Genomic DNA, 121,896 nt, shown 5'->3' with positions numbered 1-121,896 from the left:
ACAGTGAGCCACATTTCTAGGAAGCAAGCCCGTGTCAGACTAGAATATGGAATCAAAGCTCACCCAGCAGGATTTCAGGGCATGTGGCTGAATTGCACATGACCATCTACTCTCCCACCATCATTTCTTGGTAACACTTCTGAATGTGTACATCACCCAGATTTTGGCCCCAGAAATGCATATGGCAGGACAACAGTCAATCATGATCAGAAGAGAGTCAGTAGTGCTAAGAAATCTGGTAGTGTGGTTAAGAGCATTGGCTCTGGAGTCTGACATACTTGGGCCTGAATCTCAGTTCTGTTACTCACTTGCTCTTTGACCTTGGGCAAATCACTCAACATCCCTGAGCCACCGCTAGGGATTCAGGGAGCTTGTCTGTCCTGGGGAAGATTCTAGTCCTAAGATCAGCCTCCTTGAGCACCACTCCACCATCTGCCCCTCCCCACCCCTGCCCACCCACGAGGCCTCTAAATTTCCCTCCTGGGGTTTCTGTAGGAAGAAGAACCTGAGTCTCCCCTCTGGTGGAGACATGGGGCTCTGTGTCCTTTCTTTCCTCACTCACTGCCCTTAGAAGCATTTATCTTTGTACCGCCCTACGCCCAGCCAAGCATAAAACCCTCCAATCGCTAAAAGGAAAAAAAAAACTACAGCAGAAACAAAACACATTCTAATAGCTCAATAAATTATCTAGTCAGAGTGAAATAGTACTAACTAATTTTAAGGGTATTGATGAGAATTCAATGTGATAATATATGATAAAGTATATAAAGCACTTAATGTGGATATATAATAACATCTCAATAAATATTATTACTATTGTCTACCTCACAGGAGCAACATTTCATAAACCAGAGGGTCAACGCTTGATATTGAACTTCTTGGGCATTTCGCCTTGAAGACAGACAGGTCTAAATTCAAATTCTGGCTCCCCCTTTTTAAGGACATGCAATATTTTTCAGGCTTTGGTAACCTCTTCTATCTTCCAAAAGCTTCCAAATTTGAGGTTGTCTGCTCTTACTTCCCAAATGTCTACTTTATATGAGTAGCATTATGCTAATTAAGATATGCAACAGGGGCCTGAATTCCCCGATAGCAACAACACAGGGTGTGTGGCCTCTGTTTCTAGAGCTCTGTCTCTCCCTGTTTTCTTTACTTCCTCTCTTCCCTTTTTAAGTTTCCTGTCTGGCCTCTGGGGGCACTTGACATTTTAACATGGGCACAAGGCATAAAGGCACCAGAAGGAAGCAAAAGGAAGGAGAAAAAACCCAGCAGACCCTCTTCCTTTTGTAACACCTTATCATTACCATTTTTCCTATTAAAAGATAATAATAGTTAACATTTATTGAGCAGTTGCTCTGTGACACCCCTGTTCTAAGCAATTTGTATGTATTATTTCTTTTAACCCTGACAACTCTGAGAGCTGGGGATTGTTACTGTCCTTATTTTCTAGACAAGCGAATGATGCAAACAAACTGAACAACGAGACAGAGGCCACACAACTAATTATTGTGTGTCAAACCCAGGCAGAGAGCCCAAGATCTTAACCACTACATTCTTTTTCCCCTTAGTTTTCCTCTGTTTTAAAAACATATTTTCTTTTCCTTCAGGATTCTTACAAGTTGTGATTTGCTTTCAGTTTGTTACCTATACAATTGCAATTCTTATTAAACCTTTTAAAAAGTCAAACAATACAGATGTCTATACAGTAAAAGGGAAAGTCCCCTTCCCCGTACCCCACTAGGAAAGCACCATTAATTGTTCAGTGTAGACCTTTCTTATGAATCTCAATAGCATTCTCTACTGACATCACAATGGCCATAGTAGGAGAAAACCAGTACCATGGCGTTTCTAATAGCATGACGATAATATGCAGGAACTATGTCCAGAACTGCTTTCTGAGTTCTAATCATTTCTGTTCAACTTTCTTCACTTTACCTCAACCTTTAAGGAGAATTTAGAAGTAGAAAAGTGACTCCAGAGGCAGCTCCTAGGAGATAAAATGGCCCATGAGCCCTCCTTCAGACCAAACTCTGTGGGAAGCTGAACACTCCAGTGACCAATCACCATATACATGATGAAAATCATTATCCAAGCCACCAGGAGTTCCATCATTCATAAAGTGGCATCCTAAAACGGCCATTCCCAAACCACCAGAACAATCTCTTTTGCAGCTAAAGGTAAATTCTTAGAATGCAATTCATTCATTCATTCATTCTACACATATATATTCAGCACCTACCACGTGCTACACACTCCTAGGTACTTAGGATTAAGAAATAGACAAATCAGAAAAAAACTCCCTGTCTTCATGGAGCATACATTCCAGAGGAGGGTAAGAGAAAAAGACAACAGAGCAAAGTCATTTAATAAAATACATAATGTGTCAGAAGGTGGTAAGTATTATGGAGGAAAAATATCAGAGTAAAGAGTGTTGGATAGGCCTGAGATTTTACTCATGTTGCTTATTTCTCATTTAAGATATTTTCTTCTATGGTCTCAGCTGTTTTAAATATTTTGTGAGATGGAATTTACATAAAGAAAAGTACATAAGATGTAAATATGCAATTAAATAAATGATGTATTGTTATAAGGTGAACACCCATGTACCCACCACTCCACTCATGAGCTACAATGGCTGTCATCCTACATGCTTCCCACATGTTACTGTCTGCTATACACTGAAGGTTGTGTCCCCCCCAAATTCATATTGTTGAAGCCTAATCCCCAAGGTGATGGTGTTTGGAGTTGAGTCTTTGGAGATGATTAGGTCATGAGGGTGAAGCCCTCATGAATGCCATTACTGGCCTTATAAGAGAGACCCCAAAGAGCTCCCTTGTCCCTTCTACTTTGTGAGGACGGAGTGAGAAGATGGTTGTCTATATGTACCAGGAAGCAGGCCCTCTCCTGACACTGAATCTGCTGGTGCCTTGCTCTTGGACTTCCCAGTCTCCAGAACTGTGAAAAATAAATATTTGTTGTTTAAGCCACTAGTCGATGGTATTTTTGTTATCGCAACCTGAATGGACTAAGACATGGCCCAACCCCAATACCCTCCACAGACTTCCAGAGGTAACCACGATTCTGACTTGCACATTAATCACTCCCTTGCACTTTAAATAGTTTTACTACCTACATATGCCTCCCTAAAAAAGATAGTATAGCCTTTGGGATTTCCTCTTTGGTGAGGTGCTTGCTCCATTCCTCTAGCCATTTTTCTAAATTGGGCTGTCTCCCATTTTCTTATTGATTTAGAGAAGTTCTTTTCGATTCTGGATACAAGTTCTTGGTCATATATGATGCAAATATTTGTCCCCTGACTAGCGTTTTCACTTCTTACGATATCTGTGACAGGCATGGAAGGGGCTCTGCTCACCTGCGAGGAGTGCGGTTAGCAGCTGTTGGCTCTTTTGGGTTCCTTCTCAGTTTCTGAACTGGGCTCATGCTTTTTGGGGTGGCTGCTGGCCAACGACTGAGCAGGTGGTGGTACTCAGGTCTGGCCATTTGTGCCCAATGCGGGGCTCCTTTAACAGTCAATCTTCCCTCCAGAACTCCCTGTTGGGCTGGCAGAGGTTTTCCACTTTTTCTTTCTGTGCTCGTTGCTGGATACTTTGTCCTGAACTATCTTCCAGTTTACTCATTCTCTCTTCCGAGGTGTCCAATCCTCAATACATTCATGGCATTCTTAATTTTGGTTATTGAATTTTTCTTTCCTAGCACTTCAGACGGATTCTTTTTCAAACCTGCTTTGCGGATGTTTTCGAGTTTGTCATTGATTTCTTTAAACCTGTTTGATAATATCTGAAATTATAAAAATCTCTTTCTGCTGTTATTTCAGCAGGTTCTTTTTCACGATGTCTTCTAGTGGCACCGTGGACTCCATGCTGCTTGATGCCTTAGGAAAATTATTTCTGGTGGCCTCCAAAGGCCTAGGATGGAGAGGCTTTGTGGTTCGATTAGGTCAGACACCTTGCAGCACTTCCTGTTCAGATTGCGTCAACTAAGTTCAGGGCTTGAGGGACCCAGCTCATTGAAGCTATGAGTTCTGTGGGTACAAATCTGCATGAGACAGGCATGTGCCGACTTCTCAGTTATATATATATATATATATATATATATATATATATATATATATATATATATATATATATATATATAACTGAATCACTTTGCTGTACAGCAGAAATTAACACATTGTAAATCAACTATACTTCAATAAAATAAAATAAAGTAAAATAAAATAAAATAAAGAAACAAAACTCATTCTTTAACCTAGAAACCTGAGTGTAGAGAAGGGAATAATATAACTCTAAGGCCATTCACTTTGTTTCAAGTTAACATCCTACTCACGTGTTTTGGATAAAAGCCTTTTTAATGTCTTTCTACAGCAAAGCTCCGAAAAGAATTTTCGGAGCAAAAGAATCTTTCACTACATCTTCCTGCTTATGTATTTTTAGCATCTATACATCTACAACTAAATTTCTTACTCATAGTACAATGCAAAGCAGAATAGCATTACCTCTCTTAGATAAAAATTAATTTGGATTACTCAGTTCCAAAGTTGTTTATGATTCTTTTCAGAGTGGTGTATTCAACAAAATTTCTTTGAAAAAATGTTTTATTTTATAGAAAAAGAATTCCATTTAAAATACAGTTTACCCAAAAGATACCTAAGGAATAAATTGTTCAAATTGTTGGTTCAACAACTGTTTTATGATGAAAGGAACTTAATCCTATTTGTAGCTTACTAACATTGATGTGAGTGATCGTTTTTTTCAAAGTATACCTTTTATCTCATACAATTGTATGTGGAAAATGTTTACAAATTATTATGTAAATTAGATTATTCACCATTTTCCAGATTAGTTGCGTTTTGTTATATATATATATATTTTTTTAAATTAGTTAATTTTTGTCTGCGTTGGGTCTGTTGCTGCACGTGAGCTTTCTCTAGGTGCGGTGAGCCGGGGTTACTCTTCATTGCGGTGCGCGGGCTTCTCATTGCAGTGGCTTCTCTTGTTGCGGAGCACGGGCTCTAGAGCGCAGGCTCAGTAGTTGTGGCACACGGGCTTAGTTGCTCTGCGGCATGTGGGATCTTCCCGGACCAGGGCTCGAACCCATGTCTCCTGCATTGGCAGGCGGCTTCTTACCCACTGGGCCACCAGGGAAGTCCCGTGTTTTGTTATATTTGGATGCTAAAGTGCTTACAGTGGATATATGATCAACATGCTGAAGGACTGTAGCAATAAAGAATATTTTCTTAATAACTGTAAAACTCAATATGTAAGAAGCTAATGACAATGATAATAGAGTTTTAAGAAACTTGCTTGGTATTGAGACAATAATGATGGTATCAACATAAGGTACAATTAACACGATTTTGCCTTGATTTGGTCATATTTGTGGATTGTTATAAAGAGATTATTTCTTTATAATTTTCTAGAACTGCATAGGTGAAGCAGAAACAATAAAATAAGGAAGAACGAAAAATAATTTGGTTGGTATCAGGGAAAATAATGGATGCACAATATTGCCTTGGAATTGGTTGATTCTACTATGTCATCCCAAGAGTCAACTATGAAGAGAGGTATTTTAAAAAGGCTTTTTTAAGAAAATAGGCTAACTATGAAGATCTTTATGACTGAATAAATTTAGGAGAGTCTATAATGTGTAATTAGCAGAGATATTTCAGTTTTTAAATTGGTAAATGTTAAATTATAGATGATGAAAAAAATTATCTATAAATCTGAGTTTTTTCATGAGCTGAAAAGTCTAAGAAAAATCAGAGCTGCAGGAAAGTGTAAATGGATTGATGGCTTCACTTAAGCCTTTGGTTTTTATGATCCTAGCATGAAGGCATCCTGGACATCTCCTATTATCACTACGATGCTTTCATGTAATTATGATTACCCAAAACAAGTACCCCAGCCACCTCTGCAGTACACGCTGATGGAAAGGAAGGCTACTTGAGAAGACAGAAAAGCCTGAGTTTTGAAAACAGCACCACCTAGGAGGTGAATTTGTTTATAACAAGCCAGCTTTTCAAAAGGTAATCAGTCCCTAGATTCTATTCCACATGACCTCTAGGAAGCCGATAAAAGATTTTAGACTACAAGTGATGGACTTTGGAAACATAGGGGAATCTTGTATGGTACGCATTGTGATTGGATATCTGAGACTTTTCAGCAGAAACGGCTCAGCATCCATCCATGTTATAATCACTTAATATTGGCATTACAGTGTCCAAAGTATAACTCAATGAAAAAAAAAACCATTACATTTGAAATCCTGTCTACTATGACCAGATTAAAGAAACCCACGTTAACACTTGTAACCTTCACCAGTTCTTCTACCAGTTGTGGGACACAAATCCTTGGCTTGAACTACACAGTTGTTTGGCGCAAGCCAAGAACCTGGGAATGGGGATTTTCTTGCCTTAGTCTTGAAAGGCAACCTTCTTTCTGGGAGGCCCATGCAATTACCAGTGAGTGCAGTTCAATTAGCCAAACACAGTGATCAAAGTTAATTAGGAAACAGTAATAAGCAGCAACAGGCTTCAGAGCATACTAAGCCCTGTGTGTTAGAGGCATGGTCCCAGGCAGGCCTGGCATACATGGGTGCCTCTTTCTGAGAAGGAGGGAAGGGGCACCTGGTGGCTCTCGTGAACACATATACACACTAGAGACATGGCAAAAATTCCCCTCCAATAATTCTTATTATCTATAACCCATAGAAGTCTATAACCCATAGGATGGCTCTGGTTTTGTGAATTATACCTACTTAACAGAAAATCTTAAGAAATTCTCTTATATTCACATGTGATGATGATACTGAAAATATGTACTCTGTGCGTGTGTGTGTGTGTGTGTGTGTGTGTGTGTGTGTGTTTGTGTTGGGAGAGATGAATGTGTATCCCTGCAGGATACACATATACACACATATTTAACAAAGAGAATGAGAGAATTACCCCAACCTGCAGGATGGATATGTAAACATAACACTGAAAAGTCAAGGAAAAATCTAAACAATTTAGTTTTATTCATTAGTCATGGCTCTTCCTTTACAAGTCTATTAGACAAAGCAACTAACTAGCAGTCACATCTCCCCGACTGTGAGTAAAGAGAAGTGAAATATCCAGCCATAATGGGGAAAAAGAAATGCAGCACAGGTGAACAGCTCCCACCAACCCACCCTCTCTGCTTTTCTGGGCACCCCGTCCCTCAGTGTGCCACCTCCCTGGTTCCTACTGTGTATGGTTTACTTCTCCAGACAGACACCAGGGTCCTTGAAGGCAGGTTAAGCCCTCTTCTCTTGGGTGCCCTTGAGCTGCTGGCATAGGGCTGGGCACCTGGTAGTAGCTTATCGGTTGACTGATGTCATGGGGCAGGAGGGATGGGCCTGAAGGGAGGGCGACTGATTCCAGCTGAGGAACGAGGGAGGCAGGCGCAGGCCGAGGGCAATGAATGCCAGGAGGGTGGGGGCAGGAGGGTCAGTAGCTCCAAAGGAGTCTGCCCCCCGCCCCACCCTAGTGGCTCTGACCTAGGAGCTTGGGCTAAAAAGAATAGTTTACAGAAGTAATCCCTTAGAGGGATAAACTCTTAGAGGAAAACACAGGAAGAACACTCTTTGACATAAATCACAGCAAGATCTTTTTTGGCCCACCTCCTAGAGAAATGGAAATAAAAACAAAAATAAACAAATGGGACCTAATGAAACTTAAAAGCTTTTGCACAGCAAAGGAAACCATAAACAAGACCAAAAGACAACCCTCAGAATGGGAGAAAATATTTGCAAATGAAGCAACTGACAAAGGATTAATCTCCAAAATATATAAACAGCTCATTCAGCTCAATATTAAAGAAACAAACAACCCAATCCAAAAATGGGCAGAAGACCTAAATAGACATTTCTCCAAAGAAGATATACAGATTGCCAACAAACACATGAAAGGATGCTCAACATCCCTAATCATTAGACAAATGCAAATGAAAACTACAATGAGGTATCACCTCACACCGGTCAGAATGGGCATCATCAGAAAATCTACAAACAACATATGCTGGAGAGGGTGTGGAGAAAAGGGAACCCTCTTGCACTGTTGGTGGGAACGTAAATTGATACAGCCACTATGGAGAACAGTATGGAGGTTCCGTAAAAAACGAAATATATAACTACCATATGACCCAGCGATCCCACTACTGGGCATATACCCAGAGAAAACTATGATTCAAAAAGACACATGCACCCCAATGTTCAATGCAGCACTATTTACAATAGCCGGGTCACGGAAGCAACCTAAATGCCCATCGACAGAAAAATGGATAAAGACGATGTGGTACATATATACAATGGAATATTACTCAGCCATAAAAAGGAATGAAATTGGGTCATTTGTTGAGACGTGGATGGATCTAGAGACTGTCATACAGAGTGAAGTACGTCAGAATGAGAAAAACAAATACCGTATATTAACCCATATATGTGGAACCTAGAAAAATGGTACAGATGAACCGGTTTGCAGGGCAGAGATAGAGACACAGATGTAGAGAACAAACGTATGGACACCAAGGGGGGAAAGTGGCGGGGGGGGTGGTGGTGGTGGTGTGATGAATTGGGCGATTGGGATTGACATGTATACACTGATGTGTATAAAATGGATGACTAATAAGAACCTGCTGTATAAAAAAATAAATAAAATTAAATTAAAAAATTAAAAAAAAAGTTTACGGAAGTAATCCCTCTGAGAGTGATTAAATAAATTACCATAACTCCTGAGATGAAATATGACAGCCATTAAGAGTTCTTTGAAAATTATGGAGAAAATTGTTCAGTTTCAGAGCCCAATTTTCCCTTCCACAGAAGGTGCTAATCATTTTGATTGCCACCCTACCATTTTATTTTACCCATGTCTTTGTGGTCTTTTAAACACGTTTGGAAGGAAACAAATTTCATCCAATTTTATTATTTAGTGCTTTCTTTCAACCGTAATGAACTAGAACCTGGAATAGAATAAAACAGGTCTTGTGCCTGATTTGAAATCCAATATAATGGCAATGATCTTTCCCCTTGATATTAAACTTAAATCTAGAATTGAGACTTTTCGGCCCAGAAATTTTCTAGCCTTAATATGTAATTATAAATGCGGTGGGCTGTCAGCAGTGCAATTATCTGTTAAAATTTGTGGAAGGTTCTATATTGGAAATAAGACAAGTATTGAGTCATGGAATTCATAACAGATGTATGGCTAAACAAGGATATAATTTCTAATACACCTTATTTATTCTGAATATTGATGCTTTATATGAGGTGCTTGAAATAATTGTGCCAGAAGATCAATAAGATTTCAGCCCTTTTAATTGGGAAGGGTGTCAGGATAAACAAAATTACAATAATGGACAGTGAGTGGTGGACTTAGATACATACAATTAGGAGGATGATACACCTTATATTTTTACTATGAAATATTTCAAGCATACAGAAAAGTAGAGAATATAGTAAATACATCCGTACCCCACTGCTCATTCAAATCTTAAGATTTTGCTATATTTGCTTTAGCTTTTAATTTTTTAAGAAATACAACTTTTCAGGTTCCAGTGAAGTCTCTTGCCCTGATTCCATGCTCTGCCTTCCAGAAGTAACCACCATCCTAAACTTGGTATCTATCATCCCTATGCAAGTTTCATACTTCTAGTTCAACTGTATGTGTCCATACACATGATACGTTGTATTGTTGTGCAGGTTAAAATTTTTATATAAAGTTTATGAACATTCAAGATCTATGAAAATACCACCTTAAAGTTTGGGGAAAAAATAAATGATTTTCTACTCTTCTTTGTAACCTCTTATCTTCTAATTTTTCTAAGAGCAGTATTACTCTGATTTCCAAACAAACAATTTGATCAAAAGAATTAAATGGACAGGAATGCTCATTTTACAAAGCGCTCCCTCAGCTGTTGAGAAACCAGTGATGTAGAGTGTGAACTTGCAAACATTCACTGCCATTTGAAGTAGATTTACAATTATTTGAAGAGGTAGATGACAAACAGACCTATTGTTTCCTCCTATAAACAGTAGTAAAGAAAAGGAGGTGGTGGTAAATTAATGAAATGTTAAAGGTTTAAAATGAGTTTGAGGAGAAAGAAGATGATAAACAGATGAGGCTAAACCTTCAAGAAAATTAGGAAACAGCATAGTTTCGTAACTAGAAGTCAAGTTACTGGTAATTATAGTGATATGACTTGCTTAATACGTTCAGAAGACTGCCTCCTCATTTATCAAGTCTTTGGGGAAAACGAGTTAGCTGCATCCTTTTTATCACTATATTCTCTTGGACGGACCATGAAAACGCCTGGGAAACTGAATGGGAGCCCAGATCTTCTACTTCATCATAATCTTTTATGTATCAGTGACTAAAGCATTTTTCTTATTTCCAGTATTAGATACTTAAAAAATAGTTAATGAAAGTGAAATAAAAAGGAGATAAATTTATTAACCTCCATTTTTCAAGGAGCAAATAAAATTTATTTCCTTCAGAGGGCTCATTTCAGGGACTACAAGTTCACATGCCATCAGGGACTGGTCATGTATATTTATTTTACATAAATGCAAATTAAAGTTACATTTTTATTGAAATATAATTCATATACCATAAACGCACTCCTTTAAAGTGTATAATTCAGTTTTTAGTATAGTCACAAAGTTGTGCAATCATCACCCCAAAAGAAACCCTGTCCATTAGCAGTCATGTCCCCTTTCCCCTCCTCCCAGACTCTGGCAGCCACTAATCCACTTTCTGTCTCTATGGATTTGTCTATTTTGGACATTTCATACAACTGGAATCATACAATATGTGGCTTTTTGTATATGACTTCTTTCACTTTGTGCAGTTTTCAAGGTTCATTTATGTTGTAGCATGTATCCGGTACTTTATTCATTTTTATACCTGAATAATATTCCATTGTATGGATATACCAACTTCCACTTATCCATTCATCAGCTGATAGACATGTGGGTTATTTCCTTTTTGGTTGTTATGGATAATGATGTCATGAACATTCATGTACAATGGCCTCTGAATTTAAGTTCAAAAATTTAAAATTAGTTTTGCAAATAGTTAATATATTAACATGGTTCAATATTACACATACTAGCAATTAACACGGTTCAAATATATAACTTTTATATGTTTTTCCCTATTCCTGTCTCCCACATGCCTGATCACTGCGTTCTGTTCCAGTACTATTTAACAGCTTCTTTTTTTTTCCCCCCCACATCTTTAATGGAGTATAACTGCTTTACAATGGTGTGTTGGTTTCTGCTGCATAGCAAAGTGAATCTGCTATACGTATACATATATCCCGATATCCCCTTCCTCTTGCGTCTCCCTCCCACCCTCCCTATCCCACCCCTCTAGGTGGGCACAAAGCACCGAGCTGATCTCCCTGTGCTATGCAGCAGCTTCCCAGTTTCTTTATGTGTCTGTCCGGCATAGGCAAACATCCTAGTTTTTTCTTTCTTTTTTTTTTTTTTTTTTAAATGGAAAGGTAGCACACTTATGCACTCCTCTGCACCTTGCTTTTTCACTTATCTTGGATGTTTCCATGTTTCTAGACAGCGTCCCCATGCTTTTCTAAAGCTACATGTTCTATATTGTGTGGCTGTAGCACAGTTAATTTAACCAGCCTCCTTTTGATGAATGTTTTGGAGATGATTTAAATGATCTGATATTTATGAAATCCACTTGTAAACTAGTCATATCATAATAAGCAACCAATGACATAAATAATATCAGGTTTAATAATGGGGAATAAAAGAAGCTACTTAATTTTAATACTACACAGGAAAACTGAAAAAGGCCTGAGGCTGCTTTTTAAAATAAAATATTGTTATCCTCAACTATTATGCTGTCAGGTAGAACTAGTTACCTGAAATAGGATGAAAACTGGTAAATAGAGATATTGGTCTAGTTGAGCAACTTGTTTTTAAACTATCTTGTGCTTCTCAGAATATTTATCTTTATAGTCCCCAAATTTAATTTAATAGGTCATTTTCACTAAATCTGATGACAGGGAAACCTTTGGAAACACTTGCGAGAGTTTTCTGTCTATGATACTTAACACAATTTATACTTTATCATAAGACCAGAACTAAGATATGTACCTATAAAGTATAGACCAAGTAGCAACCAAGTTGGTTTTAAAAAAGCCACTCAGTTTTCCACTAATTGCCTGTTATGTGACCTTACAAATTGTTAGGTTGCTAGAACGGATCAAGTAAACTTCATTATTTAAATATTATTAGTTAAAACAAGTTATTACAAAGTTCTAGTTAAAAAATAATTTTTGGAACACTTGTAACATTGTTGGTGGGAATGTAAAATGGTGCAGCCACTGTGGAAAACAGTATGAGGACTCCTCAAAAAAATTAAAAATAGAACTACCATATGATCCAGCAGTCCCACTTTTGAGTATATATCCAAAAGCATTGGAATCAGGATCTTGAAGAGATATCTACACTCCCATGTTCATTGCAGCATTATTCACAATAGCCAAGATATAGAAATGACCCAAATGTCCATTGACAGATGAATGGTTAAAGAAAATGTGGTATATGCATGCAGTGGAATCTTGATCAGCCTTAAAAAAAGAAGGAAACTCTACTATTGTTAACAACATCGATGGACCTGGAAGATATTATGCTAAGTGAAATAAATCAGACACAGAAAGAAATACTGCATGATCTTACTTCATGTGTGGAATCTTAAAAAGTCAAACTCATAGAAACAGAAAAGAGATTGGTGCCTAGCAGGGGCTGGGGTGAGGGGGAAATGGGGAGTTGTTCAATGGATATGAAGTTAATTACACAAGATGAATAAGTTCTAGAGATCTGTTGTACAACATAGTGCCTAGAGTTAACAATACGGTATTGTGCACTAAAAATTTAAGAGGGTAGGGCTTCCCTGGTGGCACAGTGGTTAAGAATCCACCTGCCAATGCAGGAGACACAGGTTCGAGCCCTGGTCCAGGAAGATCCCACATGCTGTGGAGCAACTAAGCCCGTGCGCCACAACTACTGAGTCTGCGCTCTAGAGCCCGAGAGACACAACTACTGAGCCTGTGCGCCACAAGTACTGAAGCCTGCGTGCCTAGAGCCCATGCTCCACAACAAGATAAGCCACCGCAATGAGAGGCCCGCGCACCGCAATGAAGAGTAGCCCCCGCTCACCACAACTAGAGAAAGCTCGCACGCAGCAACAAAGACCCAATGCAGCCAAAAATAAATAAATAAATATTAAAAAAAATTTAAGAGGGTAGATCTCATGTTAAGCATTCTTAACACACAAACACAACAAGCAAAGGGACATAAGAAAAATTTTGGAGGTGATGGATATGTTTATAACCTTGATTGTGGTAATGGGATAATGGGTGTATGCATATGTCTGAACTCATCAAAGTATATACATTAAATATGTACAGTTTTCTGTATATCAATTATACCTCATTAAAGCTATAAAAATAGTAATTTTTGAACTTCTATTTACGATTAGGTAGACACTGTGAGGTAAACACTACCTACTAGACTTGCCAATACTGTTACAGTTTCTGTGCTATGACATATTTTGATTGGTGGTTCCTCCTAAATAGCTATCATTCTTCATTCCCACATGATACAAAATACCCATAAGCCAAAGAACTGACCTTTAGGCATTTCAAAAGAAACACACTAAAAAATTCTAAGGTATTATTACAGAAGCAAAAATGCATTACTTATATTACTGATTACCTGGAGAACAAAAGGTTGAGGTGTTGGCTATTGAGTTCAGAGAACAATGGTGTACTTCACTCCACCAAATCACCCAGGTAGAGAGAAACTGAAGCAGAGAGTGGAACCAGTAGGTCATGGTTAGGCATGACCACAAGACCCTATTGATAATGGCTGCTGACCTCAGCAGGGTATTTTCTGGATGCTGAGATGGGACACTGTAGTCTTTTCTAACAGAACGAGTAAGGTGCTCATCATTCCAGAAACTACTTCTTCGGCTGTAGGTTAATTCTTCGGAGTGTGCCTGATCAAGTGCTAACAGCTGAGCTTCACGTTTCCTGCAATTTCTTTCTCAATTTAACTTTGATCTAAGTTCTAGTCTGTAAATGAGAAATGCAAGTAAGAATGAGGGTTGATTTATTTTAAGTAAATTTATCATTAAATATCAACGTATATAATTTCAAACATTTATAAATATTGCAATTTATAGAAAATTAATGTAATCTTAAAATTATTTGAACAATGATTTTCACAACTATTTACATTAACTCAACCTACCTTTGTAGAAACATAATTATGTTTAAAAGTATCCTTGCTACAAAGTAATAATTTCATAGTACCTTTCTATAATATTTATGTCACTAAAGTGGCAGCTGTATCAATAAAACCCAGCAGATTCAATAATTTAGAAACAGCATAATCAGAACTGCAAATGAAAGCTACCATTAATTCCAAACAAAACAAAACCTTTTATATTAATATATAAATACTTTCCCATTTTCATCGCTGATGGAAGAAAATAATTAGAAGGCAGTATCTTCTTGTTTGTAGTAAACAGAAATTAATTTTAAGATATTTTAAAATTGACATTAAGAAGCTAGATTAGGTAAGTTTTTACAACACATAACATTAAATTTTTTGAGAAATTCTTGGTTTTGGGTGGGGGGAGAAAGAAATTCTTGGTTTTACTGGAAGCCATTTCTATCAATAAAACCTTTTTCTTTTTTCAGTTGTAATATGACAATAAGCAGAGATAACTATCTGTCATCTCAAATAGAAATTTTAATTGCTTATCAGCAATTGATAACATACTTGGGTGGAAAAAGATTCTTGGCTTTTTTTTCCCACTTAAGTATTTTAACCTTTTTTGACATCCCCTCAAAAGGATCCTAAATATGTCTAAAATTACGTCAAAGGAAAAATAACTTTATATGAACTAGTGCTTGTATTTGAAAACAATATTTGCTGTAGTATTCCAGTTTTTTCTTTCTTTTTTAGCATATAAAAGTATGGTATAAGAAATTATAGTCACAATAAAGTATATTTTCTTTTATTGACATAGAACATATACTTAAATTTTAAATGTTGGCTCTTTAAGAAAAAGTTTCTCCTGGTAAATAATATGCATAACCATTGCCCAAAAATGTATACAGCTGTTTTCTCCAAAATATTTATACACATAGAGGTCCACTTAAGACCAGCCCCATTATAACCTACCGAATACAATGTGCTCTTAATTTATAAATGGGCTACCCTCAGTATATAAAATATAAAGGTATGTATGTTACACATACAAAGTAAGAAATATACAAAGGAGAGACAAAAAGAAAAAAAAGAAAGTGTTCTTCCCTATAAGATTCAGACAGAAATTCAGTGTAATTAGTGAGAACACGTACTCTTTTTATAAATGGGCTACCCTCGGTATATAAAATATATAGGCATGTATGTTAGACATACAAAGTAAAAAAATATATAAAAAGGAGAGATGAAAGAAAGAAAAAGGAAAGTGTCCTTCCCTATAAGATCCAGATAGCAATTCAGTGTAATTAGTGAGACCACGTTAAATACAATATATGAAGAATTTTCAGTTTTGGCAAATACTTTTCAGAGAAATACCTAAGCAATGAGGGTACTAAATTTCCATTTTAAGAATTTAGTAGAGGCTTCCATTTAAACATTCAGTGAAGATGTTGTGGTCTCCCTAATACGCAGAAAAGAGGACTTTGGGTAGGGGGGTCTGTTAAAAAGAAGCAAACAAAAGGTCACAAATTTTTAGCCCGTTAGTAACAGCCCCTTAATCAAGCATGTGTAGTGCAGGAATCAAATCCTGGCCCATCAGAGTTTGAATATATGTGATAAAGATTCCAATGGACAGGATCTGAATTCTTCCTAGATCTTAGAGGGAATGAGGCAGGAAATGATGGCAAAGGAGTGGGTCAGCCCCAAAGGTGGCTGGTCCAATCTTAACTACCGATGTTAAAAAACACACCATATGTTTCTATAGCATTCTTTCTGCTGCATTTTCTTTATTTCAAGCCACAGGTCTACTTGGAGGGTCATGCAGCTAGTGGCTTATAAATAAAATCAGAGTCTATGAATAGTGTCATCACATTAAGAGACAGAATCACTGGATTCTCTCGATAGTTAAAGAGCTCGCATCTTTGGAATCCATGAGTCGGTAGTATTTATGGCATACCTAAAATGGGGGACAAAAATCATATATGTCAATAATAATATACATGCAATTCAGGAGTTAAAACAATGAAGACAATTAAATAATTTATTGAGCTAGAAATTCCATATGATTCCTAAATATTGCTTCACAGGTAAAAGTGCAACAAATATAACTGAGTCAATTCCAAAATTAGCAAATAAACACTATTGCTAACTGTTTACCAAGGCAAGCCATCCCCATTCTTCTCAAATCTCAGCATATGTTACCAAGAGAGATCCTAAAGATGGCAATCATATCTATTTTGGAAGCCTAGGAATTTGGACACTTACTGTATCCTTTAGCTTAGAGATATGCTACATATCCTAATTTTCATAGACCAAGCCTTTTCATTCTGTACTGGTATCAAAGGAGAAACAGAAGGGGAAAAAAAAATCAATGAAAACATTCAGCTGCAATGTTATTTTCTTTCCTTTTCCAGACCATCATTATGCAGCCAAAAAAACTCATGGTAAAGAAAAAAAATAGAACTTTTCCTCAAACAGCATTTAAAAAAAAATAAATTTAAACTACAGTTCTTCTGGGGAATATTTGGACTGTTCCACCAAACATTCCCAAGAAGCAGAAAGAAAATAAGCATCTGCTAGTTCTGTATAGATTTATGTATACAGAAGCCCTTTGTAAGGTGTAAAGCACTAATACCAACATAAGGTATGATTATTATGGAAGCAGAAGATTTGAACAAATTTATCGTGAACATGAAGAATATAGAAAAAGGCAATCTAATTTTAAATTCTCATGCAAGTAACCCAAATTTTATCATTAATTAAAAGATAATTTAATGTTCTGCTAATGTAAATAATTTTCATCCCATTTCTGCTGATGTAAATAACTTTTCATTCCATATTTGTATATAGCACTTTGGTGATGATGTCAAGCTGATTAATGCTTGTCAGATTTCTATAAACAGATATTCTCCCATATTAATAAAAAATTTTATATTTTACACCCAGGTCATCTTCTAATTAATTAAGAAAAATAATTTAACTCTTTCCTTAATTAGGAAGATTGTTAAAACGTTTCACTTTCTTGGCAACATATGAAATACGTCATTTCCATTTAGGCCATTAATTTGAAGAAAAACTGAGAGCTATCATCAGCAACATCTTCCAAAAATGATTATTATATTTAAATTAATACAGGTTATGCAATGTGTTTTATAAAATACTGAGCAATTTTACTCTTATAAGAATATTCAGAAGTTAATATGCAAAATAATAATTCAGTTTGAATTTCGACCCCAATTTATTTCAATAATAATTTTTTAAAAAGCTTCATTTCACCAAATGTATTCTCTTAACTAAAGTAAAAGTGATGGTAAATTTTCCCTAGCTGTAGAGTTTTACAGAAACTCTGCTAACATACTCTGGCTGAAATTCTTACCAGAATTGAAATATTAAGACTTGTGTAGCAGATTTTCATTAAGTATGAAAAACAACTTATGTACATTTGCAAGCCAATTTAATTGATTTCAAATACTATAAATTTCATCTATCACTCTGAACGTCCTTTCATTTAAGCATTGACAGTAGTACTTTCACTTGTGCTTATTGTTGCAGCTGACAGCAGAATGTAGCCCCTCAAAGAAAATCATCATCTACTAAAAAGAGAATAAAAGCAGAGTCACTGCCCCCAAAGATCAATTGGTCTAACTAATTAGACCTTTAATAGATTTTCCAGGTTCCTAAGAATAGGAAGAAGGAAAAACACCGAAAACTTTCTGCTGAGTCATACACAAATACATTAATGCTAACTAATACAATTGTCTAATGTAAAGAGGAACTGACCTGAGCGGTACCTTGCTCCGATTAACATTACCATGCTACTCACTATAAAAAAGCCCAAGGGTAGACTACAGAAGATACTAGGGTCACCTGTGGTCATCCAAGTAGGAGGGAATTCCAGTCAAGCAAACCAAAAGAGAGACACATAATTACAATATTTGTGTTAAGAATCACATGATAGCAAAAAAAAGTTATAAAAATAGTATATTCATAAAAGCTAGCAAAGAGTTATTACTTCAAATCAAAAACAGAATCAATATTGGAGGCTTATGACAGTCAACAAACAATACAGATAGCATGCCACAAGTAGCCAAGAACATAGAACATACAGACCAACATAAACCTTCCACTGGCAAAGCCAAAGCTGATGGAGAACTTTTTGGGAGGCTGTTGATTTTAGCTTTCTTGATTCTTCCCCAAAAGATACTAAATGAGCAATCCAATTCCCCTCAAATTCAAATTATAGATCCTTTGGCTATCAGAGAAGAGTTATATTCGTCTACTGAAAATGAATTTCAAACCCTACTGGTTTCATTTTCTTTTTTAAATAGACTTGGTGTATAAGGAAATGCACCTGAATATTAATGTTAGTATAATTAAAAAACCAAACTGTATTAATCTACATTTTAAAATATTGCCTGAGAATACGATTGTTTTGATATTTTCCAACCTGAATTCTCTTGGAAGCCCTTCCAAGAATAGATAGATAGATGCTTTTCTTGAATATAAAAATTATATATCTAGAATATTTAACACTCTTTGAAAAAATATTTTGGTGGGTTTGGAGTACAAAGCCAAGAAGTCATCATTTATGATAAGCTCTCTCCAAAAAATATCAAACCCCCAATCACTTCTACAACATTTTAAACATATTGAATGTATGTTAAAAATTCTTTACAATCCATTCAAATATAGTTATAAACAAGAAAATAAATATGAATGCTTCAAAACTGGCAAAATGCTTTGGAAATTAAGCTAACATAATATTCTTCCCATAAATTAAACCTATTTAAAGAGGATAAGAGACCAGGTAGCAATTCCAATATCCTTTCAAGATCATCAAAATAGGATTCTGTCTGTACTGCTATTATCAGATAGCTTATTGATAAATCATACAGTTATATAGCTTATATTGTTTAAGGAATACAATCAGCATTTCACTAATTGAATATTATTAGCCTGTTTATTATACAGTTTAGAGACTCTCAAAATATTATACATGAGTGCTTTTCATAAATCTACTCAAAAGTTTTTTCAAACTTTGCCTTAAATCCACTACAGCCTAACTGAAACAAAAACAAAGTTTGAAAAATCGAAAGCTCTCAAAAAATCAAATTACTTTATCATCAATGCTGATGGCAGAAACAATAGAATCATGTTATTTTCTTTTATCAACTTTTTCTTGGCATTTTAAATTCACTGACAGGTAAGGTAAGCAAACAGAGAGAAAACGATCAATTGGTTTTGTGGGAACTTTGCAATTAAAATTATATCTTCAACTGCAAGGAAGGAGAAGGATGTGTGGCACTGACGTGGAGGCAGCTGGGGCAGTGGAGTGAGGGAACAGGTAGGATTGTGCCATCTTATTTTATTTGGCCATGCCACGTGGCATATGGGATCTTAGCTCCCTGACCAGGAATCGAACCCCAGGCCCCTTGCATTGGAAGTACGTAGTCTTAACCACTGGACCATCAGGGAAGTCCCTGTGCCGTTTAAAAAAAATCTAACTTGTCAAAGAAATCATATAACTCATTTTCATTAGCCATTAATTAAGGGCAACCAGAAAATAAATCGAGTGCATGTCTATCTTTCAAAGCAACTAGCACTGTGCTACAAAAATACCTATGATTGAGAAGTTTAGCTATAAAGGGTCTCAAAACTGCAAACAGTCTTAGCAAGAAAGGCTTTGCCACTATCTTAGACAGAAAGGTGAGTCTCAGGACAAAAGATTTAGAGAAAATGGATATTAAGCTTAAAGCTTATTTAGGAGAATAAACAAAAGCTTCAAGTAGGAACATCCAGGACTGAAAATACAGATCACAGTGATCTGTGGTACTAGATGATCCCAGAAGCTTCTCCTAAAAGCCAGATACATTACAAGTGGTTCTATACTCGCTTTGGGGTTGGAAGGCAGGCTATATTTCATTTATATTCTCTTCTCCATTAAACTATACGCTTCAATATATTATTGACCATTGTTTCATTCATTACGTTCGAAATCTTGCATTTAGCAAAGAATTAAAATATTATGCCATATTAAAGGCATGTTTAAGGCTGTTTCTATATTAAATGCAGCTCAGGGCTGTTTACAATTAAATGGTTTACTTAAGGCAAATACTTTCCCACCTAAGAGACTGAAAAAAAAACAGTCCTCTATGTTCTGCCAAGAGCATTTGCCAATTATGACATTTCTAATTTACTATGTTTGGTACTTTTCTTCCTCTGATTCCAATGAGTTCTCATAACATACACTCACTAAGGGCTTGGAAGCAGTCTAGGAAGTAGTGAAATATATTCTGAAATTAATACAGCTTTCGGTTGGTTCAGGTCATGAAGACAGCCCCCCAGAAAGGCAAAGTCAGACACTAAGAAGAAGAAGAAGAAAAAAAAAGTCTAGTTGATTTTTTTTCATTAAGAAGAGACTAGAAATAATTTTACTTTTAGAAAACTAAGTTATCAATTGAAGTACCAGGAATAAACTAATAAGGAAAGATATGGCAGGACAGAGTTAAGTATGTATATCAACATGATAATTTACATTTTATGTTTAGAACTTTAAAGTGTTTTCAAAACATTAGAAACTATAAGCTTATAATGATGCTTTTCTTCAGAGCAGCCTTGCTAAGTATAAATGGCCAGATACTTAAAGAAGCGATTTAACATACTAGGGCAAAGTGGCAATAATAATAAAAACATTTTTACCACTTTCTGAAGACTGAGTTGTAACCCAACCCATTGACTTCATCACAGCTTTCTTCCACGTAGAATAACGAATTTCACTTTCTAGACATAGAAGGTAGGAAAACCACACATAAGAAAGGCAGTTTACTGAGATGTTCTAAGTACCACACTTATGTTCACTCAGCGTTCTTTTTTTTTTTTTTTGCTGCACCGTTCAGCATGTGGGATCCGACCAGGGATCGAACCTGCGCCCCCTGCATTGGAAGCATGGAGTCTTAACCACTGGACTGCCAGGGAAGTCCCTCACTCAGCATTCTTGACAAATTGTTACACATATTAAACTGATGTTTGTTACATTGTATTAAGCTGACATGGAGTTTTACCAGGACTCAGATTCCGGAGACTATGGTTGCTAGTGACTACCAGTGACTGGGAGAGAAGCTTGCTTGGAAGTTGAAGGGAAATTCAGCCTGGTCTGCACGATGAAGGGAGATGGCGAAACAGGCTACCTGCTAACACCAGGCCATTCACAAGCAAGTGGTAATGAATCAGAAAGGGGAATCCTACTTGACCTATTTTCTCTTTTTTGGGAGGGTGGAGGAGCTTGGGATATCATACAAAATCCACGTTGACGTTATTTTATACGTAGGTTTTTAAAAAGGTTTAAAACCAAATTCAATATATAAAACCTTATTTTCATACACAAATTTAATACAGGTATTGGTCAGAGCTTGTGGCTTAGCTTTGTTTATTACGACAGTAAGACAAATATTTAATGCTCATTTATTTAAATTGTTGCTGCTTTTGTCAGGCTAGCCCTGCTGTGTTTAAAAGTTATCAGAATATCCCTTACCCCACATAATCCTGTCCTAAAACTGGCCACTGGCACCAAAGATGATCCGATGCAGACACGAGGGGTCGGTGGCCGATATATCTCCCCTGTCACTGTCAGGAAAGGCTACACTAACAAGCTAGAACTGATAGTGTGGCAGTGTTATCCCCCTACATGAAAGGACTGTAAACGCTAGAAGTGAATGGTAGAAAGGTGATTATAGAAGTTTTTTTTTTAAATAGGGAACTATTCCTCTCATTCACATTCATTCAGTGTATCCAAATATGCTTAGTAGCCAAACCTGAAACAGTAGCATTTGCTATCTTATTTACTTTCTCAACTTATGAATAAACAGAAAAGCAAACTCTCTCTCACTTTCCACAGTATACCAATCTTCAATCTTTACAAGTACCCTCACCAAAAGGGAACTACTGTATAGCACAGGGAACTATGCTCAATATTTTATAATAACCTGTAAGGGAAAAGAATCTGAAAAAAATATATATATATGTATGTATAACTGAATCACTTTGCTGAACATCTGAAACTAACACAACATTGTAAATCAACTATACTTCAATTAAAAAAAATGTAAAAAAACAAGTACCCTCAGCGTTGATCTGAGGTTCAAACCGCTCCATTGTGACAGCTGACAAGTCCTCAGGTTCCAGACTCCAAACGCCAACCCCTTCTGCAGCCCCTGCTGCCATGGCAGCTCCCAGGGCAGTTGTTTCGGGCATCGAGGGCTTCACTGAGGGGAGAGAGCTACATCAGTATCTTTGCAGTTACATATGCCTAAAAAAACCAGTTCTTCCAAAGAAACATTAGTCTTGGAGTTTAAAGGAATGAAGGCTTACTAACCTACTGGGATATACAGAATGTCTGCTTGTAGCTGCATCAGAATTTTGTTGTTGGTCATTCCTCCGTCTACCTGCAAATGGCTGAGCGGAATTCCACAGTCGCGGTTCATGGCGTCCAAAATCTTAAATAAACCAATGCAATGAACATAACTAAAGTACTCCATAGTAACATCTCTGAAAATAGTCATCTTCTACTCAAAAACACTCAAAAGCTCCCCAAAGCCTGCAGAATAAAAATTTAGATTTCTTAGGCTGGTCTTCTAGGCCCGCCTTGATCTGGTTACAACCAACCTTTTCTCTCACCACACCTCTGCACTCACCCCTATATCCAGTCAAGCCAAACAGTTCTATTTTGCACCCTGATTTCCTGCCATGGTGCCTATGTTTGTGCTACTATCCCCTTTGCCTAATATGCACCACTCAGCATCCCCTCAACTGTAAAATGCCCAGCGCCTGGCAGCTAACAGGAACTTAGAAAGTAATGACAGCTGGGAAAAGAACAAAAACTTGCAGTTATTACATTAATGTTTAGGCAGGCTTAATTTTTGATTAAATATTTAGTAAGCTTATAAATTTTAATAAATTTCTGGCATTAATATATAATTTGTTTAGGAATAATAAAGGTGGATTAAGTACAAGAAAAGGGCCCATATTTATTACCTCTCGAGTTTGGAAACAAACAGCTTCTAATGCAGCAAAAGCAATATGGCATTTATTGGTGAACTGAGTGAGCCCACAGATGATCCTAAAAATACAAAGATTTTTAAGATTAGAGTGGAATAAATGAGTCATCAACTGGAAATGTCCTAAATATGGAAAGACTGAATTTGGTAGGTAGAAATGTACAGGGGGGGGGGGAAATAGGACATTAGAAAAAACAAAACTGGACATAAACATTAAGTAGCTTGGAAAGTCCTTATAGTCTACAATGCTGCATCCACATGCGAAAAAGTTCAAGATCTATCCGAATAGATGACAGTAATATAAAACCAAATCAATATTCATCTAGATGATGTCCCTTTGAGACATAACTTGCAGGTGCCTTGAAGATAAAAGATAATAACACTAACATGAATATGGATATGGTGGGGGCTTATTTGTCAGGTGATTTATAACTTCTTGGAGGTTTTTTTTTTTTTTTTTGGCCATGCCGCATGGCATGCAGGATCTTAGTTCCACAACCAGGGATCGAACCCGTGCTCCCTGCAGTGGAAGCTCGGAGTCATAACCACCAGACCACCAGGGAATTCCCAACTTCTTGGAGTTTAAAGGTTCTGAAATTATACTTGCCAAGTGTAAAAGGTTTCCTCAATACTTTAAAATCGTTTGAAAATAGAAAACTATTAACTAATAAGTTATTAGCTAATATAGTAAATAAATCAAGACTGACAAAAGCATACCTTATTTTCAATTCTTACCCTCTTGCACTGGGCTCCCAATAAGGTGCATATAGCCCTGAAAATGCTGGGACGAAATAGCAGCCATAAGAAGTACCTACTTCTTTAGCAAGTTTTTCTAACGTTAAAAACAAACAAACAAACAAACAAAAATCACTCTACTATATGCTACTTATTTTCGTCAATAAACACACGTGTTTAAAAAATTAGGACAGAGCTTTTGGTTTCCTGTTATTTAGTACAGCAAAATGTTCCTAATTACAGCAGAATGTGAGGAACAACAAAAGCAAATTTCTCCACACTGAATACCCCCCAGTAAAATGTAACCCAGCCCAAGAAATAAAGGAACTGGATTAGCTTCGTTAAGGTATTTTAGCTTATTTCCACTATTTTTAAGGTTGCTGACTAGCAGACGAAGAAGTGGCCTTCAGTGTGTCCCTAATCAGAAATGTGTTCCTGATTGTCTCACCTTCAGGCAAAATTAAACAAGTAGATGGAGAGTGGGTGGGGGGTTCAAAATAATTATCCATTGTCTGAAAATAGCCATATTAATATGTAAATTACAGGTACTGGAGAGTTTTAGTTCTCATTCTAATAAGACTTAAAGCTTTTTCTCATCAGATAAATTTAACTGCAGATTCTGGCAATCTTTGGTGTTCAGTTTTACACTTGGGTGATTTTTATGCCCTACCGTGCCAGTTTATTAATAGCCACCACTAAGGATGTCAATTTGTTTTCTAAATCTTCCCAAAATAGTCTTTTATGTGTAAATCAAACTCATAATAGGGGTTCATATAATTTAATGTCACATACGGGGCAAAGCACATGTATTAACAGATTGCAAGGGGAAAATATTGAAAATTCTTATTATTTAGATTCTAGCCCTTCGTTAGAGCATACTCACCAATTTCCTCAGAGGTCTTTATAATTCCAAGATTGTCCCTGAGCCAGCGAATAACAGCACCGGCTATAGCTACGGAACCCTACGGGTAAAAAGGAATCCGACACAGAATATACGTTATCACAATAAAAAGTTTTGATTGAGCATATTCTCTGTGTATGACACTACCAGATGGATAAAATTCAAAAATTTCAACATTGGGACTTCTACAAATATCATAAACTAGGTCTTTTACTACACACATTGTTTATCTAGGGCATTACAGAAGTTTTTCACAGGACAGAGAAGAGAGCCCTCCAGTACACCCTTGCGCCTGTGCCCGTAGGTGGACACCAGTGTGTTGAGCAGTTTGCTTCTTGTACAGTTGTTCTATCTGTTGCTAAACTACTGAGGTATATTATCACCCAGGGTACATTCCCATCTTATCCACAAAGTTATTGGGAAAGGCCACCCTGAGAGTTTTTTCAAGCCCATTTCCCATAGCTAACATTATATTAAATCTAGCAACCACAATAAAAAAGTTAGCAAAGAAGCTAACTACAAAGTAATTGTTCTTTCCAACAAAATCACCAAGGGATGGGGTGGAGGAGGTTGTATGGCTACGACAATAAGGAAGAAAACACACAGTTTGGAGTCAGATGAACTAGTTTGAGTCCGAGTTCTAGTTCTTAACTGCTATGTGATCTTAGGCAAATTAGTTAGGCTTTCTGAGACTCCATTTATTCACCTATATAATGGTGGTGACTATAACAACAGTTACCTAAAGAAATTACGACGAGGCTCAATACAGGAAGTATACAGGAGTACACAGGAAGGTTCTTACTGAATGTAAATATTAGCTTCTTTAATTCTTTAAGTGTTAAAAAAGTATCAGCCAAATTCCATTGACTGATGTATGGGTAAATAAAATGTAGTATATCCATACAATGGAAAATTATTTGGCCATGAAAAGACATGAAATTCTGCTACAACATGGATGAATCTTGAAAACATTATGCTAACTGAAAGACCATATATTGTATGACTCCATTTATATGAAATGTCCAGAATAAGCAAATCCAGAGAGACAAAGAGTTGGTTAGTGCTTGCCTAGGGTTGAGGTGATGGAGTTATTCTTTGGGGTGATAAAAATGTTCTAAAGTTAGACTGTGGTGATGGCTGCACAACTTCGTGAATATACTAAAGAACGCTGAATTACACACCTTAAAAGAGTGAATCATGTGATATGGGAATTACATCTCAATAAAGATGTGTATAAAAAGATTCTGGGGGCAAAAGAAGTATCAGCACAAACCATTAGGAATTCCAAACAAAAAGTTTTTTGGTTCTGATGCTTCATTCATATAGATTATCTTTTTCCTTCTGTTTTTCTTCATATAGATTATTAATGTAAATTACTTCCACAGAGTCACCCCAAACCAAAACATCAGGTAATATTAAGTGTAGGAAGCAGAATGTTTTTGATATGTCACCTGCCTCCCTGTCCCCAATTAAATTAATTGAATTACAAATGGTTACCCTTTCTTGCCATCAGTTTTCAGGATGTAAACAAACTAGATGCTGAACATGTTGATGCATCCTATCATTCATAGCTGCTGTGAGAACAGGTCACTATATGCTACTGCAAAGCTGGCAAAACATCACAGCTGCTCTTTTTATACAGTGAATTTTCAGCTATAAAAAATTATTTGAGGAATAGATTTGACATCCCTGTGCAAATATAACCAGACTTTAAAAATAGGACAAAGACAATTCAGCAAACACCTGACAAGGGACTCTAACCCAATGTCTCTCCCGCCCCAAAAAAGAAAGTTCTTAATACACTTCCTAATTTTGATATATTATATATTTAGGTACAGAGTGGGACCATCAAGGAGAACTAAGTAAATTGTTTGCTTTTGGAGACAATAGTTCAACTCTCACACATCCTCTGGAAGCAAACAATTCAGAGATAGTAGCTGCCAAAGGCTAGAAAATATGTTAAGATTTTCTAGAACAATGCTGTTTAATAGAAATATAATGTGAGCCACGCATGTAATTTAAATTTTCTAGTTACCATATTTAAAAAGGTTAGATTAATTGTAATATATTTTGCTTAACCCAATATATTAAAAATATTATCATTGTAACATGTAATCAATATAAAACTTGAGATCTTTTATTTGTATATATTTCACTAAGTCTTTGATATCAGGTATATCGTTTATGCTTACGGCACATCTCAATTTGGACTAGCCACATTTCAAGTGCTCAGTAGTCAGGTGTGGCTAGTGGCTACCATATTGGACAGCACAGTTCTAGATCTAAATGGAAACACAGATGTTCTATACTCTCAAAAAGACACTGGTCCTACATGGCATCTAACCACGAAATGTGTATATTTCCAATAGTTTTAGGTGAGTAAGCAACGAATTTTAAAAAGCCACTGAGCTAGAAGTCTAGTGGAGTGGTCTTGCAGCTACCAGCTAGTGGAACTTTATATTTTGGGAAATCAAATGCCGATGTACCTCACTTCCACTGAAAAGGGCAGGATGTTACATGCTCAATTTTTTTTGAGAGGAAGCAATGTGGTTGCAGTAAAAGGAAAATCAAGGTTTTCATTAAAGGTAACTGGTTGAGGACCAGAGGGCATTATTTTAGATTAAAACAATAGAAAAAAAAATATAAAGCCACTGTCAAGGCTCCAAAAGAAAATTATTCTAAATTTGGTCATCAGGAGTACACAGGAGTGTTTTGTTACTGAACGAAGAAGTAGGTTCAATATAAAAAACACTTATCTGAAAGAAGTATATAATTTTGGTATCAGGATATAATACTTGGTATAGCTTTTTTAAAAATTAATAAAAATAAGAGAAATCTCCAAATTCACAAAAGATGTAGTCTTCTGAATCCAGAGGCAGGAGATAAAGTGGAAGATGGTATAATGCTTTGAAGATGGGCAGAAAAAAGAGTACAGGAATGGAAACCTAAAACGATAGATAGAAGGTGACTGTCTACTTGCTATCAAATAAGTTACTGTCAATTATATCATAAATATAAACATTCAATACTTCAGCTCATCAACTATAAATATGAATCAACCCTTATTCTAAGTCACGATCCACTGGGAAAGCTGCACACAAACCTAATAGTGGCTCTCTAAGAAAAACATAATAGAAATGAGAGGGTAAAAAGAAGAAGTTCTATGATAACCGGACAAGAGAAATAAATTACTCAAAAACTAGACACATAGCCTGGAAAGTGAAAGGCTAAGGAACAGGCTATGCGAAGATTAGATTAAAAATAATCAAGTAGATCTGATATAATGTCATAGTAGGAAAACATACTTTCCCTCAAAAGCTCCTTGACATGAATGCCACTGCCATGAACAGTATCTGTATAAAGTAGATATTTCAGGATGCAGGATGTATATTATAATGCAGTTATGGTTAAAATCAGTAAGTGTGGAGAAAAATTATGTAAAATTAAGATTATCCGTAAATTGCTTAAAATCAACCATTAGGCACAGTAAACATAGTTTTGTGTATGCTACAGTCATATGTAACACTACATATATAACTTATATTGTACTTAACTTCTGTATGATTACAAATGCAAAATCTAACTCTATAGCATTTTTAATTGCAAAGAAAAGAGAACAGGAGCACAGAGTTGAATTGGGGAAGCATTTAGGAAATGTAATCTGTATCATTAATACTTCGATAACCAGTTAGGGAATTACACTTATTGCTCAGAAAGTACACTTTCCAAGAAAGTATCTTAGAAAAGTCCATAAACAATGTTTATAGGCCCCCATGATCCTCGCCTCCTGCTGTTCATGGCCTTCCATGATCCTTTCCCTTTGAGTGAGGTGGGACTATGACTTGCTTCTAACCAACAGGACATGTCAAAGGTGATGGGACGTATGTGATGATATGCATGTGATTACGTTGCATAAGATTATCACACCTGTTTTCTGGACTCTCTCCCTCCCTTGCTGGCGTTAAGTCCTCACATGGGAAGGAACTTCAGGCGGCCTCTAGGAGCTGAGGGCAGCCTCTGGCTGACTGCTAGCAAGAAACTGAAACCCCCAGTCCTACAACCACAAGGAACTGAATCTGGCCAATGATCTGCATGAACCTAGAAGCAGATGGAGCCTCAGATGAGACTGGAGCCTCAGCCTACACCTTGACTGCAGCCTGGTGAGACCCTGAGCAGAGGATCCAGCTAAGCTTTGCCTGGACTCCTGACCCATGGAAACTATAAGATAATAAATGGGTATGGTTTTAAGCCGCTTACATCAGTGGTAATATTGTTATGCAGCAACAGTTAACTAATATATGAGACTTATACCTGAAATGGAATACCTGGCTGAAGAGGGATGAAAAACTCCAAAAACAAAAACTTAACAATATAATCACAAATCATACCAAAGAGAGGAGAAAAAGGACATTCAAAGAAAACAATGGGGGGATATAAGGAATCCTCTTTGAAGCTCATGTTTAAATAGACAAAAATGGCATAACATAGGATTTGGTATATAAACAATATTTATTAAGTGTCTGCTATATGCCAGCCTCTGGGATAGAGTGGTGAACAAGACAGATAAATATTCTGACCTCAGGGAACTTATATCCTAGTGACAGAATACAGAACGTGGAAGTCTCAAATCCAAAGTAAGCTCAAGTTCATAATCAGATTAAAGGCCCCCAAAAGAATTTTGTTTTGTGAAATAACATTAAGAAAAAGAAGATGAACAAGGAAGGGAAAAGCACAGCTTAGGGAAGATAGTGCACAGATGGCAGAGGGAAGGCAGAACTACTCGTTCTATTTTGGTAATTCTTGCTCTATTTTGCTTCAGTATCTTCCACCACTAAGAAAATTTTCCAACTATTAAGAGTGGGACAAATTTTAGCAGTTTAATACGAGTTTAAAGTCTCAAAACAACTGAAGCATCATGTGTCCCAATTCCTTTTTACTAATAATGAAATAAGGACCCAGAGATGTTAATATTCTTGGTGATAAAAAAGAGGTAAACATCCCTATCAACAGAGATGGATGAGTTTGCACTTTAAAAATCACCTGTCCTGGGTTTCCCTGGTGGCGCAGTGGTTAAGAATCCGCCTGCCAATGCAGGGGACACGGGTTCGAACCCTGGTCCGGGAAGATCCCACATGCCTGCCGTGGAGCAACTAAGCCCGTGAGCCACAACTACTGAGCCTGCACTCTAGAGCCCGCGAGCCACAACTACTGAAGCCTGCGCGACTAGAGCCCGTGCTCCGCAACAAGAGAAGCCACTGTAGTGAGAAGCCCGCGCACCGCAATGAAGAGTAGCCCCCGCTTGCGGCAACTAGAGAAAGCCCGTGCGCAGCAACAAAGACCCAATGCAGCCATAAATATAAACAAACAAACAAACTACATTGTTAAAAAAAAAAATCACCTCTGTCCCTAACAGAGGATAACAGGCAAAATGTAAAAAGAAAAAACCAAAACAACACGTGCTAACTCAAATAGAGACTAGCATCGATGTGGACAGAAACAGAAATGCATGGCTAAGCAGGATTTGAGGCCACAGGCATGATGGATTCCAATTCATTTTTCTGTATGTGTCAGGGAGCAGGAGTGGTGGCCAGAGCTGACTCCTGCAGAGGAAAGGGATTCGAAGTGCTTTGTGTAAGATCAGGAATAGTGTCAGTGCTTGAAGCCAGGGGCTAGGTAGTGCTTTCCTGCTTGTGTAGCGGTACTGGAAAACAAGCAATTGTCTACGTGCTGACTAAGGCTATTGGCTTAATGGAAAATGAGGCTGGAAGGGAAAATTTCAAAATACATGAAGAAATCTATTATTAAAACATCAGCCATGGTGTTGGGAAAATAGAACAGCTACATGCAAGAGAATCAAACTGGACTACTTTCTCACACCATATATAAAAATAAACTCCAAATAGATTAAAAACTTAAACGCAAGACCTGGAACCATAAAACTCGTAGAAGAAAACACAGACAGTATGCTCTCTGACCTCGGGTCTTAGCAATATTTTTTTGGATCTGTCTCCTCAGGCAAGGGAAACAAAAGTGAAAATAAACTAAAAAGCTTTTGCACAGTGAAGGAAGGTATCGACAAAACGAAAAGGCAGCCCACTGAATGGGAGAAGATATTTGCAAATGATATATCTCATAAGGGGTTAATATACAAAATATACAAAGAACTCAACATCAAAAACAAACAAACAATTTGATTAAAAAATTGACAGAGGACCTGAGTAGATATTTTTCCAAAGAAGACATATAGATAGTCAATTAACACATGAAAAGGTGCTCAACATCATTAATCAACAGGGAAATGCAAATCAAAACCACAATGAGATCTCTTCATACCTGTCATAATGGCTATTATCAAAAATACTACAAACAACAAGTTTTGGCGAGGATGTGGAGAAAAGGGAACTCTTGGACGCTGTTGGTGGGAATGTAAGTTGGTGCAGCCACTGTGGAGAACAGTGTGGAGGTTCCTCAAAAAATCAAAAACAGAGCTACCATACGATACAGCAAATCCACTTCTGGGTATTTTTCCAAAGAAAACAAAAACACTAGTTAGAAAAGATATATGCACCCCTATGTTCACTGCAGCACTATTTACAATAGCCAAGATATGAAAGCAACCTAAGCATCTATTAATAGATGGATAAAATGGATAGCTTTATAATATATATAAAATGGAATATTATGACATCTTGCCATTTGTGAAAATATGGATGGATTTGGAGGGTATTGTGCTAAGTGAAATAAATCAGAGAAAGAAAATATAGCACGCGTTCACTTACATGTGGAATCTAAAAAATAAAACAAACGAATAAACATAATAAAACAGAAATAGACTCATAGAAACAGAGAACAAAATGCTGGTTGCCAGGGGGTAAGGGGGTAGCAGAATGAGTGAAATAGATGAGGGAGATTAAGAGGTACAAACTTCCAGTTATAAAATAAACAAGGCATGGGGATGTAATATACAGCATTGGGAACAGAGTCAATAATATTGTAATAACTTTGTATGGTGACAGGTGCTAACTAGACTTACTGTGGTGATCATTTTGTAATGGACAAAAATACTGAATCACTATGTTACACACCTAAAACTAATGTAATATTGTAAGTCAATTATACTTCTATTAAAAATTGATTAAATTAAAAAAAATATATACTTTGTATATATACTACATAAATTAGACATTACAGCATATCATATGCTAGCTTGCAAGCATCACTTCTAATGAAAATGTATGGAAGGGGAAAAAATGACATCAGTCAACAAAACGTAACATCTGGAATAGAATTCATTCCAATCCAGTGGTTAGGACTCTGCGCTTGTACCGCAGGGGGCACAGGTTCAATCCCTGGTCGGGGAACTAAGACACTGCGTGTCCGCAGCACCGCCAAAAAGAGAAAAAAACAACAACAATACAAAACAGTAACAACAAAAAAACACAAAGAGGTAGATTAAGGTATGATTTCCATGGAAAAAAACCCCATGAATTACAAATCAAAAGAAAAGAGAAATAAAACAAAATCAGGTGGACATGAAAAATAACCAGTTAAAGATTCTAGAAATGAAATTACTGAGTGAGATTAAAAAATGTAATAGATGAGATAAACTGTAGAATAGACAGAGAAAATAGGCAAAGTCGTGTTCCCATATACTGCTGGTGGTATTTACACATGGTAATGAAAAAGAATGAAACAATAGCTATATCTAACAACACAGATGAATCTCCCAAATAAAATGTTGAGTGAAAGAGGCCAGATCAAAGACTGCATACTGTATTACTCAGTCTCTCTCTTATATTTTTAATATATAAAGTATTAAAAACACGCAAAACTAACTTCCGTGTTTAGGGTTGCACATTTAAGAGTTAGAATTGTAAAGAAAAGTAAGAAAGGGATCATAATAAAAGTCAGGGCAGGGTTAACTTAGGGGAAAGGGAAGAGGATGTGATTGGGAGGGGCACATAGAAGGTTCCTGGTAGTTTTCTGTTTCCTGACCTGGGTGAGGTTACATGGGTCTTCTTCTTATAATAATTTGTTAAGCTGTACATTGATGTTTTATGCATTTTTTTCTATACATGTGTTACATTTCACAATTAAAACATTTTTGTTTTGTTTGTTTTAAAGAGAGAATTTGGAAATGTAAGGTAGATACTGAGAAACTCACCAGGGATGCAGCACAGAGAAACAAAGAGATTAAAAATATATAAAAGGGCAGTTAAGAGACATGGAGGGTGGGTTGGAAGGTTCCAATATCCGTATAATAGCAATTCCAGAAGAGGATGGAGGTAATGGTAGAGAAGCAATATTTGAAGAGATAATTGCTGAGAATGTTCCAGAACTGAAGACAGACTTGTATCCAAGTACCTAACAGAATAAGTAAAAATAAATCCAAACTCAGGCACATCATAGTAAAACTATGGAACATCAATGATAAGGATATAACATTTAAAACTTCCAGATTATCTATCTACAAAGGAACCACTTTTAAATCAGAGCAGCGAAGGTCTCATCAGCATCAAAAAATGGCCAGAAGGGATTCAGATAAAACAACTGAGTTTTATATCCACCCCAGAGAGAGAGCAAAATAAAGACAAACCTAAAAAAGAATAGGCTCACCGCCCCAGACTCTATGAACTATGAAAGGCTATCCCTCAGCAAGAAAAAACTGGGGGTGGGGGGGACGATATAAAAGGTCTGGGACCAAAGAAACGATACTGGACACAGAAATTGACAAAATATGTCAATTGATATGATTTATGATTGACTGAAAAGAAAACAGTATGAATTATTGAATATTTAAGAAAAAGGGGAAATGAAAATTTTAAACTCAATAACATGATTACGGATGGAGGTTGCAGGGGTAAAGCATTCAAGGTCGTCATCATGGTTGGGTGGTTATTAAAAATACTAAACAATTATAAGCACTCTTAGAAAAACATATAGTTATTATTTTGAAGGTACTACCAAAAAACCCCAAAACAACAACAAAAAATGAGAAATGCGTTATATTGCTTCCAAATCAGCAGAGGGAGAATGAAAGAAGACTAAAAACTAAGAGGGGTAGTTATAGTTTCAGTTTTCAAAAAGGGTAGAAAGTTACTTTTTGAACACCTCAGATTGCCAAGCCTAACAACAATCTGTCAAATGAAAGAAATGGGTATTAAATATCCGCTCTGTAAGCACTTTGCCCAAAAAGGAAGCAGTGTGACCAGGTGGAGTTTGCATGAATTCACTGAGAATAAGTTTTTCCCACCTAGCTTTATTCTCTGCACTCTTTTTTGATTTTCTTAATTTTACAAAATGTTTGTTAACTGAAAAGAATTCGGAAAAGAAAAAAGATTCTATCTATTGTTGTTAACATACTAGTGTGTGTGTGTTGTGGCCAAGTTGCTAGGTTAGTAGAAGGGTGTGACATATGGGAGATGCAGTGAAAAGAACACTGGACTTGGTAGACTGGAGCCCTGAATACTCAGATTTACAAGGAAGGAGATGGCACAGTGGAGCGGCCTAGGCATCTAGACTTTGATGCCCAATAACCGGGATTTGCGTCGAGGATTGGCTACTTACTAGCTGTCGAGCTACCTTGGCCAAATGACTCCAATTTCACTTGTCTTCTTCATGTATAAAACAAGGGGACAGCAGGGTGCAGCAAAGCCTGTTGTCATCTAATCTACTGCCCCTCTCTGCTTTAAAATTCTATGAAACTAAAAAAAAAAATTACATGAATCAAAACGAAATCATAAAGCTTATGTGTTAAGTCTCCAGATGAGACAAAACTGGAAGAGGAACAGTGTGAAGAGTGAAAAAGCATTCAGACTGTGTCAGAACAGGCTGAAATTACTATCCTGAAATTTAACAGGAAGAAACAAAGACCTCAATTTAGATTAACAAAAGATCATCTGTGCAAATACAAAATGGCATCGACTTGACTTGATAATAATTCATTTGAAAAAGAGCTAGATATTTTAATATATGCTCCTGGAGCCAGTGATATGATGGGGTTATTAGACTAAATTAATGAACACTCAGGCTAGAGTAGCAGAAACAGTGTTTATGGTCACGGAGGCACAAATCCCACAGTGGGGAATACCTCATTTTATTGTGCTTCACAGGTACTGTGTTTTTTACAAATTGAAGGTTTGTGGTAACCCTGCACAGAGCAAGTCTATTGGTGCCGTTTTTCTAACAGCAACTGGTCACTTTGTGTTTCTGTGGCACATTTTGGTAATTCTCACATTTTTTCAAACTTTTATTATTACAGTTGTTTAAGGTGATCTGTGATCAGTGATTTTTGGTGTTGCTATTGTAATTGTTTTGGGGTGCCATAAACTGTGCCTATATAAGACAGCGAACTTAATGATAAATGTGTATGTTCTGACTGCTCCACCAAGTGGCCGTTCCCCATCTCTCTCCCTCTCCTCAGGCCTCCCTATTCCCTGAGACAGAACAATAATGAAATTAGGCCAGGCTTCCCTGGTGGTGCAGTGGTTGAGAGTCCGCCTGCCAATGCAGGGGACGCGGGTTCGAGCCCTGGCCTGGGAGGATCCCACATGCCGCAGAGCAACTGGGCCCGTGAGCCACAACTACTGAGCCTGTGCGTCTGGAGCCTGTGCTCCGCAGCAAGAGAGGCCGCGATAGTTAGAGGCCCGCGCACCGCGATGAAGAGTGGCCCCCGCTCGCCGCAACTAGAGAAAGCCCTGGCACAGAAGCGAAGACCCAACACAGCCAAAAATAAATAAATTAATTAATTAATAAAAAAAAATTAGGCCAATTAATAACCCTGCACTGGCCTCTAAGTGTTCAAGTGAAAGGAAGAATCACATGTCTCTCACTTTAAATCAAAAGCTAGATAGAAATAATTAAACTTAGTGAGGAAGGAATGTCTAAAGCTGAGATAGGCTGAAAGCTAGGCCTCTTGCCCCAAATGGTTAGCCAAGTTGTGAATGCAAAGGAAAAGCTCCTGAAGTAAATTAAAAGTGCTACTCCAGTGAACACACAAATGATAAAGAAGTGAAATAGCCTTGTTGCTGATATGGAGGAAGTTTGAGTGGTCTGGATAGAAGATCAAACCAGCTACAACATTCCCTTAAGCCAAAGCCTAATCCAGAGCAAGGCCCTAACTCTCTTTAATTCTATGAAGGCTGAGAGACATTAGGAAGCTTCAGAAAAAATGTTTGGAACTAGCAGAGGTTGGGTCATGAAGTTTAAGGAAAGAAACTGTCTCTGTAACATAAAAGTACAAGGTAAAGCAGCAAGTGCTGATGTAGAGGCCACAGGAAGTAATTCAGAAGATCTAGCTAAGACCATTAATGAAGGTGGCCACACTAAACAACAGATTTTCAATGTAGATGAAACAGCCTTATACTGGAAGAAGATATATCTGAAACTTTCATAGCTAGAGAAGGTAAGTCAATGCCTGGCTTCAAAGCTTCAGAGGACAGGCTGACTCTCTTGTTAGGGGTTAACGCAACTGGTGACTTTAAGTTGAAGCCAATGCTCATTTACCATTCTGAAAATCCTAGGGTCCTTAAGAATTATGCTAAATCTACTCTGCCTGTGCTCTATAAATGGAACAACAAAGCCTGGATGACAGCACATCTGTTCACAACATGATTTGTTGAATATTTAAAACTCCCTGTCGAGACCTAATGCTCAGAAGAGGATTCCCTCATTGACAATGCACCTGGTCACACAAGAGCTCTGATGGAGACATACAATGAGACTCGTGTTGTTTTCCTGCCTGCTAATGCAACATACATTCTGTAGCCCATAGATCAAGAAGTAATTTTGAATTTCAAGTCTTATTGTTCAAGAAATACATCTTGTATGGCTAGAGGTGCCATAGACAGTGATTCCTTTGATGGATCTATTCTGGGCAAAGTATACTGAAAACCTACTAGAAAGGATTCACCATTCTAGATGCCATTAAGAACATTTGTGATTCATGGGAAGAGGTCAAAATTACAACATTAACAGGAGTTTAGAAGAAGTTCATTCCAACCCTCATGGATGACTTTGAGAGGTTCAACACTATTTCTAGGAAGTAACTAGAAATAGCAAGAGAACTAGAATTGGAAGTGGAGCCTAAAGATGTGACTGGGGACTCCCCTGGTGGCGCAGTGGTTGAGAATTCACCTGCCAGTGCAGGGGACACGGGTTTGATCCCTGGTCCGGGAAGATCCCACATGCCAGGGAGCAACTAAGCCCGTGCGCCACAACTACTGAGCCCATGTGCCACAACTACTGAGCCCGTGCGCCACAACTACTGAAGCCCGCGCGCCTAGAGCCCATGCTCCGCAACAAGAGAAGCTACTGCAATGAGAAGCCCGCACACCACAACAAAGAGTAGCCCCCGCTCACTGCAACCAGAGAAAGCCTGCGTGCAGCAAAGAAGACCTGATGCAGCCAAAAATAAATAAATAAATAATAAAAATAAAGATGTGGCTGAATTGTTGCAATGTCATTATAAAATTGTAACAGATGAGTTGCTTCTCATTCTTACAGACAACACTGTGGTTTTCATTAGCTTTGAATGTTTGTCACATTATCTATACTGAATGAAATGTACTTACTTCTAACGCATAATACACTGGTTTGTCTCTGCCGAGTTTGTAAGCCACTGTGGTCAGAAGGCCATGTTCAGAAAATACACACTATAGGAAAGAGAAAAAGATTTCATTAGTCAGGAAAACAAAAAGATAGCATTAGAATATTTTTAAAGCAAAAATGATCTAGTTACAACATAATTCAATAAATATAACAATTTAGAAAATAGATCTTAAAAGTCAAAATTACCAGTACTAAGAACAGTACACTTAAACAGTACAAAAGTTTATCCCTCGTTCCAAATTAGATTTGCATTAAGAATCTGACAAGGTCCTAGTGTAGACATCCCACTAACACAATTAAAAACACACATATAAAATTCAAAGAACCTAAAATGGTTCTTACAAGAACCATTCAAATGTAGTGATTTTCATCATTTTTTACTGAGCTCTAAATTAAACCCTGATAAAAATTAAATAAAAGCTCCTGACTCAAAAGTAACTTAATAGCAAATTATGCTCAAGTATTATTTATATGAAGTTAAAGAAGACTTTCACTAATCTTTTAATTTGAAAAAAACCAACCTTACGGCCTGTATTACATAGTAAGAAACAGCCTGTTCCATACCTATAGTTGGGGGAAGAATGAACAGTAGGACAATTTTATTAAAAGTAAATGATGAAACATTAATAATACAAAACTAACATTTAACTTAGAACAATAAAAGTAATTTATATTAAAGTTTTAGAAAAGTTCTAAAAGCTAACAAACATCACAGACTCTTTGGAATAATGTTTTAAAGAACAGTCTAGAAGAAAATGTACTTAGTGCAATCCTAATGGAAAAATGCAAGTATAGTATTTGGCACTTAGTCATAGCCCAGGGCTGTGTTTATAAAATAGCACTGAGTTACAATAAATCCTAAATTCTGTCACACTTACATTGCTACTAATCCCCATGGAGTGAAGCATCATGACTAACAGGCATTCAGAAATGGGGCGGGCCAGCCTAGCTCCATCATTAGCACAATCATAAACTTCTGGCATGGAGAGGGGGTAGGTCCAGGGTATAGGAAAGTGTAGGTGGACTTCGGGAAAAGGAGGGGCCCAGAGGGAAAAGCTATTGCTGGTCTACTTTCCCCATTCTCTGTGCAGGACAGGGCGTTCTACCAACACTGGTGGGAGAGTCATAGCCAGCACGTAACACAGCTGCCGTGGAAGAACTGAATTTATTTTGTGACAGCTTTATCAGCAAAAGCTTCAGACTCTGCAACAAATCTGGCGCTTGGACATGAGTGAGTGATTTTGACTTGTGCCAGGCAGATAAGCAGCCCAAACTGATATCAGTAAGGGTCACATGGCAACGGTTTTCAAATGAGTTGGCTGTGACTATCATCCTTGGCTCTCCACAGCTATCCTGCCCTGTTTGGGATTCCCTCCCCACGGGCCTTGCTGCTGTGCTCTGCCACATTCATTAGGGTAGGTGGGAGGAGGGGGAGCGCTCAGCCTAGGGGTGGGCAGCGGGATCTCAGCAGATGCTGCTACCGGTCAGTGCTAAGCCAACAGACCCCCTCAGCTGTGTTTGTCCTGTGGAGCAAACAGAAAGCCAGGGCAATTTTTTCTGATAAACATTTTTCCAGGCACCACTGTTGTGAATAAGAATTAGCCCAAGATCGTCTATCTCTTCTGCTTGATTGTCGGCCTGCATGGGATTCATGAATATCTAAGTTTTCAAAGACACCAGTCAAATAACACTAGGTATGGGTAATAATATATTTACGAATTCAAACACATAAATCGCTACGCCTTTTTACTTCTGTGACGCTGAAAAAGCTATATATTTTAAGTCAATCTCCTTTAATAAATATTCGTAAAAATGGAAGTTAATTTTCTGTTCCACACTATTTAAAGGAGAAATCTGTACTGATTTAGTCCCCATATAAACACTCTGTATACTGAATGGTAGTGTACAAGTCTTAAAGTATGAAATTGATGCAGAGGCTCAAGGTACTTAATAAAAGTGAATTCTTAAGTTTGTATATACTTGATAAGTAATTAATGAGCATTATCAACATATGAAGAGACCTCCTTGCTACATTTAGGCCACAGCTTTCAAAACAGTGTACAGGCAATTATTTTCCTCTTAAATTTTATTATTTTTTTCTTCCCAGTCATCAAACATATATGGGGTTTTCAGCATTTACATGGTCTACCAATCCTTCCTCAAACATCCCAGAAAGACGTCTGACTTTTCTAAGCTCTGGAAAGGTAAAGGTTGTTTGCTATTCTCCACGGAGAAGCGGGCCAAACAAAGATGGCACACAGGGGGAGCGTGAGTGGCCCTGGCCGAAGCTGTGAAAGAGGCAGAAGGACTCCTCTATGACACTTAGGGCCTCTGGGGGGAGGAGGCACTTAAAACACAAACTTAACTTAAAAACACAAACAAAATTCCCCAAACTTGGCATGATCCTGTTAACCTCACAAACTACGTACTTCACTTCCCGTTCCTGAATAGTTGCCTTTTTGCAAAGCACATTCTGTCTTGCTGTCTCTATTCTCTACCTACCCGCATCTCTTTTGGCCACTTGCAACCTGGCTTCCATCTTGAGCATTCTACTAAAACTTCATTCTTGGAGGTCACCACTGAAGACCTGATTTCTATGTACAATGGCCTGTTCTCATTCTCAACCTCCATGACTTATTTGTACTATTTTGCACTGCTGACCAAGCCCCTCTCTTAAACAGCTCTACACTGGATCTCCACTTTAATGACTGACTACATTCTATTTGTCTGAATTCTACATCCCTTCATCTCTTCCTTCTTCTAAATATCTCTTCTACCTATATACTTTTTCTTGGTAATTTTATCTATTCTTATTGCTTCAAAAATCACCTCTAAATATGGGCAATTCAAAATCCCTTACTTTTATGCTGAATTCATTCCCCATTACCATATGTGTGTAATGTACAGTCTACCAGTACTGCCAACGTGTCCCAAACAGAAATTCTTCTACTTGGACCCATTCCCTACTTTGGCTGAATCTAACCACTGGGCCCAGGGGACTAGACTCCATACCCGCTTCCTGTCTCTTGTCCCTCTGTAGCGCCATGGACATCCACCCACGCCTCCCTCAGCCCTCATCCTTCTTAGTCCTTGTCCTTGTTACTGAGATGCCACGGTGGCCTCCTCCGTGTCCTCTTTGCCTCTAGTCTCTCCCCACTTTAACCCAGGACTGCCATATCATTAATGAACAGCTCCAGTCATCTCTGAACACCAGCCCACAAACCTTCAGAAGTGTCCCACTGCCTTCAAGAAAAAAATCCTCTGTCTCAAGTTTAGGGTTTCACACCGCCACCCTAGCCTTATTTTCCCACAACCACTTCCCTACCCAAATGTTCTCCACATTCTCTAAATAAAGTCTTCCATTTCCCTGTTTGCATCTTGGTTCAGTGTTCCATGCATTCACCAATATTGCTCAGTCTTCAAAACAGCTCATTACTAACAATCTTTTGTGATTTTTCTCCCCTCCCTTTGAAACCCAACAGCAGTACTTCCAAGTTTTTTACTTTCCAAGTTTTTTACTTCCAAGTTCTGATTTATAATATGATGAACTGTATATTTGTGTCCTTTCCCCTCAGGGAGAGAAACATGAGCCCAAAGATCTTACAATTTGCTATTATTCCCCTCTGCCAACCTGCAATGGCTGCAGAGGTACTCAGCAAGCCCCCCCTAACTTAAATTCATCACTTCGGGACTTGGCTGATAATGCTTAAGGGGGAGGGGAGTATAAACAGAGGGAAAATCTGGCAACTTTATTGGGTGCCTCCCATGTGCTCTGTAGTGTTAGGTACTTGACAAAGAGAGATAGCATCTGATTTACTAGCATTAGGGTGTCTGGCAGAGGACGAAAGAAGGGGGCGGAGGGGACAGCTTACTTTTCTATCATTTCTATCGTTTCTCTGACCCCTGACTCAGCTACCTGGGACCCAGAATTCAAAGAATATGTTTCCAGATGCACGCTGACTCAAACACTCCTTGATGGTAACCTCAGGATACCGTGACCTGCAAAGAATTTTCCCATCTTCCCTCCCAAAAAAACTCTCACACAAATAATGTCACACTTTTGCATGAGGACTTCTGACCCTACCAGAGTACAAGAACACTGAATCTAAAGCGTAAAGACATTCTATTATTGACAAAAGAAGAACGTAACCACTGAAGTTAACATTAATGAGAGAATTAGAAAATCCTCAAGAGAAAAACACTTAAACGTAGACAGTCTCCTGCCAGGTCTATGGAACGCTTCCACATGGAGGACAGTACAGTACAGAGGTAAAGCACCCCGGCTAAACTGAATCAGCTGGATCTGGGTGCAAAGACTGCTGCGCTCACTTACTAGCTTGACCTCTCTGAGAATCTTTCTCATCTTAAAGTGGGAGTAATCTTATCATTCTTAAATATGGGGCTTGTCACGGACTGCATGTATGAGTAGTAAGAAGATGAGATTAGGAGAAAAATGCACCAAATCTCTGCTTCCGTCATTCCTTCTGCTTCTTGTCGAAGGAGAAACTCCAGATGACGGGGAGAAAGCACAGTGCCAGGGAAATAACATCGAAAATCCCACAAAAATATGACTTTATAATTAGTGAGAAAGTCTAGGGCAGGAACACCATGTTGAAAATTGGAAGTGGAAGCTAGGAGTCTTAACCGCTGGACCGCCAGGGAAGTCCTGAGGCAAGAATACTTTAAACCAACATTTAGTTTCTGGATGGAAAAGGTACTGAATTTTATAAATTAAGGTGTTCACAAGCCTCATCAGTTTGTTTACATATGGCATAGTGAATTCTATGCGAAGGAGATGAAGAAAAACAAATGGCGAAAAGTATATATATCTGTACTGGAACTCTTAAGCTATTAATTTTCAGCCTGGATGAACTTCTAAAGCATTTCCTCATTCAAAACACCAAAGGGAAAAACAAACAAAACACCACTGGTTTTCAGGTCTGTTTCTTAAAACTCACGTGTTTTTGGCTTGTCCATCCTGGAAGCACATTTGTCCCACCAGTGCGGCAGATTGGTCCCCCAAACACTGAAAGTATACGTGACAATAAAGAACACTGACTAAGACGATATTGTTCATTTACTTTCTAGGAGAGCCATAAGATTTATTTTCCCCTCTTTATTTATGAAGGAATGAATTGTCTTATGTTCTTTGCATTGCCTCCATTTGGCCATTTTCCCATGTGTTAACACTCCAAACAGGTACAGGAAAGGAGAGTTAGAATTAATTTATTCAAAAAAATATCTCAATAGCCTACACTGTGTCACAGTGAAACAAGAATTAGCCAATTCTGCTGCTCTTACTCATTTTCCATAGTTAAGGAAGGAGGAAGACTGATTAAGGAAAGCCATAACATGGGAGGGGGCGGGCAGCAGGGAGATGTTTGGTGATGAAACTTACCCCAGATATTGGTACACCTTCCAAGGCCCCAGCTTTCTAATAAAATTTTAAAAAAGGATTATGAATAATCACAAATTTGGCTCTACTAACATAACTGCAACAGGAATGAACACGAATAGCAACATGCCAGAGCATGTGGGCAGACAAGACAAAGCAAGTGTTTCAACTACATGAGTGGTTCAGAGAGAGAGATACTAGAAATATTCCTAGAATGACAAGAAGAGACATGGACGTGAAACACTGGACTGAGAGTCAGGAGACGCGGGTTCTACTCCTGGTTAGTTAGTTAGTCACTCAGCAGGCTGCTGAAACTTCTCTATGCCTCAATTTATTTATCTACAAAATGGGCCTGGGCTTATACGCATGCCAAAGGCCATTAGCTCTTTGCTATTATTGTTGTTACTAAGAAAAGACTAACACATCCTTTAAAATGAACATATAAATAGCTATTAAACCAGCATGGAACATGTTTGCTTTGGAAGGCTGTATTTTACCAACTGTTCTTCCTACCCAAACTGCTCTGAAGATAAGTAAGAAACAAGAGAGGGTTCAGGTACTGGGTATTATTTGTTCATAGCCAACATCGTTCTTCAAGTTTTGATAAGCAAGAGTTAATTTATGCCATGAATAGTGGTTTTGACTTTGATCAAGTATGGCCAGCATTCTAGGGAAAAAAATGAGATTTAAGTGACTGTCTGTGGACTTTACCAAACTTAATTGTGAAAAAAAAACCACAAACAACTTACACTAATACAAAGCAATTTGTACTGATATTAAGGAATTAGGGGAAAGGAATATGATCCCTGAAGTACCTGTGATGTACTAGGAAGAGCACCAAACTAAAGCTTTTGCCCTACCCCTCAGTCTGCCATTTGTAAGCCCATCTCCTGGCCTCTGGGAGCTCCTGGTTCCCTATCTGTGACAGTGAGGGTAAGAACAGAAGCCACCTCACATGGCTATGATAAGGAAATAATAGCATGTGTGTGGAAACCCTTTACAAAATAAAAAATCCCCTCTAGCTAGTGGATAACATTTTATTTCTTTCATGCTTCTGGGTTAATCCAAGACCTGTCTTTTATTTACTGTATATATTCTTAGAAAATCTGAACCTGGATAATAAGTGAAGGGCTGAAAGTGAATCAGGAAACCTATAGACTAGATATCTTAATGTATTTAAATACTAAAAAAGTCTTTGCTTATACTATTGAAGTTATTATCAAACTACCAGCAGAATCTACTATGTGCAGTCAGGCACAGAAAGCGCTCTTTTTTCTTCACAGGGAGGGGGGTCTCTGGAGGATTCCTGGGAATATCCTCTGGTGAAGCATGCAGAAAAAGTGACAGTGCATTTCCAACTAACTGGTCTGAAAGGTTGGGCAAGATATCATTTAAGATAGATGTTTAGGACATCTAAAAACTACACCTAATTTCCCTATTGTGCTAAAGCCCAAAGCACATCACAACTGTACTTTGTAATAGGGACCATCAGAATTTCTCATTCCAGAAAACTACCTTAGTCTTCCTCAGCCTTATGGAAGACTTAAAAATAAATAAGATTACATTTTAAAAATACCTAAAGCTTGACTAGAGCTTATAATAATTTGGAGGGTCATGGAAGGTTCTAGATTAATCTGCTTAGTAAATGGACTTCTGCTTATCTAAAACTAAATGGAAATGCACTGTATCTTTTCCAAATGAATGGGTAGCATAATTGGTGGGCAACCTACTCACCAGACTATGAGAGATTTTCTATAGTCAGCAAGGGGAGAGAGGGGGACAGAAGCATAATATTTTAAATGCAAGAGAAAACTAGGCCAGTTAAATGTTTTTTTAACCATCCTCTGAAACTGTTTCTCAAGAATAGTTTTTTTTTTCCTCTGACCCAAGTCAATTTATAGGTAGCTATGAAATTATCAAAGCACTTTTAAATTGTAGATAAGCAATGACTATGCTTCCCTTAAAAAATTCCATTTTGCCTTAAAGGGCTTTATTATAAATGAAACATTTAAGAATTCTTGCTTAAGGTTTATCCAGAACACTTAGTGTTCTACTCTATTATTATTATTATTAAGTCTATAAGTAGAGTTTCTAATGTTTTTCATGAAATGTCAAAACATTATTTTTTGGCAATTAATCTAAGACTTTTCTTAATCTTTACCATAAATTCTAGTTTTTTGAGCTTAAACACCAGTTCAAATGCTCCTAGAGGTTTTCATCCCTGATGTGCAATCAGAGATACTCAGTGATGCTAAGTGTACTTTTTGCTTAGACTACTTTTTCTGTGGGTTTCAATGAAAGCAATAGTAAAAATGTCCATGATGAAAACCAGTTTAATCAGCAATCACAAATCAGAACAGACTCTTTGCTTTCAGTTTCTTTGCTAAAGTTTTGCTCAGGCTGACAAAGAATCTAATATGCGACATGGTTTGGCCACTAAAGGAGATTCAACAGGAAAAAGAACACCACTAAAATGTGAAGAGACCTTCCCATAAATTAAAAGCAGGCATCACAACTACTAAACAGTTATTTGGATTAAAAGAATAAACTGGCTCAAACATTCCCTTACCACCCTCTGTAGTTAGATTATCTCATTAATACTTTAAAATACTCAAAGAAAAGCCAATAAAGTTTATAATAGATAAAGTTTTTATATACAGTTTTATATAAAGTTTATATAAAATATAAACTGGTAAGAAGGACTCAAGAATTTTAAGTTATAAAACTATTTAAACAATACTAAATTCTTATTTTACATACTGCCAACATTCACAAAATGTACAGGTCTCAAAATATAAAACGTAACACAATTGACTTTTGAATTCTGAATACTAAAGCCTTTTTTAAGATAAAAATTATTATTATTATCATTATTATTATTTTTTACCATTAGGCCGTAGATCTCAGAAGAACTCCGGACATTTGGAAGAATTTTCATTGGAATTTCAAAAAATCTAAAAAACAATAAGATTGGATATATAAAACTATTTTAAATAAACATCTAGAAACATTTATATGAATTTAAAGGCATGTAAACAACAATTAAAAATGAATGTATTTGAGTGTACAATTAAATAGTAACAAATAAATAAGCCAGCAGTATGCTTGGGTATTTAACACTCTAACTTTATACAAACAAATCAATACAAAATAAAAAGCACACAAAAACCAAAGTACTTTTATAGAGGAACCTAATTTTCCTTGAAAAATAATCAAGACAATTACTTAATTTGGCCTATTTATTATATATGCAATAATAGTCTGTTTTAAAAGGATATACAACATGCACTTGTATATTGTAGTTGAAATATCAACAGTTAAAGTTTGGTGCTCCACTGACATCTGAAAATAGTAAGATTTAGGTTATAAATAGGCAACACACTTGGAAAACTATTCTTAGGGCAAAACACAACTCACTCGCAGAGCTCTTTATCCCATTCCAAAGAATGGATGTTGAAAAGCATCGTCCTGCTTGCATTTGTTACATCTGTACAATGGACACCTCCACTGGCTCCTCCTGTCAAGCTCTGGAAAGAATGAAAAGGACATGTTAAATCTGTACTTATTTGCAATTTAATTTACACTTTGTCAAGAGCCATAATCAGTTGCAGAGCACATAAGGCAGGAGAATGGAACACTTCAATTACTTAATTTTTTAGTTTTCAGTAGTGTCCAATAGAAATATAATGTAATTGAACCACACTGAGCCACATATGTACTTGAATATTTTCTAGTACCTACATTTAAAAAATATAAAGAAGCAGGTGAAATTAATAATATTATATATTTTATTTAATCTAATATATCCAAAATATCCTTTCAATATAAAAAATTATTACTGAGACATTTTACCTTCTACGTTTTGTACTAACTCTTTGAAATACAGTGCATATTTTACACTCATGCACATCTCAATTCAGACCCGCCACATTTCAAGTGCTCAATAGCCATATGTGGCGAAGTGGTTACCATACTGGACAGCAGTTCTAGCTAACTGATGGTTAAAGAAAAAATTCAGTTTTTGTTTTCATCCTCTTTTATCTTTGGAAGATGCAGAGTCTTATTAAATTTGGCAAAGTAAAATACATTGAAATGCCTGCCTCTTAGGATCTTACTGAACCCTGTGCTGCTGTTGCTGTTCTTGTTGCGTGCGTGTGTGTGTGTGTGTGCACGCGTCCATGTTTTGGAATAACAATTCTCACTGGGCTGTGCCTGCAGTGACCCAAGCACATATCCTGAAAGCAGAGTTTTAAACTCTCTAATGTTAATACCCTTGTACCTGAACTGCAAGGACTGCTGCTTCCTTTTATGTAGAAGCAATGAGAAGTAAGAAAGGAACAAAAGTGGAGAAACGGCATCATGCAGGGGCTGCAGCCAAATGTGCTCCCTCAAGTCTCCTGCAGCTCACAGTTCCACATCTTGTCCTAGTCTGGCTCCAGGCAATTGTGAGAATTATTGTCAGAATTATTTCGACTGTGACCGACACGTACGAAAACTGCTGGCCATGAGCACAACGCACAGCATGCCCTGGCCAAGCACAGGGAGGGCTGGAGAAGGCGCCACTTCCTGATAGGGGGTTTGAAAGATCTGCTCTGTGGATCTGGCAAGTGAGAATAGGGGCAGTGTTCCCTTGAAGCTCCCCTGAATGTTGGAAAAGATAATCACATACTCAGAGAAGTGTTTACAAATGAAATTGTATGTCTGGCATTTGCTTTAAAATTATCCATGGGGAGAAAGAGTGAGCACAGTTGAAACGAGTTTGGCCACAACTGATTATTGTAGCTGACTCATTGTTCTAGAGGTTCATGACAGTGTTCCCTCCGCTTTTTGGGTGTATTTGAAAATGCCCTTAATAAAAATAACAGAGAAAGAGAGAGAGAGAGGAGAGAGAACGAACATGTACTTTTAAGATATATAGATATCTGGGAAATGTTTGTTTCTACTCATCCATGTTCAGCTTAGGCAAAAAGATTATATATTAGAAATTTCCACTATGATTTTTCATATTGTGACTTAAGTAAAAGTCGGCTGTGTGATGTTGAAAGCAAATGTTCAAACGTAGCCTAGGTGTTTTATCATGTTAAATAGTAGAAAATAGAAGAAATAAATAAATTTCTTCTAAGAAATGGCTAGTGGAAAAGAAGTACAGTTGACCCTTGAGCAACACAGATTTGAATTGTGCAGGTGCACTTATACGTGGATTTTAAAAATAAATAATACAGGACTACATGATCCGCAGATACAGACAGCTAACTATCCACGGCGGGTCCTAAGAACCACGCCCCTGCACATAGCAAGGGACTGTATGATAGGCAGCAGATAAAGGCTACTTAAATTTACTAATTGCTAATTACCTAAATTAGTTATTCTAAAGGTAATAGACATGAGATGTGGTTTTGGTAATCATCCTCCATTTTTGCTGAAATAAGGCAAGAAAAAATCAAGAAGAAGCAGGCAAAAATGCCTCTCAAATGGAGGCTGAACTGTTCTGCTGTTTCTTGAATGGCTTTTCTTAATGATACTGCCAACTAAAAAGTTTGAAACTCTTTGTAGAAAAAAGATAGGCATTTAAAAAATTTTCTCCACACACACGATATTTAAACATACCCAAATAAGCCATGAATCAACGGTCCCAAAAAGAGCTCTATCTTCTTCAACTGCCTTTTGAACTTTTCTCACATTGTCAAGGAGCCAACGAAGTTTCACCGCACTGAAATAAGTGCTAAGTGGAAGGCCTGTCTTGGACTAAAAACAGTTATGAAATTCAGCCAGGAAATTAAATTCATAACAGCTTAAAATAAAACACCAAATCAAAAAACTCAACAAATCACAAAATATTCAATGGCCCTAAAGGCAATCCTACAGTATTATGGATAAAAATACTTTTCCTATCTCATGGCACAGGAAAGCATGTTCATGAACAAAGATCAGAGTGGTATGTTTGCAGTTCAAAGAGCATCCACGTACCAAGATTAAGAGAAAATTAAATGACACATGCCCTGAGATCTACATAGTTGAGACATAGATGTTAACTTTTGTGATGAGTTAGGATTATATACAGAAGCTAGCCCAAAACTCTGCTTTTTATTTTATATTCCATGAAAGTGATATTTAAACTATTGAAAATCAGAGAGTATATCAATTCATAAACTAATGACCACAACCAGAAGATTGTTTTAAAACATATAAGCCTTAACAATATATTTATGCGTGTAAAAAATCTAATAAATACATATTCAACACACATATTCAAATAACATAAAATTGGTGGAGAATAAAGTAGAGCTCAAAGACACGCCAGATTAAAGCAACACAAAGTTGTTCTATTTAAGAAAGTAGTTGCCAGTCGAAATATAATGTTGTATACATGAAACTTACATGATGTTACAAACCAGCGTTACCTCAATAAACTAAAAAAAAATAGTATATATATATAAAAGAAAGTAGTTGCCTAAATTCAGCAAATAGATTGAACAAAGGGAGGGTGAACTGAATAAAGGTTAAAGGGTAAAAACGAAACATGGGCTTATCAATCTTCCTTGAGAATGGATCAGGTCCAATTCATTTTTGTTAGTATATTAAACACTATATAAGGGCTGGTGAAAGTGGTTAAGAAAATACATACATCAAAATAATGCAACTATCTTCCCCTTCTTGATCCCTATTCTCATTTATCACCCAACTACAGAAAGTGATCCCTTTTCCTTCTCATCTCCCATGGATATGTTTAGTAAAAAAAGCTCAAACCAAAGGATTTAACACTTTAATGCAACCTTCTAAGTTAAGAATCTTAACTCACAGTTTTCTAGCTTTCCTAGAAAAAAAAATCAATGCTCAAAAATAATAAAAGGAAATAATATATGGGAATATGCTTCTTTGATTTGAAAGACCAAGGGTCATCCCACAAACCAAATAGTGAGGTAGCATATAAATATCTCATTTTCATGATTTAAGTAGAAGGTATAAAAGTTGCCTAAAATGGCTTTGGAGAGAAAAACATGCACCCCTTGAAGCAAAGTGCAGCTGGAGGTAGGCGTGAAGGCTGGGCAGGTTGACCAAGAGAACAGAATAGGAAATGGGTGAGGGTATACTCAGGACAAGACTGAGGTTATTTGGGTGGGTAAGTGTAGGGGATGGTTTGTTAGACTGCTGCAATTAATGGGATTTGAGCACTAGCTTCAGAACCAAGAACCACAAGAAACTGCCATTTACGAGTCCCACTGACAAATATAAAGGGAATAAACCAAAAAAAAAGAAAGAAAAAAAGATGGAATTTCCTTTTGGACAGTAGGAGAAATTGGCCTTGACCTTGCTAAGAAAAGTACCTCGCCTGTTTCAAAAATTTTCTCTCCCTTCATTTGTCTGAAGAGAGATCTATATAAGGACTGAAAATTAGGCATTTTTTATTGGCTTCTTCATATGAAGAAAGTGGAAGAGGAGTTCAAGTAAAGGCTGGAGTGTCTTCTAGTTTCTCTCCCTGAATCCAGATGCCTAAAAACTCAAAAGCACGCAGAACTTTCTTTGATGGACAGTAAAAAAAAAAAAAAAAAAAAAACAAAAAAGAGAGAGAAGGATTTGGAAAGCACGGTTGAATTATAGGAAGCACTCCGTGAGGAGTATGGTTTAAGCCACTGGGACACCTTATTATACCCTCCAGCCTATTTACCTTGGAATATTATTCCTCCAATCCACCACAGGGCAAGGAAGATAGAAAGGTAATTATCTGTGGAGAAATATTCTATCAATTGTATCAAATAACTATTGTGCAATAAGATGTAAGGCCTGGTGAAATCTCCATACTTTTTTTGTTAAACAAGCATTTTTATAGTATACTTTTGAAGAGATCTCTTACCTTGACAAAGTTATTATTTCCTGGAATTCTTTTACTAAGACTCTCAACGGTAGACTGGGTTCTTAGGTCAAGCCACACTATAGACCAAAATACAATAATATATATGAAAAACTTCATTAAAAAAAATCAGATCTTAATGAAATCACTGTCAAGGATAGGAGACTGATTAGTTTCCATAAGCAATTAAAATGCTATGGCTTTCAAAAGACAGAAATTAGAAAATTAGAAATGAATGGGCATATTGTTAGAAGAGAGAATAAATTTATGAGGGAGAATTTGAAGCTTTTATGCAAAATTATAGGTCAAGTTAGGAGAACAATACATACCTTAGGGTGCTGATTTTGTATCCTTTTTTATAGAAAAAAATGAAAAAATTGTTTTGGATATGGATTTTCTATGCATAGATGAGTGCAGAGAAAATCTAAATGCTAGGCAGGCTAGTTGCCAGGGCAAAATGCACAGCCCAGGATCACTGTACCATGTATAAAGCATGTACCTTAGAAAAACTTGGTAGCAGTTTGTGACAAAGTAGAGAACCTGATACTCTTATAGAGGGGTAAAAAAATAAGATTCAGTTGCTTATGTACAAAATGCTTATTTACATTAAACTCTTTCAAAGTAGGCTAGAATCCAGAATCGCTACAAGAATTATTTAAAGGTCACCATTCTTTCTCCATGCTAGATTGTAAAAAACTCTCCATTTTAACAGATCAATGTTGTTTTCACTAAATAACTATCATCCACTTTCTGATCCCCCTAGTAGAAAGTTCTGTTCTGCTTTAGGACAGAAGGCTTGAGAAAGAGAATGCATTAAGTAGTATATAGAGCAATTGCAAAAGGTAAACAATAGGATCAGCTGAGCTTTATTTGTCAGATTTCAGGTTTGTACTTAACTTTTATAACTTTTAATCTGTGAGTGGTCACTCGATATTTTTAGGCACTGACTGTGCTCAGATGCCTCCTAAAAACACAGTTTATCTAAAGGGCACCAGGAAGATTATGCATGCTTGCCCACTACACGTGTGAGGGCTGGCAGCTACTGTCTAGTTTGGCTCATCCTTACCTATACTATTCCTTTCTCTTCATTCAAAAACCAGTTATTTCCTGTCCTGAATTTTAACCAATTCTTTTTAATTACTTAAAGCATCATTTCCCTTGAGGGCTTGCCTGTGCTTGATTTTGACAGTGGCTACTTTGCATAAGAATTAAATCAGGGGCTTCAGGACACTATACTGCTTTCCAAAGGTGGGGAAAACTTTAAGAAAACAAGGCTCATCATAACCAAGGAAACAGGACACAAAGAGGAAGACCATGGAAATACAAGCCTAGCAATGACATCTGCATTTGCTGCCCAGCATCCATTCCTCTTGCTGCTGGGAGCTGTATCTTTAATTCTCTTTAGGAAGTCAACTCTCCCTCATCCTCGGCCTGAGAGTCAACCCTACCCCCAAGGTCTGGTATCGTGTCCCCAGTGAGCGGCTCAGGAGAGGAGCAAATCAGCCTCTGATGTGCTCTGATGTGGTCAAATCAGCCCAACTGAGATCTGTGCTCAGTCTGCAAGAGTCCCTGTTCTCAGCTCAGCTTGGGAGTGTGTAGCTGGGCCTGCTGCCCTCTTGAATAGAGAGCTGAATCGGCCACATCTGGAGCCAACGCAGAAGAGACAGATTTGCAGGGGATCCAGGCGATACTGTCTGACCTGAGAATCAAACAGCACCTGAACTAAGCTACTTGTAGAATTCCTTTTTTTCCCCTTATAACTTCACTTACTTGGGGTTGAGTTTTCTATTACTTGCCCTGTGATCGATACAGCCATTAGCAGCAGCATTGTGGAGCTGGCAAGGTCTCCCATGTCCAGGGAACAAGGGAAATCTGCTTTGTACACAGTGGCAGTGTTGTGCGACTGTGACAAAGGTGGACCTTTCTCATAGGCAAGCAACCCTAGCAGGTGTTAAAAGTTTAACCAGAGGAGTTGGGAAAAGTAGAGGAGGTTGAGAGAAAAGTTTTAAACCTATGACAGGCAGAATTAACAGCACATCTCAATCCTCAAGTGTTTGAAACTACAGTGGGCTAGGGGTTTAAAAATCAGTGTATTAATAGTTTCTATTACCTACTTTACAAAAATGAAATAAGATGCATTAGGATGGAAAATGTCAGCATTCACTGAACTCTGTAGGATAAATATTGACCTGTGAAACTTTGTTTTAGTTATGCTGGCTTGTTGAATCATGAGGTAAAATCTACTTCTTACCAAGGGACACGAAAACCACTGCTGTAGGCTTTTTGTTTACTGACTCAAAACCTTCCAGATCAGCATTTTTCGATATTTAAATGGACATAAAAATCACTAGGGAGCTTAAAGATAAACCCCACTCCCAGAAATTCTTGGATAGTAGGTCTGGGGAGGGGGCCCAGAAATATACCTTTTAAATAGATGCCCTTCCCCTTTAAGAAACACTGCAGTGGTTTAAGACTCAACATCAGTGGTTCTGATCCAGAAAGCACACCAGAACCAACCAGAAAACTTTGAAATCACACATCCCGGTCCCTACATTGTAGGATTCTGGTTGCAAGTCCAGGCAAGGAAGGCCTGAGTCTTTCTACCTGTGTTATTCAGTGTTATACTAAAGCTTGAGAACCTCTTTTTTAGGGCATGTTCTTTAGGATACTGAATTTGTTCCAATCATTAATTTAAAAACAAAACTAAAGACAAACTGATGATCAAGTGGCTCTCTGAGTCCCAGGGGCTCTGTGATTCTACTGCTCCTTGACAAGGACTACTCAAGTAATTGGGCACTACACTCCTCACTTGAAAGCTTCCAAGTAGCCACAGTGGTATTTGAAGAATGAACCCTTCACCAAAAAGAGTCAAAACACTGGAGGTGAAATCTACATCTTCTGGCTTTGCCACCAACAAGCTATGTGACCCAAGCCAAGTCGTGTTACCCTTCGTGGCCTGGGTTTCCAGAATACAAAATAAGACAGTTTGGACTAGATGGTCTCAAAAGTCCCTCTCCTTCCATTATTCCATGATCACAGAAGGCTGGCATAATTTTTACTTTGTTTTTATAACCCAACAGTTTAAAGTAATTAGAATACATGGAATGAATTAGTAAAACTGCCAAAGAGAAAAATGTCAGTGGTCGGTATACTACTAAGCAATTCACAAATGCTCAAAATTAACTGAATTAAGAACAAAAAAAATTAGACAACTCATTAAAGAAGCTAAGATGGCAGAATTATATTTGCAGAATAAGAGACCAAAAGCCAAAGAGAAGACACCAGGCTGGAGGACTAAGCCCCTCGTGGAGATAATTTCTGAGAACAGTCAAAAGAAGTGCCAGATCCAGATCCAGCAGCAGCAGTCAATTTCCCCCAGTGTGTCTGAGTTGGAAGGCCGGGAAGTGAGCAAGGGCCAGAGCACCAATACCTGAGGAAGGGCCAGCAGCTGGAACTGAAGAGCCAGAGGGAACAACGGCAGCTGGATCTGAAGGGCCAGGAGAAACTGGAGCAGCTGGAGCATTAGGAGAGATAATGGCAATTCATGCTGAGATGGCCAGGTTCAAGGTTTGCGTTTTCTTCCTGACCACTTAGGAAATGGTAGATCACATGGGCAAGTTCATCAGGATGAACATTTTCCTACACATTTGAGCGTAGAAAAAGAGAAGGAAGAGACATGGAGTAGAAGGGGAACAGAGGCAGTCCAGTCAGAGTCTCTGGTTCAACAGCATTTCCGTTTGGACAAAGACCAGGTAAGTAACTGCTTCTTGTTCAGGATGACTCTTCCCTACCTTGTCACAAATCTGCGTCCTAGTTAGGAAAGTGGCTCAGTTGACTTTCACCCAACCACTGAATTGAAAGGCTATGTGAAGCAGTGAGAGAGTGCATCCCTAAGGGACTTCTGAAAGGAATGCTAAGGAGCATTAGCATTGTAGCAGTGCTACAATCTCTGCTGGGGCCACCTGCAGAAAGACACAAATGGGTGGCTTTGGGAGGGCACGGCTCCAGGAAAGCACTTCCCTGGTAGGGTGGCAGGAGATGAAGTTCATCTCCACAAAAAGCAACAGCATATCTAAAGGGAACAGGGAATTGCTAAGTTCCAAAGTGATTCGGAAAAACATCAGAAAAAGGAAAATAGAGTCCAGAATACCATACAGCCTGTTTCTACAACGCATGTCCCTTACTTAGACCAAATAAATTGGATTTAATTGGTTCAGACCACCAAGTGAATAGGTTAAAAAAACCCAACTTGGGTGATCTGAAATTTTTATTTGTATTAAATAAAGTCACATCCAATATATGTCTGGTGGATTTAGTTTGTTCTGAAAACAAAGTTTTAAGAGTGAAGAAAAATGCAGTTGCCTCAAAGCCCACGGACCAAGGTTAGTTTAGTGATGTAGTGACAGCGTAGAGGAAGAAATCATTTTTAGAATATTTAGAAATTTGCATCAGTTTTGGTTAGTCATAACAATAGAAGGGAAATATACCTAAGGAAAAAAAAATAAGCAAACACACTAAAGATAAACTAAATTATTTTCAGTTGACTAGAAGCAAAGGCAAATAATATATCTCCTCTGGATGGTTTGCTATGAGGCGCTACTGGCCTGACAGAAAGGGAGATGAAGGTAAGGCTCCAGGTTTTGGAACACACCCTAAGCAAGGACTGCTGACAGTTATACAAAGTGTTATCGGGTCGTTTTGCCCACAGTAGACATTACATCTAGTAAACCAGATTTAATTGCTATGAGGTCATTTGCAATGGGAAAGACGCTGTCCCTCACCTGATGACATTTCCAGAAATCAGGTGGGGCCGAAAGAAACGTGGAGAGTTGGGGAGGGGGGGTGAATTAAAACATGCATGTCAAACTTTGGGGGCTGAAACCTATTTCAGCTCTTAGGTGTATAAATGCCAAAATGCCAATGGCTGACTTGAGTGTGTGTGACCCCAGGTAAGCTCTGCATTTTCCCTAAGAACACCTGTTGTATATAAATCAGCCATTTCATCTGGCATTCCTGGACTGAAAAGGCTATCATCTAATTCAGAACAGTGGCCATGTTCTGAACACTTACTGAAGGCTTATAGTCTGCTAGGCACTGTTTTAAGTGTCCTACATGTATTAACTCATTAATCTTCACCTCAAGCTTATGAGAGCCATACTTTTAGTTTCTCCAGCTTAACTGTTGAGGCAACAGGCACAGAATGGTAGTAAATGGAAAAGGCAGAGTCTGAATCCAGAATGAAATCTCTATGATATAGGTACAGTCAGGATGAAGTCATAGTCTTAAATAGAACATGAAAAAATACCTCACAGTTGAACTCTAATTTAGTTTCTTTTTATTTAAACTGGCCAGAGTTGAGGAATTCAATCACTGCAAAATACGGCAGTATTTCTTCATCCAGGATTGAAGGAGATGTAAGGCATTCAAAGAACCATGTAATAAGAGACTTGACAAAATGAAAAATAAGTGGATCGTGATAGGGCTGAATACTCTAGATTTTACAAAAGTAAAAAATCTGCTCCCTTCCATAGCAAAACAATAAAAAACAAAACCACACCTTTGTTGTTTAAGGCCAAGCATGCTTAGGAGGTTTAGCTGGTTTGCCTTCTATGGTTTTCTTTCATGCTGATACTCTGAAACAGAACCCAGTTCCAGAAAAGATAGAAGAATTGAGCTCAATGTTCCTTCAGATCTCAACAGATGACTAACCAGGTTTAATCATTGGCCCAGGGTTAACTAGCATGTAAAAATAAAAAAAGGCAAAGAGGATAACCAATGTTTAAAACTGCCATGCTCTGCAGAAAGAGTTATGTGTCATTGGGAACTTTAAATCCAGTATCTTAAAAAAAATGTTTGCAATCCCGTCTAAATAAGGAATAATGACTCAGAGACACATGATTTTGTTGGTGGTTTTCTTTAGTATACTAAACTTCTCTTTAGTATATAGTAAAGTATACTGTACTAAGGTATACTAAGTATACCATAGTCACTCAAAATTAGTGATTCTTGCCTTCCTGGATATTAGTCCCTACTACGAATAATATTTTTATATTAAATCATGAATTGTGCTCTACAGAAAGCTACCGAGATGAGGGTCATATTGCACTAGGCTTGCCGTGTACACAAATCAACTTCAATAGTGAGTGACGAAACCTGGACAAGAAGAGGGGAAAGAGCTGGGCCACCCTAGTTAGGCCAGAACGTTTCACCGGTAACATTAGCGAAATGTGAATATGAACACACTAAATATCAATTGATTCAAGCCTTCCCCCACTCAACATCTGAACCACCTGTGTAGTTTTGTGCTTCTTTATCAAGTTAGTCTATGGTGCATTTGTAAACCCAAACCTTCTTTTCAATACTACTTAGAAGACAGCAAGGCCTGTAGACCACTAAAAAAGAGTTGGTTTTGGAAGGAAAAGGCTTAGAAAAAGGTGGAGAGTGGGGTGGAGGGAATTCTTTGGAAAATAGTGATGAAGATAATGCTAAGAGGGAGAGAAAAAAGTGCCAGAGGGATGAGGAAAACTAAAGGTAGGGGAGAGAAGTCAAAGGCCTGCTTCATTCAGATCCAGGGCCACAAAGCTGCTGCAATCCACCTGTGAGGCCATCATGGTAAATGGCTGCAGTGTTCACCTCGTCTATCACAGAACTAACACATGAATTCTAAAACAATATGAAACTTCTAAAACAGGCCACCTCTACTCTCATAAGCATACCATTATAAAAGATGTCAGTAAACAAATACACCTTTATTGCGAGGAAGAACAAATAGCCTTTCTCAGTCTTCAACTTCTTCACCTAGCCTATTTCATGTCCACTAATAGGCCCCTGAAATTCTCCTCTCTGTTACTGTACTGGGGGTGAGTGAGTGGATTGCTTATCGAGGACTCCGAGCCATAAATATGGCGACACAAAAGGCAATTAAAAAAATGTAGACTGCCCCTCTCATTTGCTTGTCTATAACAAATACTGCTCATCAGTTATATAATTTACTAAGTAAAGAGAGAGAAGAATGAAGAGGAGCAGGATAGGCCTTCAGTGACAGAGATTTACAAGAGAGAGGGACAAGGAAGGAAGAAAACATACAGAGAGAGAGAGAGAGGGGAAAAGTAGAAAACCCACAGGCTCTGATATAAACAAAGAAGCTCAAAGACGAAGATATGTAAAAATCTGATTCTGTTTCCATCAATCCCACCTTGTGTTGTTTTAAGATAAAGCTGCTAAAGATTTAATATTGTGTTGATATTCTCAACTGAAAACTTGCACGGAGATATGACACCTTAGTGTTTCCTAGATGGAATAAAACTGGAGGTAGAATCTACCCTTGTCATTACTTAGTGGCTTCTCTTCCCAGCTAATTACTCTTCTGTCCTCCTTTTCTATGCCCCTTCCTCGTCTATCCTCCAAATTCCTATCCCTAGCCTCTGTGTCACAAAGGCAAGCATGGTGATTGCCTGGTTTGTCACTATATGCCTAGGGGTCATCACAGAACCTGTCTACAGAAAGGTATCTAAACTTCTGTTGAATCAATTAATTTTACCTTCATTCCTATGGTGAATTCTTCTGTAATAAACTGAGACTATCTAAGTTAGCAACTTTTAAGTCTACATTTTGAACAATCTCTTTACAACAGAGCTACAAATTCTAACTGTCCAGAAATGAGCTTTGATTGCAAGTCCAATATTAACCTTGTCCAAGAAAGAAAGCCATTTTTCTCCCACGTTGGTACTCTTTAAATATTACTTAATTTCCTTCTGTTCTCTCAGGCTAAAAATCTTGCAGCCCTGTTTTCTTTTTGCCTCATCTTTATGCCCTATTCAATTGCCAAACATACCAGCTGTATCTTTCCTCTGAAAGGTCTGGCAAAGTTGTCTCTCCATTCTTACCGCTCTAATCCCATTAGCTCATTAGCAGTCTCAATTAAGTCCTTTGCTAGATTTTACTGAAGAAAGTAATCTTGTCCTTTTTAATATAATTACTTACATGTCTGGATATAAATGCTTTCTATTTGTCCTTCCTTCCTGTTTCTACTCCTTTTTCTTTCCTTTCTTGCCTTCTTTTTTACAGTCATTCCATTTTCCCCCTTTATAAGCTTGTGACTTATACATTATTCACTCTTTTACTGCTTACCCTAGAGATTACAACATGCATCCTTGACAATACTGGGACCACAAGACACTTTAACCTCATCTACCCCATATTCCTTTCATGTACTACTGTTGCCATGTAGTACTTAAAATTTTAATATATTTTGAATATCACAATACATTATTTCTTTATACAGTCAAAATTCATTTAGATTGACCTACATATTTACCCTTTCTAGGCCTCTGCATTCCTTCCTGCATTGCCAAATTTCCACCTGAGAACATTTTTTTCCTTCTACCAGAAAAACATTATTTAGTTTTTCTTTTAGTAGGGGTTTGCTTGTAATGATTCCTATAAGTCTCTGTTTGTCTTTGCCTTTATATTTCACCTTCATTTCTTAAGGATATTTTCACTAAATATAGAATTCTAGGTTCACGTTATTGTCTTTTAGCACTTTAAAGATTTCATTCCATTGTACTCTGTTTCTTTGAGAAATCAGCTGAAAGTTTTAGTGTTGGTCTCTTGAAGGTCATATCCTCTAGCTACTTTAAAATCCTTCATTTTATCTTCAGGTCTCAGCATATGTTTGTGTATGGCTTTATGTGTATTTATCTTGCCTGGGGAATCATAGTGCTTCTTGAATTTGTGGCATGATATCTTTCAACAGTTTTGAAAAACTTTTATCATCTATCTCTCTTTCCTTTTCTTTTGGGTCTCCAATTACAAATATGTTGGACCTTCTTATCTTACCCCATATTCCTCTTAGATTCTTTTCTGTATTTTCTAAACCTTTGTCTCTCTGTGCTTCAGTCTAGATATTTACTTCTGATCTCCCTTCCAGTTCACTAACTCAGCTGTGTCTAATACGATGTAAAACTCAACAACTGAGTTTAATACAGTTCTAGAATTTCGATCTTTAAATTTCCATTTCTTTGCTAAGATTATCACTCATCTCAATGAATTCCTTGAACATGTAGATGATGGTTATTTTAAAGTCTGATAACTCTAATATCAGGATTTCTTATTGGTCTGCTTCTAATGTCAGTTGTTTCTTTTGGTTTTCAGTCATTCTGTTTTGAATGCCTGATATTTTTTAAATAGAAAACTAAAAATTGTAGAAGAAAAAGGAATGAGTAAATAAGCACATCTCAAAAAGTTTTTCTGGTAAAATATTTACTGAAATCCTTCACTTATGCATAACTTCAACTAACCTAGTTGCATTATTTTAAAATGACAACTCAAAGTCCAAAGCTGCATTTTTACAATTCAAAGTTTAGAGTTTAACAGGAACTTTCTGGTTCCTGTGAGTAGGCCCTTCCTTTCACGAGGGGGAAAACAAAAAGTAAAACCTTAACGAGTATAAGAAGTTGGCTAACATTGGTCTGTGAAAGAATACTCTCCTAGATACTAGTCATTAAAATTGTAATATCCTGCTTATATTCAAAATGGGCTGCTCATGAGAATGAGAACAAAATAAAGCTTTAAAAGAGGTACTTCTGTGTAAGAGAACCTTTGGTTGCAATTCTTTGACCTTTTTTGCATCTTGAATTTTTTATCACAGATACAGAAGACATATTAATGCTTTCTTATAACACAACAACATTAAAGACCTTCATTTTTTATAAAGATTATTTCCAAAGGAATTCACACTACTCTTACAAGGCACCTTGTTAGTATATTTTCTGCTTGAATATCACTTTTTTCCAATCAATACTAAAGTAACTAAATATATTACTAAAGTAACTGTAAAGTAAAAAGAGCTCACTCTATAAATCATCCCATCTCTAACAACTTCTGCCTCCACTGTCCAACCCACAACCTGTTACTTTATTGACAAAAAAATTGTGCTTTGCTATTTGTGACAGAATAATGCCTTTTAGCGATTGTATATTTAGAACAAAACTTTCCTTTTAGCAAATGACAGTGTCATTCAGTGCTCAACTGTCATGTGCTACTAAGAGTGAGGCTAAAATATACCCATGGTTATTTACATTTAATAAGATGTGATATCTATTGGTGGTATATTTGAGATTGAGCTTTTGAATCCCTGCTGAAATAGCCAAGTTTGTAGCAGAAGGAGCTCAACTTTTGACATTTTATTTTCATAAGCTCAGCAGAGTCGATTCAAATTTCTAGATGGGAAGAACAAGTATACAAGTACTTTATGTAAAGGTAGAGAAGGGACTGGGGACATCTGTAATCTTGATTTTTGAGGGGAGGAGGAGGTGAGATCTCTTTCAGGTGTCAGAAACAGCAGGGATTATAAAAAGTTCTGGCAACATTGACTCATTTGTATAATACAAATTATCAGGAAGGGGCAAGCATAGGAAAGAGTTAATTCAAATTGGGAATAACTATCTGAAAATGGTAAATATATAACAACTCATTTCTTAGAGGACTCTTCAGCCCAACCCATGAGATTATAGGGAACATGACTACATGCTTTGTTAGCCAGATGTTTTAGTATGACAACACCTGCAGGTGGAGAAAGGCCTTGAGTTTGACATCCATGCACAACAGCTTACCCACAGCATTGTAGAGAGGCTCTCCAGTTAACTTGTCCCAGACTACAGTGGTTTCCCTCTGGTTACTGACACCAATAGCTTTAAAGAGAAAGTTAAACAGAAAGGATTAAAAAAACAAGCAGAAATCTGAGGATAGTTCTCATTTTTTTTTTTTTTTTTACAGGCACAACTAAACATAAAAATTTGAAAAAAAACATTTGGAACGTCTGTAGTGGTATTGAGTTGATTTTCTTTGACTGGCCCAGGAAAAGCGAACCACCAATGTCAACTACTTCTTTTTCTTTCTACAGACTTCTTCCTGCTTCACTACCAGCACACCATGACATGGACCCAGATCAATAGCCAAATGAAAGACTCGCAGGTTGCCTTATAAACAGGGAATGCAATAACTTCCCAAATTTACGATACCCAATTTATCATGCTGAGGAGACCAACAATAACCTCATTCATTTATTTACTAACTGCCACAAGAAATTTCCCTCCATGTGTGTGTGTGCACACATGCCTGTATTTTAAGAAAATAGTCACAGATAAAATCCTTCATGCTGGGCAAACTCATATTATGCTTAGTTAGAAATTCAGTTTTCTTCATGTATTTTAATAATATGTTACAAGACATAGAGTTTGAGGGACTCCCCTGGTGGCAGAGTGGCTAAGACTCCACGCTCCCAATGCTGGGGATCTGGGTTCGATCCCTGGTCAGGGAACTAGATCCCACATGCATGCCGCAACTAAGAGTTTGCATGCCACAACTAAGGAGCCCATGTGCCACAACTAAGGAGCTGGCGAGCCACAACTAAGGAGCCCGTGAGCCGCAACTAAGACCCAGTGCAACCAAACAAACAAACAAACAAACAAAAGACACAGAGTTTGAATCAGGCATAAGTACAGTATGTGATGGCAATTACATTATACTAACCTATATACAACTCAAGGGCTATAGTTACAGTAAGTTACTATAAGTAAAATACCATTCCATACCATCTTATTCAATTCGGCTTGATTTGGCTAAATTGGAGGTTCTCAGACTTGGTTGTACATTAGAATCAACTGCAGAGCTTTTAAAAAATACTGGTGCCCAGGCCCTGACCCAAATCTTCTGATTTAACTAACCTGGGGTAGCATCTGAGCATTGCTATTTTTTCTTAATACTCCCCAGGTGATTCTACTGTGCAGAGTTGCACACACTGGGCTAAAGGATGGAGCTTTTCCACAGTTTAAGATTAGGACAGACCTTAAAGACTACATAATCAACCCATCTTATGCTCAAATCTCTGGAATTGCCTGTTACGTGACCATTCAGACAGCACTTCTAGTGCAAGATACTCACTACCTCTCTCCAGGCAAACAAATCTCTACTTTACAGCTTTGCTATTTAAAAAGAATTCGTTTCCTCATCGCTTCCACCTATAGATCTTTGCTACATTCTTTGGAGATAAAAAGAATAAGGTGAATCCTTCTTCCACATGTCAGTCTTTCACACTTGAAGCAGCTATTCTGTCCCTCCAGGCTTCTCTTCCCCTGTCTAGACTAAACAGCTCAATGTCCTTCCACTGCCCCACCTCCATAGGGCATGGTTTAAAGTCCCTTCACCACCTCTCCTAGGAACATGCAACTATCTGTCCAAATTACTCAAGCTGTACACCCAGAATAAGACATACTAGGAATGTTCTGACCAACAGAGAGCTGAAGGGGACCAGCAGCTCCCTTGTTCTAAATAATCTTTATCCAACGCAAATATACTTACTTTATTTAACACCTTTTCTAGAGGTATAAAGATGAATGAGATTCTACTACCAGGAAACCTAGAGGCATAGGGTAAAAGGAAGAGATTTGGGGGTGTTTTTTAAAAAATAGAAGGCCAAAAGGTCTGTAGGAATAAAGGAAGAGAAAGGAGAATGTGGGGGGAAAGGGGTCTGGAAATGAATGGGACACGGTCCTGATTCTTGTAGTGACAGGAGGGGATGGGATTAATACACAGGTGGAGGGAGGAGCCTCAGTAGGGCGGAAGGCTACTGCTTCCCTTGTGATGGAGGGAAGGGGGCAAGAGAGCCAGACATTAAGTACTGGGACAGGAAGTTGAGGAATTTAGACCCCAGAGCCTCAACTTTCTCTGTGAAGTAGGGCGCAAGGTTATCTGTTAAAACAGGGACTGTGAAGCTTGGGCGCTATTCAGTAGAGCTCAGGCTCTGAAGCCAGACTGCTGGGGTTCAAATTCCAACTCCTCTGCTTCCTAGCAGCATGATCCTGGGTCTCAGTTTTATCTTCTGTAAAATGGAGATGATAAAAGTTCCCATCTTACAGGGTTACAAGAAGGAAAACCTAAGTTAATGCATATTAAAACAGTGCCTGGGACATAGTACCCACTCCATAAATGTCACTTATTGCTGCCATTCATTGTCATCATTGTTACACAGAGACTGGAGTACCAGTTGCAAAGAATGGGACTGAGCTAAGTGGGACACATAAAGGAATTCTCCAGCAGCACTGTGGGCACAGCAGAGGCCAGAGACCTCGGCAGGACCTTGGCAATGGTTGTTAAGGTGGAGTATTGTGAACGTGATATGTGACAACTTTACAATGAGGGCTCACAATGAATTCATGGTCTACTAAACTCTCCTATTCTTCCCCACTGCATTAATTTCCCATTAACTAGCTGGCTGCTTCCTTAGTTGCAATCCTGGAGTTTCTTTTTTTTTTAAATAAATTTATTTATTTTATTTATTTATTTTTCGCTGCGTTGGGTCTTCGCTGCTGCCCGCGGGCTTTCTCTAGTTGCGGCGAGCGGGGGCTACTCTTCATGGCGGTGCACGGACTTCTCATTGCGGTGGCTTCTCTTGTTGTGGAGCATGGGCTCTAGGCGCGTGGGCTTCAGTAGTTGTGGCACGTGAGCTCAGTAGTTGTGGCTCGTGGGCTCTAGAGCGCAGGCTCAGTAGCTGTAGGCGCACGGGCTTAGTTGCTCCGCGGCATGTGGGATCTTCCCGGACCAGGGCTCGAACCCGTGTCCCCTGCATTGGCAGGCGGATTCTTAACCACTGCGCCACCAGGGAAGTCCCAATCCTGGAGTTTCTATTCTATGTCCTTCACGCTACCTTTCTTTATTGGCTCATTCTAACTGGTATTCAGAACATTATCTAGAGCTATTTCGATCTGATTCATTAGTTACAGGTTTCACTCTAACCACTTCTTCTTTCCCCTCTATCTTAATTTGGTTCCTTCGTGCCAAGCAAAATTGCTTTTCTTGCAGACAATCAAAGTCCAGTGAACCAGCTTCTCAGGATTCTCTTCCAGCCACAAACAAGTCTAGTACCGGTTTCTCCCGACACAGGCCTTATGCATTGCCTCTGAACTTCTGAACTTCTAATTGTGCTAATTTCTTGTCATTTTTACCCTAAAATCCTCTATGTTTTTCTATGTTTCTTAAAGAAAACTTTCCTGACTGCTAATCCCAGCACATGTGCTTCTCTTAATAGTTCCTAATTTTAATTCCTTCTTTTTCAGAATAACATGTTTAGGCTTTATAATCCTCCACCCTAGTTCACCTACCACAAGAGCAAATGAATGTGACATGCAAGTCTTTTAGCTACAGATACTAAAATCACTGGACAATATAAAACCCAACACGTTACTCTCGTATCTAGTAGGTCCATTCTTCATCCATATATTCGTTTTCAGGGGATTTTTTTCCTCAAAACTGAGTGTCACTAGTACAATTAACTAGTTAAATGCTATATTCAAAATCTGGTTAAATTTTCCTTAATATTGCCTGTGAAAAGTTATAATCACAGTTAAGAAAATATACTTAGAAAAAAGCCTTTGGAAATACTCCAGAATGTTATCATTGTTGTCTTGGTAGAATTATAGATGACATGCACAGTTATTTAAAAATGAAATTATAATTTCTAATTGGAACACATTTCTGGAGAAAACAACAACAACAACCCAATAAACGCACATAGCAAAACAATATGAGCCCCAGAGGAAGGCTCTGGGACTACTAAAGGCGCCATTGGGAAGAGGTGGAAAGCTTCCATGTCTGGCAGACGTGTGCTTGTGGCAAGTTATACCACTTGCAAGGGAGATGTGGCCATTGCTGGGAGGCCCTTTAGGACAAAGAGTGCCTTTCTGAGAGGCCGAGTCTCAGAGGCGAAGGAAAGGTGGGTGGATGTGTTGGCTAGGGCGAGGCAGTGGGTGTGTGGGCTTCGCTGTCCTCTAAGGGTGTGAGAACTACTGTCTAACCTAATCGCTGAGGACTTGATGCCCTCAACTTTGTAACAGTGTATGTTGTATTTTGCTTGTATCTCATGAGGCAGGATGAATGAGACTATCTGGTACTGTAACTCTTTAGAGTTTGTATTTCCTTCAGTCCAGTGACAGGCAAACAGAGCGGCCCAGCTCTCTAAGCCAAGATGGAAAGAAGCAGCCTATTTACTTGTCTTGGGCTCACGTGAGCTGTTAAACTGGAAAGTGAACTTTAATTTTGGAGACACTGTTCATAGGGACCTGAAATCGACAAATTTTGGCAGATGAGGACAACTAAAACCAATGAAACAGGAGTTTGCCAAAGAAGTACAACCAGCTATGATGAACTCAATGATTACCAGGTAAGATGATAAATGAATCACTCTTTAGCTGGAAAAAACTCATTTCTTTGCCACTTTGGAACCAAAAACTCAAGTGGTTTTTGAGGTTATTATCAGTGTGGCTCAGGAAAGAGAGCACTGGACCAGGAGACAGGGCAGTTGTGCTTTCATGTTATACCACCACTAAATAGCTACACGACCTGCAAAGGGTCCCTGTTCTCTCATTTGCAGCTAGGTCTAAGTGATGGAAGATCCTTTACAGCATTAGGGTTCTGTGACCTAGAGCTCTATATAGGCAAGCAAAAGCTTGGCCCTTGACAGTGCCAATTCAATAAATTATCTGGGAAAAAAAATTTTTAACACAACTGGCCTGGTATGGAGGGGCTTGTGGAACGTTCTCTTCCTTGGCCATAGGCTGGTAGTTGTTGAGAAGGAAGTGCTGGGTCACTTTGGTTCAGGTATGGGTTTCACACTGGCCAGACACAGAGGAGCGTAGAGCAGAGAGCTGTGTGCTCAGTATTCTTACAGACAGTGCAAGTGGAAGACAAGTGACCTGGACTGGAGTTATGTGTCATCTTCACGAACACCACAAAAACAAGAGAAAAAAGAATGCCACCTGAGTGGGTCCAGAGGGCCAACATGCCGCAGCCTACCTTACCTGAAAGGGAGGTAGAATGAGGTCAAAATCATGGCCAGTGGCTCTGGAATCTACATCCTGAACATGGCATTCCGCCACCTAGATTATTTACATCACTGGTAATGGATATTTCGACAACAGAGTATGCTACTGAATGCCTCTTACATGTTTACACTGTTTAGACCATGAAAGCTGTGAGGACAGTTCAAGGAAATTGACCAACAATCACTTTGACACAGGACTCATCTAAAACTTGGTGAATGCAACTCTAAAAGAAGTTTGAAGTACTTCACTTAGATGTAGGGATAAAATGAAGGTAGGATATTAAAAAATTGTTAACAAAATATCAAATTGTACATGGGTATTTCTTTTAAAAATCTGCAGTAACAGAAATATCACTGTTACAATTTTCCATTAATCTGTGATTGGATTAACATGTTTCCCCCATTGGACACTGGCACGACCCTATTTGTGCTCCACTGTTTCCCTAGCACACCTAGCACATCGTAGGCACTCTGAGTTTGCTGAATGACTGGTTTTGATTATACTTAGCCTTTTTTTAAGTGAGTCTTATTTATACAAATAAGGGAAAGTCTGAAAAAAAAATCAATGTTTCAACACAGGAGTGCTGGTAAATTTCAGAGCCAAGATGACGTGAGTTAAGGAACCACCACCACCACCAACTGATGGTTCCCCCTATCTACAGTCAAATTACCTAAGAAAGAAAAAAAAAGTAGCCCTTGAATGATGAACTTGAAAAATTTAAACTCTAAGGAGATGGCAATTACCACATTATGCTTCCACCCTTTACACTAGTAGCATATCAATTTTAGATGACTGGGTTATTTTTTTTCTCCCTTATGAATGATGCAAAGCCAAATTCAGGTAGATATTCTATTTAAACTACTAGGAATTAAAGGGAGATACTTGTAATAACCTAACACTCTCAGACAATTATTTAAGGGAGATTTCAAAAGTGAAGTGCTTTGATTTCTAACAACCTCCCCCCTCCCCAAGCTGTTCCTTATTCTAGTCTTTCTCTCCCCAGTAAAGGGCATCCCTGTCCATCCAGGAGCTCCAGCAAAAACCCCAAGCCTCATCTGTGACCCATCCCTTCCCCCACCCTGCTACTCTCTCTGCTACCCTGACATCCAATCCATCAGCAAGTTCTGGCCCTTTCTCCCCACCTCCACTGCTACCACTGTCAATCAAGTCATCGTCCTCTCTCTCAGGACTTCCACGGCAGCCTCCACACTGGTCTCCTTGTGTCCATACTTATGCCTTTACTGTTCACTCTCCACACTGTTCCACACAGCAGGCAGGAAGTTGTTTTTAAACTGCAAGTCAGATCCTGTCACCCCCTATGGCCTTGCTTAAAGTCTTCTCATGGTTCCCTGTGATACTAAGAATAACATCCAAACTCCTAACTGTGGCCGACAAGGCCCCATCCACTTCTCAGATTTCAGTTCCTTCTGAAACCCCTTACCCACCCACCCTCACCTGTCACCCTTCTTCCACTGTATTTTTGACATGCTGGCCTTCTTTCTGATCCAGGAATGGGCCAAAATTATTCCCACCTCAGGCCCTTTGCATGTGCTGCTTTCTTTTCCTGAAACATTTTCCCCCCAGATATTTGCATGGCTGGCCCCTTTTGGCCTTTGACACCGCAGCAAAAGTGTCACCTCCTCAGAGAGGACTTCTCTGGCCTTCCAATCTAAAGGAAGCCTCTCTATGCACACTGTAGCATATCACTGGGTTTTACTTTCTGTATGGAACTTTATCTGCATCTGAAATTAGCTGGTACTTATCTGCTCTTATTGTTGGTCTCACCCCCACCAAAATAAAAGCTTCATGAGAACAGGGACCTAATCTTCCTGTTTATTGTTGTATCCTCAGTTCTCAAAGAAATGCTTGCCACTGCATGGGCACTCAAGTATGTGCTGAATGAATGAATTTAATTGAGATAATCATATACAGAGTAAAATAGTAAAAATACCTTTTATGTTGGAAATATCAATATTGAGCTGGCCAAGTTTCTCACACGTTTTCTCTATACACTCATAGACAGAATGCAGAATTTCCTTAGGGTCCTGCTCCACCCATCTTCAAACAAAAGAATGTATTTCGTTAGTCCACAAGAGAGCAAGACAGATATAATTTATTTCTCTAGAGATGTTCACTTATGAGGGAGTGGCTGCATAAATTGAAGAAAATCAGATAAGCAAAGCGTACCCAATATTCTAAAGAAATGATTTAAAGAAGAGCCTATTTACTTTACATTTTTTATTATTCTTCATACAGTAATTAATCATTTGAAAGGAGGTAAGTAATACCAGGCCACAAATAGCAAATATTCTACCTATTTTTAAATTATTTTTCAAATCCAATAAGAAACTGGTTCCCCAATTCTTTATATTCTGTGGGTGTGATGAATTCTGATGTACTATCTTTATGTTTCACTAGTCATTAGTCATTTTTAAACAGACTAGATATAGATATTATTCTTTTGATACATTGATTTCCTCATTTACTTACTTATATATTTGTGTATTTATTTATTTATGAAGTAAAACAAATTCTAAAAAGTCAAATAAGTATACTAATCTCTTTTGTCATTTTATTTCCTAAAATGTTTTGTTAGAATTTAGGGAAAAAATTTACATTCCTTCCAATAACTATTTCATGTAGACAAGTGATTGGTCCCAGTTTTCAGACCCAATCCCAGTGCAATTGTGGTTAAGGTACAAGGACCTCAGAAGGATGAATGGCTCATAATAAATGAAAAGGAAGAATACCTGGGAGAAACAAATGGCATACTTTTTCTACGCAAAAGTAGAAATGACACAAGTTAAAAGAATCCTATGCTAGAATCTGGAAGTAGCAAGGGAATTCCAAATGCCTTTCTTCTCTGCCTTCCTCAGGCCTGCCTGGCTTTCCTGAGCTTTGAGTTCTGTCTTTAAATTCTCTTTTTCCAAAACCCAATCTCCTTCCACATATTTCTAATTTTTGTCCCTCCAAGTCTAGCTGTTCTCTCTCTAAATTGCACTGGGATCAGGCCTGTGGACGGTCATTCTAATGCTGCTAACATATCAATAGCTTTTATTATTAAACAAAGGAATTCTCTAAAACCTAGGAGAAAATTTTTAATGGAAAATTTGGTAAGACACTGTTTTCCCCCTCTTTCTTAAATTGAAGTAAATTTTACGATGAAATGAACAGACTGAAAGCACACAATTTGTTGAGTTTTAACAAATGTATATACCAATCTAACTAACACCCCAGTCAAGATATAGAATATTTCCATTGCTCCAGAAAAGTTCTTTCATGCCTCTTTCAAGTCAATCCCACACTCCACAGGCAACCACTTTCCGGATTTCCATCATCCTAATTAGTTTAGCCTCTTCTTGAATTTCAGATAGAGCCACGCAGGATGTATTCTTTTGTGGCCAGCTTTTTTCACTCTCCAGGATATCAAAGAGATTCAACCATGTCATTGCATGTATCAGGTCACTTTTGAAAAACTGTCAAACAGTATTTCATTGCTATCATTCTACTGATGGCAGACATTTGAGGGGTTTCCAGTTTGGGCTAGTATGAACAAAGCTACTATAAACATACATGTAGATAAGTCTTTCTATAGGCATATGCTTTCATTTCTCTTGGATAAATTCCTAAGAGTGGAATGTTACAGATGTATGACTAATTTTATAAGAAACTGCCACACAGTTTTTCAAAGTGGTTGTATTATAAATATCAAATTTTAAATAAAATACTGTATAATATATGTATATGTACTATATAATACATATATATAAGTAGTAATATCACAATTACTATATATGAACATTATTCCCCAAAAGGATGATTTTAGTATTAGATAAGATATATGAATGTTTTTTTAAAAACATATCTTTATTTAAGGAAAAAATCCTTACATGCAAATCAGCAAAGCAGCAGTTTGGCAATGATGGAGACACAGAACTAAATGATTTCAAAGTCAACGTGGAATTTCTGATATCTAATACTCCTTTGCTTTATTACTTTATTATCGCTTCCTTTTGTCACTGAATTCCTAAGCCATCAATCATCCACATGTTTTTGTTGAGCTACCAAGTTACTGCTTCTTTTTTTGACTAATACCTATCCCTCACGTCTTCTCAGGAGGGTGTTTGGTTAAGTTTACTTTACAAAAGCACAGGGCAGGCAGGGTGAGATGGACTAATAAACATGATGTACCTTTACATATGAAATTGGGAAACATACCCTTCTCTTGGAAACTCTTGTTTTATTTCCACTTGATGATGACTAAGTAGTTCGGCTGTTTTTGAATTGAAAACCTGAAAAATATATTGCAATATTAGGGTAAAAATGCAGGTAGAGAGCAGAGATGTTTAAAAGTTATTCAGCAACTGAAGTTCTTATTCACTGATAGAAAAATCATTTCAGATGAAATGCCTTACAAGATGTTCTACTTTCTCTTCAGATAGAATCATGTAAGTTATAATGTAGCTTCAGAAATAATAACTTCTCTTTAGATAAATGAAAATCTATTAAAGATAAAGCTAAAGAGGCAATTCCTCATTCTTTAAAACAAACGGTTCCAGGTGTAGGAAATTTAATACATCAACCAATTAATAGTATGGATTTCTTTTAGAGAATAGGAAAACCAAAAATAAAAGAGAGCTGGCCAAATGCTGATAGTGATAGTATAAGGTTCCATTCTGCATCCACCTTGGATGTGGAGACAGGAGTCATAGATGCCCAGGCAGGAAAGTATACTGTGTAAATTCCTTTGAAGGGAAGTGTAACAATGCGTCTAGCTCTTAGGAGAGGTAAGTAGAGCCATATCAGCAGGGGGAGAAGAGTACCGTGGCATCAAGCTGAGTGCTCTCTGTGACATGCTTGTCATGAATTGCTGACCCTTGATGATAAAACATTAAAACCAATGAATGAAAGCTACCAAGGAAGAAGTGCAGTACAAGCCTCCACAAATTTAAAACCACTAAAACAACACTTCTTAAAAACTTAGCAACCTTTTTTTCAGATATATTTATTTCTCACCTGGGTGTACCTATATTTAAGTATCAAATTACTTAGTCTTTCAGAGTAAGGATTCATATTTTAATTAAAACTAACTTCCAAAATCACTAAAATTGCAGCAGTAAAGTCACATTCAATTAAGAAAGTGTTTCCAGGCCTAGGTTTCCTGTGGGAGAAAATTACTTGCTGAATGCAGACTAACAAAGAAAGTAATAAGGGAAAACACACAGTGGGTGGGGTTGCTGCTCCCCTCCCTCCCCACTACACACATCATTTTTGGGGGAGGAAGTAATAAACATAATGAAAGCAAGAAGGCAAATTCTCAAGTCCTTTGAGGAGATAAAATATCTTGCAGGGCAAAGGTTAACTTGATACATCATAAATAAAAGGCACTTGGCTGACGCCCATGTAACAGCCCAGTAATTTACAACTTAGCATTGGGTAGGTCTCTAGGATGTCCATTCCAATTGTCCCATTTTATTTGCTGAAGCACCTCTAGGGCCTAGAATAGTGCCTGGCATAGGGTTTGAATCAATAAATATTTGTTGAATATCTAAAAAACTGTGGTCTATCAGGTACTTATTAGAAAAAAATTACTAAATAAAATGGGAAATGGGGACTTCCCTGGTGGTGCAGTGGTTAAGAATCCACCTGCCAATGCAGGAGACACGGGTTTGAGCCCTGGTCCGGGAAGATCCCACATGCCATGGAGCAACTAAGCCAGTGCGCCACAACTACTGAGCCTGCGCTCTAGAGCCCACGAGCCACAACTACTGAGGCTGCGTGCCACAATTACTGAAGCCCGCACACCTAGAGCCCGTGCTCTGCAACAAGAGAAGGCACCGCAATGAGAAGCCCATGCACCGCAACGAAGAGTAGCCCCCGCTCGCCGCAACTAGAGAAAGCCCGCGCAGCAATGAAGACCCAACAGAGCCAAAAATAAAATAAATAAATTTTTTAAAAAAATCACCAGTTCTGTATTCATCTCTAAGCCCAAATCCTGTCTCAGTTCCAGATTTTGTTTTTGGTGGGGGAGGGCAATTAAAAACTGAAGAAACAACTTCACATAGGAAAGGAATTCATCACAGTGCAGGCGCATAGCATAAACCCAAAAGATGTTACCACTACTGCTGCTACTACTACTACTGCTACTTATTATTATTATTATTACTACTACTGCTACTATTACTACTTCTATTATAAGAGGAGAATTAGAATTAGAAGTCATCAGCTCTATATTTACCATTGTGCTTAAATCATGGTCAATTGCAGATTTGGAGGAGAGGGACAGTTAAAAAGCTGAAGAAACAAAGAAAATTACTTCTATAAAAATTGTTTCAAAAGGACTTTCTGAAACAACACATGCCTTCTGTCTCAGCAGAAGGGGAGTAGTGGAGAGACGAAGACGAAATGCAGTCCTTACTAAGTAACTGTCTTTCACGCTTGCCTCACTCACCCTATGACTAACTCAGCCATCCCATCATAAACATGCATTCACTTCCCTCCCCATGTGGTTTCCCCATTAGCCTACTCATGCCATACTCAACTTTACTGTGTGATAAGTAAGATATTCTTCAGGAATATAAACTCCGTCTCTAAAACACTATGTAAATTTGCAGGACCTAAAATAAAAATACTAGCTACAAACATGTTACATTGCAAACTTGACCACAGAAGGCATAATGGCATCTTCCAACAAGCCACAGAAGTAAACACAGCAAATGGCATTATATTTTTCCTAAAAAAGGAAATTATATTAAATAGCATATTCATACATCTAACATAGCTATAGTTGCCAAATTCAACTTTTTCCAAGACCCCGCAAGTTCTCCCTTTCTAGTCTTTCAGTCCAAGAGTTGTAGTCAACACATCAAGCCCTGGAGGCCTCTCTCTGCTGATGTCTATTCATGTAATGAGCACCGACCAGACGCCAGATGCTGTATTAGGCTTTGGAGAGGGGAAAAAAAGACACCATTCTGCCCCTCAAGGAACTCAAAACTGAAGGCTCTGAACATTTACGCTTATGAGACAAGAGGACAAGAGAGTGTGGCAGCTCTCTGATGAGAACATGTTCTTGCCATGTCTGTAATGTGATGGGCAAGAAAACTAACCAACTTAGTGGGGGCGGGGAACACTAAAGAATCACAGTTACATTTATTATAAGAGGGGCCTCATTTGAGCTATGAGCCAAATTAGTTTTACCAAATTTACTGTTCATTAGTTCCTGGCCCTTAATGGGTGCCTAATACTTATGTGCTGGATACATAAATGAAAGAAAGAAAGCGGAAATCTATCCCTTAACCTTGAGCTCTCTAAGTATGATGAGACAACCGGGGTCAAGGCAATGTTTCCTGCCAAAATAAGCACGGAGCTACAATTCAAGTCATTCTTCATAGATGCTGGCTATTGGAACAAAATGGTTACGCAACCATTAGCCATGGTGACTACACCTAAGCCCTGCCCAGGCCCCGCTTAATCTGAGTCACAAGATGATCCAAACCAGCAGTACTTTTTCAAAGGCAACAATTTTTTACATATTGTGAAACCTGTGTCTAAGTACGTTTTTCTTGGTGAAGATTCATCTGTGACCATAATCAGAACTGGTAAATGGCCTTCCCCAGCCTCCCATCTTCCCTTCACAGTGCAGTCAGCCCTCCATATCCACGGTTCCATTTCTGTAGATTCGACCAGCCGCAGATCAAAAATATTTTTTAAAAAATTCCAGAAAGTTCCAAAAAGCCAAACTTGAATTTGCCCTGTGCCTAGCAACTATTTACATAGCATCTACGTTGTATTTACAACTACTTACATAGTATTTACATTGTGTTAGGTTTAAATAATCTAGAGATGATTTGAAGTATATGGAAGGATGTGCATAGGTTTTATGCAAATAATGCACCATTTTATTATATAAGGGACATGAGCATCCTAGGATTTTAGTATCCAGGGGGGTCCTGGAACCAGTCTCCTAGATACCGAGGTTTGACTGTACTCAGGTAGCTCGGGAGCCTAAGGCAGGAGGTGTTAGGAGGATAGTCTTCTGACTGTGACAGACCTAGACTTGAATCCCAGTTCCACGTTACTCTGTAACCTTGGGCACACTCTTCAGCACGGTCTAATCATCTGGGTAAAGGAGCTTAATAATACTACCTACATCATATTTATTATGAGGATTAAATGAGATAACGCTGGAAAAGTGCTCAATGCAGTGCCTGACACATTTCAAGTCACAACACATTCTAAGCCTTTGTTTTTTGGGGTTTTTTAAACAGTCAACTTAATGGGGAAAAAATAAAGTTACCAAATTAAAGAAGGAAGTTGACTGTTCAAGCTGAAGCTTTTGTCTTATGAAGAAATGGCTCCTCCTTTAAACCTGTTACACTAATTCTCTTTCCAAGAAGTTCCTACTCTGCAATCTGGGTAAACACATGCCAAGCCCAGTTCACTTTCCTATCAGACAAGTTGGAAATTTTCCTTTGGTACAAAACACTTGCATAGGGTCCCAAGATTTAAGTCTTTGACAACTAGAGGAAGAAACGAACATGTTCTAAAATTGCAGGTCCAAACATAAAATAGATAGCTACTGGGAAGCAGCCGCATAGCACAAGGAGATCAGCTCGGTGCTTTGTGATCACCTAGAGGGGTGGGATAGGGAGGGTGGGAGGGAGGGAGATGCAAGAGGGAAGAGATATGGGAACATATGTATATGTATAACTGATTCACTTTGTTATAAAGCAGAAACTAACACACCATTAAAAAAAAAAAGAAAAAAAAAAGAAATTAAGTAATCAAACATACCTAAATCAGAGAGTTTTAACATTTTTTGACAAGATAAAAAAGAAAACCAGATTTAAAATTCAGTTGACCTATAAAAATCTATTCAACAAATATGTATAAAGTGCTCCCTGTAGATACAACAGGTGTTCATTTGTCATGTTGACCAAGATATTTTAAGGAATACAAAGATGAACAAGTCTTAAAAAGGAGGTTCCTGCTTTCAAGTACAGCAGATATACAATAACACGAAGTAGGTGCTAAGAGCTATTAACAGATAAAAAAGAATGCTATAGGAAGGGGGGCGAAATTCTGACTAAGGGTTTGAGGAAGACTTCTACCAAGAGATGGCAGTTGAGTACAATTTGGAGGTAGAGTACAATTTGGAGGTAAAATTTGGAGTAAAATTTGGAGGTAGAGCACAATTTCAAGAAGCAGATATGGGAAATTTTCACAGGGAGGAGGCATTTCCCTTGGATGAAAGAACATGAATAAAGAAATCTTGTGTCCCTTATGGGAGAAAGCCAATATAGCTAGCATAGAAAAAGGGAAAAGAAAGCTTAGCAAGGTTATTGGTCTTGTGAATGTTGAATGAGATATGACAATTTAATGAATAATGGTCAGGAAATTATTTTAATACCTTTCACTCTATAAGCTTCCTTATGACAGTTCTTATCTGCTGTATTCTTTCCTGAGAAGGTAAGCAAATATTTTTGAGTCATAATTACAACATGGAACAATATGACTAGAACAACTCCTTGGGAATCACCTTGTGACTGAAGCACTTATTCAGCAAATCTATTATCTGTATTTTGTAGGGAGTGCTTTAGCAAACCTCTTTCCTTATAACCAAGGGAAAAAAAAAAAAACCCTTTCTAAACCATTCCCAAGTTTTTCTCTACTTCACACAGGATCCCTTCACACAGGTAGCCTTTTATCTACCTCTGAAGCTTTTTTGCATAGTTGTTTCTCAAGCAGCAGGAAACTTTATTGATCAACTTTTAAACATCATTCTATAAGCAGGATGGGAACCTTCTGAATGTGTACCTTAGCTTACTCACTGAGATCAAGCCACAGTAAACAGCACCCAACTTTTTTAAAGGCTCATGACACTGAACAACTGATTGTGATGATACGAAGTTTTCATTCCTTCCCCACCAATGCAGAAAGATGGCTCTTGGGCAACAAAATCTGAGGGACCAGGAACAACCTGCAGTAGATAAAGAAGATTGCTGGGCTATAGGGACAGCAACAGTGAAAAGTCAAAAGGAAGAAAGGCACAGTCAGGCTGGCAACTAAAAAGGCAGCCTACAGAGTTATGAAATATTTTACCCACTTTCATAGAGGGCGAAGGCTGCATAAACTTGAGAACAACTGCCATGTTTGGTTTGGCCCCTACAATCCATTAGGAACTAGCTGCCAACATTTAAGAACAGGAAGATTTCACTGAAAACTCTAGACTACCAGCTTTTCTTAAAGAATTTGAAGATCTGGCAGCACGGGGCTAGTGTTCCTGCCTGGCAGCTATAGGTTTCCCCTTAGCCTGAGTCTGCTCTCCAGTCTGCCCTCCTCCCTCTACCTGCCTGGCCCCTGCAGGCATTTGTGTGGGCAATTCTTGAATACGGCTTCAAAACTCAACCCACAGTTAGCGCACTGTCTTAATGGTCTTTCTTAATTTGGGAAGATGGCAGTAATGATTGTGTATTTTATTAATCAAATCCAGTTAGGCTAAGTTTCTTACTTATGATTCAGGATTACTTTATAGACACTTATATGAAAATAAGACATAGTGAAACCTGCCCTGGGTGATCAGAAGGTAAACAATGTAAGAGACGGTAGAATTATGTCTTGGCAGCTCAAACCAGGGTAAGTCATTAAATAAGAACCAAGCTAAAACTGGACTGAAGGCTTTTGACTTTAGACAAGAGAGATGAGTATCAACATGAAGGTACAAATGCAGGTTTTGGTCAAGTGGTCAACTAAACAGAGCTCTGAAAAATATACATATACTGTATGTACAATGTATACATACAGTATATATACATACTAAATAATGCATGAAAACATGATTTGAGACAAAGAAGTGAAGAGGGAGCTAAGTAGTCATTAAATATTTACATCAACTTGCCAGATTAGTCAAATGTCCACTGAAAGCATGGGCTCTTAAACAACAATAGTTTTTTAAAATTACTTTTAAATTATCTTACTGAAGTCAGTGCTAGATCACTTTAAGAGCAAGTTTCCTAATTGCCCAAAACAAATTAATCAGCAGAAAGTCACTTAAATAGCACTCCATTATGGCAAAACTCTGCTGTCAGACATGGTAAATAAAAAGAGAAGTAGAATTTCCCTGTCGCTTTATGCTGTGAAGCGCAGAGAGGACAGTCATCTTTGCAATGGGCAAAGTATCAGAACTGAAATTTACGAATCTTCGAAATTAAATAAAGATTCTGGTAAAAGCAGTGTAGTGTGACTTTTTCCTAATGTGCTCTGCCACTCGCCGCCCCGCCCCCCGCCTTAGCATTCTACCTTCTGCAATGTCTGTGGGAGAGAATGACAAGGCATCATCACGCTAATACTATATTCGTTCCACCACTCCAAAGGACGCTGTTAGGCTACCACAGCCGTGACACAGCTTCCCCCATCCAAGGACGTCCTGCCCCCGGCAGGCCAAATGCTTCTGGGGAAGACTGCAGCAGCGGTCAATGTGGCCACCTGTCCCTGGCTGCAGGCGGGCTGCTCTGCACGGACGCTCGACGAGTCCTAGCTCCCTTCGGGGGAGGAGTCCCCCCATTAGAAGGCGGCCTGGTTCCTCCTTCAAGGCCAGGGCTGCTCAGCTGAGCCGCGGGGGTCTCGAGAGGCCGCGTTCCCCCAGGCCCGGGCGGGGCAGCTCCAGCGTGGCAAGTCCCGCTCCGGGGCTCTTGGCCTCCTTCTCTTGCCTGGCGGCCGGGGCCCCGGGCCGTGGGAAGAACGGGATGGGGACGCGACACCCAGCCCCGGCGTTCCAAGGCTCCCGCCCCGGTTCATCACCTCCTCAGGGGCACCCCGGGCTCACCAAAAAGCGCGTCGAGCTGGTGCCCTGGTCCACTGCTCCCACCAACGGCCCCAAAACTGCTTTCTTCGCGGCTGCCATGAAACCAGCTTGGGGTCGGCGGGCGGTCGCGGCCCGTTTCCCTGGTGACGGCGGCGGGCGGGGAAGGGGCGGGCTGCGAGTCGGGAGGTCCGGGTGGCCGGCAGCAGTAGATGGCTCGGACCGCGCTCGGGCGGCCCCTTTACCGGCGCGGAGCCTTCTCACCCCGCCCCTCCAGCCCAGGTCCCGCCCCCACCAGCATTCCCCACGACTCCGGGGGCGGGGCGGAGGGGGGGGGCGCTGTCTGCCTGGCCGACCAATTACCGAAAGCGGAAAGAGAAGGAACATTCAGACAATCTGAGGTAGCTAGACGTCACGGGGGCGGGGCCTGGGCGCGGCGGAGGCGGTGGCCCGCGCGGCAGGTCACGTGGGCCCGGCGACCAGGCGGCCAAGCCGGCCAGGCCGGCCTGCCGCAGGTCCGGGGCTGAGGCAGGTGGTGCCCACGGTCAGGGAGCGTCTCTGGCCCGCGGAAAGGGCACAACCCTACCAGCGCCCTGGGGCTTCCGCTCGCGGATGGGTCCCAAAGTGCAGAACTGCTTGTTCCTCTGGTGGGCTGTGCAGAGCAAGACGTGAGTCACTCTTTGGACCGACCCTACCGGGCCTTCCCGCGCTTCCCACGCCCCGCCCACTTCCTGGTTCCTCGTCCAAGAAAAGAATAATCCCCTCTACTGGGACTGACCCTATGTAGTGTCACCTTCAGGAGCAGCGCGAATCCTTCGCCTTTGGAGGCTTTTCAGGGATAATGAACGAGGAAGTTCTTTCGGATTAGCGTTTAAGGGAAGCGTTCAAAATCAACCTTCTGGGGCTTCCCTGGTGGCGCAGTGGTTGAGAATCCGCCTGCCAATGCAGGGGACACGGGTTCGAGCCCTGGTCTGGGAAGATCCCACATGCCGCGGAGCAACTAGGCCCGTGAGCCACAATTACTGAGCCTGCGCGTCTGGAGCCTGTGCTCCGCAACAAGAGAGGCCGCGATAGTGAGAGGCCTGCGCACCGCGATGAAGAGTGGCCCCCACTTGCCGCAACTAGAGAAAGCCCTCGCACAGAAACGAAGACACAACACAGCCATAAATAAATAAATAAATAAATAAATAAAATTAAAAAAAAAATCAACCTTCTGGGGTCATCAGTAGACTATCCGGAAAGAAGTCGCCGGGTTCCTCCCTGTCCTGATGCGCCCTTGCTCCTCGCTTGACCTCAGTCTGATGTCCCCTCCCTCACACGCCCTTTTCCTCTCCCTCCGGTAAATGATGTGGACAGCAAAAGGAGAAAAGAGTCCTGCTTATTTGACCTTGAATTTACCTTGCTGGATTCTCTTAGATCCTATGTTCCAGGAGTTTTCAAACTCTGGACCGAGACCCAATGTGAGAAATAGCTTACAAAACAACCCCGGGCCTGTGTGCTGGTGTGTGTGTGGTGGTGGTGGGGGGTGTGCGTGCGCGCGTGGGCGCGCATTTATTTATAATTTATATAGTTACATATATATAAATACATTTTATACATTTTTACATATATTTTAAACGTTTCCAAAACAATATTTATCCTTCAATGCTATGCATTCTGTATCTTTTTTATTCTATTGCATATCATTTTTTAAAAAATGCTGGTTGAAAAATCACTAAATTGATTTTGTAAACCAGCATGCTCAATCAATTTCAAAAGCATTGTACTATTCCCACTCTCGCATTTTTTTCCACCCCATTTCCCCAATCTCTCACGGTTCTGGAACATCATTTCTATTTTTCCCCCCTCTCGCCTTCCTCTACACCACCTCACTTACTCATCTCTGTGTTTATAGTTTTACAACTCTTGCTCTGGAAGCAAATTTTCCTATACTCTGTCTAGAAATTGAATTCTAGTGTTCCAGATGAGGCCTACTTGTAGAGATGCTGGACTTGGTAACTACTGATAAACTGGCTTGCTTTAGGATAGGAGTGCAGATGAATCAGTATTTCTGAATTTCCTGGAAGAGGAAGAGACACAGACAGGCATACAGGCACATGTAAAGGCACTAGGCTAACTTGCCCCTAAACACCCTGAAAAACTTAATTGACTGAAATAGATAAGGATTTCCTTGACGCTAACAGGCAGTAAAAAGAAAGCCACCAGGCTTCCCTGGTGGCGCAGTGGTTAAGAATCCGCCTGCCAAGGGGACTTCCCTGGTGGCGCAGTGGTTGAGAATCCGCCTGCCGATGCAGGGGACACGGGTTCGAGCCCTGGTCTGGGAGGATCCCACATGCCGCGGAGCAACTAGGCCCGTGAGCCACAATTACTGAGCCTGCGCGTCTGGAGCCTCTGCTCCGCAACAAGAGAGGCCGCGATAGTGAGAGGCCCGCGCACCGCGATGAAGAGTAGTGTCCGCTCGCCGCAACTAGAGAAAGCCCTCGCACAGAAACGAAGACCCAACACAGCCATGAATAGATAAATAAATAAATTAAAAAAAAAAAAGAATCCGCCTGCCAATGCAGGGGACACGGGTTCGAGCCCTGGTCCGGGAAGATCCCACATGCTGCGGAGCAACAAAGCCCGTGCACCACAACTACTGAGCCTGCACTCTACAGCCCGCGAGCCACCACTACTGAGCCCGCGTACCACAACTACTGAAGCCCGTGCGCCTAGAGCCTGTGCTCCACAACAAGAGAAGCCACTGCAATAAGAAGCCCATGCGCCACAACTAGAGAAAGCCTGCGCGCAGCAACAAAGACCCAATGCAGCCAAAAATTTAAAAAATAAATAAAATAAATAAATTTATTTTTTAAAAAGTTAAAAAAAAAAAGCCACCAAACCTACCACTTTGATCCATTAAAAGAAAAAAAAAATCCCTGACCATGTTTGAACTTTCACACACTTTTGACTCTCAGATTCTAACAGGACAGCAAACTATTTGTTCAGCAGCATCATGTGATCAGAATTCAGACATTTCAGAAAAAGTGGGGCTAGACGTACACGAGAGAGTCTGAAACTTATTGATCTTGTGGTTCCCACAATAGTCTGTGTTCCACATCCTTATTCCTTTCACCAAAACAGAACTTAGGCCACTGAGGAAATGTGACTTATGCACGTCTCATCCCAGATGGAATCTGAACTATGATCCCTTCTTGTCTTAACATAGGCATTCAGAACATCTGCCCAATGTTCCAGAAACTCAAGATACTTATCGGACCCCTACCCTAAAATAACTCACGATTCCTTAAAGACAAATATTTCCTTTCTTGTGTTGGGTCAACTGTAATTCTTGAACAACCTTATGGCTTTTCACTATATAAGCCCCTGACTCTTTCTCTTCCCCAGAACAGAACCTGAATCTGTGTCTCCAGAATTGCAATTCCTAAGACTCCCACAAAGCTCTTTGTTTTGCAGCCTTGATACTGATTATTGATACCAAGGGAAGGGTCTTAAATGGCAGAATCCAGCTCAGCCTTATCTCAACTCCACACCCTAAATATTTACTCTGACTGTCATAAACCTATTTGCTTTTATCCTTTTGCAATCTCCCCGTTTGCCTGCCCTCTCTCATCTCTTTAAACCCCAGCTACACTCTGTAAACTTAAATCTATATAAATGTAAAAGTCAACCAATATATCTTCTGATTCCATTTTTCATACTATGATTGAGAAAAAGTAAGAAATAACTGTTGATGACAAATTAATCAAGGGACTTCCCTGGCAGTCCAGTGGTTAAGACTCCAGGCTTCCACTGCTGGGGGCACTGGTTCAATCCCTCATCGGGGAACTAAGATCCCATGTGCTGTGTGGCATGGCCAAAAACAAAACAAAAAAATAATCAATAATCAATCTAAGAAAGAAATGGAAAATTTTATTCGAGCCAACCTGAGGATTATAACCCAGGAGAGAGTTTTTTAGAAAGCTCTGAGGACTGTTAGAAGACACAGCACAGTTATGTTTTTGAGACAAAGGGTGATATGTCCAATGACATATTGACAGTTTGCACAATGCAGATCTGCACGTAGAAAGCTAGTAGTGGGTCACTCTGTCTCTTTACAAAATTAAGAAGGAATGTTATCTCCTAAGGAGGTCTGGTTAATGCAGATGCACAATACACACTAAAGAGGAGGGAGGAAGCCCAAACAGGCAGAGAATAATTTTATGTTTAAATTTTTCTTGTCTTGCCATAAAATATGAATTTAATTTCATCATAACAAAGGTCCATGTGAAGCCCAGAGTGCATAAGTGACTCGTCTGAGTCCTTCTGTGGTAGAACCAAGACTAGAATTTCCATCTCCTTGACACAAGCCTAGTGCCCTTTGATAGCAACCTGAGGAAACCTAGGAAGAGAAATGGATAAAAAGGAAGAAGGTAGGATGGTCCGCCTTGATCTCCCCAACGCCCATTGAGATTTGAAGGCAAAGTGGTAGAAGAAACACTGGATTGGAAAACTAAGCACCTTGGTCTTGTGTTGGCCCTGGCATTCAACACTTAATCTTCCTAAACTTGAGTAACTCACTGCCTCCCATGTCTTTCTTTTTTTTTTTTTTTTTCACACACACACACTGTATTTTATTTTTACAAGAGATAATCCCATGTCTTTCTTTTGCTTGTTTGTAAAATTGGGAAAATCACTGACGTGGGTGGGTTAATGTGAGACTGAAGTGACATAGTGTCTGTGAAAGCACTCTACAAGCAGCACAGTTCATCATGAAAGGCAAGATGTAGTCTCACTGGCAAGTGTGTTTCTATCAAAGAAATCCAGAGGTAAAGACCAAGGTCCTTCATGCAAATGATTTAAGTAGGCTGAGTCATCAAAAGCTCACTGTGAAATATTCCTGACTGGTAGAGCAAGAAATCAGTGTTAACTCCCCACCCACCCCTTGGAGAGTCTCTGGCTGTTTCACTTATTCCTCCTCTAGTTTTTCTTGTTCTTTAATTTACACAGAATTTATATAAGCAGAAAGGCTACATTTCCTTAGGGAATTTTTTTTTTTTGTCCAGTAGTGCTTCTTGGTCTTTCCATATTGGCCTGTCTTGTTTTTTCTAGTCTAGTCTATTTGAAAAGCTAGCCTTTCCTTAATCTCTCCCTGCTATTCTAATGATTACTTGGATATGGATTGATATAGATACGAAAAAAAAAAACCATAACATGGAAAGTTAGTGCTGGAAAGCATGACAATAAATGGGAGCAGCACTCCTTTATTTTACGGAACTGGGATGATTTAGGCAGATATACGAAGTGCTTTGCCCAAGGTAGCAGAGGAAGTTAAAGACAGATCCAAAATTTAAATATACTTGATAAAAACAGCCAAATTGGGCGCCTTCCCCTCTCCCCATGCGAACTGGACAATCCACTCACATGCATGTTAATAATCTAAGTATAACAACTTAATATTATGTATCACTTCATGCAATGTTACAGCTGTAATAGAGTTAGGATATGGCAGTAATTCTCAAACTTTACCTACATTAGAACCACCTAGAGGACTTGTTAAAACCTGGGCCCACAACCCCAGAATTTCTGGTTTAGTAGATGAGTTCTGAAAATTTGCATTTCTAACAAGCTCCCAGGTGGTGCTGATACTGCTGGTACAAGGACCACACTTTGAGAACCACTGTGCTATGGGTATGCTGGAATTTCTATTTTTCTAGGATTTGGCAGAACTGTGAGGTATGAGAAATTTGTCTTATGACTTATGTAGACCTTTTTGTCCCAAATGTTAGTTTTCTGCTAACAATCGAATAATCCACTTAGAATATTGGTAGTAAAGGTTCAAGGCAGAGATTCTCAAACATTAGTCTGTGTCAGAATCACCTAGGGCACTTGTTAAGGATTCAGATTCCTGCCACCTTCTCCCTACCCCGACCCCTCAAATGCAATGTGCGAGGCTCCTTGGTGCCAGGGATTTTGTCCTGATCATTATTATATCCCTAGGGTCTGGGTGTTCTATAAGTGATGGTTGAATGAATGAATGAATCAATCAATCAATCAATGTGATAGACTGTTACATAGGTGGTTCCTAATGAATCATGCCTTTTGATAATAATGTCCTTGTGTTGTAACTTCCCACATTTGTTGGGGGGGGATTATTTTAAAGTTTTAATATAGGCTTTGCTGCTGGATACAAAATAAAAGCAGACAACTGTCACAGGCATCATGGGCAGTACATACAAAGTCTAAGCTGTAAAAAACCATTTCAAAATATAAACTTGTTTTTTGGAATACATTGTGTCAAAGCCTGTCCATATTAATGCCTTTGGTATAAAGCGGTAACATTTCCCTTGATAAGCAGACAAAACCCATCCATTACCTTATAAACATTTCCATCTCCTGTAACTACTCTACTCTCACTCATCCAAACTAGTCACAACTCACTTCTGTCCCTTCACAGGTGCAGAGGAGATTTGGCTTGGGCCACGTGACTTTCATGGTCAATGGGATGTTAGCAAACATGATGCAGACAGAGACTTGATAAGTACTTGTACAAGAAACATATGCCCTCTTGAAACTGAGCCACCATGCTGTTAAGAAAGCCAAACTAACCAATGAGAAAGCCAAACTAGCCAATGAGAAGCCAAGTGGAGGAGAACTATGGCATTCTAGCTGACCAACACCAACTTCCAGATATGTGAATGAAACCATCTTGGATATTTCAGCCCCAGCAGAGCTCCCAGCTGATTGCAGCTGTTAAATGAGTGGCCTAGTTGAATGAGTGACCTTAGCCAATATCACCTAAGGCAGGAAAACCAGATACGCTCAGCTGGTTCACAGAGTTATGAGAGATAATAAATGGTTGCTGTTTTTAGCCACTTGGTTTTGGAGCAACAGAGAAATGACACAATGAGTACATTTTGGTGTGATCTCTATTCCTCACAGAATTTAATTCTTAGTCATATTTGGTGACAACCAAGACACTGGCTCTTTTGGAAAAATCAAAGTATGAGCATCCAGAAGCTTTCTTGTTTTCCAAAAACTTTCAAGTGATGCAAGTTGAGAAGCCTTCAATTTGAAAACCTGTTCCTGATAAGGTTCTGGGGCAGGGATGATACCTGGAATGCCTTTGAAGTCTTGCTTGGGTCTGTTAAGGGCAGTGGTGCTTAAGGTGGGACCACTGTCACTTTGGTTGTTTTTATTTCCTTCCCCCAGCATCTGTTTGGCCCTCTAGTCTCACATTCCTCTTAAATCCCTCACGCTTTCTCTTTTGTGTGCTTGTTTGTCTTTCCCTTTTTATATGCTCACCTCCAAGCCTCCAGTGGCTAATAGAAGACAAAGATGTATGTTCCTTTTTATTTTCTGCCTTTTGCCACTATAAAGATGTAAAAAGTATGAATAATGACCAAAATGCAGTCAAAGTAACCACAATTATGTTCAATATTGTGTTCAATTATGTTTGTGATTAGAAATTATGCATTACATTCATAATCATGGGGCAATGACTTTTCCAGCGCTCCATTCACACATTCATATCAAACAGAGAAAAGAAAATTGATTTAGTGCCTTTCTGACAAGTCTTATAGTAGGCACAAAATACATGTTGAATGGATGAAGGGAATTCACTAATCTCAGTGAGATTACAATAATTGATTTGTTGATTCTTTGAAAAAAAATGTGTGCTCTTGAAAAGAAAAGGTAACTTAGCAGTTTATTTGTTTAAGCTCCCTATTTAAACTTGACTAGGAAAAAAACTGGAGGAAAATCTATCATTTATCACTCAGTAATGGCATGTAAGGAAAGAGGAACAGTGATCTTAGTTGAAGTATATTCACTGTCCTTTTAATGGGAGACTATTCATTTTTGAAACATTCCACTGAAATCATCTGTGTCTTTGGGGAAACTTCTTACATGTGAAGAAACATATGGATTTATTTTTTTAATTAAAGGATTGGAAATAATTTTTCAGATTACCTAGCTCAGCTGAACTTATCAGAGTGGGAGAAAATAAAGGCAAGAATCTTAAGTCGCTTGTCCAAGGTCACTCAAATGTATGAAGTTGGTCACGAAGTGGTGAGATACACATGTGTGTCTTATGAATTTGCTACTATTCATGAAAAAAGAACTCAGAGTATATGCCAACCTACAATGAATCAACAGTACTACTTTCCAAAGATACTGTAAACATATAAACATTATATATATTAATTATTGAGCCATCAGTGAAAAAAACCTGTGGCTTCTTTATTTATTTATTTATTTTTGGCCACACTGTGGCTTGTGGGATCTTAGTTCCCTGACCAGGGATTGAACCCGTGCCCTTGACAGTGAAAGCACAGAGTCCTAACCACTGGACCACCAGGGAATTCCCTGTGGCCTTTTTTCAGAGTTTTTCTACCATACTTTTTGTACTCCATTCTCCCAAGGCCCATATCTCACCACTGTACACAAAACCTAGGTCTTCATCTCTATCACCAATCTATGTTACAGAATGAGGAATTAAAAACCATAGAGAAACACCAGATGCTGGCAAGGATGTGGGGCAGCAGGAACTCTGATTCATTGCTGGTGGGAACGCAAAATGGTACAGCCACTTTGGAAGACACCATGGCAGTTTCTTACAAAACTAAACGAACTCTTACCATAGGATCCAGCAACTGTGCTCTTCGGTGTTTACCCAGAAGAGCTGAAGACTTATATCTACACAAGAACCCGCAGCAGATGTTTATAGCAGCTTTATTCATAACTGCCAAAACTTGGAAGCCACCAAGATGTCCTTCAGTAGGTGAATAGATAAATAAACTGTGGTACATGCAGACAATAGAATATTATTCAGCGCTAAAAAGAAATGAGCTATCAAGGCCATGAAAACACATGGAGGGATCTTAAGTGGACACTGCTAAGTGAAAGAAGGCAATATGAAAAGGCTACACACTATAGGATTCCAACTATGTGACAATCTGGAAAAAGCAAAACTATGGAGACAGTAAAAAGATCAGTGCTTGCCTGGGGTTGTGGGGTGGGGATGTGTGGGGATGAATAGGTAGAGCACAGAAGACTTTCAGGTCTGTATCGTTACTATAATGATGCACACGTGTCATTAGACATTTGTCTAAACCCACAGAATATAACTACTAAGAGCAAACCCTAATGTAAACTATGGACAGTCGGGGATAATGATGTGTCAACGTAGGTTCATTAGTTGTAACAAATGTACCACTGTGGTAGGGGATGCTGGTAACGGGGGAGGCTGTGGTATGGGGGCAGTGGCCATATGGGAATTCTCTATCCTTCCTGCTCAATTCTGTTGTGAACCAAAAACTGCTCTAAAAAAATCTATTTAAAAAAAAAACTGTAGAAATAGTTCTGATAGATATGAATGGTTCTGTCCCCTACTTATCCTTCTCAGCTGGCTGTATGTTACTGAGCATTCATTACTTTGGTTGAGAAATCACCACTCTTTCCCTCCCATTGCCATTTCGATTCTCTGGTCTCGACCTCCTTTACTTACTTACTTACTTATTTATTTATGTATTTATTTATTTATGGCCAGCGCCTCGAGGCATGCACGATTTTAGTTGCCCGACCAGGGTTCAAACTCAAACCCATGCCTCTGCAGTGGAAACGTGGAGTCTTAACCACTGGACCACCAGGGAATTCCCTCAACCTCCTTTACTTTTGACCACATTGCTTGCATTGGGATATTTCCTTGCTTATGATAAAGTAAATTTTATCAGAATTCTTTTTAGTTGTATTTTAATAAGCTTATGAATTTAATAAGTTTTTTAAGCTAAGGCTATTTTAAATATTTTGTGCAAATTGGCACATTATGGAATCACTAACTTCTGGAGAACAGAGGGTTTTTTCTTCCTTTTAAGAACAGTTGGTCCCCAAATCCCTGCTATTCAGGAGAATTTCAAGAACACTTTGTACTTACATTTTCAAACATACCTTAACTTCTCCACTCCCCTTCATGCCCTTTTCCCTAATTGCTGGTTCATGACACTACAGTGCACAAATGGAAAGTTTCTCTTTGTAGTTCATGTCTGGAAATGATGGTGATGTCACAATCATTGGTTAGGCAACATAGCAAGAGGAACCTGGTTAAGGGGAAAATAACTTCTATCTGTAAGTTAGTATTTGTACAGTGAAGAAACCATGAGTTTGTATGACTCTCCTCTCATGACCTCCTTTGCTTTTGGATGGGGTGAGAGGACATCTCTGCCCATTAAAGAGGACTTGCTTTGATGTAGTGCCAATGTCTAGATACTTTGAGATGCCTGCATATTCCACAGGTGACAGAGTCCATATTGCTTCATCCTTTAGAGATCTCCAGTCTGCTGGTCTCACAGATATGGACACCCACACTGGCATATGTGTTCAGAAATAGAGGACAGAGTGATGATTCACAGCTATGTGGTTATGAAGCTTAAAGGAACAAGCCCCATTTCAAGTAAGGGTGTGATGCCTTCTGTGGTACCCTCAGTGAAGTGTTTTGCAGCAGAATAGCTTTTCCCTCTATAATTACATTTATTATTTGGGAGCCTTCTCTGCTAAGAAGTATAAGAGAGCTTGTTATGTGGATTGCATTCAGGAAAGACTATTTTCAATCTTTTGATATTTTCCCCCTGTTAATTCTACTGATATTCTTTTTTTCTAAAGGAGGGAAGGCAGATTATATATTCCAATGAGAGTGAAAATACTACAGATACTTGTATATTTGATAACATTTTTCCTTTCTTTTTTTAAAAAACTGAGGTATGATTGACCTACAACATTATACTACTTTCAGGTGTACAATGTAATCATTCGACCCTGCAGACACTGTAAAATGATCACTACAATAAGTCTAGTCACCATCCAGCACCATAAAAAGTCCCCCCCAAATTTTTTTTCTTGTGATAAGAACTTTCAAGATCCATTCTCCTGGCAACCTTCAAACATGCACGACAATGCCATTGACTATCATCACCATGCTGCTCACCATACCCATGACCTGTACTTTTCACAACCAGAAGTCTGTACCTCCAGAACCCCTTCACCCATTTCACCCACCCCCCAACCTTCCTTGCTCCTGGCAACCACCACACTGTTCTCCAAATCCATGAGTTGTGTTTTGTTTGTTTTGTGTTCTAGATTCCACATGTGAGATCATACAGTATTTGTCTCTCTGTCTGACTTATTTCACTTAGGATAATGCCCTCAAGTTCCATCCATGTTGTCACAAATGGCAAGATTTCATTCTGTTTTATAACTATTTAGACCAGTATTTCTATGGCTTTAGAGTCGCACGAGTCTCTGAGTTAAAATCTTGATCTCTTCTAAAGGTATGTAGGACAAGTTGTAGCAAACTGGAGGTTTTCTTAGACTCACTCCTTTAAAAATACCACTCCCTTGGCCTTTGGCCTTTGCTCACAGGTCCTTCTTTAGCAATATTCCCTCCTCCCTCCCTGCCCATTGTAGTTTGCCCTATGTTGTTGCAATAATGGCTTCCAATGTGTTCACTCCTCCCTGTATCCAAGCCCTTGCTTAGTCTCCATCACCCTGGTTTACACTTGACCAGGTGACTTGCTTTGGCTAAGGGAGCAATAGTAACTATGACATGAGCAGAGACTTAAAACAACCTTCTTCATTTGGGCCAGGGCTCCTTTGTTGCTCCTTTGGTAGTCCTCAAAGTACCACATGGAGAAGACTGGGCTAGCCTGTTGGAGGATGAGAGACCTCATGGAGCAGAGACAAGTCATTGCTACTGAGGCCCTACTAGAAAAACCAGCTTAACAATCACCAGGCATGTGAGTGAGGCTATCCTAGAATGTCTAGCCTCAGCCCAGCTGGCCTCGTCCAGAAGAGCCATCACAAATGTGCCAGTCATCACAGGTAATCCACAGAATTGTGAACTAAATAAAATATTTTGTTACTCTAAGCCCCTAAATTTCAAGATGGTTTGTTAGGCAGCAAAAGCTACGTGATACACAGTCTCAATCAGTTTGGTTTTCTATCATGTGAGGGAATACCGATCACACAACTGGTTGCTCATCTTTCCTCTTCTTCCATTAAGGGCAATATCTTAGTCCAGTTCTTTAGTTACAAGGAACAAAACCCATTTAAGTTAGCTAAAAATAAAACTCTGTGTGTATATATGTGCATATGTGTGTGCAGGTGCACATGTGCATATGCTAAGTGAGGTAAGGGATGGTCTTTTTGTTTTTTGGCTGTGTTGGGTCTTTGTTGCTGTGCGCGGGCTTTCTCTGGTTGCAGCGAGCGGGGGCTACTCTTTGTTGTGGTGTGCGGGCTTCTCATTGCAGTGGCTTCTCTTGTTGTGGAGCACGGGCTCTAGGCGCACGGGCTTCAATAGTTGTGGCTCGCGGGCTCTAGAGTGCAGGCTCAGTAGTTGTGGCGCACGGGCTTAGTTGCTCCACGGCATGTGGGATCTTCCCGGGCCAGAGCTCGAACCCGTGTCCCCTGCATTGGCAGGAGGATTCTTAACCACTGCGCCACCAGGGAAGCCCCTAAGGGATGATTTTGATGACAAAACAGACAACGTCTTATACACAAGACCTGCGGCTCAACCAGGCTTTATGTTTGCTGGTGCTGGGAAGCCTCTGAGAAATAAGTCTACTCTAACCTTGTTTTTTCTTTTTTTTTTTTTTTTTGGTCTCTCTGGGACTCTTCTCTGAAACTCTTTGAGCATCTGTTCTGTTTTCCTACTTAATTTTGAAGACTAGCTTTCTCTGTTTATTCATCAAGTTGCACAGGGCTTCAAATGACACCTCAGTCTCCATGTCTAGAAGACTGCATCCCTTATTGATTACAATCTTTTCCAAATACAAACCCTCAAAAATTTGACTCATTTGCCTACTGCTTATGAGTAAGCTTCCCTTTAATCAAGTGATCACCCTGATCGAGTCATCAAGGGTGACATGGGACAGATAGGCTGGGCAAGGACTCTGTGCATCTGCTGGTTGTCTTGAGTTCTGCTGATCTAGGCTGGACTCGGCTGGGTGCCACTGCTTCAAGCTGTGGCAGCTCAGGTGGCCCTTTTTCTCACTGCTAGTTGTGTATTGGATAGGGAAACTCTACTCCATGTGTATTCTTTCCTTCCTTGCTTCAGTGAGATAGCTTGTTCTTAGGCATGTTTATCTCATGGTGATGGCAAAAGTGCAAGAGAACAAATGGAAACGTGCAAGGCCTATTAAGGCCTAGGCTCGAAACTGTCACAGTGGCACTTCTATCCAGATATCATTCATCACAGCAAGTTACATGGCCAAGCCCAAGGTCAAGGGGCAGGGAAATCCACTCCACCCATGATGAGACCATGACAAGTGTCTGCCTGCAGGTAGGGCTGAAGAATTGGGGCCAACAACGCAATCTAATACACCTTTCCCTTTTCACATCTTTGATAGGCTCACCTTTGGACCAGCAGAGACGGTCATGGTGGTGATTAATGGTGAAGAGAAGGAAGAGATGGATCCAGGGGCTAGAAGAACTAGTCTGTAGGAATGGCTTGTAAGATTGTCAGCAGCAAAAACGACACAGTTTAAAGGGACCTGGTAGATAGGGGCTTGCTCTGGTTCAGCACTGTTATTCCAGGAGATCCAATGTGGTACCACAGTTGCAATCTCTAGGCCATGACAAGACCCTACTGGAGAGGGCCAGCCAGGTTGTTCGGGGCGGAGCCATATTAGTACCCTGGAATGAGAGCACTGCTGTGTATATCAGGAAAGCAACACGGACATACGGTCATATATCTGGCTGACACAGAAGAGGTCAGAGTCAAGGTGGCAGCATGACAGCAAGCACTGGGCCAAGGTTAATAGCACAAGACTACTTCAGGCCCCGGAAGGTTTGCTTTGGTCAGGCTTGGCTAGGGCCAGACATGAAAAGTTATTAAAGGTCCTCAGGGCCTGGCAAGAAAAACAAAACAAAACAAAACATGGACTAACTCTGTTAGCTCACAATCTTTTTTCTGTCTCATAAACCCACTGCCTCTAGCCCTTAACCTGCTATACCGCTTGTCTAAATGATTCAGTTGGCAATTATCATGTTCCGCCTTATCTGGTTAATTTGTCATGTGTGGATCATGTGAAAAATCATGTGACTATTTAAAATAATAAAAATCAGGGCAGGCCCATGCCCATGTGGTTGGTTCTGATTGTTTAAGGAACAGAAATTAGGGTAACAAAGTCAGAAGACCCAGTATGTGTAAACTGATGGTAGGAAGAAGAGGCAATAAAAGTAAATCATTAGTAGGGGTTTACTCTGATAGTCCCAGAAGAGGCTCCCAATACAAGCTAGTTACTAATGGTGGAAAAGAGGCTGTGCCCTGACTGTAAGCGGAGGAGAAATGGGGGCGGAGCCTGTTCCAAGCACTTAGGGGAAGAAATGGACGTTGGCCAAGCAGCAGTGGGAACTCTTTAAAACTTCCTCATCTCTGAATTCAGAGTAAGCTCCTGTTTATTTTTACAGTCTCATCCTCCACAACTTCCCCATCTGTACTCTACCCACTGCCAACGAGCGTGCTTTCTGTTTCCCAAAGACATCCTGCTCTTTTCCTGTTCCGTGCCTTTGACTGCTCTGTTCTCACCATCTAGGATGCTGTCTTTCCAATTTTTGCTTATCAAATTATTCTCATCCTGCAAGGCCTATCTCCAATTCCACTTCTTCCATCAAGTGGATTCCTCAAGCAAATATGACCTGTTCTTACTTTAACTCCCATAGAACATCTCACAGTCTGCCCTGTATTATTATTTTACTTGTTTTATCCATCCTTTCTCTCGTCTTCCCTCTGTATGACTTATCTGTTGGACATCCTATATTTTATCTGGACTTCTAAAGATGCTTGTTCTCAAAGTCTCTGCCCTCAGAAGACTCTCGTTGGTCTAGAGGGAGATGTAGACACGTGAATGGGAATTGAAACGTGTGGTAAAGACTAAACAGAAGTAAGCATAAGTACTATGGAGCCTCTAAGAAGGGAACTCTAGCCAGTCTTCTAGAGCCAGAATCCGGAGGGTAAAGGGCAGAAGTCATTCAAGCAGAGTCAGCAGCATGTGCAAAGACCCTGGGATTATTCACAAATTGCTGCAAGGAGCAATACATTAAACATTTATGTTTAGATCTTGGTAAATTAATAACCAGAATGTATATCAATTATATAAAAACTTTCTTATTTGTCATATCTTCTGGCAACCTTCAATAAGCTATCATTCATTGCAATTTATAAATAAGGAAACCAGGCTCAGGGTTTAAATGATTAACCTGGAGTCAATCAAATTCAAAGTAGCAGAGTAAGGGTGACAACATAGGTCTTCTGATGCCAGAGCCATTCTCCTTCCTCTATATTCTGCCTCTCAGATCTGGCTCCTCTTGAAAGGAGAGAACTGGGCAAAAGGTCAAGGAGAGGCTGTAGAAGAAAAGTTAGGAGCTGGAGGATAAATGACATAACCTTCACAGTTTTGGCCCAAGACTAACTCTGCTTAATAAAGTATACAAAATCCAATGTTGGTAGTTGATAGACCAGAGTGCCTTAATCCCTTCCCATGGACTCCTCTGCTTTCAATTGTTGGCACTGCCTTTCACATAGGTAATAAAAAGGGTGGAGGTAAAGGATGACTTCTAACCTACTTAAACAACTGATGTGGACGCAGTGATGGCAGCCAGCAAGAATATTATAACATTCAAGTGTAAAGAATTATTTTGAAGTTGCACAAATCACCTGACTGAAATTCTAACCTCAGTACAAGTGACATCCCAATGGTGAACTTTTAAAAAAAATAATAGGATATTACTATATTCTAACTCAAAACAAAAAGTTTGACTTCATCTCCACTTAACAAATACACATGTGCATATACATATATAACATTTAAGAGGGGTAATAAGGGTAAAAATCTAGAGATTGCTGTAATTCCAAAAATTCTGGTCTTTACAGAGATCAGCACTGCCACCCTCATTAAAAGGTGGAAATTGCAATTATCTAGTAAGGACACTATATCCTTAAATTAAATGTAAATCGCTTCCCTAATTAACAGCCTTGAATGATGGAATATTTGTGTTGGGTAAAACCCTGGAGATCACGCCTCATTTTCCACATTAAAAATTAGATTCAGAGAAATTTGATGATTCTGCCGGGTAACATTTCTTTAGGATTTTCATATGTGTGATGCCATTTCATCACTGAAATCTCGCAAAGCAGACAAGTGGTATTCCAATTTTACAAATAGGAAGACAAAGCTCAAAGAGTTTAAGCCTTGCTTTTTAGCACAAGAGTAATAAATGACTGTGCCAGGATTTTTGTGCTTTTCCCTGTACCATGTGACCCTTAATGAATTTTTATTGATCTGAAGGAAATGACAGTTAAGGAATAATAATAACAAAGAAAAAATCGGCATTTCACTGTTTTCTGATGCAATACAACAAGGAGGTGGAAAGAGTTCTAGATTGGAGTTTGAGACTTATTTCCAGCAGTTATTGCTGAGTGACCTCTGGGCTAACTTCTTACATGTGTTCATCTCTGAAGTCACAAATCTGGAACTCGACCTGCCTCCCAAGGTTGGTATGAAGCTCAAATGAGATAATTGATGGGAAAATGCTGTGTAAACTAGAAAACGTTAACTGATTATATGGTGATTCCAACAGACTACTTAACAGAACTTGATTATCTGTAAACTTTTTATGGAAAAACATTCAAGCAAGCAATGTTTTTACAAAAAAAGATTAAAGTGTAGGATTTGCTCTGCCAAACTTTTAAATGACTGTCACAATTTTCTGGAGAGAAAACAGAATGATGAAGTAGAATAGATATAAAAAACAGACTAAAAACATTTTAAGATGGCAATATATAGCAAGTCAAGTGACACAAAGTAATAAAAATGAATCACTAATAAATGTGCTGAAGAAAATGGATAGGAATATGAAGAAAAATTAATTTATAGTAATATCTTATATCCTAAATATATTTCAAATTAGAGTTAAATATTAAAAAGCCATCTATGACCAAGGCCAGAAGAAAATAGAATCATAAACCTTAAATTGGTTGTGAAAGGGAGATAATTTCTTGATAATTAAACTAATAAAAATATCTAAGGTAAAATGGATAAAATAAGAAATGAAATGTTTTCCCACAACAATGAATAATAAAATGAAAACAACTGAGTGAGAAAGATATTTGTACTTGATATGTAGGAATAAAAATTTTGGATCCAAAATATGTAAGTAAGAGAGATACTGGTTTATAAAGGCAATAACTACTTTCTAATGGTAGCAGGGTCAAAGAATATGAATGTACAGTTGCATAAGAAAAAATATATGTAGTAATCAAATGCTTATTTATTTTTAAATTTATTTATTTTATTTGTTTATTTTTGGCTGTGTTGGGTCTTTGTTGCTGTGTGCGGGCTTTCTCTAGTTGTGGCGAGCGGGGGCTACTCTTCGTTGAGGTGCGCAGGCTTCTCATTGCGGTGGCTTCTCTTGTTGCGGAGCACGGGCTCTAGGCGCATGGGCTTCAGTAGTTGCGGCACGTCAGTTCAGTAGTTGTGGCTTGCGGGCTCTAGAGCGCAGGCTCAGTACTTGTGGCGCACGGGCTTAGTTGCTCTGCGGCATGTGGGATCTTCCCGGACCAGGACTTGAACCCGTGTCCCCTGCATTGGCAGGCAGATTCTTAACCACTGTGCCACCAGGGAAGCCCCAAATGTTATTTAAAAGTTAAGCTCCCAGAAGAACTTAAAATTTTGTGAATTAGAGCAACTATAAGGTATCATTGTAACTATAATTAGTAAAAAATAAATCAATTTAAATAGATCATTGCTTGACAGGGTTGTGGGAAAAAAAAGATATTCTTATACAGTGCTGATAGAATGTGCACAATCTTTCCCAAGGAAATACTTCAAAAGAAAAGAAAAAGACCATCTTGTAGGAAGACGTTTACATTTGCATATCATATTCCAGGCAAAACTGGGAAGTATCTGAAATACTGTGGAGAAATTACTAGGCAAACTGTGATCTGTTTGGGTAATGGATTAATAGTCCCATTAGAAATGACAAATGTTTGGACCATATAAATATATGTAAATAAATATATAACATAGTGCTAAGTAAAACAATGTACAGATGTTGATGCCAGCCTTATAAAATTTATAGTATAAGCAGTAGGGTTGGAAGGGACCCTGTTGCTAAATAACAAATTTTATTTATTTAATGTATGTATGTATGTATGTATGTATGTATGTCTGCGTTGGGTCTTCACTGCTGTGCGCGGCGAGTGGGGGATCCTCTTTGTTGCGGTGTGCGGGCTTCTCATTGCGGTGGCTTTTCTTGTTGCAGAACACGGGCTCTAGGTGCGTGGGCTTCAGTAGTTGTGGTTCACGGGCTTAGTTAAGCTCTGCGGCATGTTGGATCTTCCCGGACCAGGGATCGATCCCGTGTCCCCTTCACTGGCAGGTGGATTCCAAACCACTGCGCCACCAGGGAAGTCCCGTAACAAATAATTTTAAAATGAAGGTTTCTCCTCTCATTTAATTATTTTGGTTTGACTTTATTTTATACCACGTATAGACATAAAAATATGAAAATACATTAAAAGTCAGAGATAAAATTCTTCTTTGGGGCTGTGGATTATTATTATCTTAAACTTTCTTTTTTTTTTTTTTTAATATTTTATTTATTTATTTATTTATTTATGGCTGTGTTGGGTCTTCGTTTCTGTGCGAGGGCTTTCTCCAGTTGCGGCAAGTGGGGGCCATTCTTCATCGCGGTGCGCGGGCCTCTCACCATCGCGGCCTCTCCCGTTGCGGAGCACAGGCTCCAGACGCGCAGGCTCAGCAATTGTGGCTCACGGGCCCAGTTGCTCCGCGGCATGTGGGATCCTCCCAGACCAGGGCGCGAACCCGTGTTACCTGCATTGGCAGGCAGACTCTCAACCACTGCGCCACCAGGGAAGCCCTAAACTTTTTTTTCACATCTACAAATTGTGGTTTATTTACTGCTATAGACTGAATTTTTGTGTCCTCCAAAATTGGTCTGTTGAAACCTAATCCCCAATGTGATAGTGTTTGGAGGTAGGGCCTCTGGGAGATGATAAGGTCATCATGAGGGCTCAGCCCTTATAAAAGTCCCCAGAGACCTCCCTTGTCCCTTCTGCTGTGTAAGGTCATAGTGAGAAGACGGCTATATAAACTAGGAAGGAGGCTCTCACCAGACACCGAATCTGCTGGTGCTTTGATCTTGGACTTTCCAGCCTCCAGAACTGTGAGAAATAATAAATGTTCGTTGTTTATAAGCCACTCGGTCTATGATATTTTGTTATAGCAGCCCAAATGGACTAAGACATTTATTATTTATAATTGTGATACCCGTTGATCCTTTTTTCTTTTATCAATTCTATTTGTAGACTTGGAACTAGATATACTCTTAGAGATTATCTAGTTAAACCTTCTCATTTTGAGAATAAGGACACTGAGGCCCAGGGAGATTAAGGGATGCCTCAAAGTGACAGAGCTTGTCAGTTGCAAATTAATATTTAGACTATGTACAAGTATTACTTATTTTCTTATAAACAGATTTGTCATACCTCCAAATGAGCACATTATCCATCAGAGTAACTCAATGTCAAAAGTATTATTACCCCAACCTTGTGCATAAAGAAGTGAAAATTGAAATAATAAAATGCTATGTATCTAAGATTAGTAATAAATTAAAATATATTATGATATCTAGTGATGGTGAGAGTTTAGAGAAACAGACATTCTCATATTGTGTTGGAGGGAGTGTCAATCGACAGCAGTGACTTCTAGAGGGCAATTTGGCAAGAACTACCAATCATTTAAATGCTCTTTTCATCCAGAAATCCCACTGCTAGGAATTTAACCTAGAAATACACTTGGAAAAGTTCTTCAAAGTGTTTTCAAAAGGATGTTCATTACAACATTATTGTATAGGAAAAAAAGAAATCACTAAAGCATTGATTAATTGGAAACTGGTGAAATAGATTGGGAACATCCTTCAGATGGAGTATGATATAACCACTAAAAATGAGACTTTGTGTGTCAAACTGGGAAAACTCCATAAAATAAATTATTAAGAGAAAAAAAGGTACACAATCATGCATGGTCCCTGATGTGTATGGAACATACATATACACACACACACACAAACATACACACATACACACATATGTATGAATTCTAGAAGAGAACACATGAAACTTTGAAGAGTAGTTGCCTTTGGAGAAAGGGATATGGAAGAAGAGAAAAAGGAAATCTTTTACTTAACATCTTGTCCCATCTGTACAGTATGGATTTTCTACTCCTTTACATCTATTACTGATATTTTGAAATTGTCAGCAGAGTTTATGTAGGTTGTGGAGTCATGGGTCAATATTTTTTTCTTTATGTTTCTTGTTTTAACTTTAGACTTTTCTGTATATTTTTCTTTATATTTCCCTGATAAAAAGAATAAATATTTTAACTTTTATATTGAGTTACATCCATGTGAAAGTACCTGGAAAAATGTCCATGGAATTTTATGTGAAAAAAGCAAGTTGCAAAAGTGAAATTTTTCATTTAAAAAAACCTGGGGAAGGATAACTATTACATTATAACCTTGGATGGGCAGGATTAGTGAGGAAAAACAGAAAACTTTTTAAAAAATAAAAATCCGATAAAGTAAAAAAAATATATATTAAAAATATCACCAAGAAGCCATATGGGACCTGTATTAGTTTCCTATCGCTTCTGTAACAAATTACCATAAACTTAGTGGCTTAAAGCAACATACACTTATTATTTTACAGTTCTGAGGTCAATAGTCCCAAATGGCTCTCACTGAGCTTAAGTCAAGGTGCTGTTAAGGCTGCTCTCTTCCTGGAAGATCCAGGGGAGAATCCCTTTTCTTGCCTTTTCCAGCTTCTCGGGGCTGCTTGCATTCCTTGACTCAGGCCATCTTCAGAGTAGGCAATGGCCAGTCTAGTCTTTCTCATATTGCGTCACTCTGACAGTCCCCTTCTTCCATATTTAAGGACCCTTATGATTACATTGGGCCCACTGAATAATCTAGGAAAATTTCCCTATCATAAGGTTAGCTGATTAGCAACCGTAATTCAATTTGCAACCATAAATCCCCTTTGCCACGAGATTAGAACATGGGATGGCTCAAGGGATTGGAACATGGACATTTTGGGGGGACCATTATTCGGCCTACCACAAGACATGAGGACATTGGCCACTTCCGGGACTACAGAGGGATGCTTCCAACGTGAACCAGAGGGGTTGGAATGCTAGTAATTTATAGAGGCTGCATGTGCTTTTATAACCTCACACTGACAGTGCCTCTGTCTAGTGTAGCCTAAAGGAAAACTTGTTATGCTAGTTTGGTACTTGAGTTGAACCTGGGAAGCAAATAGGACTCCCAATTGTTTAATTCCTTTACCTTTTCTCCCTTCCTTTTATTTTGAGATGTATTTGTTGGCCCTACGTCTGCATCAGTGCTTTTGCCCTTCTGTGGAGTCCTTCACCCACCAACACAACCACATTCTTAGTGTGAAAATACGTTGCCACAGTACTCTGCCCTTGCCACATTTCCTGAGAAAGTTCCATCACTCACAAAAGCCCTTGCTAAAACACACTTATCATCATCACTCTTCACTGACAAAAGATATAAGTTAGCAATACTTATTTGAGGTGCACATGCGTGACACACCCAAAGACACACATACACAAAATTTACTCTAGAGGTTTAGGTGGGAAAAGAAAAGGAAAATACAATTTGACTTGAAATAGAAACCCCATGCAAAGTTTAGGAGTAAAAGTTAATTTGTGGATAATAAGAGAAATTGCTTCTGTAATTAAAATCATACTGTTTAGGAACATCAATTCTTTTCTAAGGTCCCAGGTGCACATTTTCATGAACAATTATATATAATCCTGCCCCCCAACCCCCAAGCTTAATCTTCCCTTCTGATTTTGTGGCATTAGTAGTATCCAACTCAGAATTTGAAAATGAGGTTTAAAAAAAAAATCACCATCTAAAATGGAGGTAATATGGATCAAAATGGGGGAGATTAATCATGAACAAGAGTGATCTACCTAGAGAGGTGGTATGGGTTAGGAAGGTTATGAGGGAACTAAGCCAGAACTTAAGTGCAGGTCTTTGAACTTCCAGTTCCAAAAGTTTTACTCTTTAAAGTGGAGATAAAATGCTGACTAGTTTCACTGCAGAAGGATGGGCAAAACTTCAAGGCTGAGATGGCTGTCCAAATAGAATCCCTCATGGGTGGCAAAAGATAGGATTAGAATCTCCTGTTTGGGAGGGCACTTCCTGAATTTGCTCTACCCGGTATTAGGTAAAGGTGTGGGGCTATAGCAGGCTCTCGGCAAATATTCACTTGTACTATTCTTTTTATCCTGGTTTAAAGGTGAGAAATATTAGAAACCAGGTGACAGCCTCCACGGTGGTTGGTTCCCAAGGAAACCATGTCAGGAGAATGGGGGTTGAGGAGGGGTTGGAGTGGGATAAGGTGTGGAAGTTATGCATGGCATTGGGCATGTGAATCCAGGGAAAGGCATCTGAGAGACACACAATTACTGTGTCATTTTCAAGGCAATACATGAAGAGCTTCTTTCATCTGCATAAGGCTCCTTATGTAATGTGGCCGTGTACGTTGGGTAGGGGGGATGAATAGGGAGCACATGCTTGCCTTTCTTCAAGCAGGCCTACAGGAACATTCCTGCCACCCCTGCCTCTCTCTCCCGTCTCCTTCCACTCCACCCACCAAGAGGAAAGACGGGAAGCAACAAAGTCCACTTCAAACTACACTTACTAAAAAGCCAAGTACCCTTGTGTATTTAGCATATGTTACCTAAATACGTTGCTGCTGTTGATGACATAACCTGAAAATGTTATGTAATCTGTTTGTGAAATGCACAGCAAAGAAAGGTAATATCTTCAATGGCAATTGTCTGTAAGTTCTACACCTATCTTTTTCTCCCCTTAACTCAAAGAGTGACTGTATATCAATTTGCCCACTGCGTTTGGAATCCAGAACAAAGGGCACATCAAGTAAAAGACAAAAGAGTTTTCATTTTGCTAAAATCTAAAGAAGGTCAACCGTATGACTTTTATAAAGCTTTATTTCCTGAGTTAATGGAAAACATCTTTAGCATCAGAAATTTAATGGTGCCATGCTTTTTTTTTCTTTTCCAAAAAAGGTTTATGTCATGGCTTATCTTTCCTTTCTGCATGTCCTTATGTTGTAAATCTTAAGTTTGCACTGTGCTTATTCTGACTATAGGTCCTTTCAGCAAGGAAAAACATATTGAGAAATCACAAATCATTGCTCTGTTTACATTTCTTTCTTTTTTTTTTAACCTGCTTTTTTTTTTAATAATAAATTTTAAAATAATAATCTAATCTATGCTAAGGTAACAGGCCTAATATGTTAGGGCAGAGCTACAGATTGTAATCTCTTACAAATTTACTTAAAAGATTCTGCATGATGTTCTCCATAAATATAGGAAAATAAATCCACACATGACAGCTATAGTACCTGCTAATTTTTCAAACCTAGCTGGAAAATGAGATCTACTCTTCTCCCACCAGTGAATTTCGTAGATAACAATAGGGAAGGAGATTGGGAAGGGACCCAAACGTTCACAGCGAGACGTTAAGGCACAGTTACATGTGCAAAGTTGGTATTCAATCTGTTTACATTTCTATTATAAGAGTTGAATATTTGTTTTAAATAAAATATTACTTTCAGTCACCTCTTTTAATGAAAGTCATTTAGTGAAGCCACTTCAAAGCTACGAGAACATGAAAATTGTGTCTATTTCTTATTCCATTTTATAGCAGGAATCAAAGTTTAGTCAATGCTCTAACTTGCAAAAAAACTCTAACTTAATAATGAACTAAATTTTTGTGTGTTTAATCTTTGTTGGGCAATATTTAAGGAATTTAATTGTTCTTTGGAAATTAAGAGGTAGTTATAGAAGACCAAGTGGGGGTGGGGAAGTCCAAAAACTTCGTTTTAAGGCCATAACTTATTAACTGAATGACCTTGAGCAGTGGATTGATCTGAATCACCTCTTTGATCTGAATGATATGAATTGCACATGAATTGAGGAAGTGGTAGCTGTAAAATCCTAGCGTGGAATAATTAGTATACTAATTAGTTCCCGAGAAAGGACTCTAAAATCCTTTCGGCCTGGGTTCAAATCCCAGCTCAGCTGTCTACTGAACTGTGACTTGGAGTAAATTACTTAACCTCTCTGTGCATCACTTTACCATCTATAAAATGTGGATGAAAATAGCACCTACCCCTTTGATGAACAGAAATTTTTAGTCTGATGCAAAAAAAAAAACAAAACAAAAAACAAACAAACAAACAAAAAAAAACAAAAAACAAAAACAAAAAAAAAAGAAAATAGCACCTACCTCATAGAATTGTCATGATGATTAAATGACCTAGTATATGAAGGACACATAGAAAGTACTATGTAAGAGTTAGTTATTGTGCTAAGACTAGTTTTAATGTATAAATTGGTTAATGATCAATAACAGAATAATTTGCCGCATATCATGCTCGCTCACCAAGAAGAAAAAGAGAAAAAGAAAAGACTCCTTATGGATGACAACCAAAACCATCTACCCGCACAGCTTACTGTCCGCAATTATTAATGTGACTTTATTCCTACGTGCTCCACTGTCTTCATCACCATAATTTACTATCTCCGCAGACTCTTGCCCAAGAAGATAATATTTGCAAATAACTTTATCACTCATTCTGGGAACTTTCTGAAAGACACATTACATGCCCAGACTTTCAATTCCTTGCCCTGAAAATCCTCACCTTGCTATGTCCACCAATCTTAAAACTGTGTTATCATATATCACAATTCTTACCTAATCCTAACCAAGACTCCTCATCGAAAGGCCTTCCTTAATCCAGACTTCCAAATCTCATAAATATCCTGATTTTCCCCTCCCCACCTAAGATTCTGCCAAGGTTGCCCTTTTTTACTGCAGTAAGAATACACTCAAAGCAGCCGCATAGCACAGGGAGATCAGCTCGGTGCTTTGTGACCACCTAGAGGGGTGGAATAGGGAGGGTGGGAGGGAGGGAGACGCAAGAGGGAAGAGATGTGGGGATATATGTATATGTATAGATGATTCACTTTGTTATAAAGCATAAATTAACACACCATTGTAAAGCAATTATACTCCAATAAAGACGTTAAAAAAAAAAAAGAATACACTCAGCTATGTCTTGTCAGCAAGTCATCTCAGTGATATTTATGGGGAGCCAGTATTCCACATGGATTAGTGAACTCTGGAACTGGAGTCAGAAGGTACGAGTTGAAGTCAGAGCTCTGCCACATGGGCAACTCACTAATTTTCAGATGCCTCTTCTGTAAAATGTATGTATATAAATGCACACGTATACATATAATGTAATAAAAGTGCCCACTACAGTATGTGGTAAAGAACACTTCATAAATGTTTCTTACGTTACCCTTCCTTTTCTTTTTGGTCGCCTGCTGGGGAAGGTTAAGCTGGGGAAATGACTATACTGTTAGTCTGTTCAAGCCACCATCTCTGGGTAAATGCTCCTGGGCTCCTAGCAAACCACGTTATAAACATAGCCAGTGAGAGCTGAAGAGCCTGGAGGATGAGGATACTTCTTCCGGCCTGAGATACCATAGTTTTCTGAAGGGAAGGCACACGGGGCCCAGAGCAAATGCTGAACTGTTCTTACCTGCAGAGAGCTAGTAGCTGACTCAAAACCTTACGGGTGGAGGGCTGAGGAGGACCAGTGCACTCAGCTCCCCATTCCTCAGAACATGGTGGGTATGTGGGAGGTGTGCTCTGCGGACATTTCCCTAGGCCTTCATCACCTTGCTCACTGACCCCTCCGCTCCTCCTTTCTCACCTCCTGTGCCAGGTATTGATACATTGACTCTAAGCTTCAAATACACCCCTTTTCCCTGCTATGGGAAAATGGGTCTGGACTTTTTAAGATCTTCTTCCTTTGCCAGCTGCACAATGTGAAGCTTTGTCAGTAGAAGGTGCTGGAGGGACATCGCGGGAGGAAAGGATTTTGGGTCATGGTCTGATGTGCTTGCTCAGCAAGCTCCTTCAGGATGCTGGGTGGCCCCAGTGCGGGTAACTTCTCCAGCGCCCAGCTCCCGCGGTGCACGGAATCCAGCAGCACCGACTGTCCAGAAGCTTCCCATGTGCGGTGGTTTTATAGCAGAGTGACTCTTGTGAGACACCTCCGTGACCAGCTTCCCAGGAATCCTAGAAGACTCCTAGAGTGGGTTTCCAGCAAGTTCTGCTGACATGACAACCCAATGACTTCTCTGTCATCCAGTGAGTCATGGCCATGACTTCTTAGCAAGCTCTGGATTGGGTCTAGGAGTGGCGGCTGCTTCTACATCTCCTATTCCTAGATTCTGTAGAGTTCTCTTTACCTTTTACTAAGCAATCCCTTATTACCCCAACTTCTTGTGATACTTAATGATTCTTTAAAAAATTTAATTAGGCATTTTTATTTCTTTCTCTGTGAAATGCCTCTTTGTATTCTTTGCTCATTAAAAAAAACCCACTTTTTGAAGTATGACTGACATATAAAAAGCTGTAAATATTTAATGTATACAACTTGATGAGTTTAGAGATAATTATATACCCATGAAACCATTACCACAATCTATGCCAATCACTTCCAACAGTTTCCTCCTGCCCTCTTCATTTATTGACTTATATTATATGATAAGAACACTAAACATAAAATCTATCTTCTTGGTATACAATGGAGTATTGTTAATAATAGGCACTATGCCGTACAGTAGATGTCAAGGACTTATTATTTTGCATAACTGACAATTTGTACCCTTTGACTAATACCTCTCTATTCTCTCTCTCCCCCAGCCTTTGGCAACCACCAGTATACTCTCTGCTTCTATGAGTTTACTATTTTAGATTTCGCATATAAGTGATATCATGTAGTGCTTGTCCTTCTGTGTCTGCCTTATTTCACTTAACATAATGTCCTGCAGGTTCATCCATGTTGTCACAAATGACAGATTTCCTTCCTTTTAAGGCTGGATAATATTCCATTGTAAATGTATACCATATCTTTTTTATCCATTCATACATAAATGGACATTTAGGTTATTTCCATTTCTTGGCTCTTGTGAATAATGCTGCAATGAACATGGGAGTGCAGATATATCTTTGAGATCTGATTTCCATTCTTTTGGATATATACCCAGAAGTGGGCCTGCTGGATCAGATGGTAGTTCTATTTTTGAGGAACATCCATATTGTTTTCCATAGAGGCTGTACCAATCTACATTCCCACTAATAATGCACAAATGTTCCCTTTTCCCCACACCTTTGCCACTTGTTATCTTTCGTTTTTTTGATAATAGCCATCCTAACAAGTGTAAGGTAATATTTCACTGAGATTTTGATTTGAATTTCCCTGATGATTAGTGATTAAACACATTTTCATATACTTGTTGGCCATTTGTATGTGTTTTTTGAAGAAATGTCTATACAGTCCCTTTGCCTATTTTAAAAATTGTGTTTTGTTTTCTTTTGTTTTTGCTATTGGGTTATAGGAATTCCCCATATATTTTGTATATTAACCCTTTATCAAATATATGGTTTGCAAATACTTTTTGCCACTCTGTAGGTTGTTCTTCCTTTTGTTGATGGTTTCCTTTGCTGTGCAGAATCTTCTTAATTTGATGTAGCCCCATTTGTCTATTTCTGTTTTTGTTGCTTGAACTTTTGGTGTCATATCAAATAAATCATCACCAAGACCAATGTCAAGAAGCTCTCCCCCTTTGTTTTCTTCTAGGAATCTATGGTTTCAGGTCTTACTTTTAAGCCTTTAATCTATTTTGAGTTAATTTTTGTGTATGGTGTAAGATAAGGGTCCAACTTCATTATTTTGTATGTGGATATCCAACATCATTTATTGAAGGGGCTATCTTTTCCCCATTGTGTGTTCTTGGCACCCTTGTCAAAGATTATTTGATTATATATGTGTAGCTTTATTTCCAAGCAATTTGGTTCCACTGGTCTATATGTCTATTTTTATGTTATGACCATACTGTTTCAATTAATGTAGCTTCATAACATATTTTGAAATCAGTAAGTGTTATGCCTTCAGCTTTGTTCTTTTTGTTCAAAATGGCTTTGGCTATTCGGGATCTTTTGTGGTTCCACATAAATTTTGGAATTGTTTTCTCTATTTCTATAAAAAGTGCCATGCAGATTTTGATAGGGATTGCACTGAATCTGTAGATCACTTTGGGTAGTATGGATATTTTAACAAAAATTCTTCCAATCAATGAACATAGCATTTCTTTCCATTTATTTGTGTCTAACATTTTTCATGAATGTCTTACAGTTTTCAGTGTACAAGTGTTCCGTCTCCTTGGTTGAGTTCATCCCTAAGTACTTTATTCTTCTTGATGCTACTGTAAATGAGACTGTTTTCTTAATTTCCTTTTTGGATAGTTTGTTGCTGGTGTTTAAAATGTTGACTTTATATCCTGTAACTTTAATGAATTTATTAGTTCTAACAGATTTTTTTGGGCATGTGGGGAGTCCTTACGGTTTTCTACATATAAGATCATGCCATCTGCAAACAGAGACAATTTTACTTCTTTCTCTCCTGTTTGGATCCCTTTTATTTATTGTTCTTGCCTAATTGCCCTGCCTAGCACTTCCAGTATTATGTTGAATAGAAGTGTTGAGAGTGGGCATCCTTGCCATGTTCCAGATCTTAGAGGAAAATCTTTCATTTTTTCACCATTGACTATGATGTTAGCTGTGAACTTTTCAAATATGGCCTTTATTGTTTTGAAGTAAATTCCTTCTTTATCTTATTTATTGAGATTATTTTTAATCATGAAAAGGGTATGGAATTTTGTCAAATGCTTTTTCTACTTCTATTGAGATTATCATGTGATTTTTATCCTTCATTCTGTCAATGTGATATATCACATTGATCGATTTATATATGTTGAGTCACCCTTGCATCCCACTTGGTCATGGTGTATGATCCTTTTATTGTGCTGTTGAATTCAGTTTGCTAATATTTTGATGAGGATTTTTGCATCCATGTTCATCAGGGAAATTGGCCTGTAGACTTCTTTTCTTGTGGTGTCTTTGTCTGGTATTGGGATGATGCTGGTCTCGTAAAATGAGTTTAGAAGTATTTCCTCTTCTTTTCTTTTTTGGAAGAGTTTAGGAAATATTGGTATTAATTCTCCTTTACATATTTTATAGAATTCACCTGGAAGCCATCTGGTCCTTGGATTTTCTTGGGAGGTTTTTTATTATTGATTCAATCTCCTTATTAGTGATTGGTCTATTCTGATTTTTATTTCTTCATGATTCAGTCTTGGTAGGTTGTATGTTTCTAGGAATTTATCCAATTCTTAAACGTTACCTATTTTGTTGGCATGTAACTGTTCACAGTAGTTTTTTATGATCCTTAGTATTCTGTGTTATCAGTTTTAGTGTCTCCTCTTTCATTTCTGATTATTTGTGTCTTCTCTCTCTCTCTTTTTTTAGTTAGTCTAGCTAAAGGTTTGTCACTTTTGTTTATTTTTTAAAAAGAAACTAGCTCTTAGTTTCACTGATCTTTTCTATTGTCTTTCTAGTCTTTTTAAATTTCTTTCTGCTCTGATCTTTGTTATTTCCTACCTTCTACTAACTTTGGGCTTAGTTTGTTATTCTTTTTCTAGTTCCTTGAGGTGTAGATTGTTTGAGATATTCTTTTTTAATGCAGACATCTGTGCTATAAACTTCCCTCTTAGTATTGCTTTTGTTGCATCCCATAAGTTTTGATATGTTCTGTTTTCATTTTTGTTGAGATATTTTCTAATTTCCTTTTTGATTTATTCTTTGATTCAATAGTTGTCAGGAGTGTGTTGTTTAATTTCCATGTATTTGTGAGTTTTCCCATTTTCATTTAGCAATTGATTTCTTATTTTATTCCATTGTGGTCATAAAAAAAATACTTAGAAATATTTCAGTCTTCTTAAATTTGTTAAGACTTATTTTGTGACCCAGCATGTGATCTCTTCTGGAGAATGTACCATATGTACTTGAGGAGAATGTGTATTCTGTTGCTGTTGGGTTGGATGTTCTATATATGTCTATTAGGTTCATTTGGTCTACAGTGCCATTCAAATCTGCTGTTCCCTTAAAGACTTTGTCTGGAAAATCTAACCATTTTTGAATTTGGGTTAGTGAAGTTTCCTAGTATTATTATTACTGTCTATTTCCCCTTCAGATCTGTCAATATTTGCTTTACCTATTTAGGTATTCTGATGTTGGGTACATATATATTTACAGTTGTTCTATCTTCCTGTTGAATTGACAGTTTTATCATTATGTAATTTTTTTTGTCTTGTGACAATTTTGACTTAAAGTCTGTTTTGTCTAATGTAAGTATAGTCATCTCTGCTTTCTTTTGTTTATCATCTGGGTGGAATATCTTTTTCCATCCCTTCACTTTCAGCCTATATGCATCCTAAATCTAAAGTGAGTCTCCTGTATACAGCATATGTTGTTTCTTTATACATTCAATCACTCTGTATCTTTTGATTAATGGCTTTAATCTATTTATATTTAAAGTAATTATTGACAGGTAGGACTTACTATTGCCGTTTTGTTCATTATTTTCTTTCTGCTTTGTAGTGCTTTTGTTCCTCTCTTCCTCTTTTGCTGTCTTCCTTTGTGATTTGATTTTTTTTGTAGTAATGCACTTTGATTATTTTTAATCATCTTTTTTACTTCTACTGTAGTTTTTTTGTGTGGTTATCGTGAGGCTTGAATAGAACTTCTTATAGTTATACTACTCTATTTTAAATTAATAACAACTTAACTTCAATTGCATATGACATTTCTACATATTAACTCCACCTCCTTTATGTTATTAATACCAGTATTTACTTCTTTTTGTATCATGTATCTACTAACAAAGTTTTGTGCTTATGTTTGTTCTTAATGCCTTTGTCTTTTAACACCAGGGTTAAATGTGTTCTATGCACCACTATTACAGTATTACATTATTCTATATTTGCCTATATATTTACTTTTACCAGTGAGATTTATACGTATATATGCTTTTGTGTTGCTGTTCAGTGTCCTTTCATTTCAATTTGAAGGACTCCCTTTAGCACTTCTTGTAAAGCATGTCTAGTGGTGAAGAATTCTCTGTTTTTGTTTGTCTGGAAAGTTTTATCTTTCCTTGACTTTTAAAAAAAATATTTACTTATTTATTTATTTAGGCTGTGCTGGGTCTCAGTTGTGGCATGCGGGATCTTTAGTTGTGGCATGCATGTGGGATCTAGTTCCTTGACCAGGGATCGAACCAGGGCCCCCTGCATTGGGAGCGCAGAGCCTTACCCACTGGACCACTAGGGAAGTCCCTCTTTCCTTGACTTTTAAAGGACAGTTTTGTCAGGTACAGTTAGTATTACTGGTTTGTAGTTATTTTCTTTGAGCACTTTGAATATATCATCCCACTCTTTCCTGGACTGCAAGGTTTCTGCTGAGAAATCTGCTGCTAGTTTTATGGGAGTCCCCTTGTATGTAATGTGAGTCACTTTTCTCTTGCTGCTTTCACGATTCTCTTTATCTCTAACTTTTGACAATTTATTGGCATACTTTGGAGATACTGTGGGTTTGGTTCCAGACCACCACAATAAAGTGAATATCACAATAAAGCAAGTTTTAGTTTCCTAGTACATACAAAAGTTACAGTTACACACAAAAACAACTAGAACTGATAAACAAATTCAGCAAGGTAGCAGGATACAAGATTAACATACAGAAATCTGTTGCATTTCTTTACACTAACAATGAAATATCAGAAAGGTAATGTTAAAAAAAAACCAATCCCTTTTAAAATCACTTCAAAAAATAATAAAATACTTAGGAATAAACCTGACCAAGGAGGTGAAAGACTTATATGCTGAGAACTATAAAACATTGATAAAGGAAATTGAAGATGATTCAAGGAAGTGGAAAGATAGCCCATGCTCTTGGATTGGAAGAATTAATATTGTTAAAGTGGTCATGCTACCCAAAGCAATCTACAGATTTAATGTGATTCCTATCAAATTACCCCTGACCTTTTTCACAGAACTAGAACAAATAATCCTAAAATTTCTATGGAACCATAAAAGACCCAGAATTGCCAAAGCAATACTGAGGAAAAAGAACAAAGCAGGAGGCATAACCCTCCCAGACTTCAGACAATACTAGAAAGCTGCAGTAATCAAAACAGTGTGGTATTAGCACAAAAACAGACATATGGATCAATGGAACAGAATAGAGAGTCCAGAAATAAACCCACACACCTATGGTCAATTAATTTTTGACAAAGGAGGCAAGAATATACAATGGAGAAAAGATGGTCTCTTAAGCAAGGGGTGTTGGGAAAACTGGACAGCTACATGTAAATCAATGAAATTAGAACACACCCTCACACCATACACAAAAATAAACTCAAAATGGCTTAAAGACTTAAGTATAAGACATGATACCACAAAACTCTTAGAAGAGACCATAGACAAAACATTCTCCGAAAGAAATCATATCCATGTTTTCTTAGGTTAGTCTCCCAAGGCAATAGAAATAAGAGCAAAAGTAAACAAATGGGACCTAATCAAACTTCAAAGCTTTAGCACAGCTAAGGAAACCATCAACAAAATGAAAAGACAACCTATGGATGGGGAGAAAATATTTGCAAATGATGTGACTGACAAGGGCTTAATTTCCAAAATATACAAACAGCTCATATGACTCAATATCAAAAAAACAACCCAATCAAAAAATGGGCAGAAGACCTAAATAGACATTTCTCTAAAGAAGACATACAGATGGCCAATATTCACATGAAAAGATGCTCTACATTGCCAGTTATTAGAGAAATGCAAATCAAAACTACAGTGAGGTACCACCTCACACTGGTCAGAATGGCCATCATTAAAAAGGCTACAAATAACAAATGCTGGAGAGGGTGTGGAGAAAAGGGAACCCTCCTATACTGTTGGTGGGATTGTAAATAGGTGTAGCCACTATGGAAAACAGTTAAGGAGTCTCCTTAAAAAGCTAAAAATAGAGTTGCCAGATGATCCAGTAATACCACTCCTGGGCAAATATCTGGAGAAAACTCTAATTCAAGAAGATATATGCAGGGGCTTCCCTGGTGGCGCAGTGGTTGAGAATCTGCCTGCCAACGCAGGGGACATGGGTTCGAGCCCTGGGCTGGGAGGATCCCACATGCCGCGGAGCAACTAGGCCCGTGAGCCACAACTACTGAGCCTGCGCGTCTGGAGCCTGTGCTCCGCAACAAGAGAGGCCGCGATAGTGAGAGGCCCGCGCACCGCGATGAAGAGTGGCCCCCGCTCGCCACAACCAGAGAAAGCCCTCGCACAGAAACGAAGACCCAACACAGCCAAAAATAAATAAATAAATAAATAAATAAATAAATTTATTAAAACAAAAAAAAAATTAAAAAAAAAAGATATATGCACACCCCAGTGTTAGTAGCAGCACTATTTACAATAGCCAAGACATGGAAGCAACCTAAATGCCCATCAACAGATGAATGGATAAAGAAACTGTGGTGTATGTGCGTGTGCGCATGCGTGCGCGCGCACACACACACACACACAATGGAATACTACTCAACCGTAAAAAAGAATGAATATATAATATCATTTGCAGCAATATGGATGGACCTAGAGGTTATCATACTAAATGAAGTCAGAAAGAGAAAGACAAATACCATATGATATTACTTATATGTAAAATCTAAAACATGATACAAATGAACTTATTTACAAAACAGAAACAGACTCACAGACATAGAAAACAAACTTACGGTTACCAAAGGGGAAAGGGGGGGAGGGATAAATTAGGAGTTTAGGATTAGCAGATACAAGCTACTTTATATAAAATAGATAAACAACAAGGTACTACTGTATAGCACAGGGAACTATATTCAATATCCTGTGATAAACCATAATGGAAAAGAATACACACACACACACACACACACACACACACACAGACATACATATCTGAATCACTTTGCTATACACCATAAATTAACACAACATTGTAAATCAACTATATGTCAATTTAAAAAAAAGTTACGGGAATTCCCTGGCGGTTCAGTGGTTACAACTCCATGCTTCCACTGCAGGGGGCATGGGTTCAATCCCTGGTCAGGGAACTAAGATCTCACAAGCCACATGGTGTGGCCAAAAAAAAAAAAAACAGAAAACAGAAAAAAAAAAAAAAAAAAAAAAAAGTTATGTTTACACTATACTGTATTTATTAAGTGTGCAATAGCATTATGTCTAAAAAAAAAGTACACACCTTAATTAAAAACACCTTATTGCTAAAACCATCATCTGAGCCTTCAGCAAGTTGTAATCTTTTTGCAATAGTAACATCAAAGAACACTGATCACAGATCACCATAACAAATATAATAATAAAGTTTGAAATATTGTGACAATGACTAAAATGTGATACAGAGACACAAAGTGAGGAAATGCTGTTGAAAAATGGCACTGGTAGACTTGCTCTATGCAGGGTTGCCACAAAACTTCAATTTGTTAAAAAAAAAAAAAAAGCAATGTCTGTGAATCACAATAAAGCGAAGCACAATAAAACAAGGTATGCCTGTAACTATAATGTGTAGTAGTATAGACCTCTTTAGATTTAACCTGTTCGAATCTTTTGGGTTTCATGAATCTGGATGTCCATTTTCCTCCCCAGATTTGGGAAGTTTTCAGTCATTATTTCCTTTAATAAGCTTTCTGCCTCTTTCTCTTTTTCTTCTCTTTCTGGGATTTCCATGATGCATGTATTGATATGAGGGCTGGGATCTCCTATTCTGCTATCTTGCTGATGTCACTTCTCATTAATAATTCTTTATGTCAAACTTCCTCTGTGTGCTTTTTCTTTCCTGATTTGACTCAGACTGGTATGTTTCCCAAACCATTTCTCTCTCTTTATTCTTCTCCTTTGGTGTAAAGGGTAGGGCAGGAGATAGGCCTTGCCCTAAGTATTTGCCAAATTCCCCAGTAGAAATAATTAAGTCACAGCACCCATTAGTCTCTTCTGGAGCTTTGCAGATTTTGTAGCTTGAGGTACCCCTAATTTCAATATGCCTTTCTTTTCCTTCTAGTTACCACTGCTCTAAGGCAGATAAGCTCAGACTCTGGTGGTCTCTATTGTTGGAAAAGGGTCATAGAGAAGGGGGACATGAAGAATGACGAGCTCTAGCTGATCTTCTAGAGAATTTAAAATCAAACACATCCTGCCTTCACAAAAATTAATTTTCTTCCAAAAGTCTGTCTATAAGAGACAAAAGACAAAGGCCTATAAGCGAAGTCCAGTTTTCTCTCTAATACATACTGGACTTTCATTTATTGGGAAGTAACACTTCTGTTTTATTACCTTAAAAGAACATTTGCCTTCTCTCAGCTTTAATTTACATTACAAAGCATGCCACATTATTTGATAATAACTGGTCACAATGATTGCAATCTCTTTCCTCCTTGAAATGTGTGTGTGTTTATGTATCTTTTAAATTTTAAATTAAAAAAACTTCAACTTAAGGAATAAAACAGGTTACTAACAAAATATATTTAGAAATAATTTATAAAATGAGGAATTATTACCATTTATTTCTAAAACTGCTTCCCCTTTTTGTACTAACTTTTCAGTTGGTTGAAGTTATTTTTACATTCTTTTAACCCACAAGGCAGCTGGTCTTTGACCATGTCTCTCATTCTGTTCATTACTTCTGAGTCTTTTGCACTGATGCCAAAGCACCAAATGCAACTGAACATCTTTAGAATACAAGCTAATTTACTGCAGAAGAAAACTTTTATGTTATTTTTAATAGCTTTATTGAGCTATAACTGACATATAATGAAGTTCACATACTTAAAGTGTACAATTTGATGTGTTCTGACATATGTACACACTCATGAATTCATCACCACAATCAAGATAATGAACATTTTACTCCCAAAAGCTTCTTCATGCCCCTTTGTAATCCTTCTCTCCTGGACCCTCCATCTCATCTCTCCAGGCAATCACTGATGTATTTTTTGTTGCTATTGATTAGTTTGTATATTTTAGAGTTTTATGTAAATGGAATCATATGGTATGTACTCATTTCTGTTTGGTTTTTTTTAAACACAGAAAAATTACTTTGAGATTCATCCAGGTTGTTGTATGTATCACAATCTTTTGATTCATTCACTTGTTGATGGACATCTAGAATATTTTTAGTTTTTGGTTATTACCAGTATAGCTGTAAAGTATGACGTTTGTATACAAGTCTTTGTGTGGATAGATGCTTTTATTCCTCTTTCATTGGGCAAATAACTAGAAATGGAATAGCTGAATTATATGGTTGGTGTATGTTTAACTATTCGATAAACTGTAAAAATGTCTTCTGAAGTGACTGTACCATTTTACATTTCCACCAGAAATGTGTGAAAGCTCTAGTTGCTCCACATCCTCACCAAAACTTGGTATGGTCAGTCATTTTAATTTTGGACATTCTAATAGGTGTGTAGTAGTAGCTCATTATAATTTTAACTTGCATTTCATTGAGCTAATGATGTTGATCATCTGTTTATGTGCTTGCTTGACATCCATTTATCTTCTTTGGTGCAGTATCTATTCAAATTTTTGCCTATTTTTAAATTGGGTTGTTTTCATATTATTGAGATTTGAGAGTTCTTTATATATTCTGAATACTATTTATCATATATGTAATTTGCATATATTTTCTCCCAATATGTGGCTTGTCTTTTTATTCTCTTAACACTATTTTTTCTGAAGAGCAGACGTTCTTAATTTGGTTGAAGTCTAATTTATCATTTCTTTTATGCATCATGGTTTTAGCATCATATATAAGAAATCATTGCCTAACCCAATGTCACAGAGATTTTCTTTCATGATTTTCTATACAATTTATGGTTATCGGTTTTACATTTATGTATCTTATCCATTTTTAGTTCATTTTTGTATATGATGTGAGGTATGGATTGATGTTTACTTTTTTACACATGGATATCCAACTGTTCCAGCACAATTTGTTGAATAAACTCATCTTTCTGTGTTGAATTGTCATTGCACCTTTGTCAAAAATCAATAGACCATGTGGGTGTGGGTCTGTTTAGGATTCCCTATTCTGATCAATTGATCTACTTATGAATCTTTACACTAATATCAACTGCAATTTTATAGTAACTCTTGAGGTGAAGTGATTATAAGTCCTCCAACTTTTCTCCTGTTTTTGAAAGTTGTTTTGGGTATTCTAGGTTATTTGCATTTCCATGTAAATTTTAGAATTATCTTGTTAAGATTTACAAATAATCATGCTGGGATTTTAATTGGGTTGCTTTGAATTGACATCTTCAGAATACTGAGTCTTCCAAGCCATGAACATGGCATAACTCTCTTTTTATTTTGGTCATCTTTAATTTCTCTCAGCAATGTTTTTTCGTTTTTGTAGTTTTCCATGTACTGGTATCAGACATTTTTTCATCAGATTCATTCCTAGGTATTTTGTATAGTTGCCCCTATAGATATTATTTTTATAATTTCAATTTTTAATTTTTCTTTTTTTAAACATTAAAAAAAACTTTTAATTTTTAATTAATTTTATTTATTTATTTTTGGCTACATTGGGTCTTTGTTGCTGTGGGCTTTCTCTAGTTGTGACGAGTGGGGGCTACTCTTCGTTGCGGTGCACGGGCTTCTCATTGCGATGGCTTCTCTTGTTGTGGAGCACGGGCTCTAGGTATGTGGGCTTCAGTAGTTGTGGCATGCGGGCTTCAGTAGTTGTGGCTCATGGGCTCTAGAGAGCAGGCTCAGTAGTTGTGGCACACGGGCTTAGTTGCTCCACGGCATGTGGGATCTTCCCAGACCAGGGCTCGAACCCGTGTCCCCTGCAATGGCAGGTGGATTCTAAACCATTGTGCTATCAGGGAAGTCCAATTTTTAATTTTTCATTGCTAGTATATAGAGGTACAAGTGATTTTTGTGTATTGAGCTTGTATTATGCAACTTGCTAAACTCACTTATTAGTGTACCTTGTGATTCTATATGCTTTTTTTTTTTTTACAGAGAAAAGTACGTTATTTGTGAATAAAGACAGTTTTATTCTTTCTGTCCAATGTGGATGCCTTTCATTTCTTTTTCTTGGCCTCTTGCACTGGCTACAACCTCCAATACAATTTTGAATAGAACTGGTGAGAGTGGATATCCTTGCCTTGTTCCTGATCTTAGAAGAAAAGCTTTTAGTTTTTTACTGTTCACCATTAACTGAGGTTAGCTGTAGGTTTTTCTTAGATGCATTTTATTAGGTTGTGGATATTCCCTTCTATTCCTAATTTGTTGAGAGTTTTTACTGATTAATTTTTGAATGTTAAACCAACCTTGCATTCCTGGGTGAACCCCACTTGATCATGATGTGTTATCCTTTTTGTATATTGTCGGATTCAATTTTCTGGGGCAATCATAGAGGTTACCTAGTATGTTTCCTGTCTCAGGGATTATTGTTCTTCATCACCTAATGTCCAGTGTTTTGAAAACTGTTGTTTCCTAACTCTGTCCTTGTAAATCTAGACCCTGTTACTCCATCTTGGCTAGAAGCAGAAGTCCAAATGCTGCATTATTAACATAAACTTTTAAGGAATTGTGATTAAAAAAAAATAACTACCTCTTTTTGATTACAAGCCAAAATAAGGTGTATGTTTCCATACTAAGAAATGACAGAAAACACTCAGGAAGAGAGTAAATGGAAATGGAAATTCACTGCTCAGGAGGAGACATCTTCAGGTTTGAGGAAGTCAGACTTTGATAGTTTTGCTAACTCTTTTATTGGAACAACAAATTAAACATATTTTATAGGGAAAGCAGAAATAGCACTTCTTTCATTGATATTATTTATATTTCTATTCTAAGAGAAGGTGTTGTTGGTATGTATACACACACACACACAGGAATGGGGAAACACAGTGAAAGTAAAATAAGAAAAAAAAACCTTTATATCAATTGGTGTACCTCATGCTGAAATCCTTTAAATTGAACCTAGGCCCTCCAAAAATCAATGCTGGTGTCTTCTTATGGGTTAAAAAGACATTCAATATTCATAGAATTGCTCATCCACAACTTTTAAGATAGGTATACTTGTTACTGATTGTCCCACAAGTTCAGGAATACTTCAGCTTTGAGAATACATTCCAACTATTACAATTCTTACTTCTCCTTAAATGGCAAGGCAGAATTAAACCTCACTAGCAAAAGAAGTTGTTCCAGACATACTCGGTGTTTATAAACAGAAGCTTGTGGGTGAAGACCTTGTCTCCTTAACTTGTCAGCAATTTGATACTGCATTTATAGACAAATTAGAACGGCCTAAAAGCTAGAACTTAAAGAATTATATTGGCCTAATTTAGCTGTGGGGCCACTGTCCTAGAGTATTCCTTTTATTTTCCTAGGGGTTTTGTTTAACTTTTCAATGATCTATTTGTTAATTCACATAACAGTGCTTTTAAAAAGGCCTTGATATACCATATCAGGATCTGCTTGAAGACCCAGGCCCAGTAGGAACAAGCCACTACTATGATGCTTTCCTGTAGACACATCTCTTTTCATGTCTGCAGCAACTCACTTTTTACGATGTAAATTGAGCTCCTTCTGAGAGAGGTATGTGAACTCTTTGTGCTTTAGTCATACTTGATCATTTTATTGGGTACAGATCCAGGTGTAGGCAACAATCATTATTTTTTATCTTAAATTTCATCTCCTTTGAATAGGATGAAATCTCAGCTACCAGAGCACATTAATTAATACAGCAGTTTATATGCATGACAGTTGCCTATGTCAGTCTGAGATCTTATGACTCATATTTTCCTTCAATGGACTTCCCATTTCTTCAACACTTAATATTTGTGGAGCAGCTAAATTTTTCTGCTCCAAAGACCATTAGAAGAAAGACAACATAGTTTAAAGCGGTATTAACAAGAGAGCATACTTTGAGCTCTAGTTTCAGATTGACCTAAATTTAAATCTTGGCTTTTTTTTTTTAATAAATTTATTTATTTTATTTATTTATTTTTGACTGCGTTGGGTCTTCATTGCTGCGCGCGGGTTTTTCTCTAGTTGCAGCGAGCGGGGGCTCCTCTTCATTGCGGTGCACGGGCTTCTCATTGCGGTGGCTTCTCTTGTTGTGGAGCACGGGCTCTAGGCACGTGGGCTTCAGTAGTTGTGGCTCCCGGGCTCTAGAGCGCAGGCTCAGTAGTTGTGGCACACGGGCTTAGTTGCTCCGCGGCATGTGGGATCTTCCCGGACCAGGGCTCGAACCCGTGTCCCCTGCATTGGAAGGTGGATTCTCAACCACTGCGCCACCAGTGAAGCCCTAAATCTTGGCTTTATTACTTACCAGCTGTGTAATTTTGCCTCAGTTTCCTCATTTTTAATAAATGGAATATGACTAGTATCTAATTCATGGGGCCATGAAAATGAATAAAAGAAATAAAAACATGTAAAGGGCTTAGTAGTGTGCCTAACACACGGCGAGGGCTTCAGAAATTATATTTTTGCCTCAGATTAAAACCAGAACACTGGGAATGTTTTCAAAAGAGTGTTTTGTGGTCATCTTTGTATTTTCAAATAGATGAAAATTTCTGATTTTCCTGAGAAAATAACAAATGGAAGTAGGTTACTGGGATTTGGTGACCTTGGCCCTCTCAGGATGACTTTGTCTTAAACCACAGCCTCCCTTGTTTCCTCTTGAGGCCCCATCCAACATGGGCTTTGTTCATTCCTCGAACACACCGTATTTCCTCTCAACTCTGAGCCTATAAGCATGTAGTTATTCCTGCTCAGTTTCTTCACTCCCAAGTCAGCCTGGCAAATTGCATCTTATTCTAGTCTCAGTTGAAAAGTCATTTCCTGGGGAGGCCCTGCCTGATCAGGATTAGGTCAGGTTCCCTCTTATTATCCACTCCAGATCACCTGTATTTCTTCTTTTCTTACATTTGTCATAACTGTTATTACCTGTTTAGGATCTTACTTCCACATGACACCAGGAGATCCCTGACCCTAGGGACCTCCAGCTCTTTTCCCATGCTTAGCACAGGGCCTAAAGAAGAATAGATGCTGAAAAGTATTTGCTGAAATTATTGAGATGAGGCCCCATGACCAACAGTGCAACTCAGCCGGTAAATCCAGTGTGTAAGTTTTCCTGTATAACAAACCACCCTAAAGTGGAGTTTGTTCATTTAAAACCATGGCCATTTTATTTCCTCACTATTTGGTGTGTCAGCAACTTGGGCTTGTGTCAGCAATCTGGATCAGCTGGATAATTCTTTTGCTGTTCTTGCTTTTGGTCGTGCATGTGGCTAGTCATCTGGGGGGTTGCCTATGGCTGGATGGTCTCACACAGTCTCATTCACACTTCTAGTAGTTGACAGTGGCTGTCAACTGGGTCTTTCTTTCCCTTGGACCTCATCATCAAAGAAGTTAGCCTGGGATTCTCCACATGTCTGTTTCAGCATCCCAACAGGTGAGAACAGAAGCTTCAAGTCTCCTGAGGGCTAGCTTGGAACTGGCGTGGCATAATTTCTGCTGTATTCTATTGGTTAAAGCAAGTCGTAAGTCCATCCCAGATTCAAGGGGTGAGAAAATAAACTCCACCTCTTGATGGAAGGAACAGCTACATTGCAAAAAGTATGTCAAGAGTTATATTGCAAAAGGTATGCATTCAGGGGTAGGAGTAATTTTTGTGGTCATCTTCGCAAACAATCTACCACATCCATTCACCAGTAGTGCAAAAACAGCCTAATTACCTGGCAAGTGAAGGGGGTTCAGACAAGGCACACAGGACAGAGAGAAGTGGGTTTGTATGTGACAGGAGCAAGCTAGGTAATAAGTATGTACCTGGTCCCTGAAGTGAAGGGGAGAAAACTTTGTAGACAGAGAGGGGTCTTCTCATAGAGACCAAGGGTGGAAAGGCACATTTGAGAGAGCATCCGATCATTTTACAGAGTAGAATCCTGAAACAGAAAGGATGGAAAGGATTGCAAAGACTACATGACAAATGGAGTGCCAATCTGAACTAACTTCAGGTTGGAGAAGTGGAAAAAGGAGACTATAGAAAGCTGACAGGAGAGAGCCTCCAAATCATTATTTGAGGTTTGGTTAGTAACCCCCGAGGACATCCTTTTACAGCACAGAGTAATGACACATGATTACTATGATGATACCAATTCATCAAAAACAATTTATATTTAAGGCTGTCTGTTAAAGAAATTAGTAATTTATTTAGAATAATTTCCATCAAACATAGCAACACCTGTGATTTTAATTCATAAGGGATTAAACTATTTGGAAATTTTTGAAACATTTTCATATGGAAAACATTTATTCTACAAATCTGGTGAAGAATTGGAGTGTTACCATTTTTCTATATACTTATTTACCTGGTATTTCTTCTTAAGCCCAGAAATACAGGATAGAGATGACAATGTGATTTATGCCACTGGAGTTGTGTACTCAGGTTCATGCTAGTGTTGTTCAATGCACACAACCATATATGGTGTAAACCTACTTTCACGAGGGCATCACTTACCTCCACATGAGCATATGTGGAGTCCAGAAAATTCCATGATATAGACTGATGGTAATGGCTTTCCTTGAGCTGTGTAGTCTACCCAAGCACCCATGAGATAAGTCTACATTCATAGGACTATCATTTATTTCTACATTGAGCATATGAGGAATCCAGAAAATTTATGATTTAGAATGTGATGGGAATGGCACTCATTGAGTTATGCAGTGCACCTGACTGAACATGGAATAAATCCACCTCCATGTGCCCATTAATTACCACTACACTGAGGATATAAGTAACCCAGAAAGATATATGGTCTAGATCGAGAAGTAAACCACCTCCATCGAGTTGTGCAGTGCACCCAACAGTACACAGAATACGTCTACTTTCACGTGTCCTTCACTAACCTCCACACTGAGCATGGAGAAATCCAGAATGAACCATAGCACAGACTGGGATGTGATTGGCACTCCTAGAGTTGTGCAGTTCACTCATCTGTATATGGATTTTTTTTTCTACCTTCACGTGGTCACCACTTACTACCACACTGAATTTACTACCACACTGAATACACAAAGTATCTTGAAAGATTCATGGCTAATATTAGCATGTTAATTGCACTCCTTCAGTTGTACAGTGCCCCAAATGTACATGGAATAAATATACTTTAATATGGCAATCACCTACCTCTACATTGAGATGTGTGGAGTCAAGAATGACGAGTAGCATAAACTTTGATGTGAAT

The 121,896-nt window shown here is 38.5% G+C and overlaps 1 protein-coding gene across 5 annotated transcripts; it reads right to left on the bottom strand.

Moving 5' to 3' along the window:
* Positions 1-9,333: 9,333 nt before the first annotated feature.
* GK (glycerol kinase) lies at positions 9,334-78,850 on the bottom strand. Of its 5 annotated transcripts, none has more exons than XR_014258762.1 (22): positions 78,522-78,845; positions 70,916-70,989; positions 68,649-68,755; positions 61,433-61,510; positions 54,250-54,333; positions 50,823-50,899; positions 48,578-48,715; positions 46,388-46,497; positions 45,858-45,924; positions 42,974-43,009; positions 42,534-42,601; positions 38,097-38,139; positions 37,539-37,619; positions 24,949-25,027; positions 24,066-24,162; positions 23,308-23,392; positions 22,649-22,769; positions 22,395-22,538; positions 20,977-21,057; positions 18,058-18,144; positions 16,028-16,234; positions 9,334-14,138 (listed from the first exon to the last, which is right to left on the bottom strand). XR_014258762.1 is itself a non-coding variant. In XM_082446474.1 (22 exons), exons 1-22 carry the CDS (start codon positions 78,597-78,599, stop codon positions 16,224-16,226), a joined length of 1,764 nt encoding a protein of 587 aa, XP_082302600.1. In that variant the 5' UTR covers positions 78,600-78,848; the 3' UTR covers positions 15,061-16,223. The 5 variants fall into 5 exon arrangements, 2 of the variants coding, with proteins under 2 accessions (XP_082302600.1, XP_082302599.1); XR_014258763.1 differs by lacking the exon at positions 54,250-54,333 and adding an exon at positions 44,705-44,722 and having other exon boundaries at positions 78,522-78,841; XM_082446474.1 differs by lacking the exon at positions 9,334-14,138 and adding an exon at positions 44,705-44,722 and having other exon boundaries at positions 15,061-16,234; positions 78,522-78,848.
* Positions 78,851-121,896: the final 43,046 nt, after the last annotated feature.

Source organism: Balaenoptera physalus (genome assembly GCF_965194825.1).
Source record: "Balaenoptera physalus genome assembly, chromosome: X".
Classification (NCBI taxonomy): domain Eukaryota; kingdom Metazoa; phylum Chordata; class Mammalia; order Artiodactyla; family Balaenopteridae; genus Balaenoptera; species Balaenoptera physalus.
This window is presented reverse-complemented; position numbering and strand designations above follow the sequence as displayed.

What these genes read in the sequence shown, in the direction of transcription:
- GK (XM_082446473.1), bottom strand. Translation starts at nt 78,599, where the DNA reads ATGGCAGCCGCGAAGAAAGCAGTTTTGGGGCCGTTGGTGGGAGCAGTG. An exon ending in CATTCTGTATATCCCAGTAG is followed by an intron (nt 22,539 to 22,648) that starts GTTAGTAAGCCT and finishes CTCTCCCCTCAG; the next exon opens with TGAAGCCCTCGATGCCCGAA. An exon ending in AACTCAGTCTTCAGAAAGTG is followed by an intron (nt 18,145 to 20,976) that starts GTAAAAATGTTT and finishes GGATGACCACAG; the next exon opens with GTGACCCTAGTATCTTCTGT.